At 34.5% G+C, this 101,064-nt stretch overlaps 14 protein-coding genes across 15 annotated transcripts; 6 read left to right on the top strand and 8 right to left on the bottom strand.

Annotated features, from left to right (window-relative positions):
- Positions 1 to 7,342: 7,342 nt before the first annotated feature.
- On the top strand, positions 7,343 to 16,875 carry LOC140862944 (uncharacterized). Of its 2 annotated transcripts, XM_073265974.1 has the most exons (12): positions 7,351 to 7,709; positions 8,421 to 8,525; positions 9,138 to 9,224; positions 9,877 to 9,923; positions 10,703 to 10,760; positions 10,852 to 10,965; positions 11,176 to 11,295; positions 11,551 to 11,659; positions 12,553 to 12,623; positions 14,090 to 14,295; positions 15,191 to 15,374; positions 16,466 to 16,875. In XM_073265974.1, the coding sequence occupies exons 2-12, from the start codon at positions 8,444 to 8,446 to the stop codon at positions 16,489 to 16,491; spliced, it is 1,104 nt and encodes a 367-aa protein (XP_073122075.1). In that variant the 5' UTR covers positions 7,351 to 7,709; positions 8,421 to 8,443; the 3' UTR covers positions 16,492 to 16,875. The 2 variants fall into 2 exon arrangements, with proteins under 2 accessions (XP_073122076.1, XP_073122075.1); XM_073265975.1 differs by lacking the exon at positions 16,466 to 16,875 and having other exon boundaries at positions 7,343 to 7,709; positions 14,090 to 14,197; positions 15,191 to 15,368.
- Positions 16,876 to 19,862: 2,987 nt separating this feature from the next.
- On the top strand, positions 19,863 to 24,150 carry LOC140894626 (tubby-like F-box protein 6). The gene is made up of 6 exons (XM_073303187.1): positions 19,863 to 20,551; positions 22,069 to 22,156; positions 22,273 to 22,402; positions 22,476 to 22,655; positions 23,242 to 23,727; positions 23,867 to 24,150. Exons 1-5 carry the CDS (start codon positions 20,219 to 20,221, stop codon positions 23,711 to 23,713), a joined length of 1,203 nt encoding a protein of 400 aa, XP_073159288.1. The 5' UTR covers positions 19,863 to 20,218; the 3' UTR covers positions 23,714 to 23,727; positions 23,867 to 24,150.
- Positions 24,151 to 24,181: 31 nt separating this feature from the next.
- LOC140894624 (inactive beta-amylase 9-like) lies at positions 24,182 to 26,638 on the bottom strand. The gene is made up of 3 exons (XM_073303186.1): positions 26,151 to 26,638; positions 25,312 to 25,794; positions 24,182 to 25,222 (listed from the first exon to the last, which is right to left on the bottom strand). The coding sequence occupies exons 1-3, from the start codon at positions 26,403 to 26,405 to the stop codon at positions 24,341 to 24,343; spliced, it is 1,620 nt and encodes a 539-aa protein (XP_073159287.1). The 5' UTR covers positions 26,406 to 26,638; the 3' UTR covers positions 24,182 to 24,340.
- Positions 26,639 to 37,234: 10,596 nt separating this feature from the next.
- On the top strand, positions 37,235 to 40,477 carry LOC140865471 (uncharacterized). The gene is made up of 9 exons (XM_073270132.1): positions 37,235 to 37,533; positions 37,958 to 38,067; positions 38,341 to 38,513; positions 38,995 to 39,088; positions 39,340 to 39,451; positions 39,545 to 39,633; positions 39,734 to 39,819; positions 39,927 to 39,991; positions 40,129 to 40,477. The coding sequence occupies exons 1-9, from the start codon at positions 37,353 to 37,355 to the stop codon at positions 40,233 to 40,235; spliced, it is 1,017 nt and encodes a 338-aa protein (XP_073126233.1). The 5' UTR covers positions 37,235 to 37,352; the 3' UTR covers positions 40,236 to 40,477.
- A 127-nt stretch (positions 40,478 to 40,604) lies between these two features.
- LOC140867114 (uncharacterized) lies at positions 40,605 to 42,155 on the bottom strand. The gene is made up of 3 exons (XM_073272191.1): positions 41,919 to 42,155; positions 41,636 to 41,806; positions 40,605 to 41,321 (listed from the first exon to the last, which is right to left on the bottom strand). Exons 1-3 carry the CDS (start codon positions 41,988 to 41,990, stop codon positions 40,803 to 40,805), a joined length of 762 nt encoding a protein of 253 aa, XP_073128292.1. The 5' UTR covers positions 41,991 to 42,155; the 3' UTR covers positions 40,605 to 40,802.
- A 5,715-nt stretch (positions 42,156 to 47,870) lies between these two features.
- On the top strand, positions 47,871 to 49,250 carry LOC140860427 (mogroside IIIx synthase-like). Its single transcript, XM_073263443.1, has one exon. The coding sequence runs from the start codon at positions 47,871 to 47,873 to the stop codon at positions 49,248 to 49,250; it is 1,380 nt and encodes a 459-aa protein (XP_073119544.1).
- Positions 49,251 to 58,668: 9,418 nt separating this feature from the next.
- LOC140860426 (uncharacterized) lies at positions 58,669 to 60,161 on the bottom strand. The gene is made up of 2 exons (XM_073263442.1): positions 60,143 to 60,161; positions 58,669 to 59,984 (listed from the first exon to the last, which is right to left on the bottom strand). Exons 1-2 carry the CDS (start codon positions 60,159 to 60,161, stop codon positions 58,669 to 58,671), a joined length of 1,335 nt encoding a protein of 444 aa, XP_073119543.1.
- Positions 60,162 to 62,638: 2,477 nt separating this feature from the next.
- On the bottom strand, positions 62,639 to 64,393 carry LOC140867822 (transcription factor TT8-like). The gene is made up of 2 exons (XM_073272877.1): positions 63,995 to 64,393; positions 62,639 to 63,153 (listed from the first exon to the last, which is right to left on the bottom strand). The coding sequence occupies exons 1-2, from the start codon at positions 64,280 to 64,282 to the stop codon at positions 62,764 to 62,766; spliced, it is 678 nt and encodes a 225-aa protein (XP_073128978.1). The 5' UTR covers positions 64,283 to 64,393; the 3' UTR covers positions 62,639 to 62,763.
- A 1,833-nt stretch (positions 64,394 to 66,226) lies between these two features.
- LOC140865919 (divinyl chlorophyllide a 8-vinyl-reductase, chloroplastic) lies at positions 66,227 to 67,841 on the bottom strand. The gene has a single exon (XM_073270760.1). The coding sequence runs from the start codon at positions 67,677 to 67,679 to the stop codon at positions 66,408 to 66,410; it is 1,272 nt and encodes a 423-aa protein (XP_073126861.1). The 5' UTR covers positions 67,680 to 67,841; the 3' UTR covers positions 66,227 to 66,407.
- Positions 67,842 to 68,352: 511 nt separating this feature from the next.
- LOC140866017 (UDP-glucosyltransferase 29-like) lies at positions 68,353 to 69,983 on the bottom strand. The gene has a single exon (XM_073270873.1). The coding sequence runs from the start codon at positions 69,879 to 69,881 to the stop codon at positions 68,523 to 68,525; it is 1,359 nt and encodes a 452-aa protein (XP_073126974.1). The 5' UTR covers positions 69,882 to 69,983; the 3' UTR covers positions 68,353 to 68,522.
- A 2,440-nt stretch (positions 69,984 to 72,423) lies between these two features.
- LOC140860425 (mogroside IIIx synthase-like) lies at positions 72,424 to 73,779 on the bottom strand. Its single transcript, XM_073263441.1, has one exon. The coding sequence runs from the start codon at positions 73,777 to 73,779 to the stop codon at positions 72,424 to 72,426; it is 1,356 nt and encodes a 451-aa protein (XP_073119542.1).
- A 1,778-nt stretch (positions 73,780 to 75,557) lies between these two features.
- Positions 75,558 to 76,838, top strand: LOC140863817 (uncharacterized). The gene is made up of 3 exons (XM_073267527.1): positions 75,558 to 76,150; positions 76,288 to 76,353; positions 76,543 to 76,838. The coding sequence occupies exons 1-3, from the start codon at positions 75,649 to 75,651 to the stop codon at positions 76,548 to 76,550; spliced, it is 576 nt and encodes a 191-aa protein (XP_073123628.1). The 5' UTR covers positions 75,558 to 75,648; the 3' UTR covers positions 76,551 to 76,838.
- On the bottom strand, positions 76,824 to 81,489 carry LOC140863816 (lipase-like). The gene is made up of 11 exons (XM_073267526.1): positions 81,346 to 81,489; positions 81,186 to 81,255; positions 80,469 to 80,566; positions 79,989 to 80,054; positions 79,833 to 79,880; positions 79,656 to 79,723; positions 79,306 to 79,378; positions 79,027 to 79,188; positions 78,368 to 78,562; positions 77,655 to 77,743; positions 76,824 to 77,221 (listed from the first exon to the last, which is right to left on the bottom strand). Exons 2-11 carry the CDS (start codon positions 81,250 to 81,252, stop codon positions 77,005 to 77,007), a joined length of 1,083 nt encoding a protein of 360 aa, XP_073123627.1. The 5' UTR covers positions 81,253 to 81,255; positions 81,346 to 81,489; the 3' UTR covers positions 76,824 to 77,004.
- A 12,846-nt stretch (positions 81,490 to 94,335) lies between these two features.
- LOC140864416 (monothiol glutaredoxin-S5-like) lies at positions 94,336 to 95,101 on the top strand. The gene has a single exon (XM_073268590.1). The coding sequence runs from the start codon at positions 94,494 to 94,496 to the stop codon at positions 94,800 to 94,802; it is 309 nt and encodes a 102-aa protein (XP_073124691.1). The 5' UTR covers positions 94,336 to 94,493; the 3' UTR covers positions 94,803 to 95,101.
- The last annotated feature ends 5,963 nt before the right edge of the window (positions 95,102 to 101,064 follow it).

Below are 101,064 nucleotides of genomic sequence, written 5' to 3'. Positions count from 1 at the left end.
TTTTATTTATTCTTAAAAGGACAAAATGATAATTTATATTTTTAATACAAAATTCAATCAATCAAATCAAATAAACTATAATCTACCAATCAAATCAAATACTAAATTAACTATCATTTTCTATTTATTTTATATTATATTATATTACTTATCTAAAAATTATTTATCATATTCTCAAACCAAATGATACCAGGAGTACAAGTTGGTTCGCCCGACATTACGTACATATCATGTGAAGGTTGTGGTTGTCAATAATAGGATTTATAGATATATAGTAAACTTCTCATGGCCTAGAATTATCCATCTTCATATTGTTTTTTAATAATTTTATTTACTCAAAAACTCTTTTAAGACAATTTCATGAGTTAATTTTGTGAGACAAATATTCTACTAAATTTAATGCATGAAAAAAGATTATTTTTATGCCAATAGTATATTTTTTCTTTTATATACGGATTAGATCAATATATGTCACTGGAGACTTATAACCTTTTTTTACTTCTACGAAGAGTTCAAGTTATGAATAATTTCTCAAATTTAATTATTAAGCGAGGAAAAAGATTGCTAGGACCCACCTTGTTTAGACATGGAGCCATAGAGGTTCACGGAATTAAATCCGAATTTATAATAAGATTTAATCTAATATTTATTTGAATATTCTTGTTTTGGTTGAAATTTTATTTATACCAGTCGTTATAATCGAATTGGAAATTCTGTGATAAAGTGTTTATCTCATTAAATTTGAATAACTTGACCAGTGACCACTCGTGTCTATTCAAAAGTGCACCAGTTTAATCACTACTTTTCAATATTTGTATCTATTTGATAAACATATTTATAGCTTCCTAACTACAAGCCCCATCGTACCAACAATCATGACAACTTACCATTTTTCATAATCAAAATTATCATATCAATCTTCTTGTAACATCGATGTTACTCTCCTGATTCGTGGTACAATTTAAAAGATTTGAGTTGTTTATATCTATACACTATAGTTTTTGATAAATTGAAAAAACGTTTGATCCTATAATTGATATCGAAATAGATGTCATGCATTAAATTTTCGTCAGTTGTTTTTGCTAGATAGCGGTCAATACATACTGATACTTGAGTTTTTATGCGATTTAAAATATTTAAATTGCATTGCTATCATCAGTTATAGATTTTGATAAAAATGACAGACATTCGATTTTACAGTAAGATTGAGCATTTGATATTATGCCGAATATTATAGGAATATAATTAAACATATTATTGACATTATATGAGTGTAAGTATTATATTGTGATGGGTGTGCTATATGTGTGGGAGAAAATGAGTTTTGATGCTTGTTAAAATTCGAAAGTTAATTGATGATGGTTTTTTTGATAAAATCAATTATTGACTTGAAAAACGTAGAATCTATATTTTGATTAGATATTTTTGAGATATTAATTTGCTCAAAATCGATTTCGAGTGAATGAAAAATTAATTAATTAAGATTGATATATAAAACTCAGTTTAATATATAAGTAAGAAAATGTGAATTGTATCATATGTAAAGTTTAAAGTATTTCTATTCCTATATAATATTGTGTATGTTAATTCACTTATTAAGTTCAAGTTAACCAAGGGTGAGGGAGGTGCAACGCTGAGCCTGCATGGCACATTGACGCAAAGGGTGCATTGATGAAGTATGTACGAAAAGTTTATAGGAGCAATGAGAAGCTTTTATTCATGTGACTCGAAAATAGGCTCGATGACATGTCATTGATTGGATGATGTGACATTCGAGAGTACGCAATTATGATGTGTGACGGAGATGGAACGACCATTAGATTGAAGAGACAAGATAAAGTGTTGTAATTTGGAGTACTCATATTACAAAATAAAAGTCGTTGTATTTTGCAAAACGATTGTCGTATTCACCGTGTGTAGGATAAATTCATCATAAAGAGATATATTCTAACTTTAACCCCCGATTTTACATTCTGATTGTGTCTTGTTCCAGCACAATTATTCAGACATCTATCGCAACATCAACCAAATATTTTCAGATTTGCATAGAATCATGGACGAATCCATGTTAGGGCTGTGCTAGGCTATAGCACAGCCCATTTTTTTTTTGGTTTTATATATATATATATATATATATATAATTTCAAAAATAATTAATAGTATAGTAAATTTTAAATTTTGTATATGTTTGTTGTTTAATTTTTTTTTATAAAATTCAACTTATGACTTCGACTTCTCAAGTCTTAAATACAAATACAAATGAATGTTTTTTTTTGTTTCAGATTAATTTTTAAAATTATAATAGTTGTATGATATTAATGTATTAAAAAAATGATATTTTTTGTAATTTGAGAGAAAAATTTATTACTTGAATAATTAAATTATTTTTTGTTGTATTAAAATAAATTGTAGTGGTTGAAAAAAATGAAAATTTTGGGTCTTATTTATTGTTATATTACTCTAAATTTATGAAATTTTCAAATTGGTTTAAAAATATATTATAAATAAAATATATTATGTTTTCTTATAATACTATATAATTTATAAAATTAAATTCAAGTCCACCCTAATTATAATTCCTGGATCCGTCCCTGCATAGAATATAAACCCAACTATATGTACAATAACAAAAAATGATAAAGTAGTAGACAAATACACGAGATAATTTTAGGAAAAACGATTTTTAAAATAAACGTGGTTTCAAAATGATTCAATACTAGTGCTTGTGTTACCAAGTGGCAATTCAATTACAACATGATATTCAAAGTGTGTATATGGCGATCGAGTCATGGTTGAGAGGTGTGAGACTTTAAATTTATGATAATAAACTTTTTTTCTTGAATAACGACGGACCATAACTGATAACTCCAAAGATTTGTCAAGTATATATAAACTCTATATAAAAGTACCCCAATGACAAAAGTAAATTAAAACACTCATTTAGCTGGCCACTAGCAAAATTTGTGCATGGTACGGGTCTTATAATATGTAGCATAGCAACTCAACATATTTAGTGGCTTTTGGACACATGTGTCCTTTTGCATTTTGTAAATAAAAGTAGCATTACTCAGCCAGTTTGTGGCAAGCAAGGCATGGTTTCCATGCTTACTTAAGGCAGACAAGTGTACTAATCCATATAATTTGTGGTCTAATTACTTATTAAGCTTCCAATTGTCTATTAATTATGCAACGGCATGTTAGGGTACGTGCGTGGACACTAGGCCATATTCTTATCAACGATATTGGCCCCATAAACAAGAGCAAAGACCAATAGGATTATCCGTACACAAGCATTCATAAAAAAAAATAGAATTATAGGTATTTTTAAATCAATTTCGAGTAAATTGAAGAAATTTCAGACTTTTTTAAAAAGTTTATAAAATGAGACTGGGCCACTTGGTCGAGTCATTTATATTATTTAAATTTTTTTTCCAAGTCATTCCTTACGAATTGCGATGGTTTTATACCATTTTTCAGCATTTTCTACCAAGTAATATGTTATCTTCAATCTTCATACACGAAGATAATCAATTTGGTTGGTGTTATCGGACCTTGTTATGGATTTTTTTACCACATTATTCAAACGGGTAACTTAGTAAATGACTTATGTATATATTATCTTCAAAATACATTTAATGATGATAATTTATCAATATATGTGAATCTACTATTTTCTCAAGGGTAATGTTACATGTACATTGAGAGTTACACGTTGGATTACACATTGCACTTGAAATTACATGATTATCCTACATGCATTTTTGAAAGATTTTTTTCAAATAAAGTGCAGGGATAATCATGTAATTTCAAGTGCAATATCTAACCCAACATGTAAATCTCAATGTACATGTAGCATTACCCATTTTTTCAATGGATCCTACGAGCAAGTATTGATAAATCTTCACTCTTATATACATTATTGATATCGTACCCGTAAAAGTAACATGAAATTTGCCATCCCGACGGCTCTCTTATTTCCTTCCCCGACCAACCTCGACCTTGAGCATTTACTGTGAAAAAAGTATTCCGTTAGCCCAAATTTTATTTTATATTTTTAACGTTGGCCCAAAGGAAAATAGAAAAGGAAATCCAAAAAAAGCCACAAAAGAAAATTAAATCGGTTCATCACAGCAAAAGGAATTTGAGCGTTAAAATCAGTAGCAATTGAAGAGGTTTGATCAAGTCTTGAGTTAATAACTTGGAGCACCGATCAATATTGTACCGTGTACGACATTGAAAAAAAAAAAACAGAAACATCTCTTGGAAAAACAGGTACGAGACTCATTAACATTAGAAAAATTAGTTAAATACAAACGTACTTGAAATCGAAATCTATAAAATGGTGGTTTGATAATGTGGTGAGTGGTGATGTGATACTTGGTACAGTCAGGATATACTTGGTAAGAATTGGGTGATGTGGCGAGCGATTAGGCGCCACTAGGAATACTGTGTTGACAGCGGTTGAAAATCGTTGGATCGTGATTTAGAAGGTCACGATAAATGATTGTACGTGACGATTCAAAAGTGAGTGCGATCATGACAGTTTTATGAGATAAACAAAAATATGTTAGATTGATTCAAACCAAAAAGATGGAATATGGACAATTAAACCTAGATTGGTGGTTGAGATCTGAAAGATTTAGGGATGTATTCAGTATTTGTTGCAGATATTTATTGATTTTTTTAAATGACAGACTTTTATGGAGTTGATAGATTTCTAAAAACTTTTTAGAATCTCACATGCTTTTAAAGATTTTCACGAAATCTTGCATATTTGTTTTTCATTACTTTTATTGACATTTGTAATCTTTTTCTAGAACCCTTTGAATTTTGTAATTCATGGTTTTGATTATTATTTATTTATTATAATTATTAATTGAGTATCAATAACTTTTATTTATATGTCTTTAAAACAATTCTATTTCTTTAAAATATTTTTATCTATCAACGTAAATGATTTTTTACTTATCGATTTGGTTTACAAAAATCAATAAGTAGTATTAAATTATTGCAATTAAAAAATTAATATAACTCTATAAAATTTGAATATATTTAATTTTATATGAATGATAAAATGTTTATTTTATTTTAGCAATAGAAAAATATGTTTGTATATATATTATTTTTAATATAACTAGTATGTACGAGACTAGTGTTACTGTGTTAGTATAGAAACTATTTTAATATAAATGAAAAAAGTGTGTGAGTTTGAATTACTTAAGGTCCTTTCTACGGATGTGAGTGAGTCTGTGACCATCTGAATAAATGTGATCTTGATCGCTCAATTCAAAATAGAGGCACTAGATTGAATATGATCAAATGAGGTAATCCAATGGCTGTGTTTTACCAGATGAGGTGAGATATACATAATTATATCAAAATCTGACTAATTAGATTGAATATCAAGCTTATGGACAAACTAATCGCGAAAAAGGTCCTTCAAACTCTTAGAATATTATATATTATATATTAGATATATATATATATATTTGAAGGCAAACATCAATCTCAGAATATTATAAATAGATCACTACCTCATAAAGAAAGTTTTTTAGATTTAGACCATCAGAAACTAAAAAATACACGTATTTTTGTTTAGTTCATATTGTTGCATATAAATTGCGTTCTTCGTAAAAAAAATGTTCGAAAAGCATATAGAAGCGCGTTCGGTTTTGTAGTTTGGAGTATAAATGTTATGAAACGAATGTGTTGTATCTTGAAAGATGATTGACATATTACATAAATATCGTATATTGAAAATTCGTCTTAAAAAGTGATAGAGTTTAACTCTAATCTCGACTTATTCGATTGTCTCCTATCGTTTCAATGTTTTTCAACTGTTTCAGATTTGAATCTCTTACATATCCAACAACAACTATCGAGAAAGATCAAACAAAAGCAAAATTATAAATTAAAAAAAATGACAACTTAAATAGTGTTCAAAAGTGCTTCCTAGAAGAAATCCCAAACACCACCTAAATCATCTTACAAATTCTGTCCGAATTTTTAACTAGAGTTCAGTAGATAGATTGCTTTTCATTTTCTTTCCCTTGTTGCTAACAATCCTTTTTGTTAAATTTCCGTAGTTATAGTCCTCGTGTTATATTTCAATCTTTTGTTGTATAAATTATTAAAATAATAATTGATATTATGTTCATATTATTTGAAAATTTTATTATTTGAATTTTCTAGTCAATTCTCAGTGTTTTCTAATTTATTTTCCCTAGTCAGCCTCGATCGTTATTTGGAGGCGTACATTTTTCTTTGGGCCCAAATCATACATTTGGGCTCTCAAACTGCCTATTTTAGCAATCTAACAAGAGGTGGATTGACTGCAAGCCCACACATCCCAGTTGAATTTGGGTCACGGGTTGAGATGGGTTGGTCTGTTTATTTTCAAAATTAAAAATTTTATTATACATTCGATTATCCTTCCAAGTTTTATTTTTTTTAAGAAAAGTATAAATAAATAAAATTAAAAAATATAAATAATATAGTGTTTTCATAAATAAATAGTCATTAATATCCAACAAATACATTAAATTTAAATGTGTGTGACATTTTCAAAAACATCAAAAGTTAGTTATTATTCATGAAGAAAATGAAAGATGTCAACGTTTTTAAATTTAAATGACATTATATAATTAACTAATCTTTCTGCGGTGTGCTCCGTTTACTATTCTTTCGTACTTTCTTCTTTTTACCACGCAAATTGAAAGTTTGATTATAGAACATTGTCAAACTCGAGTTTTGATGATTATATTGTAATAAAATATTTTTGCGTTTTGAAATTTTATTAGAATAAATAAAAATAAAACTCGAATACAAAATTAAAATTTGGAATGAATTACTCCAACATAAATATATACATGACACACAAATTTATTGCATGTTTAAATAATAATAATAAACAATCATAAGTAAACAAATAAAATTTTGATCAAACAATATTTGTTATTAAAAAATTTGATATTTACTTTCTTTTTTCATTCTTTTGCCTAATCCATATTTTCAAAATTCATACCATTATCCTTTCCAAATTTTTTTATACCATTATTTTTCATATTTATATAAATTCAGAACAAAATTAAAAGTTTTATGTGTTTAAAACAAAAATTTTTATTTTATTTTGTTAATTAAAAAGTTAAATACAATAGCATCTGTACTAGACACCAGTAATAAAATAGTGCTTGAGAGAACTTGAAACACTTCTCAAACAGCTAAAAATTCTTCCAAACAGTACCTAAATCAAATCAAAAGCTTAAAAAACGCCGTGGACTTGTTGCCCCGTGGATACAGACTGCACATAACCGCAGGGGAAAATACCGCACCTGTTTCTCTCCCTTCTTTTTTCCTTTTTTGTTTTCTTCTTTTTGTTTTCTTCTTTTTCTTTTTTTTCCACTCTACACTATCTTGTCTCTCCCTCTATAAATACCAGAGACATTATAACGAAGTATTTTTCTTTTTCTTTTTCTTTTTTTTTCCCAAGAGAGAGGAGAGAAAATTAACGATTCTCATTTTCTCTCAAATTCTAGGTTCCGAGTAGTCTACATTGCAGATTTTACTTCATTCGATAAATTTCTCGTTCACGATGAGTTCAGCTCGAGTTTTAGAGTAATTCAACCAATTTCCAACATTTTTTTCCGTCAAAAATCACCCTCTTTGTTATTTTTCTGATTTTCTCGGAGATCAAATAGTTTGAATTCCAGGTAACGCGGCTTGATTTTATTTTGACCTAATGATGCACTCGAATTTCAAATTTTTTGATTGTATTTTAATTATTTAATTTTATGTTTCTGTATTTCAAGTTCGGGAATATAACTGTTTTTCCATGTCTTCCCTCTTTTGGCTTGAATTTTTAAAATTATTATGATAATGCTGGAAGTATCTCGTCATCTAACTATGTGTAGCAGCTAATGCATTGAGTTGCAGAAGCTATGAAGTTGTTGAGCTGGGTGTCGTTAATTTTTTATTTTTTCCCAAAAAATACCGTTCAATAAAATTTCGGTACATTGAATTGAAAGTCATTCTTGTATGAGATATTTATTGTTTGAAAACCTACATCAGAATATATATATTTTGTACACGTTGTATTGCTTCTCTATAGAGCAAGGTCGATACCCACATTCTGCTATTTAAATCGATGCTTTTCAAGATCTCTTGTACTGTTCCGAAATTTTGTTGATTAAATTTAATTTAGAGAGAGAATATATCCATGCATGAAGCAAAAACTGCTTATTTGAATGTTTATCTTCCAGAAAATATATAGTCCATGTTCTAGGTGATCTATCCTTAGCGTGATGTCCAGGAATCTGTTGATGTTCCGCTGTTCCACAGTAACTAATACTCAAGGTCTAAGGTTTGCTTCTATTAATGTAAAATTTGACGGCGACTCTTCGTTGGATTCAAAAAACTTGCAGGGTTATTGATTGCTTAAAATTTGATGGTATGCCCTCTCGGAAGTGGGAGAATGGCAGCCTTGGCGAGGCTTCATGCTGCTGGAAGTGTCTCGCAAAATGTAAAAGGTAAGGAAGCAAGCAAATTCATCTTTAAATCTGCTTGTGTATGAGAGCTGATTATAGTTATTTTGTGGCTGATGCATGGAGTATAAGATCATAGATTTACTTTGTTGATTCTTTATTAAAAGAAATGTGCTTGTCAAAGTATAATTTTACTGAACATTTTGTGATTTTAATATAGGAGTTCCCTAAAAGGTCTCTATCGGGATTATTAAGTAGATCGTGTTCAACCAAATTTGGCTGGAACAATATGATAGTAAGGAAAGTTAATGAGTTTTGGTTATTATTCTTGAAGCTTAGGAATGATGACAAAACCAGTTCACGAAGTTTATTTGGAGATTAAGTAAACCGCTGAAGAATGAGCGATCAAATGCACGGGCTGCTGAATTTATTCTGACTTCACAAAAGTCATATCTCGCAGAAATCATAAAAATGGACTAAATTTAATTTGTCTGCTGCATACTTTTTTATAATGATTCTAACCTTCTTTGATCACTTGCTAAGAAAGTTCATTTAGTCTTTTCAAACTGACCTTCCAGCCTTTGTTGACTTGTAGTATTTTGTCCTCTACTTTTGCTTCTTTTTTTTTGTCCTCTCTCTCTCTCGCATTATCGGCAGAGGAAGTAGGCCACCGGAAATTAGCTGCGCAATACATACAGAGAGAACTACGTGAGGCAGTTGAAGCAAACTTACTTGATGAAGAAGGTATGAACTCGTGTTAAACTCTAACATATCATTGTAAACCTAAGAGTTATCGATCTAACAGCAGCTCTTGAATCTTATGTCTAATTCGTGGAGATCAGTATTGTGAGGTAGCGATAGTCGCTGGCCATGGTTGCTCATAAGATTTCAGCTCATGCATATTTATCCTCTTCCTTTATTTATTAATAGTGCTTGGTGGCAGTAAAGGGATAAAAAAAAAGGGAGTGGATGTTATCTTTGATGGGAATCCATACTTATTGTTTGGACCATCATCTCCTTGCTCTCCTCTGATGGTTGACTTAGTGAAGTTGAATTGAATTTTTTACATGATTATAGAAATCAATGTCCATGTGATTGACAGAATATCATATTTTATTTAGTGGTATGCACCATTCCGTATGGTGCAACTATATGTTTGCTTGACAGTATTTTTTGTTTTAAAAAACTACTGTCAGCACTTATATTTGATTTGCATTGCTGAAAGATATTTATTTGACTGAGATAAATCTTTTTGGCTCCTTCAATGCTCAGTTGTGCTGGAGGATTTTCTAACTTTTACACCCCACAACGAATTTTGTCTCAGTTTTACCTTTCACTTTCATTCAATTTTCAGCTTCTGATTTCTCAACTTATTTCTGCTGATATATTCCTGTAGATATGATCATATTTGGTTTGAGGCCAATGACAGATCCTTTAGATTTGGTAAGATTTGGAAACTTGCTCATCTAGCCCTTTTCATCTAATGTTTTAGTGCTCTGAGGTGTTATGAAGGTATCATTACGTGTTTTTATGCCATATTGCTTTCAGTTTCGGGGCAAAAAGCAAAAGCATATCTTCAATTTGGACTTACATAGATTGTAATTGTAACCATTCTTTCGGTGTGTAAATTCCCTTTAACAAGGTTGAACAAAATGATCAAGTTACAGAGCGAATAACGGTGTTTAATGAAACTTAGAAAAGCAAAACGTAGAGAGCTAAGAGTGCAACAGGTTGCAAACTTGAAAATTATGAAGAAACCAGACATATGTATGAACTTTAGATCATGGTTGTATAAAATGTTTTTTTATGCCAAGTGCTTGGTTCCATGTGTTGGTCAAAATGATCGGATAGGATTGTTAAACACTCTTAGTCATACAATATATGGAATACATAATTCCCTCGTTAATATTTCATTGTTAAAGAGTCTGGTGTTGAAAATTGGATTAGAAGATGATTTTCCTTGAAACTCAAGTGCAAGGGAAATACATATTATGAAAATGTTATGGCCTGTTAGGTTTAAGAAACTATTATAGCATCTTCTACTAGTGAGCAACAGAATGAAATCACATGAGGTGTATTAATTTTGACTGATATACCACATTTTATGAATATGTTTGCAATAATTTAACTTTTATTTAAGTTGTGTGTCAAACTACATATAGCACTCTTCCTCTCTAATTAGAGTTTAGTGAGTAGTAATCAAGTGTTTGATGTGTTTTGAGGTATGCTGCAATGCTTGTAAGAAGCCGATCAAGGCCAGTCAGTACACTATACATGCAGGTTTTCCTTTGATATTTGGTTTTCTACTTAAGTGCTTCCTCTCCTAATTCTTTTATAGAATTTCTAAACATACACTCTTCACTTTTTCCAGAGCTTTGTCAGTTTTTGATTTCTAGAGCAGAAATAGTTCCAGAACTCGACAGTTCTGCAGTAAACAAGAAGCCTCCACGGAAGGAGAGAAAAAAGTCGGTGATTGCTCATAACCGTATCCTTTTTTCCTCCTTTCCTTGTTTGGGAAGTTTTATTGTCTTGTTATACATCCTTTCTTTGATTGTCCTACATATTCAATGACAACCTGTTATGACAGAGTTTATGAGATGATTTGCATCTTATTTAGGACTTGGAAAAAACTTGAATATACCATTACTTAACTTTATAAATATTCTACATGGTTCAATTTCTTAAATTGTTATAGACCAAGCCACATCACAGAGAGAACGAAAAAAATTCGTTTCTTTAAACTCTGATAATATTGCTGGGACTGTATCATATTTGGATGAGCAGATTCAAATCACTCAGCTTTCTGAAGCTAAAGGTGTTGTTCTACTATATCTCATTTTTCTGCATCTATGTAGTGCAAATGATCACACACCCATTTGAACATTCTTGCAGCAAAAAAGATGAACTTGTCCTTAGTTTCTATATCATTTTAGATATCCTGATTGTTGTTACAATGTTATTGTTCCAAATGTAATACTGTGCGAATGGATTAATGACTCTGTCTCAATTTCCATTTCTGTGATTCTTCTGTCTGTAATTTTGTTTTTTCACTTGTAAAATTATATTGCAGGAAACATGCAAGTAGGTGGCTTCCACTGTATAAATGGTTCAAGTGTTGGCCCTTACAATATAAATTGCCCAGAAAATGTTGTTTTGGATTCTTCAAAGCCTTTGACAGGGTATTTTAAGCTCAAGATCTCACCTCCTCACAGTTGTTTAGTTTTGATATGTTTTCTTCTAATGTTCATCGATCATTATACCGTTACAGTTACTCAGCCAATTATTTCTGGACTTGACTGTGTGATGTACTGTACCTTTTTCCCACCCGAACATTTACTTATCTAGCATTACCAGAGCCACAATTGAGTTTTGCAGTCATATGTTTTTCATATGGCTTTAAATGGTAAATAAATGTGTTAATTTAGGTTACGAAAAGATATGTATAATTAAGTATTAAAATGTGATTTTAGTTGTTAGTGCTGTAACCTGAATCAATTGTCCGAAGGTCATTCAGTAAACCTAAATTCCATGTATTTTAGTTGCTCAAAATTATGAATCCTTATGGGTTGTCAAACATTAGCTTTTTTATTGGGTGCATGAGAAAACATAAAAAAAATAAGCTGTGAAGGTAGAAGATGAAAGATGAATTAAGAACCCAGCTTATACACATTTTCACTGTTATGATTTATGAACTTCTGTCAAGTTTTACTCAAGCTAGTTTCGGGTGTTAAGTTACTTGAGATGAATGAAAACTCAGTGGAAGTGGGACTGTTAAGAAATCAAACATGTTGGAGAATGAGTTCGAAGCTCACTAAATCTTCAGAAAACATTGACTCTCAGCTGCATAGTATTTTTTTGTTATGATTGCCTATGTAAACAACTTTATCATTAATCTGGCCTATTTATGTCTTATTGTCAGTGATTGATGAGTAACACCACACCTCTTGATGATTGTTGACTCAACGTTGATTTTGTTCCCGAGTTGGATTTCTTAGAGTAAAAAACCATATATCAAGTCAAGTAATTCCACTGACTTGAAGAATTTGGGATGTAACCCATTCTTCTCCTGTAGGGAAGCAGCTGAGGCTCCATCAGATCCCCGCTCTAAGAAATTTTGTATGACAACTGCCGGGGAACTTCCATGTGAGTCGCCTACTCTTTGTTGATATTGTTACCTTTTTTTGTAACTTTTAATTTTGCAGGCTGGTTGTACCTCATTAAATTGTCTATATGTTTGCTCAAGTGTTTGTTCATTTGTAAATCTTTCCGACCGTGTGCAGCATACATATTTGAGGTAGACTCTGAGAATAAATTTTCTGCTATAGAGAGTCAGTGACATCAAATCTATATACCAGTCAGATCGTATGTATAAACCCACCTGATTTTGTTAATCCAAAAATAACTCAGTACCCGTTAATGCTATGCATTGTAAATTATTTCTCGAATGCCAACACCATGCTGTTATAAATATTGCAATAATGATTTAAAATTCCGAACATTTGTTTCTTTGCGTTCCTTTTTTTAAAAATACTTTATTGTGCTCAAATCAAAGTGGTTCTGATCCCTTTACCACCCCTTCATGTGTTTCCTGCCCAATTAGACGCCTGTTTTATTTATCTCCATCCCTACATGGCTCTCATAGTCAGCAGTTGAACAGATTCAACAGAATCCAGTAAGAACTTTATAATCTTTGTGATGCACGTGTAAAACCATTATTATGCTTGTAAATTCGATTTTTTTTACGCGTCACATTATTTTGATCTTTGAATAAATGGAGAAAAGTTAATGGTGGATAGCTCGGATACAAAGGTTTTTAGGCAATCATGGTGAAGATTTCCCTTGTAGCACTGATTCAGATGCGCAGTCACTTCAGCAATGACCCTTCTGAAACATAAAGATTTTTTGTTAGATTTGTTGCAAATGCGAAAATGACATTGGCCATACCGACTAGCTTAATGGTGTAGTTCTGGTTTCCACTGGGATCAGGCCACATTGAGACTCACCAAAAATGTCCATACATAATACTAAAAAGAATAACGGAAAAACAAAGACAAAGACAAAAAAGATAGCGGAGGACAGAATTCAGAAAATGCCTCTACATCTTATAAATGCCTGCATGGTGAATGGTTTCATCAGTAGAAACTTGAAATTATTTTGTTAGATTTTCAACGTCAATATGAGTTCGGAGTCCTTGTACTTCTATGAATATACTATATGGTGCAGGTAACATTCTCCTCCTGTATGGTTCAAAGCCATATAAGTATTAAAAGAAGTAACCTCTCTTTTCTGACAGAGCCCCTCAACAAAATCTCTTTTAGACTGACAGCTCGTGTGGTTCCACGAAACTTTGTTGTTGATTCATGACTAACTTTTTCTAAAACTTGTGCTTAGGTCATGAGATCTAAATCAGTCGGTAGGAAGAGAGCAAACACAAATAAATGTGCCCCAGGGAGCAAGTTATAACTATATTTTAGTGACCAAAGTGAAAATGGTCTATCTGATTTTGGACATGGTTATCCTTCATTGCTTTGCAGTCCAACTTGCTTAACAGGCTGTCTATAGTTGTGAGATATTACCCTGATGATAATGACTGTATCTGACATTCTCAGATGTTCCTGCTCCCCTAGCTACCAAAGTATTCTATTCCCAGAGAAGCCACCATCTTCGAAGAGCCATTCGTTTCATGTACTATGAAGGATCAAACAAGGAGTGTAGCGGTGAGTATCCGAGTATTGAAGTATTGCCAGTAAATGCAGTTCAAACACAAACTTCATCCCCCAGCAACAGTTACCATGAACCAGCTGTGAACCAGCAGGTTACGGTCTGCCACTGATGTATATCTGGTTACATTACAATAATTTTTACTTGAGAACATGAGTTCTTTGAGATGTTCATAGCTGTCATTTATAATTTGCCAGTTGATGGATGAGCTACAAGTAAACCCTGGAAGTTGTTTTGAGAATATTATTTGACCAAAAAAGAATCTTATATGAATTGGATGGCCACTTTAAGATGAATAAGGACCTCATAGGAACCTATTATAATAATAACAGTAAATTATTGTTCATCATAAAACTACAATTTTCATAATTTCAAACCTTTTTACTGAGATGCCTGACAGTATAAACCTGATACTTACATTTATTACAATCATCACATAAAGATGTAAATAAGTTTAGATGGTAATTTGGTTTCACAAGTAATTGAGGTGCTATGTTGGATTGAAGTCGAAGTGAAGTTTAAATCCTTGATGGTCATGGAAAAAATAAATTAATCTTTACTATAAGTTAAGAAATTATAAGGCGATTTCATAAAATATTTCCGTTGGAGTGGTCACTAACAAGTGTTTTTCTTCTTGGTAGAACATCCTAATGACTTTTTCATAGATCCGTGATTCAAGATGTGTCTTATCTAACTGTTACAGTTTCTGAAATCGGATTGTTCTCCTTGTGAACCATAGGTTTATGACCATATATCAGTGCCCGTGATTTACGTTTCTCTTTATCATTATAATGTCTTGGACTTTATCTTAACAAAAATAGACTGAAAAAAATACTTTGGGGCTGAAATTTGTTCTCAGCATCACCTGCCACACTATTGCCACACTATTAGTGCCTCGGATCACTAGCATGTGATTCAATACTTGCGTATGTACATATTAATCCTTAACAACATGTCACAATAACTAAACCTGTTTCTTATTGGAACAGAGAGAGAACCAAATTTTGCATCGGGCTCCAGAACCTGATAAAATTGCTTCAACAAGTCCAGAAATGCACTCAGGCAAATCAGAAGGATTTGTTCCATTGATGAACATATCATCTCAACTTCCTGTGAATAATACCCTAGGACCTCATTACATGCCAAAGTCTTATTCTTTTGCAGGCAAATCCGGTAAGTCTGTTAGTTTTAGGTGTTATGCTCTTTCTTTAAAAAGGTCAGTTGTGGAACCCCTCATGTCTAGATTGGCATGGCATGTAGGGATAGGTTGAAAATGAAATAGCTGTATTGGCTTGTTTTAAAGCACATGATTGGTATGTTTTACACACGGGATTCCCTATTTCCATGTTCCTATACTCCTGGGTTTAGCTAATCTCGTTCTTTCAATTTTTTTAATTGACAAATTTTCCCTTAATTATATTTGTTTTTAATAATATAATTGGTAATAGTAACAAAAAACAAAAGTAAAAATAAATTATAATAGTAGTAATAATAATATGAATGATATTAAAAATAAAATAATCACAATAATATTAATAGTAGTAATAATGATGGTGATGATGGTGATAGTAATTCGGTAATAATTATAATAAACTTCATATGTATTGTTGCTATTTATATTTTTTTAACTAAGAGTGATTTGGATATTAAAAAGAACTCCATTCAATCCATACAATTTAGTCATGTGACTGAAATTAAGCGAGGTATAAGTAGCATAGGAAATGTAATGTTTCTGCTATTTATTTCCTGTGTCCATTCAATTCCAAAACTCATTCCATTTTCACCCAATTGTGCTCTTCTATACCAATCTAGGTCTTAGATAATTGGGATGGTATTTAGTTCTGATTCCAGGGTAATCTGGTATTTCAATTTTTTTGTATTGTGGTCTGATTTATAGAGACAAATAATGAAGTCATACCATTCCTCGTTACCCCCATTGTAGTTTAATAATCAACCTTTCACGGATACTGCACTCTGCAGTATACCCTTATCACAACCTTGTTCTTTTTTATTTACTCAATTTATTATTTTTTTTCTTGTTCCTGTGGTTCTTATATTTTTGGGATTAGTGATTATTTTCCATTAAAATTTTGAGCTTTATTTACACAGAATTACATTATCAAGGATGCAATACTAGTGTGGAACTAAAATTTGTTACACGTTCCACATGATTGTCGTTTCTTAAACTATTGTATTGAAAATTTCAATTTGTGTGACCTGCCTGTTGAACTTATGTTTGCACATTTAATTCATTGGGTTTGCAGGAAACCCTCTAGGTACTGTTCAGTAATGTGAAGAACTCATCGAAGTTGTACAGGAGTTCTGAAGGAGATTTTTTGCTTGGTAAAGTTGGTACTCATTTTTGCTCTAATTTATGAGTTAGTCTATTACTCGGCTTTGAAAAGAAAAACAAATGGCTTATGACGGTAACTTCTTTGTACATCAGATATTTGACTGGGATAACACCCAACCTTAAGTTAGTTTTAAATTTGTGCAGTGTCGAGAATTGTTACGCATTTTTACTGCGCATTAAATAGTATACTGTTAATGAAAACAGGAAATTGGTGCAACTGAAATTTAGAGAAATAGAAACGTGACTGGGTGTTGGCTGGATGTTGATAATTGTGGGTCAAATAGTTTTCTGTACTTGCATCGTAGCATCCCGCACATTTTACATGCAACAAATCATTTTCACAGAAAGAAACATCTACTTTTTGTCTCAAATTATGCATCTGGCATCATTTACTTTTAATCGGAATCAGTGGTGGGCACACATTTTACATGTGTGATACATGGTAGTGGATAAGGAAATTTAGATTTGTAAAAGTGAGGATTTAATAATTCACTCAATTTGGTTCGTGGGACGAAACGATGAATGATGTATACATAGAGAGATAATACATCGATACGTGTGGATAACAGAATGATATATTACTCTAATATTTGTAGAACTTGAGTCAAATGTTGGGCGAAATTAACACCGGATGGTGCCTTAGATTATTTCTGGAAACACAAATTACACATGTAGAGCCGTAGAGGTGATAATAGATATGCATACTTGATTTAATGGCTAGGCATGACCAACTTGTGTCCAGCAACTAGGACCATTTCATTATCTCATCATGTGGAAGTTGTAGGTTTGGTGGGAGCTTCACTTGCTTTTATCCAAAGAAAATTCAAGTTGTTTCAATAGTCATGTATGAACCGTGGTAGTAGCGACTGAGTAAATAAATCCTGATATTGAAATAGTTGAGGCTTTTTCGAGCTTGTCCGCTGTATTGTTTATAAGAGATGTGAATTTTTATACGATTTGAGACATCTAAATTTTAAGGGGGACTCGGGTAGATTTGAAGCTAAGGATTTGAAATTTATTATAACAAATCTATGTGTTTGTTTTGGTAAATCTACATGACAACGATCAACTTGAGTCGTCGTTAGAGTACTTTGTTATTTTCCTTTCTTAGGCAGGCATTTTGACGTTTAACAAGTCACAAGTGAATGCAGGATTTTCTAGATGATAAGAATTCATACAGCTTTTAGATTTGTTTTACGCTTTAAAAGTTCATTGTTCGCTTTGGCCTGTGTAATAAATCTATTTCATCTATAATGTTTTAGCTGTGTAAGTGGGGAAGCCCTTTGAATTATATGAGTGGCGACTGCTACCTAACATATGCAATACAATTAAAGAAAGAAACAAGATAAGAAGGAATCATCGATCCCGCAAGTTGGGACTTGCATATCATACGTACTGTTTCCTTTCGTGATTATGAAGTTGATTGTTTAAAAATGGTCATTTTGCTTAATTTAATCCGATGCACGAATTTTGTCATACGATTTTATGAATTTATATTCGTGAGACGGATTCCATGTTTTCAATTAAAAGCAATATATTTTGCATAAAAATTAAATTTTTTTAATGGGTTTGGTCGGAGATCATCTCATAAACATTAACAATCAGGATGAACCATTCCGATGATAAAGTTGAAGTGATAGGTAATGTTTTGTAGAGCTTATAGGAAATATTTTTCAGTTTTTTCTTCATAAAAATTTAAAACTATTGGGAAAAAAAAGTTGGAAAATGTTACGTAAAAATTCTTCCAAACATTATATATATCCCAGTCTACATGCACATAAAAGTGAAGATATGGGCCTTACATACACGGGTCCATAGGCCTGGGTTTTTCAAACTTCAGCGAGGCAATATTTATAAATTAATGAAGAATATGAACGCCACCGACCCCTATAAATTTATAATAGCAGTATAGTTAATATAATAGCTACCCCATTATAATTCTAAAAAAAGGCTACCCCATTATAATACATTATAGGTGTGTGCATGTCCAGTTGAAATTTATTTTATAAATGTTTTTTTAAAAAAAATTTGAACTTTTTTATTTTTAATAATTTATTTTAGATTTTTTATAATTTTTTTTAATTATATATATATATATATATGTAAAAGTAGGTTTCTTTTGGATTCATGTTTTCACCATTTCTCTATTGCACAATTTCACATACATGATTTTAATTTATTTTTTTTTTTTGAAAGAACATGATTTTAAAATTTTGATTTATTTGGATAGACGAAATTTATTTAAATTTTAAATCCACTATGTATTTAGTCTGTTTAATAGTATATCCACATAATTTGATATACTTAACTCACTTCATTCTTCAAATCAAATATAATTTTAGATTGTATTTGGATTGAAAGATTTAATTGAATTTCATTTCAAATCCATATATTAAATCAGTTGTATCCATTTGACTCTGAAAATTAGAAATTAGAATGGAGATTCTGAAAATTTCCTCCTATAATTCAAATTCTTCCTTTCAAAGGTTGTAGTTGAATTGATTGATTTGCTTTAAGATTATGTTTGGAGGGAAACAATGTGTGTGTGTTACATAATGATTTTGTTTTTCGAAAGTTCAAAGTGGAGTTGGTGAAAATTATTACTTAAAAGACAAAAAATGTCACCATATTTGCTAGATATAAACACGAGAGATCGCCCAACTTATTTGTTAAGATAGTAAAATAATCTCAATTTTTGTGACTAGTTTTTCGTTTTAAGATTTTTTATTTTATTTTTAAAATAATAATAAAAAAAGAAATACAAAATGTAGATGTTATCAGCATGTTATCTCATGAATATAACGAACACTTTAATTTTGGGATAAGGTTGCATGTGGTGGTCTTAAATTTATTTTCATAATGCATTATGATAAGTTGACAACTCTCCATAATAAATACTGTACCCACCAATAATCATATCTAATATTGAAACTATTGAAAATTGACCTATTAACAATTGACAAAAAAACCATTTTCTTTCCTTGTCATTTACACTTTTTTTCCCCATTATTATTGAAAGTTTGTTAACATCCATAAATTTATGAATCGAGGTTAAATTCAAATAATCTATAATTAGTTTATATATATATACACCGCATATAAAAATTGAGACCATCACCATAGAAAAGTAGTATTTTTATTTAATATATATTTTTAATTATCATATCTTATCTTCTTTCAAAAATTCAAAAAATTACATATTATCTTACGTATTTAATATAGTTTGATCGTTATTATCGAAATGATAATTAAATGTTATTATTATGCCAAAATAACCAAGTTTAAAAATTGGACGAGTGAATCAAAGTTGAAACACATTTTGCGCTCCATTACCATATTCTTTCTTATATATTCGCTGTATATCTGTGTAGAGTTTCTTCCCAATCCCCTGTAATGGGCATTCACTCCTCGGGGCAAAATCAAACGCACTAGGAGTTTCCCAATAACCCCTTTTCACCATTGCGGTTTGAATCATGTTCGTAAATATTTTTTTTTGTGGAAAGTTTTGATCTTTAGTGATAAATAGATGGTGTGATAAAGATTCAAGTTCGCCTGTGAGATTCTTGATTCAAGAGGGATGAATGGTTGTTTGTGAAGAATCTAGAAATTTCGTTAGTGGGCCGAAGAGTGGAAAGTGTGATTTGGGAGAAAAATAGAGTGCCCAATGATGAAGCTGGGATTGAAGTCACGGTCACGGAGAGTGGTTCAGGACAGCTCAATGACGGTAGAAAAATCGAAACTTTATGTTGGAAGAGACGACAATAGTTCAAGCAAAGATTTTTCGGAGAGTTATGATTGTTGTTATTGGGATAGCTTGCCTTCGGAGTTACTCAGGGAGGTGTTGATGAAAGTGGAGGAGAGTGAATCCGAATGGCCGGGGAGAAAACATGTGGTGGCCTGTGCTGGTGTGTGCAAGAGCTGGAGGGAGGTGATGAAGGAGCTGGTGAAAAATCCTGAGGATTCGGGGAAGATCACGTTTCCAATATCTGTTAAGCAGGTATGATTCGTGAACGTGTGCTTTTTTTGTTCTTGAGGTTGTTTTTGTATTCGACATAATTTGTCTGGTTATTGTTGGTGGTTGGTTTTCTGGGCTTATGTGGTTTGTCTTCTTGTTTACGTGGATATGGATTGTATTTGGGACGGGGTAATTACAGTAAAATGCTTTGTCATATGTTCGAGATTATTAAAACTTGGTTAATGATCATCTTGGTAACTCCACAGAGCAGGAATTGATTTGTGCCGGTTGGATCTTGTTTTGTTGCATATTTTCCTTGTTTATTTGTATGTTTGTTTGCAGATTATTTTGGATGTGTTAGTTTTACAGGCATTCCAGATGAGTTCAATCTGTGATGTCTTCGATGTGATTAGTATTTGATTAAGTTTTTTAATCATATGCTTCTTTTATTTCCAATTTAATGATTCTTTCGGGATTTTTTTTTTTCTTTTCACTTCTTACTATTACATTTGATAGATATTGAACTACGTGTCCTTGCATATGATTCATTGCACCACAGTCATTTGCATTTCAATTCTACTTTTAGTTTCTAGTGCGGAGTATAGCTTTCGGTAATCAAAATAACTGTAGTTTGTGCAGATGACTTTGTATACAAAACTACAAAAGATTAAGCAACTGAAATGGTTGGAATTGCAGTCAGTGTGACAGTTTATTGTCTTGAAATGTGGATTTTTGCTGCATGAACTGAGAAACTGCAATTGGAATATGGTGTCGGGTGTTGCATCGACTGGGAGTATGGAATGAGTATCTGATTCTGTTTTCAAATATGTGACTCATTCAGCTGTTTTTGGGGCACACAGTTGGCACTAGACATGTTACTGGATGGGATCGGACTGGTTCCGGACCAGATAAAACCAGTTTTGAATTTCCGAATGATGAAACCAAACCAGTCCTGTATGATACCGGATTGGATCGGTACCAAATATATCAGATTGGGAGTACAACCCAATCTAAAACCAAAAAATCCATATAAGCTGGATATTGGACCTGATTGAGACCAAATTGGAATCAATTTTTTTTAAAACCATTATGCATCTAGAAAATTTAGATATATGTGGTGTATATGCTATCAAACATAGCTTAATGAAACCGATCCCGAACTAGTTCTGGTACCGTATTCAAACGGACAGGTCCGACAGGATTAAAATGGTTCCGTATCCATTTTGAAGCAACCAATCTGGTTCACTATTGATGTTGGATTCGATTGGTTCCCGATTGATTCAATCTGTTATCCATGCCTAGTTGGCAGTGGTTTCACTGGAGTTTTTTTGGCTGTGAACTGCCCGTTTTCATGGCACATTCTTCCCATATGTATCTATGATTGTGTGGTCGTCAGTTTTCAATGTTCTGTGATGGATATAAGTCTGTGCAAAGGACAACACGTCAAAATATTATTAGTACTCTTACCTTTATAATGAAGACTTTACATTTGCCAAGCAAAGATTTGTAATTTATGAGCTTTTTTATATTGATATAGATGCTCTTTTCTGTAATTTCAGCCTGGCCCAAGGGAGTCTCTACTCCATTGTTTTATAAAACGGAATCGTGCAACCCAAACATATTATCTTTACGTGAGTTTAAGTCAAGGTTCGTTTTCTTCAGAATTTTGTGGAGATATCTTTGTGTCTTCTTGATTATGATAGTGTGACATGATATTCAGGATTAGCCTTGTTTCGTTTTGATGTGTTTTTTCTTTTTACCAGCACTGGCAGATGATGGAAAGTTTCTTCTAGCTGCTCGTAAGTGTAAGCGAGCCACTTGTACAGACTACATGATATCTCTGCATGCTGATGATAAGTCAAAGGGGGGCGACACTTACATCGGAAAATTAAGGTTTATTAGTTTTTTGCCATTAATTTTAAACGAATTGTTTCATAAAGGGCTCAAAGTCGATCTTTTTTTCCAGATCTAATTTTCTTGGTACAAAATTTGTGGTCTACGATGCCCATCCTCCTCATTGTGGAGCGAACATGGCTAAAAGTTGGTCCACTCGCCTGGTTGGCTCAAAACAGATATCTCCAAGGATTGCTGCTGGAAACTATCCAGTGGCTCACATTTCGTACGAGTTGAATGTGTTGGGAGCTAGGTAAGAATAAGATTGATGTCATTCTTGTACTGTTATTCAATTGTATGATACGTGAATGAATTAAGGAAGTGTATCTTGAACTAGTTTTGGAAACTATACGGTGGTGTACATATATTTGCATTCAAAAATTGTTTGCAGTTTTATTGCATACAAACATCTAATCATTGACATATTGTGATTAAAAATTGGAGATTCGAAATTTTTGCAGGTAATTATCGACCACACACATGTTTGGCATATGAAGATACTTGATTTGTATGTGTTCTTATATAAAGATTTAGGTGAAGAGCATTTTCGGCAACACGCACGCTTGACACACTGAAGTGTGTAATGACTGATAGGTTTTATTACCATGTGTATGTGAGATGATACAGAGGTATAAATGAAGCGTATTTTTGACATATCAAAATTACCAGACTCATGGTATTTGTTTAGTACATAGTGCATGGTATATAGATAGATAGATGATGAGTGCTTTTTTGACTGGTTATTTGCATTTGGGAAATCAAAATAGTTATTGTGAGATTCTCCCGGCAAATATATACAGTGTAAGCAAATAAACAAAGTTGTCACTCTTTATATGCAGAGGTCCAAGACGAATGCGCTGCTTAATGGATGTGATTCCAGCTTCTTCCATAAGACCTGGAGGAGTTGCTCCAACACAAACTCACTTCCCTATCACCAGTGTCGATTCTTCTCATTCAATCCCTTTTCTTCGTTCAAGATCTAGTCGTTTAGACAGAACTGTATCCGAACCATCGAGTGGCCAAACAGATGGTTCACTTGTGTTGAGAAACAAAGCCCCAAGATGGCACGAACAGCTCCAGTGCTGGTGCTTGAACTTCCATGGACGTGTAATCGTCGCATCAGTGAAAAATTTTCAGTTGGTTGCTTCTCCAGATAATGGTCTTGTTGGGCCCGAACATGATAAGATCATTCTTCAGTTCGGGAAAGTGGGGAAAGACGTGTTTACTATGGACTATCAGTATCCGATATCAGCTTTCCAGGCTTTCACAATCTGTCTTAGCAGCTTCGACACGAAAATCGCCTGCGAATGATATGGTTCAAGCAGGTTATTGATCCAACACAATCTCGTTCTTAATGACTTACTGGATTTCTTTAACTTTGTTTCATTATTCCGTTTTCTTTTTTTAAAAAAAATATAATCAACCTACTAGATTGATTCATTTTTCCCCTTGTTTAATATTTAGGTAAATTTCCATTCCCAGCGAAGTCTGTTTTTGGTGTTGGTTCTGTCACGGGGTAAATTATTCGGCAGCATGTGTAAAACTTCTTGCTGTAAATAAATGGGAAGCAAAGTGGCCTCCACTTCTTCACAGTTTCCTGCTTTTAGAGCCATGCTTGAACTTCATTTGCTAAGTTGTGATACGGAGGATCTTGGGAACTGTATAAACTTATCAAGATTCTCACCGTACATTCTATGTGCATAAAAGAAACTCTTCATCTTAAATAAGATTTTCATTTCTTTGTTCGATGTATGTGTCTCTTATATTATGTCCCAAATCTATAGTCAAAGATGTATTTATATCAAATTTGAAATTGTCACAACGGAAACCTCACCTTTCCACATACTTTCTATATATTGCAAAAATGAAGATGACTTTGATGTTACAATAATGTCTCAATTGAGACAGAGCCCACGTACATGGAGAAGAATTTTTTCTCTAAACGGCTTGCATTTGGCGATTTGATTCCTGGATCGACTCGTTTGTTTCCTCCACTTCCACTGGGAGATCATCTGAACTTTGAACTGGTTGATTTAGGCCTTGGACGAATCGAGTGAATGCAGGAAAATGTTCAGGAGAAAAGAAATAAGCTCCCATTCTTTGATATGTGAACAAGTCCATTGTTACATGCTCGTTCAACAAGTGTTTCTTGATCAATTCGAAACGCCTGGAATCACCCGAAACCAGTAAGTTTTGGCCAGATACCTCCACACAATGGTTTATGCAGGAAGCTATTATTTGCTCGAGCAATGATTCTGGGCTCGAGCGAGATTCAACTGGCTGGTGCTCATCTGATAGGTCCATTCCAGGGAGTATAATCTTGCACGAGTTCTTCGCAAAAATTTCAGCTATAGATTCGTATCCATCTCTGTTGACGGTGTTATAGAACCCTGCTGTTAACTCGGAAGGGTGGGAACGTGATTTAAACCACGAGTGTATCAGGGGAACTTTACCAGATATAGTAACTGGTACGTCTTTGAAAGTCGCTGCCGCAAGTGACAAGATTCGTTCTCCGTGGGATACCAGAAGGCTTGAATACCAAGAAAGGAAAAAATCGCCATATGGGCTCTCCCAAGATCCACCATTTTCATTGAAAAAGCCAGTGGAGATTGGAGTATCATTGTAGCCAGGAGCATCATGAGGACCACCAAGTCCCCATAGAGGATTTCCCAGTTCTTCGGCATGCTGCCTAAGATTTCTAAGCATATATTCGTCGTAACATTGGAATTCTCCGGCCCCACGACGACTATTGCTATTAAGTGGTTTGTGGTGTGATGGATATCCAAGCTCGCCGTCTGGTCCAAGACCAATGGATATACCCTGTTCCATACAAAAGAATCCAACCAAAATCAGCCATCTCTTTTGCAATTCTTAACTATTGTACGCTACCAATCAAAATGACCTCTTACCGTGATTGTGGAACCTAAAAAATGTGAGAATTCTGATTTGAAGGTACCACAAAAATCTCGGTACACTTCGAGTGGCGTCTTTCCATAAAAAACCGGAAGATCGTTCACTGCCAATGACAGACAGTTTTTGTATCGCTGTCCTGACCGGTCGGTGAAGTATATGTTCGGGTCGGATTCACCCGTTCGAGAAACCCATTCTGGAAGTGGGATTTTGTGTTCTTCAGATGAATGGAAACAGAGAGACACATGAAGCTTAAGATCTAATTTTCGAACCATTTCTACAATAGCATGATATCCAGTCCAGTTGTACTTGCCCATGGTTTCTCTTTCGACTATCCCCCACCACACCGGAAGCTCGACACCATCTACTCCCAATAATTTCAAAGCCTTTAACCCTGTCGCTATTGCCCGTGCATGGTTTATTGTATTGCATTTAGATACAGTATCAAGCGGCAAACCGACATACAATTTCACACCATCAATCTGCAAGAGATCCACAGCAGATTATGTCATTCAACTTTACAAGAATTTGTTACTATCACAACCATCTACAACATAATCATGCCTACTTTCATCAACATGAAAACAAATGGACATGAATCCATCATCAAACTACAAATAGATCAAAAAGAAGACAAATCAGAATCAGAATCAACAGGTTTTCATGTAGTAGGACATTCACATGGATGGCCGGAACAAATATGGACACTAACAACAAAAATAACCATATATAGTTGTATTCAAGCACCCACAAAACCAGCCAAAAAAAACTCAAACTTTAGAAACAAACCAACCAACATATCAACCAATATTTTCGTTTCATCTCCAAGAAAGCTTACAGGCTTGGCTCTTGCAATTTTTGAAGGTTTCTCAGAGAAGACAACAGCTCCATTCTGCGAAGAGGCGGAGGCTCTGAGGCTGAAACCAATGCCAGATTTAGAAGGCCAACGGAGGCTCTGGCTTTGACAAAGATTCCATCCCTTTAAATTCTTATTATTACTCTTCGAATTCCAAATCTTGCTACAGCTACAGAACCCAAGATTATTATATCTTCCAATATTCACCTGTGAGCCTCCAATCACCGAAATCTCCATGATTATTCAATGGGTCTGGTTCAGCGAATAAAAAGATTGAATCTTTAATATTATCTGTGTCAGAAAAAAATGGATGGAATTGGATACGAAAGAATTTTGAACTAATTTAAGAGAATCTAGGGGATGATCTGTGTAAATTTATAGAGATATTGGCGATTAAATCATGAATGTTTGAATTGATTCAAAGGAAGAAAAGTAGGAATTTTAATAGGAAAGGAAGAAAAACATGTGTGGGACACGTTCCGTATGGAGAGAAACAGCTGTCCACTTGGACCGAATTATATTCCTCTTTTACACCATCCTACGTTTGGATTGACCCAAATTTCTCACTCTTAATATGAATCAATGAGAATTTCGTTTTAGAATTGAGTTTCGAATTCGAAAACGTTATTTTAAATCGAGATTTTGATGTGAGATGAGTCATACATCATTGCGAATAAAAAATTTATTTACGTTTTATAAAAATTTTATAAGATGGTTTTATAGATCAATTTTGTGAAACTGAACTTCTTTTCAATTTTATTTTAAAAAAATATTATTTTATGTAATAAATATTAAATGAATATGAGTCTAAGCGACGTATATATCTATGCTATCTATATTTTTTCATACAAGTGTGAGGGACCTATAATAACAATTTTCGGTGTCGTGGTAATTTTTCAAAAATGACAAAGAATAACCCCACATTTTGTCTATTTTAATTTTATTCAAAAAATATATATAATAAATCCATTTTTGTAATTTTTTTATAAAAATTTTGTAATTTGAAGCTCTCTTATAATTATATAATCCACCTTCAAAATTTTAAAAACTAAGAGATTAGATTTTTAAAGATTAAATCACTCCTAACAAAAAAAATTTATTATACATAAGTATAATTTTTTTAAAAAAAATTAACATAATAGATATATGTGTGAGTTTATGTATTATGCACTACGCAACGTACATCAAAGGCGCTGGTATATATTAAAAAAAACATTTATTATTATTATTATTTTAAAACAAAGGATACGGTACACCTGTTTCTGTTTGTGGATGATAGTATGTCAAAAGATCTGACGTGTAAAGTTAAGAAAAAAATTATGATATTTGACGATTATACGTAATACGCCAACTAATTTAACGGTAAGGACCATTATTATTTTTTTTAATTTTTATTTCCTAAACTAATAATTGGAAAATTTTATTTATTTGGACGCTGACTCATTTTCATCCATGTTGTATAGCATTTACATGTTCCAACTTGGACCCCTCATTTTGGTAAACCAAATTATATTATATTATATTGTATTAGATAAATATGTCTATCTCTTTTTATATTCCCTTTGCTTTTTCAAAAATAAAAAATAAAAGAAACAAATGATTGGGGCGAGAGAGGTCAGACACGTCACACATCGCGAATTAGGAAGGCGTGCCAAATAATATAATATTTGGTCATAATTGGATTCTATTTAAATTTCACTAAACCAAATGTTAAGGTGTGGACGTGACATGTGGCCTTCACAAGCACCAAATTATATTATATTATATTATATTATATTATATTATATATTTAATAAATCATCGACCATAAAATTCAAGCACCACGAAATCCATACAACTTTCAAAAAACTTGTAATGCCAACAAAGTAGAAAGTATCTAAGCCTCTGCCTCACCATGAATTCATAGTTGGCATCACCTTCATTTAGGGATGTAAATGAGACGAACAGTTCGCGAACTGTTCGGGTCTCGGCTCGTTAAAAGCTTGTTCGAGCTCGTTTAATGAGGCTCGTTGAGGCAAACGAACCAAGCTCGAGCTTTACAATATTCGGCTCGTTAGCTCGTGAACATGCTCGTTAACAGACTCGTTAACAAGCTCGTAAGTCATCTCTTAGACGAAAAAATAATAGTATTGATATTTAATTTATAAATTTACACTTTACTTAAGAAAAATATTGAAAAATCTATAAAAATTAATTTATTAGAATAAAATTACAAATTTTAATAATAGTATTATATTTTTTTCAAATATATAATTTAGTTTTTAATTAATTTAATGAATATTTAAATTTATAGTTTAAATATATTAAGCTCGTTTAGGCTCGATAAAAGTTCGAATAAGCTCGTGAGCCATAAATATATTCGTTAAATAAGCTCGGGCTCGGCTCGTTTATAAATGAACCGAGCTTGAACATTCAAAAGCTCGGCTCGGCTCGTTTACATCCCTACCTTCATTGTGTAGATTTATAGATTTGGGAAAACTTGTAATTTATTATATGTCTTCATGAGATAATGAATGTTGTGTCTATTTAAAATAATAATAATAATAATAATAATACAGCGTTCGTATTAGCATATTATGTAACATCTATTAGAAAAAAAATGAGAAAACAGTTAAAATAAATGAATAGGTCTCCCGTAAAGGTGTAAAAAGCGATCACGATCCACTAACCCGACCAAAAAAACCTTTATGTTAGAGCTGATAATTCTTGGGTTTAGGTCAGAGTATTTTGGATCCGAAAATATTTTTTGTGCCGACCTAATTATTACATGAAATCCGACTCGTAAAACTAATTTTTCTCCATAAATTATGATGCTATAGACCAAATAATATCATCATATATTATTAATAATTATAATTTGTTATTAATATATAGGTTGAAAAAGTAATTTAGTTACGGTAAAAAAAAGGTAATTTAGTTGAAATTTGTCAACTAAATTTATAAAAAGATTTCAGTTTTATTTATTTTTAATGCGTTGTTACTTGTTTTAAGTTTAGATCTAGTGCAAAAAAATTGTAAAAAGATCGATGAATAGAGCTTTAAATTATTGTGAAAAAGTAAAAATTTATGGTAAAAAGTAAAAACTTCAAAACTCAAAATATATCAAACTCTACACTTTATAATATTTTTCTCTCAACTCAATTGTATTTTTCATCACAAATGAAGACCTATTTATAGATCCACATTTGAGATTAGTCCAAAAATTAAAACATCATCATCTACATCATCACACACTAATTTTCCACATTTTACAACTCAATATTCAACATTCAATATTCAACAATAATAAAATAATATATTTTCAACACTCCTCCTTGTGATGATGATCGTCATATGATGATTGTCTTTATTATATGTTTTTATGATGTCTCGTTAAAAACCTTACTAGGAAAAACCCAGTGGGATAAAAACCATAGCAAGGAAAAAAAAGCGCAGCCACATAAAATCCCCCTCATGTTAACATGAGTGATTCTTCACATATTCCGCAGATTGCGAATCCCAATGTTGTATATATGTTTTCTGAATATCGTCGTGGGAAGTGCCTTTGTGAAGAGATTTGATGAGTTCTCACTTGATTGAATATAACAGATATCAATATCTTTATTCTTCTCAAGTTCTTGAGTGTAGGCAAAGAACTTTGGGGGTATATGTTTTGTTCTGTCACTTTTGATGTATCCTTCTTTCATTTAAGCAATACATACAGCATTGTCTTCATACAAAGTCACAGGCTTCTTGTTTACTCAATCCACACGATATTTGAATATGTTTGGTCATTGACTTTAACCATACACATTCACGACTTGCTTCATGTAATGCAATAATCTCGGCGTGATTTGATGAAGTTGTTACGAGTGTTTGTTTCTGTGAACGCCAAGAAATTTCGGTGCCTCCACGAGTAAATACATATCCGGTTTGAGAACGTGCCTTATGTGGATCAGATAAATACACAGCATCAGCATAACCAATGATACTTTGATTGGTGTCTTTTGAGTACAAAAGTCTCAAATCTGTCGTTTCTCGTAGATAACGAAATATATGTTTAATTTCGTTCCAGTGCCTCTTTGTTGGATATGAACTGAATCTTGCCAATAAATTTACAGCAAAAGATATATCAGGTCTAGTACAATTTGCAAGATACATAAGGACACCAATGACACTTAGATATGGTACTTCTGAACCAAGAATAACTTCATCATCCTCACATAGACGGAATGGATCATTTTCTATGTTTAATGATATTACAACCATTGGAGTACTTAATGGATTTGATTTATCCATATTAAAACGTTTAAGGATCTTTTCTGTATAATTTGCCTGATGAACAAAAATTCCACATTCTTTTTGTTCGATTTGCAAACCCAGACAGTACTTGGTTTTTCCAAGATCCTTCATTTCAAATTCTTCCTTCAAGTACATCATAACTTCTTGAATTTTTTTATTCGTTCCAATGATGTTTAAATCATCAACATATACAACAATTATTACACATTCGGATGTTGTTTTCTTGATGAAAACACAAGGGCATATTGGATCATTTACATATCTCTTTTTCATCAAGTGCTCACTTAGCCGATTATACCACATTCGGTCGGATTGCTTCAACCCATATAATGATCTTTTCAATTTTACAGAATAAAATTCTCTGGGTTTTGAACTTTGTGCTTCATGCATCTTAAATCCTTCAGGAATTTTCATATATATATCACTATCAAGTGATCCATATAAGTAAGCCGTAACAACATCCATCATACACATTTTCAAATTTTCAGAGACTGCCAAACTAATCAAATATCGAAACGTAATTGCATCCATAACAGGAGAATACGTTTCTTCATAATCAATTCCAGGCCTTTGAGAAAAACCTTGTGCAACAAGTCTAGCTTTATATCTGACTATTTCATTTTTCTCATTTCGCTTTCGAATAAAAACTCATTTGTATCCAACAGGTTTTACACCTTCAGGTGTGAGGACTATAGGTCCAAAAATATTGCGTTTATTTAGCGAATCCAATTCAACCTGGATGGCATCTTTTCATTTTGCCCAATAATGATGAGTTTTACATTCACCAAAGGATTTTGGTTCATGATCCTCGTTTTCATTTATGATGTCACATGCCATATTATAAGAAAATATCTCATCAATATCTTTTATATCTTTTCGGTTCCATATTTTTCCAGTATTAATATAATTGATAGAGATTTCACGATTCTCGTCAGTTTGTGGTTCTGACAGAACATTTTTATCATCTGGTGTTTCTTTTGGAACACCATTTTCTAATTTATGATCATCGTGTTTCTCTATGCCTTTTCTTTTCCGAGGATTTTTATCCTTGGAACCGACTGGCCTTCCACGCTTCAAGCGTTTTATGACATCATGAGTGTCTTCAATTTGTTTCTTTGGAATTTCAATTCGAGCAGGGGCATTTACAGCGTGTATATATGATTTTTTACCCCTTTTGTGTCTCCAAATGCATCTGGCATTTGATTTGCAATTCTTTGCAAGTGTACAATTTGTTGTACATCTTTCTCACATTGTTTGGTCCTTGGATCCAAATGTAACAATGATGGTACATACCATGTGATTTCTTTTTCGATGTGTTTCTTTTCTCCCCCTAACATTGGAAAGATTTCTTCATTAAAATGACAATCAGCAAAACGTGCTGTAAACACATCGCCTGTTTGAGGCTCAAGATATCGAATGATTGATGGGCTATCATAACCGATATAAATACCGATTTTTCTTTGAGAACCCATTTTTTATCGTTGAGGTGGTGCAATAGGCACATACACCGTACATCCAAAAATTCTCAAATGAGAAATATTTGGTTCTTTACCAAATGCAAGCTGCAATGGGGAGAATTTATGATATGCACTTGGTCTGATGCGAATTAATGCTGCAGCATGTAAAATTGCATGTCCCCATATAGAAATAGAAAGTTTTGTTCTCATAATCATTGGTCTAGCAATCAGTTGTAGACGTTTAATCAATGATTCAGCTAATCCATTCTGTGTATAAACATGAGCAACAGGATGTTCAACAGTAATTCCCATTGACATACAATAGTCATTGAAAGTTTGGGAAGTAAATTCTCCAGCATTATCAAGTCTTATTTTCTTGATTGTATAATCGGGAAATTGATTTCGTAATTTTATTATTTGAGCCATTAGTCTTGCAAATGCCACATTTCGAGTTGACAATAAGCATACATGTGACCATCTGCTGGAGGCATCGATCAATACCATAAAATATTGAAATGGTCCACATGGTGGATGAATTGGCCCACAAATATCACCCTGAATACGTTCAAGAAATATGGGTGATTCTGTTTGGATTTTAGCTGGCGATGGTCTTATAATAAGTTTTTCAAGAGAACATGCTTTACATTGAAACTTATTATTCTGAAAGATCTTCTGGTCTTTCAATGGATGACCATGCGTATTTTCAATAATTCTTCGCATCATTATTGAACCAGGATGTCCCAATCGATCATGCCAATTGGTTAATATTGAAGAACTATTAACCACCATATTTGATTCGATTGGCCTTATATGTGTATAATGCAATCCAGTAGGGAGCATTGATAATTTTTCAACCACATATTTCTTTCCTGATTTATATGTGGTAAGACACATATATTTTTGATTTCCATCAGTTATCGTCTCAATATCATATCCATGAAAATATATGTCATTAAAACTCAACAAAATTCTTTTTGATTGTGGTGAATATAAATCATCATTTATCAGAAATTTTGTACCATTTGGTAACAAAAATTGTGCTTTACCACAACCTTCAATCAAGTCTACAGGACCTGATATGGTATTCATCATTGCTTTTGTTGGTTTTATTTCCAAGAAATATCTTTTATCTCGCAGAATAGTGTGCGTTGTATCACTATCTGGTATGCAAAATTCCATGATATTATTTTCATGTTTGCTCATAGCATTTTCATATCAAACTTCACAAAAATCTAATAAAGAAAAATCAAGGATAATATATATATGAAAAATATATCATGTTTCATAAGAATGCATGAAAAATATAGCATGTTACATTCTAGTCCCACCAATATATTAATCAATATTCTCGAAATCATTTGAAAAAATCGGCAGCATTGAAATAAGTTGAACCACTTAAATGGTTACTGATTTCAACAAAATTGGTCTCTTTTTCTTTTTCATTTATCGATACTTTAAAGAGCTTACATAAGTGCTCAGGGATACATGACCAATTTCTTGGAGTGCCACATTTATAATAAGCACTCTCATATCTTTTTGAATGATTTTTATTTTCACTCATATTTTCATGCTGCCCTTTTGGGTGGTTCGTGACGTTCTTTTGAGATTAGTTATTGAAGTAACTATCTCGATTATTTTTATATCCACGACCGCGATCATTTTTACATCCACGTTCATGACCACATCCACTTCCTCGACCACGACCAAAATCTTGTTTATGCCTTTGATTTTAGTTTTTATTTTTCATTACGACATTTGCTTCAGGAAATGTCGTTGATCCAGTGGGTCGGGATTGATGATTTCTTATTAAAAATTCGTTGTTCTTTTCTAGTGATATCGAGAGCAACGAATTTAAGTTTTGCCAAATTTGACATGATGGTACTAGAAAAACAACAATGCATTTTATTAGTTAATTTTCATTAATATGACAATACAAAATAATGGATAAAAGACGCGTACAAGTATGTTTAAAAATAGATAAAATGTGTGCGGTGGAAAATCGCTGGTGAGTATAAGACTCGTGAGCATGATGATCATAGCCGTTATGAAAAATAGCCTTATAAATGCCATCATCTTCATCTTCGAAAAATCGAAAAAATATTTTGAGAGAAAGAATGAATTTTGGTGTGATTGAAAATGAGTTTGAGTGAACATATTTATAGGCAAAAAACTAGCCGTTTTGTGACCGTTGGGGGTAAGGAAAAAATTGAGTATGTGTTGAATAAAATTTGTGATAATGGTGCAATGCATATAATGATAATCATAATTAAATAATTATGTATATCATATCACATTATTATAAGATTGGTGTCGTAGACAACCTTTTATATAATATTGTGAAATTATACCAATATAGTTAGTATAAAGTCAGGTATAGTATATCATATCACATTATTATAATATCGGTGTCGTAGACAACCTTTTATATAATAACACGAGATTATACGAATATGGTTAGTATATAAATACACAATAATTTATATCATATCACGTTATTATAAGGTCAGTGTCATAGACAACCTTTTATATAATAACATGAAATTATATATTGATACAGTTAATATATATACATAATAAATATATATCACGTTATTTTCTAAAAACCTTAAAGGCTTTTATACTTGTCGTATCCCTTACCGGGAGTGTGGGATGTCGTCTTAACATCCTCACAGGATTTATAACAAGTTTTGAAAAAAACTATTTTTTTCATAACATGATATTATATATTAATATATACACAATAAAAATATATAAACAGTAAAATAAAAATTCTTACTTGTTGAATATTTTTGACTTCTTCTTGTATTTTGGAGCGTCGAAAAATATAGAGAACCTTCGAGCGATCGTGCTGATAACGTGTTGTGAAAAAATAAAAATTTATGGTAAAAAGTAAAAACTCCAAAACTCAAAATATATCAAACTCTACACTTTATAATATTTTTCTCTCAACTCAATTGTATTTTTCATCACAAATGAAGACCTATTTATAGATCCACATTTGAGATTAGTCCAAAAATTAAAACATCATCATCTACATCATCACACACTAATTTTCCACATTTTACAACTCAATATTCAACATTCAATATTCAACAATAATAAAATAATATATTTTCAACATAAATAATTAAGGCGATTTTTTTGTTCGCGTTTGAAGATCTTTGTTGTATATTAGTATCATAGAATTTTAAATTTTAAATATATTTATTTATTTTTAAAAATATTTGCATTTTCTAAATGATTAATATTTCTAGATCAATTGAATGATTGAAATACTAAAATTCAAATATAAAATATTTAAACATGTATCATATATACTATATATAAAAAAAGATGTTTATTAAACAAAAGAGGAGATCATCTTTTTTTGCCAAAACTACATTACATGATAGATATCACACTTTAATTTTTTGTTTTTTTTAATAAAAAAAATATTGACATTAAAAATTATAGTTTAGTCATTAGATAATTTGATAATTTTTACAACTATGATACTGCTACTACTTAAATATAAATCACATTAATTTTAAAAAAAATATTGAATGCGACGATACACTATTATTAGATAATAATTTTATTATCATTCGTTTAAATTTAAAATATTTTTTATTATGATTATGTGTATCGAATTTTTATAATTTTGTTAAATAATAAAATAATAATAAATAAAAATCAAATCGAGTTGGCATGTTAATCGAGTAATTGGATTGTTCTTGGTTCGGGTTTAAAGTTTTGGAGTTGTTTCAAGTTCGGAAGTATAGATTTATATAATATTTAATTTTGTTGCTCAATATTTCCATTACATAGATATATTTTTAATATTCACAAAATATATATTTTCACTCCCATAACCTCATAAGCTTTTTATTTGATTTTTCTGCAACAAGAACGTATGATATTCCTTTATTTATTTAGTACACAGAACTTATGTCAAGATCGTGAAATTACTAATTAAATTGAAATTTTTTTTGTTAGACATTGAATAGTCTAGAATTCAATTAGCCATATTTCCAGGCCATTTAATTTCATATATTTTAAGAATTATTATGAAATATAAAATTTGAGGAAAAAAATAATTTGTAGACAATGAAAATGCATTATTTATTTATTTTACATATACATATGCTTAATTTGTCACCAAGCCATAAGATAAGACCAACAAGTTGACGAGGCACAGCATAACAAAACATTCAAAAGCGAGGTGGTTCACCAGGGAACCCAATAGGGCCGGGTTGAGGTACTAAGCCTGATGGGCCGAAGTGACTACCCATAATTCTTACTGGTCCAGGCCCAATTTGTGGCGGCGGCGGCGGAAACCGTTGGTCTGGTAAACCAAATGGAGGCCTAGGTGGACCATACCTCCGGCCCGTGAAGCAGTCTTCTATGAGCCAGCAGCAACAGAAGACATAGAAGCTGCAGCACTCAAAATTAATTAATTATTCCATTCAATATTATCTCAACAAAGTGAATTTCTGCGGGGAGTAATTACGATAATTGTTCTCAAAGAAAAGAATAATTAATATCACACGATTGAGCAGTAATTACGATAGATTTCAAACATATTTACTTAATAATCACTTTCGAAATAAAATATATCAAATCAAATTCATCGATCCAAAGCAACGGAGCAACGTTTCTTTAGAAAACAAAAGAAAAAATGGATCGTTTATAAAGATAAAAGAGATTTGGAGTTCTTACCAAGAAGAGATAACTGAGCATAGATTATAGAGTAGACCCGAACCCGGATGGTGACCATACGAATCAGGGCCAGGCCCATATCCACCAGGCCCACTTGGTGCTCTCATGGTTGAAAGACAAAGGAGAAAGAAGTGGTAATAATGGAAGAGGAAGACGACCGAGACGGTGGAATTTGGAAACATTTCATGCAAAAATTGTACACGCGTCCACTTCTTAAGTACTCAGTACTCCTTCGCGCGCACAAATGCTCCCAAATTTTATTTATTTATTTTTTTTGTTGTTGTTGTTGTTGGGGGTATTATACGATTATTACTTGTTCGGGTTTTCACAAAAAAATAAATTATTGGATTGTGAAAAATCAAAATTTAACAAACAAAATATTATATTTATTATTTATTAATTTATAAAAACATAGTTGTTTGTTTTCCATTATTTTAGTAAAGATATATTAACAAGAACAAGAAAAAAATGATGACCGGATATAAAAATTGGACTATATATTCGACACAATCAAATATTTCTTCATAACTAAAATTGCTATAAGACGGTTTCAAAGACAAATTAATCATTTTTAATGTCAGATTATTACATTAATACCTCAAAGCTGAAGCATCATTTGGTGCGAAACTTGAACTAATAAAAGTTTTTATAATAAGGTATTTTGAATTAATTATATTTTCATGTTTATAATAATTTCGATTGATTATCCTTTTCTGTCAATTGTGACGAACATTATCTGAATCTGAGCATGAATTCATGCGTCGGTGCAATTACCAACGGAATCATTGCTCCGCAAATGCCGAATTCGGTGTATTGCAGCGCTTTCATATCCGTAGCTGCGGCTTCTCGTTCATTCCCCGGAAGCTTCAATTTCACTTCCTTTAGGAACTCCAAGATTTCAGTCAAAGTCATCGCTTCCTCTGCCATCGGTGAGCAGCGTATACTTATATGCTTTGGTTTTGTGTGTGGAAATTGAGGTTTTGAATCAGTTTGAAGTTTCGTGACATCATGTGATTGTAGTATATTTTTGTTCATACAAATGTGCTGCGGGCATTGATGCAGGGTTGGTTATACCGAATGATTTTGTGATATTGTGGTCGTTTTCTTGTATCTTGCTGCAAATTTGAAAGTTAACTTTGTGGGCACTCGACTCACTTGAAGGTCATTTAAGATCGTTTTGTCGAGCACTAGTATAAGGTGAACCGCAGTTTCGGCTTATCTGAAGTCTGAACCAAGCTTGGACGATGAAAAAAATTATTTTGGTGAATTCTTGGGTTTTGGCAAACAGATACAAGCTAAATGGAGGGAAATTAATGTATGCAGAATTTGATTTCTTTACCTGATGTGTTAAAGGTGTCTGCAACGAATCGGAAGCTCTGTCTACAGAGGCAGTGGGAGCTAATGACTTGTTGATAGTTGGGCCAGGCGTACTAGGACGTTTAGTGGCAGAGCAATGGGGAAAGGTACTTTGGTGCTCAAAATTCAACTTGTGTTGGTGTATTTTTCTGATAACTTCATGTATTTCATGAATGCACGGCTGTCTAATACTTGCATTGTAGAACTTGTACGATTTTCAGTTGTTTTAGTCAAACCATCGACTTGTAAATAAGTTGTGTTTATATCTTTTGGGGATCGTTGAGCATGTGATTGTTGTTTTGGTTTTTGCTCTTGTAAGCTTGTATCTTAATGCATACTCCGAATTGGGACTAAACTAAGTAAATGTTTTAATGTGGCAGGAGCATCCCCAGGGCCAAATTTGTGGGCAGACAAGGACAAACAATCATCACGAGGAGTTAATTAAATTGGGGATCAGCCCATCACTGAAGGGAATGGAAGTGAAACATAAGTTTCCTTATGTGATTTTTTGTGCACCTACATCACAAAGTACGGATTACCCTGGTGAAGTCCGGTATGCTCAAGAACAAACCTGCACAACCCCTTGAAAGGCAATATGTTGTCTTATCATTTTTTTTTCTGTACAAGTTCAGTATTTGCTGAGATTGGTTTTTCGATGTTTCCATGCACCTCATTGGACATTGCTTACATGTTATGGGTTTTTTCTTTTAATAAGAGCAAGTTTCCTTGTGAGAACCGATTAACAATAACTAGACTCATCTCAGTTCTTTTAGCTGTAACATGAGGAAGTAGTAAAAGTAATATGGCCTATATGAGTTAATGAGTTGCTCTTTACTTTACTTGTCTATTATGTTCCATTGCCAACTTTCTGTGTCTTAATCAGCAACTTCTTTACTTTACTTATTAAAGAACCATGACTAATTTGTGCTGTAAACTAATTCTCTCTCCTTAACTCTGTTGGTGGTATTAGTATATTTAAAGTCAAATGCCAGTTTCATTTAGGGAAGCAACTTTGTGTCGTGTCTTACAATCAGGGAAGCAACTTTGAGTTGGAATGGGGAAGGATCTTTTATCTTCACTTCAAGTTCTGCTCCCTATGATTGCAGTGACAATGGATCATGTGATGAGGTATCTCATCTGGCATAAAACAGCCTTCTGCACAACACCTTTTCAGTTTTGTTGTTTTACTTTTTGAAAAATTTATTGAAAAGTTTCTTGAAATAAGTATTTCCTATTAAAAGATTAGCCAATATATGCAAGTAAGAAATAATGTTGTTATAACCAACATTATGGTATTTACAGTCTTCCGTGCTACGATACGAATTGCTGATTTGTTTTTTCTTTTACGAAATACTGATATGTTTGTCCTTACTCTACAGGATTCTCCAATAGTTCCAATTGGGAGGAGCCCCAAAACAGATAGACTACTGGAGGCTGAGAATGTGGTGTTGGAGGCCGGTGGTTGTGTTGTTAGATTGGCTGGACTTTACATATCCATATGGACTCTTAAGTAGTGAACATTATATCAAAATAGACACTTCTTGGAATTGAGTTATATAAACAGTGACCTTAACTCTCAGTACAAAGCAGATAGAGGAGCCCATTCATTCTGGTTGAGGAAACGAACTCTTGATATTCGTCCAGATCATATACTCAATCTAATACATTACGAGGTAAATGCTTGGACACGATGTTTATTACTTTACCATAACATGTGTGTAATGTCTGCTTTATAATATGACAATTAATGTTGTGGTTTGTACACTGCTACAGGATGCAGCTTCACTTACAGTTGCTACCTTACGAAAGAAACTTCGTGGCCGAATCTTTCTTGGCTGTGACAATCACCCTCTATCCAGGTATTTCTCGTTCAAATAGGTCGTAGTATAAAATACTGTAGAAATGTAGATGATGCATAAAAGCATTTTAGATGCTTTTAGTAGTTTTCATTCATGTATTCTTTCAGGCAACAAGTGATGGAATTGGTAAATGAGAGTGGAAAGTTCAGTGAGAAGTTTGAAGGTTTCACAGGTACACCGACTTCACATAGGATTGACTGTGTAGAATCATCCATTTTTTCTTGTACACTTGACGCCACATCTTTGCTATAGTAAATGGTCTTTACATCCTTCATCATCTGATGTGGTCACATGTTACTACTTTTGAAGGACAAACTGGCCCTCTAGGTAAGAAATTAAACAACTCGAAGACTCGAGCTGAGCTAGGATGGGAGCCGAAGTATCCAAGCTTTGCTCAATTCATTGCGAGTTTCTAAAAACTTGTGTCCAATTTGGCTTTCTGAGAGATGTAGTCGGAGGGAGCAGTGTATATAGAGTTATCTCCAATCAAGTCCTTAACATAGTTTTTCATTTTTTGTTCATGCTTTGATATTTTTTTCGAAACCATCTGTATTCGATGCAGTAAATTAGTTGTGACTTATGAGTGATGAGTACAAATTTTCAAGGGAAATATATTTCAAATATAATTTGTATGAAACAGGGAGAGACCTCAGTTGGATCCCATGCGACTGTTAAAAAACTTTTACCTCGTGTAATAATTTTTTAAAAAAAGAATAATATTATGCATAAAGTAGTCAATCCAAGAAAATCATCAAGAATTGTGATAAACAATGAGGTCATGGAATCAGCCCCTCATCTGAAAATAACAAAGATTCCAACATACAATTTATTACAATGCCAAGGCAAACGCTACCTTATTCTGTTACAGCATTCTTATTTACATGCCAATGGTACATATTAACTGTTCTTTTTTACTTACAAAGTAACAATATTAACAACATTCCAACCACAAATATCTCTACATGCCTGAAGCTTTCACTTGTTCAAACTTGAGCGACTTGTTGTGACCAGGACGAATGCATCAGCTTAGCGATAGAAATTTGTACACGAATAACTTCGTGAATGGCGCCACGATGAAGCACGCCAAGGACTTCTTCATTGTAAGCCGCTAAATCACCCAACGTTACGCTACGAGAATGTAATTCATCGCGTAAACGGAAACCATGGAACCATCTACCAAGCTTCCACCATTGCACACACACTTGCCTCTCTGAAATTTGACTTCTGTTTAGCGCCTCCAGTACATACTCGACCGGCACGCCAAGCCAGATGATGCAGTAATGCAGGCCAACCAAGTTAAGTAGCACATTGAGCTTCGGTTTGAGTAAGAACATTTCAACATCTTTGAATCCAAAATGCTGAGAATTGAGTAATTCGATGGCTTTCAGATAATTCCCAACCTCAATCGACTCGAAAGCTAAAGCTCGTTCCACAAAATCGAGTATCACGGCTGCTTTTCCAGCCATCTCATTATGCTTGAATACATACAACTCCCTCCACCCCTATCATCATCAAGAAAATATCCCTCTGGTTAAATATCCAGAATGTTCAAGTAATGAGATGAAACTACGAAATAACATTCTAATTTCTAAGCATTATACTTATACCACCAGATGATCTCACTTGTTTAGTTTGCAGACAAATTAGCAGTTTTTGTGATTTGTTAATTGTATTTGCTAAAGGATCAAATATCCAAGATTCGTCACAAATGAAAACTCTTCAAATTCTGACATGAAATTAAGATAAAAATCTCCCTAAAAAAAGAAGATAAAATCAAAGCAGGTCAAACTCAGAAATTTGTAAACTAAGCAAGAACCTTGGAATTGGAGTCCCTTATTCGATCAATTTCCTGGGATTGACTCCAGGATTTGTGATCCGAGGCAATCGCGGGCCACCGGGCTTTGCATAAAACCTCCCAAACGCAATCAGACCCGCATAGCTCCTTCCAGAACCTGGAGCAACAGCCTAATGAACACACATCCATAACCTGAAAATGAAAGACTAAATCTTTTTCAAAACCCACTTCAAAAAAGGACTGAAAAATCAAGAAAAAAGATACAAACAAGTTGAATATATATATATATATGTAAAGAAATGACCTCAAGGGATGAAGCTATTTTGAGAGCAATATCATCTGGAATTGAATTCTGTATACTGTCTGGTGAATTCATGTTCCTTGAATTCTGTGATTTTAGCAAGGAAGCAGATTTTATCTACCAAAGGAAAATACACAGTTAAGTAATTTTACAGGGGCTCATTCAATCTAGTTCTAGGAGGAAAGGGGTGAGTTCTGGATGAAATATTGTTTTGAATGATGCTGTAATCTGTAGGCTGTAGCTGTCCACGTACTATAAAGTTTTCTTCCCTTTTCACTCTTTTTATTGGAATCCTGTCACGGGACGTGTTTGGAGAACATCTATGGTTAGAGTGGGGCTCGTATTGACCTTGATATAACCATCTTAAATTTGCAATTATAATCATTATTATTTTTTTATTTACAATTATTTATTTCCTAAAAAAATAACTTTATCATTTTTTTATATATTACACACAAACTGACAAATTGTGTGACCCGTTCTACTAGTATAAAAATAAGTGGATACCGTGCTCTCAGTGTTTTTGGAACCGATCGCCGGACCGGTCTGATCCGACCCCAAAAACCGGAAAATCGGTCCAATCGGTCAGAACCGGTCAAGAACCGATTGGACCGGCCAAAAACCGGAAAACCGATTCAACCGGTTGAACCGATTTTTCGAATTTTTTTTATTATTTTTTGAAAATTTAATTTTTTTATTTTTAAACCTTAGATTTAATATTTTTATATATAAATACATTATTATTTGAAATTTCTACTTCATTTAAAAAAATATTTTAATAATTATTGGTTTTTTAAAAAATAAATAATTTATTATTTTAATAATTTATAACTATAATTGATATTTTAAATATATTTACATATTTATTTAGCTTTCAAACTATGTTAAATATATATTTTATGTCTATTTATATAATTTTTTAGTTTTTAAAATTCCAAAATATATTATTTATTATATTAATATATATAAACGGTTTTCCAGTTCGACCGTTCGATTAAAACGGTCCGACCGGTTGGATCATTTTTTTAAGTAAACCGGTTCGATCACCGGTCCGGTTATGAAAACACTGCGTACTCTCATGGGGTGTCCAAGTTGGTGGAGTAGGTGAACTGTTGGCCATATGTCAGGAGTTCGATTCCCCCTGCCAATATTTTTTTGAACTAGTCTGTCACACAGGGATTGCCTAGTATGATTTACCTGACTGGCGTAGTTTGCAGGTTATTGCGCTAGCCTGTCACACAGGGCTTGCCTAGTGTGATTTACCTGACTGACGTAATTTGCAGGTTATTGCGTAAGTTCGGAGGTTTACCCAGAGCACACCGAAAGATAACGGTTGCGGATTCCGTCACCAAACAAAAAATAATAAGTGGATACCATTCTCAAAAAAAAAAAAAAAAAAAAAAAGATGGATTGACCGGGCAGTATACTAATGCATCCCACCAAATCTAGAGCAAAATTAGCTAAATTCACTGAGCTAATCTTCTTCACCACATAAAAATTAAAATAGATGAACTGGGTTGAGTAGATGCTACCCGCAGGATAGTGCCCTGCGGATGATGTGGCGGCTCATGATTGGTCAAAATTAGTGGGACCCACTAATTTTGATAAATCATAAGATTACACATCACCCGCAGGATAGTGCCCTGCGGGCGGCATGTACTAAACCGATGAACTGTTAGTTATTTCTCGACCCGTAAAATGACGGGTATCAGCTTACCAGCAGCCACTTGCTGACCCTTTTTGACATTTATAAATATGAATGAATGTGGTTTAGAATTTGGTCCAGGAGTTTTTAGATTAAAACTAAATTTATTATTATTTTATAAATTTTTAGAATAAAACTCAATTTATAATGGCTGATTCGGTTACGGTTTACAGACGTCAAACCTGTCGATCCGTCAGGTGGATCAACCTATTTAAAAAAAAACGCATATATATATATAATATAATGAAATCCGGGTGAGTGTGATTGAATATAATGACATGTAATATATTTTTTTATATAAGATGATGAAAATTGAAATATTATATTTTTTATTGAATAAATGCAATAGATTTTTTTGTTGAGATAATGAAATATTTGATAGAGGTTTTATAAGTTCAATTATGCAAAACTTTTTTTTAAAATTCTTTAAATATGTATTTAAAAATAATTTTTTAAAAAAAATAAAAGGGTCGGCCCGGACCCGAAACCGCCGGTTAACCGGACCCGGATCGGAATCGGCCACGGGCGGGCCGGTTAAGGGTTGGTATTTTGCTGACCCGAAACCGCCGGTTAACCGGACCCGGATCGGAATCGGCCACGGGAGGGCCGGTTAAGTGTTGGTATTTTGCTGACCCGAACCCGGCCCGTGCACAGGTCTAGATATATTACATATATCTAAACTACAACTCACATCACTTATTCAAGACCCATGACAAATACACAACTAGAAAACTCATACTTTAGATTTTATTGCAATGATACAACCCGTGACAAATACACAACTAGACAACTCATACTTTGTGTATTTTATTGCAAATACACAACTAAACAACCCATACTTTGGTTTTTGTTGCAAACACACAACTCGTGACATTTATTCATCCTACTGAAAATGAATATTTATCACTCATGACTTGGTCATCATTTACTCATCCTACTGAAAATGAATTCTCATATGGAAGGTCCTTCAAATTTCTTTCAACGCATCCTCGTCGTCATCTGACGGCAAAGAGCGGCCTGGTGCCATGATAAAAAAAAATGAGTTTCATCTCATTGACCAACAACAAATGTGACGCCCCTTAAAAAATTAGAGTCTGGTCCGATCCGAACTCATTAGCCCATACCCGAGAGAGTTGGTCCAAAATCATTAAATTCGGTTATATTAAAAGTCCAAGTCAGATAAATTCCCAAAAAAGAATCTAACTCGAAAAGATAGATTTATGACCCAACCCGCGTGACGGGCCAGGCCCAAAGGGCCGAGCCTGTCTCGGAAGGGAAAAAGGCCGACCCGGGGCCAGTAAGGGAAACTTTGTTTAAGACGCAAGAATATTGGAAACACAGGGAGATCTCTAAAATATAAATGAAAATCCCGATAAAACCGAGATTGAAACGAAACTATTAAGTCGGTTCAGAGTCATAACCGCCATAGGCAACTGAGTCCTACCGAGAGTAGTATTCTACCTTAGGTAGGAGTCCTACCTGAAAAAAAATTCTACTTCCACGAGATAATCTACCCCTACCCCCCCGCCCCCCCCCCCCCCCCCCCCCCCCCCCCCCCCCCCCCGCGTTCTCTATAAATTAAGACTGACAAATCCGACCCTTCCTGATTTCCAATCCGTTTTCGTTTTGAATTTTTCTCGTCCCAAACTTTTTTCGACCCGAGTGGTCGGGATTTTTTTCAACCCGATCAATTTCGGGATCGGGATAGGCAACTCTACCCGACGGGATTTCCGACTCGACCCGAATATATAAATAATGTTTTTTAATAATATTTTTTAATTAAAAAATTTTTTATAATTTTTTGTTTTAATATTAATGTTTTATAATTATCTACCATATAATTATTTTTTTATATTTATATTTATATTTTTAATATTAACATTGAGTTATAAATTTTTATTTTTTTTATTATTATGAATAATTATATGTTTTTATTATATTAATCAAGTAGTTGTTTTAATTTATTTGTAATGTACTAAGAAGATGTTTTAGTTTTTTAATGGTTATATACAAAGAAATTTTAATTTATTTGTAATGTACTAAGAAATTGTTTGAGTTTCTTCATATTTTTTTTTAAAAAATATTTTCATAGAATTGTTTTTTAAAATATTGTTCTGGATTACCCTCTCCCGACCCGACGGAATCCCGAACATTCGGGTCCCGACACTTTTCGGGTGCGGGATCGAAAGAAAAAAATTCCAATTCCTATTGAGACGGGGTAAGGGGTTACGGGACGGGTCCCGACCCGATCCCACCCCTACTATAAATATGAGATATCTCTTATGATTTTACACATTCAAAAGATTACTAGAGATTTACCGAAGTAACTTCTGGTCGATTATTGCTGGATTTATCGTGTTTCCGTGAGTGTTGGAAACACTTGAAGATTACACAAGTGAAGTTCTGTTCGAGAGTGGTCCCTTGATTACTTCAAGTTTTCGACACGTGAGATTACACTCTATTGAGTTTATTGCATATTGTAATTTGTTTTTAGAGTGCTATTTATTTTCTCACTTTGTTGAGAAAAGTAATTTTTCGTAGACAATCACTAGTATTGCTTTTTGTAAACTGAATATTTTTCTAGTTATTATTTTGGCCTGAAGCACCGCACAAGTACTGGTTACTTGTGTATGAATATTTATGAGTATTTGTTTACTGCTTAGTCTTTATTCACGTTTTTATTTCGCTGCATGTTGTCTTAGATGTTGACAACACCTATTCAAATTTTATATTACCAATTATTCATGTCAAAAAGTCAAATCCTTTCAATGACAACATGCATGATAATACATAAATATGATTATTGAAGATGAAAAGAACGAGCGCGTGCCAGTCACAGATTATCGCGAAACATCCAGACCCCATATGTCGAAATGACACTTGATGAGCATGCATGTCCGATTTCAAGAGGTTTTTGCACGACATCGTCAAATAAAAGATAAGTCGAATCACTATGCACTTCAGGATGCTCTTATTGATCATTTATGAGAGGAGTATAGTAATTTGGAATATTAGTATTTTTAATGATCAATTTGTGTGTTGTTCTTTAAATCTTACTTGTCGTTTTTGTTTATCTTGTATTATATTTTATGTTTGTATGATTAATATTGTGTATTGTTTGCAATTTAATAACCAAATAAAGGCATTACTTTAAAAACTGGAGTTGAATAAATTTTAATTGTTGTATGGTTAATAATATAATATATAATTATTAATATATTATACTATTTATTTCAAGCTTATCGAATTAATTCAGTTGAACGATATATTATGTAATTATTTAATTGTATATATTTGTGTTTGTAAAAATAAAAATAAAAATTGGAGTATTTGGTAATATATACAATATAATAATACATGAATATTTTATAATAACTAACTTGATCAAATTAATGAATGAACAAAGATGCTCTTACTATATAACTATCATATTTTAAATTTATTTTTTTTTTCAATTTAAAAATATAAAAAATGTTTATTATTTTAGATGCAACATAAATTATTCATACACGCGAAAAAAATTTCATATACATTAATAGATCCGTCAATTTGGGTTGGGTCGGCCCGCCCCGCCACACAATTTAAGTGTGTTGGGTTGAAAATTTTTCAACCCAACAAAAGGTGGGCCTATATGGGCCAACCCGCCTAGGCCCGTGACCCGCGCGGGTTGACCCGCGGGCCTGGAGAATTAATATTTTATTTTAAATTTTATTGTGATAAATATATTTTTTAATAAAAATTGTGAATTTTTTTATATTAATTACTTTATTTAAAATTTACATATATGAAATCAATAATTAAAATTTTTTATTAATATGTTTTTATTAATATTTATTTATGAAATGATATTTATAATTAATTATAATAATTTTTATTTATTTTTACTTGTAATGAACTAATCTGCGGGCCAGCCTGCCTAATTCGCAATCTACTTTGGGTTAGGTTGGGTTGAGGATTTCCAGTCCACCGGAATGGTGGGTCGGCCCGCCCTCAACCCTCCAAAAGATGGGCTTTTGGTGGGCCAGTTCGCCCTTGACCCGTCTTAATATTTAGAAAATATAGGTTGGATAAACTTTTTAAAAAATTAAAGATTACGTGTTCAAAAGAAGAAGAACCATGCTCATGTTCAAAAGGTGATCACGTGTCATGCTCCTGGATTATACTAGCGTAACGTGTCAAAAGATCAAAACCAGAAAAGCTAGCTAGCATTCTTTCACAGTTAGTTTCAGGCGAAAGAAGAAGAAGAAATAATGGAGACTCAAAACCCAACAAAATTCACCATCCTCATGTATCCATGGCTGGCTCACGCCCATATCTCCTCTTTTCTTCAACTAGCCAAGAAACTTTCCGCCAACAACTTCCACATCTACTTTTGTTCCACTCCAATCAACATCCTCTCAATCCGCAAACAACTCCAAGGTACTCCCAATTATTCCAGCTCCATCAAAATCCTGGAAATCCACTTGCCATCGTCTCCGGATTTCCCTCCCCACTTCCACACCACCAAAAACGCGCCGCTGAATCTCCGATCCAAGCTTTACCGTGGTTTTCAGATGTCCATGGATGGATTCTCGGGCATTTTAAGCAGCGTGAAGCCTGATCTGTTGCTGTACGATGTGCTCCAGCATTGGGCTGTGAAGCTCGCTTCTTCCATGGGAATTCCCGCCGTGCATTTCAGCACAACGGGGGCCGCTTCAAATTCCTTCTTCTTTCACTTCTCCATCAAGAAATTAGAATATCACTCGCGCCTTTTCCCTTATCCGGGGATGTATCTTCGGGGGCACGAATGGAAGTCTTTGTCAGTGGATGCATCCCACGTTGCCAACGATACATCTCGTGAGGATTATGGCGGGGATTTCGCTGAGTCTAAAGACATCTGTTTGATCAAAAGTTGCAGGGCGATTGAAGGGAAATACATCGATTATTTATCTGTTTTGTTCCAGAAAAAAGTGTTGCCAGTCGGCCAACTCGTTACGCGGAGTGGTGATGAAGAAAACGATGCGGAAATCATGGAATGGTTGAGCGATAAAGTCCAATTTTCGACTCTTTTCATTTCATTTGGCAGCGAAAACTCTCTGTCCAAACATCAAATGGAAGAGACAGCAAAAGGGTTGGAGCTTTGCGATGTGAACTTCCTGTGGGTGGTGAGATCTCCTGTCGGGGAGACGATGAAGATGGAAGAGGAAATGCCGGAGGGTTTTCTGCGCAGAACGAGAGAACGAGGTATGATCGTGCAGAGATGGGTTCCGCAGGACAAAATCTTGGCGCACAAGAGTGTGGGAGCTTTCATGTCTCATTGCGGGATGAGTTCCACGCTGGAAACTGCGTGCTTCGGTGTTCCGGTGATAGCTTTGCCTCTGAAACTGGATCAGTACTTGAATGCTCGGCTTCTGGTGGAGGCCGGTGTCGCGGCGGAGGCTGAAAAAGACGAGAATGGGAATTGGAGGAGGGAAGCGATCGCGGACGCAATAAAGAGGGTGTTTTCGGAGAAGAAAGGAGAGAAGTCGATGAGGTTTGCGGCGGCGGAATTGAGTGAGAAAATGGAGAGAGAAGATGAAGATGCGATAATGGCGGAAGCGGCGGAGCAACTGCGGCGGATTTGTTTGAAGCATAAGCAGAATGGAACGTAAATTTGGACGTGTACGTGCATGCGAGTCTTGATTTGATTGGTATTGTGTTTTCGTTGAATCTTAGGCAGCTCTTTCGGTTTCCTAGGTTGCACCATAATAAAATATCATCGTAATACTTCATTTTTGGGATAACGATTTTAGTTTTGCATGTTTCGATTTTTGGCAATTTCAGTCATTTTTATTTAAAAATGCTTACGTGACACTATACACGTCATCTCCACATTAGCACTGACTTAGACTTAGTGCCGCATCAGCGTCACATCAAAAAAATAACTAAAATTGCCAAAAAAAAATAAAGATAGCGGATTAAAACTGAAATTTGAAAAGATGACCAAAATCGCAAAGTGATAAACATACAAGACTTAAAAAACAATTTTTCCCTCCATCTTTTTTTCTTTTAATTTTTTTCTCTTTCTTTGGTAAACGAGATTCTATCCAACACAGATTTAAAGATTGAGATTTACCGATAAATATGAGGTTTATAATTTTTTCAGTTAGACTTCATATATATCGATAAATTTCAACTTTTATACATCATTGGATAGTGCATGTAAATTTAGGATAAATTTATCCGTCATTTTTCAAAACATCAAATTCGATCCAAAAATTTGTATTTTTGTATGACAAAAACTTCTATTAAACTTGTTCATGGATTAATAATTTTCCAAAACCATAAAATTATGTCCGAAAATTTATATTTTTGTGTGCACAAAAACTCCTATTAAACGTGTTTATGGATTAATTTTTTTATCACAAATATGTACGAGGTGGATTCGTTTCGCGCATATAAATCCTTGATTCTTTATGGAAATTTTATTATTATTATTTTGTTTGCTAAGTACAAATTGAATATTCTCCCTCTCTATATATATTAATATATCTCAATAAAGTGATCTTCTTGGATGAGCTAATTAGCCGCGCTAAAAAAACTCCTCCAATAAATGATGACCTGTTGCTGACCTGAAACCACGAACAAAAGTGTTAAAGGGGGGGGCCGAAAGGTGTTCCGGCGTATCCCCTCCGACGCTCAAGTCAGATGCTAGGATAGCAAAATATAGAGAGTGGTGTGTGTACACGAGTGAAAATTAGGATTCAAATAATGAAAGTGAACCTGATATTTATAGGAGAGGACTCCGAATCTTACGCTTACCTTCCTTATCAGGAACCCGAGAATCCCGGGATTGCAATCCCGAATATATAGGCGGATATCTCGTCTGAATCTAGCTTGACCTGTGAAAATATCGACATGTACATTTTATCCGAGCTGACCTGTCATCACTAAGACTCTATATTGCTGCTCCCCCGGGGGTCATATGAAAAGTGGTGAGTGAGTTATTACTGAACTCCTGAACTCGCCCTAAACATTGATCCTAACATCTTAACTAGCTCACCAAGGTTGTCAAACCCATTTACTAAGCTAACTTCCTACTAATATTGGGGCTGAGCTGAGCCCCCAGCTCCCGACCCTAGCTGGAAATTATGGTAGGGGAGCTTGGCCGAGCTCCGAGCTCCCGAGCTGATCTCCCGACCCGAGATGTGAATTATGGTGGGGGAGCTTGGCCGAGCTCCGAGCTCCCGAGCTGATCTCCCGACCCGAGCTGGGAATTATGGTGGGGGAGTTTGGCCGAGCTCCGAGCTCCCGAGCTGAGCTCCCGACCCGAGCTGGGAATTATGGTGGGGGAGCTTGGCCGAGCTCCGAGCTCCCGAGCTGAGCTCCCGACCCGGTTCTGGTTTATTACGGATGTTCCTTTTATATTAGGGTCATCGATGAGCTGAGGTGGTTTTCTCCTCCGGGTATCACAAGTCCCTCCCATAAAAGTCGAATTGAGGTCAAAGACTCGAAATTCGTTTTTATTCTGAGATGACCCTAAATGAATGCCGAGCTGAGGTGCCCCACCAAGCCCAGCTATCATTCTAACAAGTACTATGTAATGGTAACTTCTCCAATTCCACTCAATCTGAGCCGTCCACCTGTCCTAAAATCAACGGCCTGAATTGATCCGAGCTTTCTATAAATAGGCCTCGCTGTAAAATTTCATTTTACCCTTCTCTGATTCCTATTCTCTGATTTTCTCTCCTTCATTCCCTTTTTTGAGCTGTCCTGCTGCTTAAAATTTCTTCCCGATTTTCGAGCTTCCCAAGTAAGTTTAAACCCCCTTAATGGCTTCTTCATCCCGCCCTCATCATGAGAGCTCAGATGAGGTATTTTCTGAGGTGGATCGATATGATTCACTCGCAATTACCCCAACAGGAGAGTCCCCGGGCAAGGATCCTGCTCCCGCCTCAACTTTCGCTCTGGATGATGATTTGGGGAGTAACCCGAAGGCCCCCTCAGTGCCCTGGTTTGACTTGTACTCATCTGAGCTAGATGCTTCGGATGAGGAAAAAATTAGGGCTCTATCTCATGCTCTCGAGGGTTATGAATTTATCATTCCTGACCTCAATGACCGAGCTGACAATCCCCCTATGGGATATTATACTTTTTATGTAGATCAGCTAGAAGCTGGCCTTAGGTTTCCTCTCCCCCCTCTCTTTCAACAGCTCAGTCGTTACTACGAGCTCCACTTGTGCAGCTTTGTGGTCCTTTTTAGAACCTTAGGTTTTGAAGTAACTTGTTTTACTATATGCAATTTTTTGCTCCCCAAACGTTCTGAGGAGGGCCCCTTTTACTTCTCTTGCCGCCCTAACTGCAAATGTTTTAAGGGCTCTCCCAGTTCCAACAAAAATTGGAAAAACTCCTTCTTCTTTGTTCACCCTACTGATACCTGGGACATATGCTCAGTCTGGATGGAAACCCTCCCTCTCCTGCCTGTTCCTGCCCCGGGCTTACGTCAGGGGGAGCTGTTTACTGGAGCCCTAAGGGCCATAGGGGAAAGGTGCTTTGATATCTCTGCCCTTCTGGCAGAGGACTTGCTCTGCCATCATGGGCTCAGCTCGGCAGATGTTTCTGTCCGAGGAAACTTAGGTATGGTCCTTCCCCCGCCCGTGCTCTTCTTTACTAGTGCTCTTACCATTTACTGTCCTGACCTCCCTTTGTCTTGTGCAGAAAAAAGAGTTATGAACGCCGCCATGAAGAGAATGCTGGAGAAGAAGAAAACGGCTGCCCCGTCGGGTGGTAAGACTGAAGGGAGTTCGGCCAAATCTAAAGCCCCTTCACCCCGAGCTAATGGCAAACCTGAGCCCTCTACAACCCAATCCAAAGGTTCGAAAAGGCGAGCAACATCAAGCCCGCACCCCGATGTGGTGGAGCTGGACTCCGGGAGATCTTCTATTCCAGAAGTGGTACCCCTCCGTTAGTTCAGGGCGGAGAAACCTCAGACTCCTGTGGTCCGGTGCAGGACCAATTTCTTTGAGATGTACCATGATGCCCTGCGTATCGTGGGGGTCGGGCCTACTCCAACTGCCGGGTCAGTCCTTCGGGATATGATTTCTCAGGTTGATGCTGATTATGTAAAGAACCTTGGATGGACTGAGCTGATGCAACGTTCTAATACTGCCTCAGCTGAGATAACCTTCCCCTTGCCATTATTTTATGTTCCTCTCTTATATTTATATTTACTTACTCTTTTCCTTTCTTAGGCCGCCGTCCTGAACGCCGAGCTATCCCTCCGAGCTTCCATGACTCGAAAGCAATTTTCCAAGGACACCCGAAATTATGAAGCTCATTTTGCTGAGCTTAATCAGTTAGCGGAGGACGCAAAGCTTGGTTATGTAAAGGAGGTGGCCAATCTCCGAGCCCAAATGGAGGAAATGCGGATGGGCTCTCAAGCTGAGGGGTTGAAGTTGCAAAATGACCTCCGAGTTCATGAGGTGCAGAAGGAGGCTTTGCAGGGGGAGCTCAAAGGTTCTAAGGATCAGCTTGCTCAAGCCCTCCAAGAGTTAGAGTTGTCCCGAACCGAGCTGGCTAAGGGGGCTGAAGGCTTCAAAGAAGGCTTCCTAAAGTCGGACGAGTTCATGGATGAGGTTGTTGTCCAAGCCTATGGCTACCTATCCAAAGGGTTTGAGGGTTGTACCCAACAGTTCAGGGCAGCAGGCTACCCCCCTGAAGGGCTCCCCGTGGATTTTTTGGATTTGGATGGGTTTGCTCTCTCTCTTACCTCAATAGAGGCAGCCAAGGAGGGTGAGGGCGAGGCTGAGCGGGGCGAGGGCGAGGGCGAGGATGAGGATGAGAGTTAATTCTAGTTTGTGGATGTAAACACTGAACTCTTTACTTTCTTATGTAAGTTCCTTTGCTTTATTATTTACTTATCGCTATTGTATGTTAGACTGATCTCCTTTATATTCAAACGCGAGCTGAGCTGAACTGAGCTCCCTAAGGGGAGGTACGATAAACACCGAAAATAATGCTAACACTCGAAGGCGGGCTGAGCCCAGCTCCCATAGGAAGGCAAGATACATACTTAAAAATAAACTACCCGAGGGTGTTGAGCTGAGCTGAGCTCCATGAGGGGAGATAAGTCTATCACTTAAAAATAAATCAACGCCCAAAGGTGTCGAGTTGAGCTAACACCCAGAGGCATTGAACTAATCTTAGCTCCCTAAGGGGAGCAAAGTACTTATTTAAAAATAAACCAACACCCGGAAGTGTTGAACTGAGCTGAGCTCCATGAGGGAAGATAAGTCTATCACTTAAAAATAAACCAACGCCCAAAGGTGTCGAGTTGAGCTAACACCCGGAGGCATTGAACTGAGCTTAGCTCCCTAAGGGGAGCAAAGTACTTATTTAAAAATAAACCAACACCCGGAAGTGTTGAACTGAGCTGAGCTCCCTAAGGGGAGCAAATTTCTTAGTTAAAAATAAACCAACACCCGGAAGTGTTGAACTGAGCTGAGCTCCCTAAGGGGAGCAAAGCACTTATTTAAAAATAAACCAACACCCGGAGGCGTTGGACTGAGCTGAGCTTCCGTAGCCGAGCTGAGCTCCCAGAGCCGAGCTGAGCTGCCGTAGCCAAACTTTCGACCTGACCTGACATATGTTCTTAGATCGCCTAAATGGGCTCCCGAGCTCCCGAGCTCCCAAACCAAATTGCCCTGATTCCCAGCTCATCTAAATGAGAGCAATGTGAAGGGACTCCTCATAATTACCAAGTGTGTGTTTAATTAACCTGCTAACACCATTTGTACCTGAGTATCTAAAATGGGCTAAGGGCTGAAATCAAAGTGCTGTAACTGAGTTGAGCCCAAAAATCAGGGTCGAGGTGACGTGACTAAGGTAGTAAGCTGAGCCAAAGTCAGGGGCCTAAGAGGCGTGACTAAGGCGATGAACTGAACCAAAGTCAGGGGCCTAAGAGGCGTGACTAGGGGTACAAACGAACTGAACATGTTCGTGAGCTTTACGAGTCCGCTCGATAAATATTTAATTCGTATTCAAGCTTATCGAACTCGAGCCGAATTCGAACATGTTCGAACTTTTTTTCGAGCCGAGCTCGAGCCGAAATTATACTGTTCGCGAATAGTTTGCGAACCTTAATATTTAATTAATATAATATAAATATATAATAAATATATATACATTTCGAACTTTTTTCGAATATTTCGAGCTTTTCGAACCATAATATCCGAATAGTTCACGAATAGGTTCGAATATTTCGAACCGAACTCGAACTCGAACTTCATTTCGAGCCGAGCTCGAGCCAAAATATTTGAAATTATCAAACTTCGAATCGAGCTCGAACTCGAATATACTCTTATCGAGCCAAATTCGAGCCTTAAAATTTTACCATTATTCGGCTCGATTCGGTTCGTTTGCACCCCTAGGCGTGACTAAGGTGATGAACTGAACCAAAGTCAGGGGCCTAAGAGGCGTGACTAAGGTGATGAGCTGAGCCAAAGTCAGGGGTCTAAGAGGCGTGACTAAGGCGATGAGCTGAACCAAAGTCAGGGGCCTAAGAGGCGTGACTAAGGTGATGAGCTGAGCCAAAGTTAGGGGCCTAAGAGGCGTGACTAAGGCGATGAGCTGAACCAAAGTCAGGGGCCTAAGAGGCGTGACTAAGGCGATGAGCTGAACCAAAGTCAGGGGCCTAAGAGACGTGACTAAGGTGATAAGCTAAACCCAAGTCAGGGGCCTAAGAGGCGTGACTAAGGTGATGAGCTGAGGCAAATTTACATCAATATTTCCGAAAAAGTAACTGCTCATAGATAAAAATAGAATGTAACTTGCATGAATTACAACTTAAAGGAAAATTGTACTTGCAACATTAAGAATAATATTTTCGTAAATTGTAAGCGCTCCAAGGCCTCTTCATCATCTTTCCCTTTAAATCTTCCAGGTAGTAAGCATCCGAACTGAGCCTCATCACCACCTTGTACGGTCCTTCTCACTTAGGGTCGAGTTTCCCTACAGCCACCTCCTGAACTCTCCTGAGCACCAAATCTTCTACCTGAAAACCCTTTATACGCACCCGACGATTATAGGACCGAGCTATCCTGTTCTTGTATGCCTCCATTCTGATATCAACAACTTCTCTCATTTCATCCAAAAAGTCTAGGTCTTCCATTCTCCTTTCTCCATTTTCCTCATCATAGAAAATGATCCGAGCCGACTCTTCTCCAATTTCCGCTGGCAGGACGGCCTCATTTCCGTACACCATACTAAATGGAGTCTCTCCAGTCCCAATTCTCGGTGTGGTACGATATGACCATAACACACTAGGGAGCTCTTCCACCCAATTTCTCTGGGCTTTTCCCAAGCGCGTCTTCAAGCTTTGCACCAAAGACCTATTAGTCACCTCCACCTGACCATTACTCTGAGGATAATGGACAGAGGTGAAGTGTTACTAAATTTTCATTTTTTTACACCAAGCTTGCACTCGAGCCCCTTGAAATTGTCTCCCATTATCAGAAATAAGCTTCCTGGGTACTCCAAATCTGCATACTATATTCTTCCATAGAAATTTCAGCACTTCCCCTTCAGTAATTCGAGCCAAGGCCTCCGCCTCCACCCACTTAGAGAAGTAATCAATAGCGACCAACAAGAATTTCTTCTGAGCTGGAGCTGGAGGGAAAGGACCCACAATATCTATTCCCCACTGATCGAAAGGACACGCTACCACAATTCCTTTCATTAACATTGCTGGATGATGCTGAAGTCTGCTATGTCGCTGACAACTATCACAAGAAGTCACCAAAGCTATGGCACCTTTTAAAATAGTAGGCCAAAAATATCCTGCTAAGAGAACCTTACGGGCTAGAGAATAAAACCCCAAGTGATTGCCACAACACCCCTCGTGTATCTCCTTCAGGACATAATGAGCTTCCTTAGGGCCTAAACACTTGAGAAGAGGTCCAGAAAATGACCTCTTATAAATAACTCCCTCCACCACCACAAAGCGGAGACTCCTCTGCTTCAACCGATATGCTTTCTTTGGATCTTTTGGTAACTCGCCCTTCTCCATGTATTCCAAGAGCTCTCTTCTCCAGTCACTCTCTTCCTGAGCTAATGGTGTGAGCTTAGTAGAAGGTGTTAATTTCACTTGCACGACTACATCTCTGTTCTTCCAGTTATGAAGTGAGCTAGCCATCTTGGTAAGATAATCTGCTTTTTCATTGCTCTCTCTCGGAATTTGTTCAAACATTACCTCATCAAAGAGGCCCCGAGCTTCCTCTATTGCCCTCATGTATTCCTTCAACTTCTCATTTTTCACTTCATACGTTCCATTAACCTGCTGAGCTACTAACTGTGAATCAGAGTAGAGATGCACCCGAGCTGCCCCAGCTTGCTTAGCTGCTCGGAGGTCGATTAACACAACCTCATACTCTGCCTCGTTATTAGAAGCTCGAAAATCCAACCTAACTGTCAATCTGATCTCATCTCCACGAGGAGATATCAAAAACACCCCCACTACACATCCTTCATTATTAGAAGAGCCATCAACATATACTTTCCACAAATCCTCTGCTTCCAAATGTCTCGTTTCGGCCAGAAAATCTGCCAACGCCTGAACCTTAATGGCTGACCTTGGTTCATACTGGATGTCATACTCACTGAGCTCCGTAGTCCATTTCACCAATCTTCCCGAAATATCAACTCGAGTCAATATCCTCCCAATAGGGCTGTTGGTTAGTACCATAATAGGATGTGATAGGAAGTAAGGTCTGAGCTTCCTTGCTGTCATAACCAAGGCCAACGCTAGCTTTTCCACCTCCGAATACCGGAGTTCTGCACCCTTAAGGGCATGTGAAAAGAAATAGATAGGGTGTTGAGCTGCTCCCTCTTGCCTAATAAGTACTGAGCTGACTGCCCCTTCCAAAGCTGATAAATAGATGTACAATGGTTCACCAGGAACTGCCTTAGCCAACACAGGGAGTTCAGCTAAATAGCTTTTTAGGTCATCAAATGCCTTCTCGCATTCATCATCCCATTCAAATTTCTTGGCTTTACGAAGCACTTTGAAGAAAGGTAGACTTCTATGAGCTGATCTTGATATAAATCGAGACAAGGCTGCTATCCTTCCTGCCAACCTCTGAACTTTTTGCAGATTACGAGGAGCAGACATGGATCGGATAGCCTACACCTTCTCAGGATTGGGCTCTATCCCCCTCTCCGTAACCATGTACCCCAAAAACTTACCTCCCCTAACTCCAAATACACACTTCTTCGGATTAAGTTTCACCTGATAAGCTCTTAAAGTCGAGAAAGTCTCCTGAAGGTCGGCCAACAATCCCACATCATCCCGAGACTTCACCAGAATATCATCCACATAAACTTCCATATTTCTGCCAATTTGGGAGGCGAACACTCTGTCCATGAGCCTTTGATAAGTGGCCCCTACATTCTTCAAACCAAAAGACATCACTCTGTAACAAAAAGTTTCATGAGAGGTAGTGAAACTTACTTTGTCCTGATCTTCCTCCGCCAAAGGAATTTGATGATACCCCTGATATGCATCCATGAAGCATAAGTACTGATGACCTGCCGTAGAGTCAACCAACTGATCGATTCAAGGCAGTGGATAAGAAGCTTTGGGGATGCCTTATTCAAGTCTCTGAAATCGACACACATCCTCCACTTGCCTGAGCTCTTAGGGACCAAGACCACATTTGATAACCAAGTAGGGAACTGCACTTCTCTAATGTATCATGCCTCAAGGAGCTCATCCACTTCTTTTTTAATAACCTTATGCTTTTCTGGTCCAAAGTGTCTCTTCTTCTGTTTTATCGGCCTCACTACCGCAAGAGTGTTGAGTCGATGAACCATAATTTCCGCACTAACCCCTTTGAGCTCTGACACAGACCAAGCAAAAACATCATTGTTCTTCTTCAAGCAGTCAACCAATCTTTGCTTCACTGATGGGACGAGATCAGCAGCTAATTTAACAATCTGAGCCCCCCAGCTTAATTCCACCTTCTCATTACCTTCTTCAGACATCAGAAGCACCTTCTGACCAAACACCCTCGATGTCCGACCTACTGAAACCATTCATACTTCCCTTCTCTTCTTCTTTGCATCAATCTTCACTTCATTCACATAACACAACCGAGCCGCCTTCTGATCACCCCGAACAACTCCCACTTCTCTTCCACTTGGGAACTTCAACTTCTGATGATAGGTGGATGCCACGGTTCGGAAATCACTCAGGGCAGGGCGCCCCAATATTCCATTGAAAGAGGACGGTGCATCCACCACGGTGAAGCAAGCCATTTTAGTTACTCTCTGCTCTCCATTTCCAAGAGATAATGGGAGCACTATTTGTCCCAACGGTTGCAAAGCATGACCCGTGAACCCATACAACTCCGTGGTGATTGGGTCCAACTCAAATCCTTCCAACTTCATTTGATCAAGGGTTTCTTTGAAGATAATGTTTACTGAGCTACCAGTATCAACAAAGATGCGAGCCACATCATAATTGGCTATGGTCAAGGTGACCAATAACGGATCATTATGAGGTACCACCACATCCTTTAAATCTTCCCTTCCAAAACTAATGTTCGGATCAGTAGGACAGCTAAGCTGAGAATTTACCTCAAAATTTTCCAATCTGCGCCCGTGAGCTTTGCGAGCCCTTCCTGAATCACCATTTGTAGTGCCTCCTGAAATCATATTGATCATGCCCCTATAAGGGTGATTTGCAATTTGCTCAACCCTATCTTCCTGACCATTTCGTGGAGCTCTTCTTTGATGATCAGGTTGGTTTCCCCTTACTTCATTTCCCTGATCCCTCCATTGAGGAGCTCGGCCTTGGCGAGGAGGATTTGTCCTCCGAGTCAGCTCAGCCCTGAGTCGAGCATCCTCAGAAATAATTCCCTGCACCTCCTCGCCTAGCCTTTGACACTCATTAGTGATATGCCCATACTCCTGATGAAAGTCGCAAAACTTGTCGGATGGCGGTAACCGCGGGACTTTCTCAGCATTTCGAGGCCTCACAAGCGCTCGCCTATCCTCACAGACTTGCATTGCCTTCTCCAGGCTTACCGAGAGTGGTACATAAGGGTAGGGTCCCTTAGCCCTGTTCATCTCTTCCGCAACCCTTTTTCTTCCAACATCTGCCTTCCCTTCTACCTTTGCTCCTATCTTGGTACTTGGCTTACTCCCAGACGTTCCTTCATGTCTCCTTTGCCTCTGTGCATCCTCCAAATTCACATACTTCTCAGCTCGACTAAGGAGCTCATCATAAGTCAAAGGAGGCTTCTTACCAAAGATTTGAAAAACTCTCCTCCCCTCAACCCTTGAGTGAAAGAGTTTACCAAGGTATCTGCAGTGGCCGCAGGTACTTCCAAAGCTGCTGTATTGAAGCGCTGAACATACTCCCTCAAAGGTTCCAAAGCTGCGAGTCTTGATTTGATTGGTGTTGTGTTTTCGTTGAATCTTAGGCAGCTCTTTTGGTTTCCTAGGTTTTAGTTTTGCATGTTTCGATTTTTGGCAATTTCAGTCCTTTTTATTCGAAAATGCTTACGTGACACTATACACGTCATCTCCACATTGGCACTGAATTAGTGCCGCATCAGCGTCACATCAGAAAAATAACTAAAATTGCCAAAAAAAAAATAAAGATAGCGGACTAAAACTGAAATTTGAAAATATAGATGGCCAAAATCGCAAAGTGATAAGCATACAAGACTAAAAAAACAATTTTCCCCTCCATATTTTTTTCTTTTAATTTTTTTCCCTATCTTTGGTAAACGAGATCCTATCTAACACAGATTTAAATATTGAGATTTATCGATAAATATGAGGTTTATAATTTTTTCAGTTAGACTTCATATATATCGATAAATTTCAACTTTTATACATCATTGGATAGTGCATGTAAATTTAGGATAAATTTATCCGTCATTTTTCAAAACATCAAATTCGATCCAAAAATTTGTATTTTTGTATGACAAAAACTTCTATTAAACTTGTTCATGGATTAATAATTTTCCAAAACGATAAAATTATGTCCGAAAATTTATATTTTTGTGTGCACAAAAACTCCTATTAAACGTGTTTATGGATTTATTTTGTTATCACAAATATGTACGAGGTGGATTCGTTTCGCGCATATAAATCCTTGATTCTTTATGGAAATTTTATTATTATTATTTTGTTTGCTAAGTACAAATTGATTATTCTCTCTCTCTCTCTCTATATATATTGATATACCTCAATAAAGTGATCTTCTTGGATGAGCTAATTAGCCGCGCTAAAAAAACTCATCCAATAAATGATGACCTGTTGCTGACCTGAAACCACAAACAAGAGTGTTAAAGGGGGGCCGGAAGGTGTTCCGACGTATCCTCTCCGACGCTCAAGTCAGATGCTAGGATAACGAAATATAGAGAGTGGTGTGTGTACACGAGTGAAAATTAGGATCCAAATAATGAAAGTGAACCTGATATTTATAGGAGAGGACTCCGAATCTTACGCTTACTTTCCTTATCAGGAACCCGAGAATCCCGGGATTGCAATCCCGAATATATAGGCGGATATCTCGTCTGAATCTAGCTTGACCTGTGAAAATATCGACATGTACATTTTATCCGAGCTGACCTGTCATCACTAAGACTCTATATTGCTGCTCCCCCGGGGGTCATATGAAAAGGGGTGAGTGAGTTATTACTGAACTCCTGAACTCGCCCTAAACATTGATCCTAACATCTTAACTAGCTCACCAAGGTTGTCGAACCCATTTACTAAGCTAACTCCCTACTAATATTGGGGCTGAGCTGAGCCCTCAGCTCCCGAGCTGAGCTCCCGACCCTAGCAGGAAATTATGGTGGGGGAGCTTGGCCGAGCTCCGAGCTCCCGAGCTGATCTCCCGACCCGAGCTGGGAATTATGGTGGGGGAGTTTGGCCGAGCTCCGAGCTCCCGAGCTGAGCTCCCGACCCGAGCTGGGAATTATGGTGGGGGAGCTTGGCCAAGCTCCGAGCTCCCGAGCTGAGCTTCTGGCCCTGTTCTGGTTGATTAGGGATGTTCCTTTTATATTAGGGTCATCGATGAGTTGAAGTGGTTTCCTCCTCTGGGTATCATATATATATGTTCAATTTTTTTAAAAAAAATAATTTCTAAGAATAATTTGTTTCATGTGATACTATTCATGTGATACTATTATTAAATCGTATGTGATTAATATTTGTGTAGATGTTGATGATTCGATGATATTAGAATAAAAGGAGAAATATTTCTGATTTAGCATATATTAACATTCGACGATGTTGATTAGGGTAAAAATATAAATGTACATGCATTTGGTTTCAATATTTGTGTTGATAGTAATGAATATTTCTATCAGAAAAATTCGTAATTGAAAAATGAAAAATATGTGTAAAAAAAGAATATATTCATTAACACCAAATAATTAAATAATTAGCTATCGCATTTTATACAATATCATACTATAAAATATTGATAAGACCTCTTTCAAGATCCAGTTCCGTGCATGTTATTGGTCGGTCGCTTTCATTCTCATTTCTCTTGCATCCCGTTGCATTCTCTGTATGAAAATTAATTGTTTGAACGAGAGAATAATGATTATCCCTGATAATATGGAATATGGGTGGGTGGTGGAGTTCATACTATCAAAAGAGTATTATCTTAGTATCAAATTTTATGAACTAAAATTAATTCAGATACGTGAGATTCATAAAAATATATGAATGACATATCATCAACCAGAATATGTTCAACGTAAAAAAGATTGTATCACAAAACCGAAGTGAACGAAATCATTAATTTTTCAATCCTTAAAAACATATTCTTTTCTTTGATTTTCTAATTTCTTCTTCTTTAACTTTTAACAGTATCATAGGAGCTACATAGATTATATTTTTTATTTTCATTTATTGTAAGTCATTACCTGAGAAGTTGACATCTCATTTAACTGTCGTATAATGAGAACAAAGGGAGCCTCAAAAGATTGTACTTGATGCAAACATTGTGTATACAAGTGACTTCATACTCACCTAAATCTCAGCCTCATACACACTTATAATATAACCTTTATTATACACAAAATTCAGTCAAGAAACCAAGAATCATCATCCATTAGTTAAAAATAGGAAACACCATCAAGATCCATATTGTCCACGGTAAACCTACAACCGCAGAAGCTCTTCCTTCATCCTCCCAATGGCAACGTCGCTTCCATACTGATTTGGTACCATTAATGTGGCTGAGAATGTCAACAAGTTTTGACTGTTAACCGAAACTCTTGCCTCCAAAATCTCAGTTTGATGCTTATCCAACACAGTTACAATATCAGTCATCAAACCAGGTCTAAACGGGACTTCAATGGAGAGGAATGTGGCATTATTGAATACTGTGACATTGACAGGGTTCTGGTTTGTGCATTTTGACAAAACTCTCTTTTTTGCGTCCTTTGATTCATGCCTTGGCTGTTTCCTCAGACTCTCTAGCCTGTGTATCTCTTCTTCAAGGGAATTAATGAACTTCACTGTTTCATCTATAATCTTTTCCCTTGAGGGCTGCAAATCCATTACAAAAGAAACATTAAGAAGACAAATTTATGTATGCCAATCAACTTATTCAATGGATTTTAAAGGCAATGTCCTATCCAAGGTTCGAGAATTACTATCCTCAATTCTTATAGAAGATTCAAAATTGCAAATTTTTTAAAGAAAAAAGATAAGCAAGAAGGAACCCAAGAAAATCTTTGTATCAAGTGTACATCAGGACAGAGATATCTTGTATAGTGAGCTTGATTAGAGACAGGGATTGCATTGTTGCCTCCTCCACGCGGGGATAATACCGATCTTTCGGGTAGCTTTCCTTACATGATAGTGTATCTTCTAATGCACGTCGAATATTCGTCATAATTCACATCATATCATCGATGTATGCAAGTATCATATACAGGATCGACGAGGAACAGAAAATGTGCATGATATCAAGTGCAGAAACAGGCCAAATTTATACCAATGCGGCAGTCTGAGTTCTTATAGGATGCTATGACTACTTTCGAGAATTGAAATCAAGAATTCACAAAAATTGATCGACCAATAATTACTGATCAATACCTATTCAACTGATTAAAATTTAAATACGGATCGAGTATATACCAAGATAGATACATACAAAACAGAGTATGTGAACATGCATATGGCTCTGGAAAATTGATCGATGATAAATTAGCACGGGTTACAAATATAATCATCCAGCCAAATGAAAAATTCTCCACACTATGGGTCACTCGCATCTAATCTAGCTGAATTGACCAAACCCCGCGATTGAAAAGATGATGAATACGCAAAAAAAAGGAATCTAGCTCATAGTATCAAACCAAATATATGAAGCAACTGAATCTACCTTACAGATCTCGAAAAGCCTGGGCACCGTAGAATGAAGAATAGAGAATTTATCGTTCATTTGCTTTCTCCTTTTGCGTTCCTTGAACTTGACTACATCCTCTTCCCATATGGACTCTTCGACTCCATCTCCTTTTCTTGAACCGGACCCATTTTCACTGATTGAAATTGGTGAAAAATAAGAAAATGGTGGGATCACAGAGTCCTTGTACCCTTCCATCATGCCCAGAAACAGATTTCTGATTTCCTCTTCTTCCAATTGCAGCAGCGTTTCACCATTGCTGCCCATTTCACGCACTGAAATGAACTTTGATCTGCCCTTTAATGGGGAATTTATACGTGCATGCACTCAGAGACACGCATTGGTGCGTGAGAGAGGGAAGAAGAGCACTTTGTTGGGTGGCCCATTGTTTCAGCAAGAAAGCTGTTAGAATATTTGCTGCAGAGAAACAGTTAGTGTCTGGATTTTTCATCAAGTCATTATAAATACAAATTAGTTTCAATTAATTGTACAAGTCATAGTTTGATTCATTCAATACTAAAACTTTCATGAGTTAACAAAGTGGAATTAGAAACAAAGAATAAATAGATTACTTATTTGGCCAAGTTAACCGTTATGTCGTCACTCAACTCGGTGTAGCATAGAAATTGTCGAATCTTTTTACGTGTCGTACAATTTTGAGTGATGTATAGAATTTGTCGAATGTATTTACGTGTCGTAATCAGAAGTTGAACCGGTTATTATATTTAATTGTTTTTTTAGTGAAGAATTTTATATTTTTGAAAAAAAAAATATTACACTTGAAATTTTATAAATAGAAAAAATAATTGAGGTCATTGCATGTGCTTTTTAACTAATGAATGATGGCAATTTGATTCTTTGATCTTGTTAGTTTTGATTTTGTACTTTCCTTTCGATTTGATTAGTTAAACCAACTCTGCACCGTTGATTTTTATTTTGATCTTTAGTTATGGATTTGGAAATCACAGTTGCGATGAATAATTAGGTTGCCCATTTAGACGTTTATATGAATTTCAAATACGACGATATATATATTTTTAATAAAATAGATTGGCGAAAATTTCGAACTATTGTTCATACAAATAAAATTTGAACTCGAGACCATATAGTTTGTGAGATCTCACTCTTATCACCCAACCAAAAGATATTTGGCGTTAAGATTATAAATATTTAGAACAATGCCATAAGAATTAATTCAATAACTTAGTAACATATGGATGAATGCCCGAATCATTATGCGTTGCACATTAATCATTCATTATTTTCATACGTTGCTTTTTCATCGTTATTTAATACTTATGATTTAATAATATTTACAAATCATCAATGGCGGAGCCAGAATTTTAACTTCGTCCGGACTAAAATTTTGTAGCGAGAAATCAAAAAATCATGTAAGCTAAGAATACCGATTTTGAAGAAAAAAGAGTAAATTTTTTTAAAATAAGAAAAATCGCCTCAAAATTAATTGCAAAAATATTAAATATTTCTCAACGTATATACAAATTTCATCGTTTTTTGGTCGATATATACTTTATAAAATTGTGAGCATTATAATGTCAGAGAATTTTAGAAGATTGTGAGTAAAGAATATGACACTAAAACAATTATAGACATGAAGAAAAACTCATTTTTTTGTTTTATTTTATTTTTTTGGACTAATTTTGAGAACTAAAAGGTGAGCTATTTTATTTTTTTAATTGGGCTACCCGGGCTAGCATAATATTAACCCAAAAAATAACACTTAAAATTCATTTTTAAAAATTTGGGCCATATAAAAAAAATTTAAAAAAATTTGGGCCACCCGGGCTGCCTCCGCCCTTGCATATCATATTGTGATTTCTGATGTACATTTCGTGCTGGAAAAAAATATCGAAATGTCGTCATATCGTCTATATCGTAATGGAAAAAAAAAATCGTATATACCAAAAATTTCGGTACAGTATCAATTTTCGGTATCGGTATAAGATTTGAGAAATTTTGGTATTTTGGTATACCGAAAAAATATAAAAAAATCGGTATATCGTACCGAACCACCCATATGTACATTACATTATGCTAATTATTAAATTAAAATAATTAAGTTGAGTGCTAATCTCGAAAATTATTAAGTTTGAGGCTTTGAAATTATTTTTTTCCCTTTTTAATTGCAATTCGGGTGGCAATGGATAAATGTCGAAGAAGATCCTAATGAATAAATGTCAAATACTCAACTTAATACATTAATATTTCTCTTCGTTTTAATGAAAGTCTACACAAATGGGCCAAAAATCACATTTCCAAACAATGAACCACTCAAGTTATATTACACAAAGCCATGTTTTTTCCAGAATTCATAAACCAGATAGGCAAACTCAGTTCTTGGGAATTTTTTAGGCCAACCACCAAAGAATTTCTAGAAAATGGTTTGCTCCCCCAACTCTTGGCCAGCCATTCCATCTCGCAGCACCCTCTCAAAGAATTTTTCCAAAGTGTCTTTGCCATAACTTGGTGTCTTCCCTGCATCATATGTTCCTGTTTCAGGATCCCAGGTCAGCATACTCTCAGCTGCATAATACCTTCCGATCTTCCCGAACTCGGCTGCATCTTCGAGCGAAGGAAACACCTTCACAAGAAAATCAAGAACCCCTATAGCAAAATCCATTATCTGAATTGGTACTTTAAGAAACTTAGGCTCCTTTCCTAACAACTTAAACAGCATCTCCCCTTGTTCCAATGGTGTCAATGCGTCCCCCGGTCCCCCAATGGGGAGAATCCGGTTACTCAGTTCTTCATTCAACACGCAATCCGTGATAAACGAAGCTAAATCTTGCTCGCTGATCGGCTTGCAGGCACATAACTTTCCGTCGCCAAACATGACATAAGGCTTCCCATCTTTAACCAAGTCTACCTGGCCAGCCAAGCTCTTGAAAAATGCAGTAGGCCTGACTATACTATATGTGAAACCCTCATCCGATTTGGTTTCTTCCATCAACTCGGCCTCGAATTTCAGCTTTGCACGTTGAAATTCGAGAAGGGGCTTTTGCACACAGATAGCAGAGAGCAAAACAAAATGTGAAGCACCAAACTTCCTACCAGCAACAAGACTGTTCTTTGTTGCCTCATAATCAATCAACCACGAGTCCTTTACTCCACCATTTCTACTAGCAAGGCAAGAGACAACAACATCAACAGAAATCCCAAGATTCTCAATGCTTTTCTCTAAAGATTCTAACTTGGTAACATCCGAAAAGCACACATTCGCGCCATTTAGCAACCCCAAAGTTTCCTCTTTACTATTCTTCCCTTTTGTACCACTTCTTTCTCTAGCAATGGCTATGACATTGAAACCTCTTTTAATTAACTCTTTAACCACAAATTTCCCAATGTAACCCGTTGAACCCACCACCAAAACATTAATATCTTTCGGTTTTTTGCTCCTGAATGAAACCTTGGGCGATGTTTCAACATCTGGGGTAGACGTAGATACAGCAGTCACAAGTTTACATCTTTTTCTCCCAAATTTAAAGGGATGCGAGAAATAAACAGGAGGAAAAGGGAAAGCATACGGGACAGTGTTTACCTGAAATTGATTATCAAAGCGAGAGATTAAACACCCTCTATAGCTCAGATTTTTTGAGTAGACAAGTGTGAGTCCATTGCTGTTGAAGGGGGTGTAAATTGACATTTTCTAGGTTCCGGAAACCGAAATTTCAGAACAAATTTGGTACAAGAAAGAGCATTGTGCTAAAGAAAGTTCATGAAATGAAGAAAACCATTAGAATTGTCGATTGTGAAACTGCTGAGAGCTGAATGCCTCTATCGCGGTAGCATCCAAATGATTGGTTCATATTTGGTGGGAAGATCACAGGAGTTATGGGATTGGGAACCGTATAAATGGATTTGGGCCTCATGCGAATTTGTGGGCCAGAGCCCACAAAAGAAGGAAAATGGGTTGTATACTTTCCAAATGATTACTATATCCAATCTCATTGTTCCCCCTAAACATTAAAATAGTTGGGCACAAATAAAATATAGGAGAAAAAATTAGGCAACTGGCCCATTTCGTTGCACTTGTACACAAATATATTTCCCAAGAACATGTTAATTGGAGACCAAAGTGATAATCTTACTATTTAATAAAACTTCAACCTCATATAAAAACTGATTTGATAATTTATATGTGCATACTAAAATATCCTTCAATTTTATTGGTAGATAAAAAAAATTGATTAATTGAATGACAATATCGTCTAAATTTAACTTCTCGTCCCAAGACCTATGTTCTCCCATTACCCCTTATTTTTTGTTCATTATATTTCACACATGACGCGTGTTCGTCGATAGCTAGTTTCTTTATAAAGAAATAGGTTCACATATCACATGAAATCTACAACTGAAGTTTGGGTGTGTATACAAATTAACCTTCACATTTCATTGAATCAAGTCCCAACAATTACAAAGCCAAAACAACCATAGATCAAACTGAATTTTCCAACATTCTTCAGCTGTCACTCGTTGAAAGTTGATGCTACTTGTTCTTCAAACAAAGCCTCAAAATCTTCTTGGCCACTTCATCCACTTCTTGTTCTTCTTCCTCTTTAATCTTCTCACTCAATTTCCTTGCTTTGATCCTCATTTCTTCACCACTCCTCTCCGCGAAAACTATACCGATGGCTTTCGACATCTCTTCCCCTGTAAAAAGACCGTCCTGCCCCTTCACAACCTCCACTCCAACACCAGCCTCCACGACCAATCTGGCATTTATAGGCTGATCATATCTATGAGGCATGGCTATAACAGGAACACTATAATACAAGCTTTCTGTTACAGAGCTCCAACCGCAATGGCTAGCAAAAGCGCCCGTGTTAGGATTAGACAAAATCTTGGCTTGTGGAACCCATCCCTCCACAACTATCCCTCTCCCATTCACCCTTTCAAGAAATCCTCGAGGCAGTGCCTCTTCTAAGGTGACACGCTTATCCTCAACCGAAACCGAAAATTTTACAACCCATATGAAATTCACGTTGCATAGTTCCAACCCTTTTGAGATTTCATGTATTTGATCCTTAGACAAGAAGTGTTCACTACCAAAGCAAATGAACAGAGTTGAGAATCTCTCTTTTCTGCTTAGCCATTGCAGAATATCCGAGTTTTCTTCAATATTTTCCTTGGAATCATGCACTAATAGTCCGGTGGGTACAATTTCTTTTTGGCACAAAACAGAGAGATGATCCATATACTTCCCGTCAAACCCTTTACACCCCTTGATCAAAACAATTTCACTAGACAACTTAAATACCCCAAATCCAAAGTCTTGATCAGCATCTTTGATTTCCAGCTTAACCGGAGCCTTTAGATCGACTTTTTCATGATCCAGGAGATATATTTCTTGAAAAGGGAAAGTAGAAATACTCCCATGTGTATACAAATGATGGAAATATGAAAAAGGCGCTGCTCCTGATGTTGCAAAGTAAACCGAAGGAATACCTTGGGATGCAGCAAGCTTTGGAACCCATGGTTGGAAGAAATCGTAAATCACTAAATCAGGCTTCAGATTGTTGAAGATAACAGAGAAGCTAGAGCTTGACATTTGGAAAGCTTGAACAAGGGTCAGTGTCATGTCGGGAGGCAAGTTCTTGGTTGAGTGCAGATCCGGGGGAAGTTGAGGAGAGGGTGGCACGTGAAGTTCCACAAGTTCGATTGAGGAATCTTCGGGTGATTCTTGCAGGGTTTTCTTGATGGATTCAAGATTGATCGCAGAAGAACAAAAATATATGTGGAAGTTTCTGTTTGAGAGCTTTTTGGACAGTTCGAAATAGGGATATACATGGGAATAAGCCAAGTATGGAAACACCAAGATTCGAAATTTGGCCTGTTCTTTCTCCATCAAAGGAACCTAGCTAGAATCTCACTCAAATTCTTTTTAGTTATATATCGCTCTCAATGAACTTTGATATTCTTAATTCCCAGAGATCTCCAGTGGTTGTGAATCCAGTCCTATGGGGTAGGAGCAAGCAGGCGATTTGCTGATAAAATACAATTTATTGACTATTGTAAATAATTTAATAGGATATTTTTGGTAGAAAGTTCCATGCATTAAAGCAGTTTTGTTTTTTTAAAAAAAAAAAAAATTAATGGTAAAACAGAATACATAAACCAAAATGTCCGAATACCATCTCCAACCAAAAAAATCATTTTTGGGCAAGTTTTTCAATAAAATAGCGCAATTTTTGCACCAAATACAACATTCATTCTCAATTCATTTACATCAAATCTTGCACCAAAAAAAATATTCTCAGAATGTTCCTTTTATTTTGCATATATTAATTATTATTATTTAAATATATTTTAAATAAATAAATATTAAATTAATATTGATTAAATTAAATGAATTATTATAATAATTTTTTATTAATATTTAATTATTAAAACAATAATTTAAATATTAAATTCTTATTTATATAAAAAAAATTAATTATTATTTAAAATACAAATAAATATAATAATTAATAATTAAAAAAATTAAAAAAATAGAAAGGATGGGGTTGGAGCTTCATTTTGCACCAAAATGATGCATTTTTCACCATTTTGGTGCTCCATTGGAGATGCTCGAATAGATCACTTCTTGCGGCTAATAAAGATATCCCGAAACACCATTCCACGATAAATCGTGGATGAAAAAAGATGCAAATTTAGCCAATAAGTGAGCAGCACAATTAGTTTGACTCATTTAAACTACATTTTTTTTTTCATTTGTCTAAGTCTAAGTATATAGATCAGTTTTTATATTTAATGTTATATTTATTTTTTAAAAAACCAATTTATCGCTAATAATTAACTATTTGTACAATTATTTTATTTTATTAAAATCTTGGTAAAATGAAAATTTTGTTTCTAAAATTTGTATATCATCCTATTGCTTTTTAACTATAAAACTATATTTTATAAAATTAAAAATCAATATATTTTTATTTACATTCCTTCATTTCTAAAAATATATAATAAAAAACAACCACACACACATGTTCATTAGTTCTTTGAAAACTATATTTGGATAACAATATTTCAAAAATAATTTTCAAAATAATTTTAGAAATTTTGTCTAAACACATATTTTTATTTTTTTTCATTTGTAAAACAATAAAAAATAATTTTAAAGTATTTGTCCAAACGAAGTGTAATGACTTCAAACTAATGCATTTAAATAAGGGTTTTTTGGGAACTTTGTATGTTCTGTGTTGATGAAGTGTGTATTATATTTTTCTATGTTTATTTTCAACTTTCAATTTGATATACAAAAGTTATGATTACTCATTGGTTGATGACTAAAGAGTTAATTTTGAATTCAATACATACCTAAGTCCCCTTTTACAACTTTTTTTCATATCAAATTATTTGTCTCGATGAGGACCTTACACTCTTATCTTGAGATGATGCCTTGCTAGTCAATATTGAGATGCTAGTGCATCAATATATTATATGTGTGGGGTTCTCCATGTGAAAATTAAATGCATGCACACAACCAAAACTAATCTAGATCTTCTACATGTACAACATAGTTTTGTGCACAGCACCAAATCAAGCTCCATCATCTGCATTGTACGCAAAAGCAACGCATTTGTTGATCGAAACATTGCTATTTATTACTTGGGGCCACTCAAATATATGAAACATATACGTCATTATACATTATTAGGACAATTACATGTAAAGAAAAGGCCGTACCATTCTTGGTCAATAGTGAAACATGTGATTCTATCTCATGCCAGGTGAAACACTCTCAATCTTTTCTTTACATTTTGGCATGAACATCATGCTAAATAACAAAAAAATAAATTATTGGCGGATCCACTTGATTTTTTTTTCCAGCGTGATGTTCGTGATGTTCGAACGAATATTTCAACAAAAACATAAAATGATGTATTACACCCGGTCTAGCGTAAAATAACCCTATTGAAACTCCTAACTACAATAAAATAAGTGACACCTCCATATTTTTGTGGCCTTTATAACGTTGGATTAATACTCAAAGTACCGGTCTGTGATTTACGAGACGTGGAATGGTCAAAATCACGTTTTTAATTATGCAACAAAGTCGATATTGTCACGGGTTCGAGATTTGACCACATTTCGAGTTAACCAAACAGGTTCATTACACAACTATAGACCTAAACTTGGGATACAGAAACAAACCTTCATATTTAGTTGAATCATTTAGAAAGCCAATCCAGAGATCAGCTAAAGTTCTTAACAGCCTTAACTTTGAATTGATTCAAGTTCTCGTTGCTTATTCTTCAAACAAAAGATAGCATTCTTGGCCGATAGTGAAACTCCCAGGTGAACTAAAATAAATGATACCTCCACATTTTTATGGCATTTATTATAACATTAGCTTAAAACTCAAAACACCAAGTTTGTGAAATACGAGATTAATGTTTCTTGTTCTTCAAACAAAGCTTCACAATCTGCTCTGCCACTTCATCTAATTCATGTTCTTCTTCCTCTCTAATCTTCTCGCTCAATGTTTTTGCTTTAGACCTCACGTCTTCACCACTCCTCTCCGCAAAGACTTTACGAATCGATTTCGATACTTCTTCCCCTGTAAAAACACCATCTTGGCCCTTGACAACCTCCACTCCGACACCAGCCTCCACAACCAATCTAGCATTTATAGGCTGCTCGAATCTTATCGGCATTCCGATAATCGGAACCCCGTAATACAAGCTTTCTGTCACAGAACTCCAACCACAGTGGCTAGCAAAAGCACCTGTACTAGGATTTGACAAAATCTTGGCCTGCGGTGCCCATCCATCCACAACCATCCCTCTCCCTTTCACCCTCTCGAGAAACCCTCGAGGCAATGCCTCTTCTAAGGCCACACAATCAACCTTAGCTGAAAATTTCACAGCCCATATGAAATTCACGTCGCATAGCTCCAACCCTTTTGAGATTTCTTGTATCTGATCCTTGGACAAGAAGTATTCGGACCCAAAGCAAATGAACAAAGTGGAGGATCTCTCTTTTCCACTCAGCCACTGCAGAATATCTGAATCTTGTTCATTTCCTCCTTCGGAATCATGCACTAGTAGTCCCACGGGCACCACTCTTTTTCCACACAGAACAGAGAAATAGTCAATATACTTTGCATCAAACACTTTGGACCCTTTGATCAGAACAATCTCACTAGACAAACGGAGAGTTCCATCCCCAAATTCTTGATCAGCATCTTGGGTTTCCACTTTCACCGCAGCTTTTACGCGTTCTTTTTCATGATCCAGGAGATATATTTCTTGAAAAGGAAAAGTAGAAACACTCCCATGTGTGTGTATATGATGGAAATACGAATTTGTTGCTGCTCCCACAGTTGGAAAGAAAACACAAGGAATACCTTGAGGTGAAGCAATCTTCGGAACCCATGGCTCGAAATAGTCATATATCACCAAATCAGGCTTTAAATTATTAAAGATTTCGGAGAAGCTAGATCTTGACATCTGAAAAGCTTGGAAACGGGCGGATTCCATGTTGGGAGGCAAATTCTTGAATGTGTGCAGATCTGGAGGAAGTTGAGGCAAGTATGGCGAATTAAGTTCCACGAGTTCGATGGAAGCTGGTAATTGTTTTTGCGTGGTTTTCTTGATGGATTCAAGATTGAATGCAAAAGAACAGAAATATATGTGGAAGTTTCTGTGGGAGAGTCTTTTGGCAAGTTCGAAATAAGGACACACATGAGAATAAGATGGGTAAGGAAACATTAAGATTCTGAGTTTCGCCTGTTCTTCCTCCATTAACGAAGCCTCAAGCTCCAATCTTTTACAGCGATGTGTATATAATCAATCAATGACGGGAGTTTTTGTGATGAACAATTGATGAATATAGAATGAAAATAAAGATCTTAATTTCTCATGTGATATAATTTTTGATGGGATTTTTTTGTGTGACGTGAAAACTCGTGGGCGCTATTTTTTTAAAGCGTAGTTTCGTCCGATAATTTTGGTAACAACTGACAGTCTGACAGTCCTTTTCAGGTCATTGGTAGACGAACATTGTTGAAAATCACAAAATAAGTGAATTTTGTCTTTTTGTTCGTAGATCAGCGAATTATGCGGTTCATAGTTTTGCTAGGGCAGCTGATTCTATGACTGGTCAGGAAGGTCGAGTTATTACCTTCGTTAATTTCTGTTGTAAACGTTTATGGTGTTTAATTTTGAATATTTTGCTTCAAAAAAAAGTGAATTTTGTCCTCTTCTCATTTTGGTTTTTCATTTATCAAATTTCAATTTAAATGGAGTGTTAATAACAAATAATGGAGTGTAATAACCACTCTCTCACAGTTGTAGTCCTGTAGTTTTGTTTATTTTTTTATGATTTTAGTCATTGTTAATTAGGAGTGTTGATTCTAACGTATATTAGCAATGCATTGGTTTTATGTGAGCGTCAAGTCGAAAAAATAATTAAAATTACCCCCCAGAAAAAGACAAAAACAATGGACAAAAATTGAAATTTAATAACATAGACTTATCTATTTTTTCGAATATAAAAAACTTTTGATATCCAATATAATCGGATTAAGATATTATTTGAGATAGCTTTTGGGAGCACTTTTCAGTTTTTATTTCACAAAATTTCAAAATTTTGTGAAATTTTGTGAAACTCTAGCTAAATATGGGATATCACATTGTAACATGAGTTGATATTCAACCTACGTTCGACGATAAAAACAAATATACGTGAAGAACAAAAAAAGATGAAATCACAAGAAAAACGGTATCGTTTGGAACGGAGATTAAATATCATGTTGCTCTAACTAAGGTCCCGTTTGGATTTGGTAGATATTTTTTAAAAAAAGCACTTTTTTAAGCTATAATTTTTGACTTTTGAAAAAGCTCTAATTTTGACTTTAAAAAGTGCTTATTTAAGCACTTTTCTGGTCAACCAAACACTTTATTAAATGAAAAGAACTTTAAAAAGTGTTTTTTTGGTCTGACTTTTGAAACCAAACGGGGCCTATCAGTTTAAGAGTTACTATTATCATTTATCAATATATAAGTTATTAATGTGGATGAATATTCAATATGTAAATGGAATAAAGAAAGTCGGGAATTCAGATTTGAATTTAAGAATGGATTTGAAGGAAATATTTGAAATGACTATTTGAAATTCATCATAATGATGAAAAAATAATTATTCGATATTTTAAATTCTTTATGATGTGGATTACCAAAATAAACCGATGGATTTGTTGATATGATTATGACAATCCGAGTGTTTGCGTTTTCTCCATTTTGAACTAAAGTCGCGTTTGTTTGTGGGAATAAATTGTTAGAAGGAGGTAACGACTTTTGAGTTCTGGTGGTTTATGTGAGAGGCTAGAATCCCATGTTCATTTTATTTTATTTTTTTCATATGGATGCTAAATCGTGACAAATTAAATTAAAATCTTTAACATTATTTCGACAAAAAGAAATAAATTCCATATTTTTTAAGTAAAAAAATACCTTTTTTGGAGCCTATATATATGAATATTGTATACAAATTAAGGTGAAAGATGCATCAAAAAGGAAATTAAAGAAAAGCTATCATTTCTTTTCTTTCTTTCGTTCTTTTTTTTCCTCTCAATTCAAGAATCCTTTCCTCCTTCCATTTCAACAACAAAAATGGGTTGTGGGAAATCAAAGCAGGCTGTTGCAACAGACAATACTGTTATCAAAACCAAAAGTTCAAATTCCATCAAGATCGATAACCCTGTTGTTGAGAAGGCCACAGAGGAGGAAAATGTTCAAGAATTTGGAAATGTGAAGCAAAATGATAGCCCTGATGCATTGATCAAGAAGGTTGAATGTACTGAGAATTGTATCGAGGAGACAAAGGAAAATACAAAGGAAAAGGATGGAGCAGATGGAAACGGAGAATCGCGGGCCGAGGATAAGGCGAAAAACGTCCAAGAGGAGGAAGGTTTGGTTGAAAATGATCATCATTCTCCAAAGAACTTCCTTTCGCCGATAAGGGATCATGAAGAAACCATCGAATCCATTATTTCCGACGGGATATCCGGGAAATCCGAATACTATTCGCCCCATGCCAAGGGGCATGTGCATGGAGAGAAAACAGAAGGGAATGATGCTGTGGAAGGAGAGGCAAAAGCAGAGATCAAAAATGGTTTGTATATCTTAAAAGTTCTCATCTTCCATACAAATGCTGCGTAAAAATGCTTGTTTATATATGTTATTTTGCAACTCCATTGTATGTAATTATGTATCGTATTGTTATGTAATCTTGAGGCGATGAATTTGCAGAAGAGGGAAATAAGGTTGATGAGGAGAAAGGGTCTGCCACCACTGGAGAAGAGAAGACTCTTGATGGTACTCATAATTTTTAAGGCAACAAACTTCAAATTTTCATGCCAAATATGTAGTAATCATGCGCGAAACTACATGCTTTCATGCAAAATGATTTCATTGGGACAGGGTAGTTTAAATTTTTGTGATTCAAACTATGAAACATTATATTTATTCGAAAACTAATTAAGCACATTGGTGATGATTATGCAGGAAAGTGACACCAAATTATTTGAAGGCAAACAGAGGGAAATGGTGGTTGCCACACATTTCCTAATCGTTTTAGTACCTGCACTATCGTGTTTCGATGAAATTGTTGGCAAGATTTGTAGCTCGCACCTCTGTAAGAATTACTGACTGAAAAATTATACAAGAAAAGTAACTCAGTACAAGCTTAATTACGAAATAATTTTTTATTCTTTTAAATTTCAGTTGAATGTTGCATTAATCCGTCGTTCAAATTTGAGTAGACCTGACACCAGCAATAAAGTATATGCACAAAGTAGATATTTGGATTAAAATGATATATGCACATATTAACAATATTTATATACAAGATACTCTTTCCCAACCAAGGCCGCCATCCAGAGACAGCTGACGGCTCCAACCAATAAAATAACCATTCGGCTCGAGTCATGTACACACATCAACGGCACAGTTGACGAGATAACAAATCTACATCGAAAGGCCGTGATCCGTTACCCCCTCTGTACTCTGTTTCAAAACTGGTGTCAATGGATACCGGGATAAAATGAAATTCCCATAAACATCCGTTTTTTCATAAGCAGCAACATTAGGATCCATCACAATTCTGCATCCACTTGGTGAATCACATCCCATTTCAACTCCATAATATGACAAATGATCGGTTATACTGTTCCCGGTCACCGACCTACAGAGGAATCAGAGAGTGGTTGTCACAAAAGGCTGCCGCCTTGCTAGCAATCACAAATGATATAAGCAGGAGAATACCAAAGAATTCAGACGCAGCGCAAGATGGGGGAAGATGGATACTTTCCACATTTTGGGGAAGAAGTGGATGAAGTTTGAAATTTTGATAAAATGATGATACAAGAGGAAGCAATTTGAGAACTACAATTACTCTTGTGAAGGATACGCAACAGTTTAGAAATATCTTGGCTAAGTCTATTGTTAGTTAGTGTCCTAAGAGTCGTTCATCACCATCCAGTACCTCTGGTGGTCAAGACTATCTAAAAGTAGAAATAGACCGTCGCCGATATATCTTACATACAACAGCAACAACGAAAAATAACAGATAAAATTCACTGGTAGAAATATGACAAAGCTCAGACGCAAATACTTGCCTGCTACAAGTAGGATCTTCCCCAGAATTATCACAGACCTTCTCCACTGTATAAATCAAACTTCCAAACCCAATATTGTAAAGCCAGACCTACAACATGAAGATTTTATATCTCAATAAAGGAGAAAGCTGGGAAAAATAATGAAGCAATGAAGGCCAAAATAACTCAAATACATGATTCAAAAATGGTTGTGGTCCTTAATTTTGGGGTTCTATCATTCTATGCAGTCAAAGAACTAAGATACTGGTATAAAAAGTACGAAACTAAAGCAATCATTAACACAAAGTAGACAAGTTCTGCAGTTTACAACAAAGATCCAACAACATAAATGAGAGCAATCAATAAAAAAGGATGAAAAGGATAATACTGAAAACTTTCTTCAAGAATAATAAAAGTATATTTCAGGTTCCATCATGCTGAAAATACTCCATAAAAGCAAAATTGATAGGGTCTATTAAGATCAAATACTATGCCTAGATCAAAGAAAGATTGAGCAACTAAAGATTAATATAATATATATATATATATATAGAGAGAGAAATTTTCAGTTGACCAACCAATGATGCCCAACTCGTCCCCGACCACTAAAACCCGGTACCGTGTTTTAGTTGGGGACGTGTTTTAGTTGGGGACGAGATGGGAAAATATTGTTGGGCAGCTGAAAAGTCCTCAATATATATATATGTCATGAAGTTAACACCAAAAGCTAGTACCTCTCTTTGAAAGTGATGGTACGTCTTTTGAGGAAAATGGCGGTAATAAGGAGGCAAATGAGGCACAATATCATGTCCATTTGTGATGCGAAAGGTATTTGGCACCACCTTGCTGTAATATTCTGCAAAAGCAGCATTACCAATCCTGGGTTGCCCAAAGGTCATAACTTGAATATCTTGTTCTCCAAAACTGAGCTGATAACAGGATAAGTACTTTAGAAAAACTCCAAAAAAGAAAATATCAAACGAATTATCTCAGCATATATTAATCAAGAATTATTATTTTAAAATTCAATTTGAATCCTCTACATGAAGACATTACAGTACAATATTTTTATAAAAATTTAAGAAACGATTGTGTAAATTTTTTGGACTGGACAAATCAAACACAGTCGTACAGTTAAGATTATAGAAGCTCCAAGCACTTTACGCAAAACATCATTCGGAACTAAGGAGGTCAATCTTCTTGATCGATAACTTGCCCAAAGACTAGGCTAATTCTGGAATCATGTTCGTATTTTTCTACCACAGAAAAATCCACAGGAGCTCTCCACTATACCCCTTTTGAGAAAAGATAACTAAATAAATATAAGGCATACGGCACCAAAGTAAAAGCCAATAATCGGTTGATAATGAAAGTAATCAAGTGTTGGAATTACTTGAAGATCAAGTCCACAAAAAGCAGCCATGGCCCCTCCCATTGAATGTCCAGTGACCATTATCTTAGTGTCTCCATAAAACTGCTTTGCCTTTTTTACAGCATTTAGAACTCCAGAACGCAAGGATGTGTTGTAGTAAGCAGAATAAAAACCATGATGCACCTGGACCAAACAATAAGCCCACATAAAATGAATATGATGCAAACCCAGCAAACTCGTCAAAATACTCATGTGGAGGAGACAGAGAAAAAAGAAATGCATGTATTTAGTTGCACACACCATTGCATCATCAACTCCAGGGTAATCAATATCAAGCTGCTTCCAGTACAAATCTTCCACCCAGTTCTGTAAACTGCAAACAGAATTACCCATAAATAAGTTAAAAACTGACCAAAACCATTTTTTAGTTTATAAAAATTAATTTTACGTAAATGGCAACTCTAAAAGCTCACAGACACAAGCATCGGTAAAAATATCAGTGAAAACAAAATAATGAGCATGGAAGATTGTCCATCAGTTGTGTTATATTTTTCATTCATTCAACTCAAAATTCAAATAAAATGGCTTTGGGATGAAACAACCATCTGTGGAGAAGATAATATAGATCAACAAGCATGAATAAGCCAAACCTGCGCTCCTGAGTTCCTCTGAATGCAATGACAGTGGCATTAAGATCAGTCGCAACCCCAACAAATCCCTTCATAGAATCAACCAAATATTAGAATCTCATAAACAAAGTCAACAAAACATAAAAATAATGCTTTATCCGACAAAAATGATGAAAATGAAGACTTAATTCCCCAAACCTGCAGGCAGGATTTCACGTCCACGATTAGGTCAATTATTTCAAAGCCCTGTACCCAAGAAGAATAGTTTCAATTCAAATATTACGTAATAACTAGCTACTCAATTTAAAGTCAAAAAATATGACGTATTATGTAACTATTAGTCTATTACTTTACCTCAGTTAGACCATCGCATCTCGAGCAAGTCCAAGTAAACAATTCAGTCAAGTCTGACAAATATACCTGCAAGTGCAAAAATATTTTAGTTATACCATACATCAAAAGTTTCGCTTATGCACGTTGCCTCAACAAAATACTATCCAAAAAAAAATCTTGAGAGAATCGTTATTTAAAATAAGAGGCATTATAAAAAATTATACACTCGATGATGAAATGGGAAAACTTGCTGCTTTGATTTAAAAAAAAAAAAAAAAAAAGAGGGGGGGTGGTGGTGGGGTGGTTAGGAAAATGAAACAACCAACTCCTCTAACTCACAATGCTGAATGCACACAACTGAACATATCTTTCAGGACAAGAAACTAAAATGACACTAAAGATATATATAATACTCAATCAGAAAGCTTAATCATATAAAATACTCAATCCGAAAGCTTAATCATACACATGGGTCCAAAATATAGTTCAGAATGAACTCACAGCTGAGGCATATTGCACCAATATTTTTGCAAGTGTGTGATTGTATGTCACCAACTGATAATTGGTTTTATGCTTGTGCTTCACTATCACCTTCAATTCTGTGCACATAAAGCATGGAAAAATTCATATGCAAAGGCGAACCAGAGATGCAGGAATCTCCAAACAGAATTAAGCAATAAGAATGATAAACCTTCTCATTCAAAATAAAGTAAACAATTCAAATTTTTTAATTAGAACATCTAAAGTTAACTTATAACGAGATTTCTCTGCAAAAACTTAATTGGCACTGCATAAAAAAATATCAAGTATCATACATGTCATGAAGTTCAGAACGTTGATGAATTCTTATGTAAATAACACAAGGCAAAGAGCAACTTTAATCAAAGATTGAACCAGGACAAGATTATCCTGCATTTTGTAAAATGAGAATTGTATATAAGTTATGGATCATAAAAGTTTGCCAATTTAACGATCAACTCCTCCTCAGAAACTTTATTTGTAATTACACTCTACACAGTATTAATTATTTAAAAAAAAAAATTGGCAAAAATCTCGATAAGGGTTAGAGTGTATCTGCGGTACAAACTCATACTACAAATATTCCAATTTTATGCTGAATTTTTCGATAAATAGAATTTTAGGAGTCACCACTCATCCAAATATCCCTTCATGTCCGCAATCAGAACTAAAAAGTAAAAACCCAAAATACTTAATTACCTCTGCACGATGAAAATCCGAAAAAATATATAAAAATTGCAATGACCAACAACCGTCTTATTTCCATCTCCTGCCAAAAAAAGAGAATCAAATAAACAATCATACAAAACTAAATAGAAACAAAACCAACCAGCACTTCAAAAATAGCACTGGCACTAACCCAATTAAAACTCCAGAACCGAATTGAAATCCCCAATTCCGAAATAGGGTCGGCTCTCCGGCGACCTCGAAAGTCTTTATCCGGAGAAGTCAGACCAGGCAAAACGACGCCGAATTACAGGGGCCGTAATTTGTTGGATAGATCCTGGAGAAGGGGACACTTTCGTATGGGCAAAGGCCTACATATACTGGCTTTGATTAAGAATATGTAATTACATAATCACCCTTTTGTGTTGGGTATTTTGAAGTTATTGAGGGAGTAAACTGTATTTTCATTTGTTGCTTGTGAATAAATAAAAATAGGTGTGATTTTGTAACCTCTTGTTGGGGATGTTTTCTGCGTTGGAGTGAATTGACCTTTCGCTTTTTTTACAATTGTTATGTGTAATATGTAATTGTAATATGTAATATATAGTGCGCAACGTATGATGTTGTTTTAAAATTAGAAACAAAAAATAATAATATAATAAATTATACTCGATATTAAATTGATAACCATATTATTGCGTACAAGAATCACTTGTATTATTTATATATATATATATATATATAATATATAATTTTCGATAGATATACTTAAAAAGAAAAGGTGATCTTCATCGTTTATTCTTATCTAAAACTGATTTTAAGAAATATAAATACGAAAAATAATTGGGATTAAAGATTTTATAGGCGTTTGTATAATCCCTATACTTTTCACGTGTTACTATTATATTACATACACTAGAGTTTTGTTTTATTTTATTTTATTTTTTTACATGTGATGTGTGTATGTGTAATATGTTGGGAAAATAGATTATATATTCATTTTAAATCAATAATATATTTGTGATAAAATTATTTATCTTATTAATTAGTGTGAACGAGAAATTAATTAAATATTTATAAATATTTATTTGAATTTTATATAGAATAAAAAGATTGAATAGGGGAAAAAATTGTATATTATACTATGTATATAAATATATATGATATATTATATTAAATTAATGAAAAAGGGAAAAAAAAAAAAAAAAAAAAAAAAGAAAGAAAGAAAGAAAGAAAAACAGACGAATGAGACAAGTGGCAACTCTTTATATAGTCCAACACAGGTTAAATAAGTTGATACTTTATTGTGTGTATTTAATTGATTACCGTAGAGTTTAGAATTCTTATCCTTGATATCACTTATTTTCATTAATCACTTAATGATAGCGTTTATATATGTCAATATACAATAGTGATGTCATGGGATATATTCCGAGATATCGTCTAATATCTCGGGATATATTTATTTTTTCACATGAAGTTAGACCGGAATTTGTGATAACAAGCAAGTTATCGGTGGTAAGTGATGTTTTGTAATTATTATTGAATATGAGCCTCACAAATATTCACTATCTACACTCGGACTTGGACTTGTCAATATTATCGGATCATGGGCTACATCCCATCAGATCATGTGTCTCGCCCTTTTAATTATGGATGGACATCAGTGGGCTGACATGAATACACGTTCTCAACTATCTGAAGGAAAGAGAAGTTTTTATTATATATATTGTTTTCTTCTTGATTACAGACAACGTGGGAAGGGAGTTTCTACACTTTATTCCCCATGATGTTTCCCATGTTTTCCTCTATCTTTTCTCCCATGTTTCTCTGCCTGACTTAGGCATCGGAAGGGTCACGCCGGGAGAAATCCTGGCGCCCCTGACCGGTCTATTCATGATTTTCAGGCAAGGACAGTCGGAGGATTCACAAAGACGACGAATGAATTTTCGGGATGTCATCATTGGCGCCGTCTATGAAAAATTGAGTCTGAGGCGTTGATTCAATTTCTCTCTTTCTCTTAAAAAAAAAAAAAAAAAAACATCCGGGCAGAAAGAATTCCTCTCTTTCTCCCGCTGGAAAAAAAAATGTAATTTCGAGATGTAGAGGCTTCGACTTTCGTTTCTGGCTGCCTTTTTCCAAACATCTTGGACAGATTTCGTTGCTTTCTAAAAAGTTTTTTACTTCTTAAATCTCGATTTCAACGGCCACTTCACCTTAAAAACATCCTGCTGCTCGATCGGGTTTGCTTGGTGAGTTGCAGAAAATCTTCTTGAAAGACCGTTAATGGGCTCTTCTGGCTTGGATCTTGTTTGCTCGGGCTCACCTGTCTTGCGTAGATGTTACTGCTCCAGGAAGATTCAGGAATTTTATGAAGGGGGGGCGGCCGGACATAATAAAAAATTATATATATATACACACAATCACTACATAACAAAATTTAAATATAGTACTTTCATTTAAATAATATACGAATTTTTATTTTTTGAAAATAATTAATAATAACTTCATCGATAAACTAATATATACATATATATATATATACATATTTAAATTAATTAATTAATATTCGTAATAATCTTCTCAACAAAAAATTTTTTCTTCAATGCAGTTGTTGCGAATGATAAAATAAAATTCAAACTCACAAGCTTGTAAGTTAACAATTCTTGCTTCAACAATTTGTGTTTAGATTTAAAAAACTTAAAATTCATTTGTATTTAAGTTTAAAAACTTAGTGATTGGACTATAATTTATTAAATATTATGGGCCATAAATTTTCGGATCACTTTGCACACATTAAACAATGAAAATTAACTTAAATTTTTTGACTTTTTTTTATTTCCGTTTTTTATTCCTAATTTATACTCATAAATTATAATTTTTAAAATATAAAAATATTTTAGTAATTTAAAATAAAATTCAAGGGGGGGCAGCTGCCCCCCTTGCCCCTTACTGGAACCGCCTCTGGGTTACTAGGCGGAGGCGACGGTGGAAATCTCACAACTCGCCACACCATTTAGAACTACAGTCTAACACACGCAGCGGCTTGCAAAGATAATGGCAGGGGCGTACTCCAATTGTATCTTGTTTTATTGGTGATTTTGAGCTATTCTTAACATGGGTTAGCATTATTTGAGTTGCTAAATTTTCAGCTCGATGGTTTCTATCGCTGCAAAAGTTTTGGAGTGCGCAGGTGTTTTGGGCTCTGGTTTTGCTACGGGACTACTACCAAACGTGAGTTAACTTGCTGCTCAACTTGTGTTCGTTGTTTTGCTTCTATCAATTCCAACGTCCACGCTTGCTTCAAAAGGCATATTGGGATCGACTTTGGAGTGCTTGTGGCCTTGTTTGAAAGTGCGCGGTGATGGGAGTGTATTGCTTAGCTTCGAAATTTGTATTGAGTGGCTGTTGGAAAACACTTCGTGCATTATTTTGGAGCTATTTTGACTAACTTCGGAGTTCCTACATCGCCGTTGGTCGGATTGATCACTTCTTGCCCGCCAAGTTGCGTTGGTGATCGTCTCACAGATGAATATGTTCTTATCATGGGAAATCCGGCCAAATATGCGCTGCCATAGCGCGCATCCATCGAAAGCTGTGTGTTTCATCATAAGGTGATATAATTTTAAACTCTTGCTTAACATCTTCTTTAAAGGGCAAGGGCAGCCTCTCATTGGCAAGGACTTCAGTCCATTAATACAAGTTGAGTGCGGGTTAATGACTTTATTTTGGCCCTCTTTGGAATGCCTATGCAAACCTTGGACAAATCTAATAGCGCAATTTACTATGCTTGACGTTTTTTTCACGAGCTCGGGTTATATAATCTTTGATCGCTGGGATATCTCGATATTAGCTCAGCATCTTGGTTGGCCTTCGTTCTCAATTCATTAGTACCTGTCGTGGCACGGCTTCGCTAAGATAAGTTTTATCATTTTATCATATTAATAGGGTCAAATATCTTGACATTGTGCCCTACCATATTCTGCCAGAGCAGCTTTTGAGAAAATTGGGTATGAGTTAATTGTGTTGACTTACCAGACAATTACTTGAAGTTCTATGGTGCGTGCATGGTATCTTATGTATCAAGATTCATATTTTATTTTATCTAATTACCCCATTATCTTGGAATTCGAATAAGTGTAAATGGCATACACTCGTGGCATGCAAAATTTCCTATATTGACTTTGATTATTCATATTTAAAGCAAGGTATTATTAAATGCATGCAAATTGAATTCAAATGTACATAGTACACATATCATTGGAGTTCCATCAACTCTTCTTTAGCATATTTTCAAGCATGCATTAAATATAAATCATGAATGGTAGTTGATGCTTATAATGCTTATTATGGTTTGTTTGCCTTTCGTCAAGGCTTACTTCTCAAATTTATGCTATTTTATTATCTCTACATGGGATCGAATTTCTCAAAACTCCAGATATTCGACTGCAAATAACCACATATTGTGACATGCTTCACATGCTTGGGAGTTTATCGGATGTTCGGGCATGCGATCTAGCAGTAAGCCCCGTCAGGATTTATTGTTTGGGCATGCAATCTAGCAGTAAGCCCCGCCAGGATTTATTACTCGGGCATGCAATCTAGCAGTAAGCACCGCCAGGATTTATTACTCGGGCATGCAACCTAACAGTAAGCCCAGCCAGGATTTATTACTCGGACATGCAATCTAGCAGTAAGCCCCGCCAGGATTTATTACTCAGGCATGCGACCTAGCAGTAAGCCCCGCCAGAATTTATTACTCTGCGATCTAGTAGTAAGCCCCACCAGATTTATTTCTCGGGCATGCGATCTAGTAGTAAGCCCCACCAAATTTATTTCTCGGGCATACAATCTAGCAGTAAGGCCCAGACATCTTTATTTAAAGTCCCGGAGTCTCAAGGTCCGGGCACTCATTTAAAAGCCCATGACAATATCTTCGTCATGGCAGTCCAGAAAAGCCCATGGCACTATCTACGTCATGACACCCAAAGCCTGGGAGGTTCCAGGCCCCGGCATCTATCTAAAGCCCAAGGTATTCTAATCCTTGGCACCTTACAAAGCCCGGGAGGTTCCAGGCCCCGACACTTACAAAGCCCAAGGGATTCTAACCCTTGGCACTCTATAAGCCTGAGAGTTTCCATGCCCCGGCACCCATTTAAGCCCAAGGCATATATAAGCTCTTGGCATTATATAAGCCCGGGAGGTTCCATGCCCCGGCACCCATTTAAGCCCAAGACATATATAAGCCCTTGACATTATATAAGCCCGAGAGGTTCCATGCCCCGGCACCCATTTAAGCCCAAGGCATATATAAGCCATTGACATTATATAAGCCCGGGAGGTTCCATGCCCCGACACCCATTTAAGCCCAAGGCATATATAAGCCCTTGGCATTATATAAGCCCGGGAGGTTCCATGCCCGGGCACCCATTTAAACCCAAGGCATTCTAAGCCCTTGGCACCTACAAAGCCCGGGAGGTTCCATGTCCCGGCACCTACCAAAGCCCGATGCATTCGGCACTACAAGTCTATTGACTTGGCATGGGAGATTATTTGATCATTTACTCACCAACGACTATATCGATCCAACCTCGAGGATTTTATGTTCTTCAACAGTTGTTATATTAATTCGACCCCTCCTCAAACACAAGTCCATGGTCATTCTCTCGGCCTTGCATGCATGGAATCTTCTCACTTGACTGATCGATTCGACTTCAGGAGGGTGATTGGTGCATTTCTGTCTAAGTTCATGGATGAAGTGAACAAATCGGGACAGCGAGTAGTGACTCTAGCCCGACTTCTTAAGGGGGGTGTAGTGATGTCAAGGGATATATCCCGAGATATCGTCTGATATCTCGGGATATATTTATTTTTTTCACATGAACTTAGACCGGGATTTGTGATAACAAGCAGGTTATTGGTGGTAAGTGATGTTTTGTAATTATTATTGGATATGAGCCTCGCGAATATTCACTATCTACACTCGGGCTTGGACTTGTCAATATTATCGGATCATGGGCTACATCCCATCAGATCATGGGCCTCGCCCTTTTAATTATGGATGAACATCAGTGGGCTGACATGAACACACGTTCTCAACTATCTGAAGGACAGGGAAGTTTTTATTATATATATTGTTTTCTTCTTGATTACAGACAACGTGGAAAGTGAGTTTCTACACTTTCTTCCCCATGATGTTTCCCATGTTTTCCTCTATATTTTCTCCCATGTTTCTCTGCCAGACTTAGGCATCGGAGGGGTCATGTCGGGAGAAATCCTGGCGCCCCCTGACCGGTTTATTCATTATTTTCAGGCAAGGACAGTCGGAGAATTCACAAAGACGACGAATGAATTTTTGGGATGTCATCATACAATATGATGTTTTGTCTGCTCTCACCACTCATAAAAATAAATTTGGTCTTATTCTTTGATCTTTGCATGGTAAATACTTCAATTGCATATTTAAGTGTTCATATATCAATAAATAATTAATATCAATATTGATCGTGTTAAAGTTGCAAACATGAATCATTAGATGAACAATTAAGATAATCTTTTTAAGATAACTTGAACTCAAACTATTTATTGTCTTCTCTCTAGCGATATGTGGGAACTATTTTTTAGAGAGTAATTTTCGATTTAGTGTATAATATACGTGAAGTGTTCTTTCTCCTATTCCAATATTATTAGATCGTGTGAGTTTCTCACATTTTATGGAAGGGTTTTGTTCATGCCGCCCGCAGGGTACTACCCTGCGGGCGACGTGTAACCCCGTGAAACCCACTGATTTTAACCAATCAAAATTATACCACTTCACCCACAGGGCACTACCCTTTGGGTGACATCGACTTAACCGTAGCATAGGCCGTAGAACCTCAATTAAGGGATGATTATAGCTTTCATATATTTCCATCAATTGTCATTAGTGGTCTTTTTCATATAGATCTCGAGCCTTTTAGAGCCCAAAATCTCTATTTGGAGATGAAAGCCTACTGATAAGATTTTGGGCCTATATATGTTTGGGGCCCATCTTATAACATTGAAGACAAAATATTTTATTTATTTTTTCATCAATCAAAAGAACGGTTTCAAATTTTCAGCCGAATGAATGAATGTATAAAATGATGGGGCAAAATCCCGGTTCAGTCCTAAATGTTTGGACACATTCTCGATTCAGTCCTAAATGTTTGGACGTTCCCGGTTCGATCCTAAATGTTTTCTAAAAGTTCTCGGTTCAGTCCTAAATGTTTATACGTTCCCGGTTTGGTCCTAAATGTTTCCTAAAAGTTCCCGTTCAGTCCTAAATATTTTTACATTGCATATTTTGTGCCAAATATTTCTCAAAATTTCCCGGTTTGATCCTTCCATCTACTCGTGTGTTAAAAATAACAACGCGTAGTGTTATATCATTTATGATTGATTTTTATATTATTTATTATATATTTAACATTAAACAAGTTGTAAATAAAACACAAATTTATTAGAGTTTTTATCCAAATTTAAATCAATTTTACACAATGTTCAAAATGAAAATATTAAATTCATGATGCTACAAAATAAAAACTTAAATAAAATAAACGAAACTTGAGGAATTAAAATTTAATGATGTTATTTCACATTTCTATTAATTTTGTTATATTCTCATTCATGATACTTGCACATTTAAGAAAAAATTTGGAGGTTGGAAAAATATATATATCTTTTTAAAACTCTTTTTATAATTTAAATAATTAGTATTTGAGAAAAAATTACTATTAAATAAAACTTAATTTCATATCACTACTTTAACGGTGGTCAAATAATTCATTATATTTTCTCAATTGTTAACCATATGTATTCTTCTCTTGAAAAATTTATTGAAAATTTCAAATATTTTGTGAAATAAGTAATACTAGTTATTTGCTAAAAAAATTGTTTATTTGTTTGTGATTGATAATGTTTTTAACTATAAGATTGCACGGTTCAATTATTTTTTTATTCTATAATTTTATTTTGCCTAATTTATATTATATTTTCATTTGGAAGAAATTATTGTTCATTTATTATTATTATTATTATTATTATTATTATTATTATTATTATTATTATTATTATTATTATTATTACCTTCTATTTTATTTAACTTTTTCTTTTGTTTTTAAGTTTTTTTTATCACGCTTTGTTTGTAGATGGAAGGACCAAACCGAAAAATTTTAAAAAATATTTAGGACGAAATATGGAACGTAAAACATTTAGGACTGAACTGGAAACTTTTTAAAACATTTGGGACCAAACCGGAAACATAAAAACATTTAGGACTGAACCGAGAATTTTTGGAAAACATTTGGGACCAAACCAGGAACGTTCAAACATTTAGGACTGAACCGGGAATGTGTTCAAACATTTAGAACTGAACCGAAATTTTCCCCAAAATGTTGCAATATTCGGTTTTTATATCTATATAATATAATAATGCATGAACCACTTAAAATAATTATTTTGGTCAAATTAATGAATGGACAAAATGACCTTTGCTACTTATATATAACTAACATTTTTTAATTTTACTTTTCAATTTAAAAATATAAAAAATATTCATTATTTTAGATGAATATAAACTATTAATGCATGCGAATTTTCACGTATGTGGATTACTAGTTATTAATTAATGTTCCTCGAATACAATACATTTTCATAACGAAACATGCGTCAATAAAAGAAATGCATGTATGGTCAAGTTTTATATATCTAGTTCTCGGGTGCATGCATGTTTATACAATATCTTTTAATTAATTTGATTAATATTAAATAGATATAATATCATAAATATTAAAATTAATGGGAGGTCCTATTGTAATAAAGTGATGTTTCCATAAATAAATAATCTTCAAAAGGAAAAACATATATATCAATTTTATAGTTATTTCTTCGAGGATAAAATAGAAAAAAGTGGTCATAACACGAACCAACAAAAACTAATAGCTTTAATATAGTACTAGTTTCTTTGAACACATAATATGTGTGCATGTGAATACTAGGTTATAATCTTAAAAAAATATCATTCTAACATATTTTTTTAAAAAAACCAATGTATCTTTGTATATATAATATATACTATTCAATTTTATTAATTTCGGAAAAATCATTTCCGAATATGAAATTGAGTGGAAAAAAAAGTTGAAATAAATTTTAAAAGAAGAAATAAACCAACCGAGCAGTTTTTAAAAACCAAAAAGTCATGGAAGTTATTTTTCAAATCTTAAAATTTACCAAGGTGGATTTGTACGTGTGGATTTAGCGGATATGTAGATTCTACCCCATCCAAAAAGTGCCCGAATTGAAATCCAATGACTCTTTTTTTTTTGCACTCGAGAAGAATCATTGCTCTAGCATATGACAGCATCGACATAACATAATTTATCATATTTTTAAAATGAAAACTGGTTATTCTTTCGTATTTAAATATGGTTAAATTTATTTTTAATCCCTAAAGCCTAAATTAAAATTTGTTTTCAGTCCGTATCAGAAAAAAAAAATGTTTACATTCCCTGATCTATACAAGATTTTTTCTACAGTACTCCCTGGGCCCACATATTTGTTATCGGATGAAAGTCGGTACAAAAGATTGAAAATATGGTACTCATATATGATATTTGAGTATCAACCGTTTTAAATTTAGTATTAATTTATGATTTTTTTAGTACTAAAACACGTAAGCAAGTATTTATATTAATGACACATTTTTCTTCTTTGAATGGAAATCGGTACAAAATATTATAAATATGGTACTAATATATGATATTTGAGTACCAAATGTGTTAATTAGATCTAGTACAAATATATTATTTTTTAATACTCAGACATATGTTACATACAAATGTTGATGTTAATAAAGATGTTCATATTTTATACTCAAAATTTTATCATTTATACTGAATCTAAACCAATTAGTGTTCGAATATCATATATAATTAGTATCATATTTTCAATGTTTTGTACTGAATTTCACTCGTTAAAAGACGTGTGAGCCCAGAGAGTGCTTAAATAATTTTTTTCTGTCAAAAACCTAACACAAACTTTAATTTAAACTTAGGCATTTAAAGTAAATTTACCCTTTAAATTTTCAACGTTTTCAAAAGAAAGTAAAATAGTTAGACGTAATCACAGTTTTTTTAAATCAATGTAATCATAACACAAACCAAAATATTATAATTACTATCCCCACTTCAATCACATAGAAAAAGATATATTTTCAATAAGGTAGAACATACACACACACACATATATATATATATATATATATATATATATACTTAAATAACTTATAACTCAAATACTCAAAATATCGATCTCAACAATATTTTTAACAACATAACAAACTTAAACAAGTGTCGGCCAAACACAAGCACAACATACACAAACTTAAAATATAATATAGCCGGCAAAACTTGATAAATAATAATAACATTCTTAAAATACTTTAAACACAACATACAACTACACGGGACATTTTACGATAAATGTATGTGTATAATATATATACACAAACAAGAGAGCAATTTGTCCACTATGCCAACCTTTGTTGCATGGGGAGATGGGATGCCGAGAACCACCATCGCCCATTTTCTTCGTACTAAAAGTTGAAAATACAATCCATTCACATTACTTTTATATATAATTCACGCATTCTTCTTGATCTTATCATCTTCGGGTATGGCACAAGATTTCTATGTGTATTCCCAGCCATACATATATAATCTAATGAGGTGTATCGATATCGTCTTTATTCTCTTTGCTTCCATTTCCACTCTACAGATTTTGTATATATCTTTTTGTTGTTTAAGAAAATCATCCAATTTTGAGGTGTTTAAAACAAATAGGAAAAAGCTCAAATAAATTGCCATGTCTTATGGTGTAGTATTGACTATTTGAAATAACACAAAAAAATTCTTGTGATACGGTCTCACAAGTAAATTTTATGAGACGGTTCTCTTAATTGGGTTGTTCATGATATTGTATATTAATTTTTTATGCCAAAAGTATAACTCTTTACCGTAAATATGAGTAAGTTTGTCACATCTCACATATAAAGATCTGTGATACAATCTCACAAGATACCAACTTTTGAAGACAAAAACTCCTATGAGACGGTCTCTCATTTTTTTTGAGACAGATATCTTATATGGGTTATCCATTACAAAATATTACATTTTATGCCAAAAATATTACTTATTATTATAAATATGGGTAGGGTTGACCCGTCTTACAAATGAAACCGTCTCACAGAAATGTTACCCACTTTTGAAATAATTGGTTTCGAATTCCTAAGTTCTAATCCATTTTATTTTGGTGTGTTGGATCATATATCTATTCATGAGTGGATTGATTTTAAAATTCATCTTCCATTAATTATGTTTTAACTAGTGCTTCAATTGTTTGGATTGATTTAAAATTCTTCTTCCTTTTATTATGTTTTAACGAGTATTTTATTAAAATTAAATCTCGAATAGAAACTTATGCTTCATACTTTGATATCAAATGAACTGACTTTTGAAACCTTTTAGAGCCATTTATGGACTTGTGGCCTGTGGGCACTTCGCCGACCTATCGATATGTCTTTAGCTCATTTCTCCTTTATTTTTTGACTAAAGACGCGTGAGATCTAAGTTGCGAGATCTCCTGTGTCAAACGAATTTTGATGACGTAAATAGCTTATTGGTAAGATGGATTAATTTTGTTTATATTTATAATAAAAAATAATATTTTTGATATAACAAATATTTTTTTTGGATGATTAAATAGAAGATCTGTCTCACAAAATTGACTCGTAAGATCGCCTCAGTTGGTTTTTTGGTCTTTATTTAATTGTTATTGTTACTTGATTAAATATTTAATTTTTTAGCTTTAATAATCACCTTAATAACACTACCTAAAAATCGTAGAGACTCGAATGAAATACGACCCATACATAATGGATACTACGCTAACAAATTTATTTTCTCCGACAAGGAACTAAATTTAAACATATATCCATATTTCATGGGTGTCATCGATATATATCCCTTAACAATAAGGTTATTCTATCCTCGTTGCTTGTTCCTTTCCTACAAGCGAATCTTTGTAAAGAAGAAAGGGGGAAAAAAATGAAAATATTAAGAAAATTTAAAGAGGTCCCAAATGGATAGATCCAACTTCCTTCTCCAACTTGCCAGATGCTTCTTTGAAAGATACAACAAAAAGACAGATTGAAGTAAGTTTCTTGTCGGACAGTCTCATAGATCGATGAGTCTAATTAAATAATTCTGAAAAAAAATTATATTCTTTTATAGTGCAAGTCGTTTGCATTTTTAATTTGAACTAAATTTTGGGAGTGGACTAACAAAAATCGCATTCGGAATAAAGATAAACATATATATATAGACATACACGAGTATAAATCACATTCAGAATAAAGATAATAATATGGACGGATACATACAAATATAAATCACATTCAGAATATATAAAACATGCGTGAAGTGGTGGCGCTTGGTTTGGAATTGACTAAACATCATTATATTATATGTTCTTATAAGATTAAAATTCTATTTATGAAATCTTTGCTTTAAATTAAAATCCTATATGGAGAATAATAAACAGTACTGCGTGGTTAAACACGACACATTTTTAACATGTTATTATATTATTTGATCACAAGTGATGGGTTACGACCCAATTTTACTATCTGTTATAATTAAACTTCTACTCTCGATCATCTTTACTAAACAAGACATGCTCGCGAGTGGATGTTAATTACTTGTATCTCGGGGATGTTAATTAAACCCACAAAGTTCTTTAAGTTAAGATTATAATAATTCTTTATACATACATGAAATATTATAGAAAAATTAAAATTAGTATTAATCTTTGTTAGATTCAAAATTAGTCCAGTTTTATGTTTAGATTATATTTATGAGTACCGTACCGAAGGACATGTCTCTATTACCGTATGCAGAGATTCGTTATCGTGCAGTGTACCTTTTTATATGCTCAATCACTCTCAAGCTATTGATAAATACGAAATATATATGATGCATTAAAATAAATAAATAATAATTTTTATTATTTTTTTTAAAAAAACCCCACCGATCCAACAACAGTACCCTTCCTCCAATCCTATATAAACGTTCCCATGCACACACAATTTTCCTCACACCAAAATCAAATCAATCCAACTAGCAACATACATCAATATCAAAACACACACTTTTACATATCCTCTCTATCAACAAAATCACACTTTCTTTCGATTTTTCGTCGTCCCGACGAGCTTTCCAGAGTCGAAATCACCTTAAAACAAACCGCGATAGCCAATTAAATATAATGGAGAGAGTTAGCAAAATGGTGTCCGAGAAACCGGTGGTGATCTTCAGCAAGAGCTCGTGTTGCATGAGCCACTCCATTAGATCATTGTTCAGTGATTTCGGAGTCCATCCGACGGTGCACGAGCTCGACGAGATCTCCAGGGGCCGTGAGATCGAGCAAGCCCTATCAAGACTCGGTTGCAACCCTACCGTCCCCGCGGTGTTCATCGGTGGCGAGTTCGTCGGAGGAGCCAACGAGGTGATGAGCCACCACATCAAGAGGTCGCTAAAGCCCATGCTCAAAAGGGCTGGTGCCCTGTGGGTCTAATTTGCATCACTAGCCAGCATATATAAGCACGAATTAGAAATGAATGAATAATTAATGATGCAATTTAATTTGTTGCATCTTATATATAATTACGTCTGATTATGTCATAAGTTTAGAATATATAATTAGAGCAATTAATGAGTAATTAGAAGTAGAGAGTTGTAGTTAGAAAAAGTGAGCCACTAGGCTCCAATTTTCCTAACAAAATGTAAGTCGAGGCTCTGTACGTTCTCCTTAAAATCATCCTTTGTGAAACTTCACCTTTTGTTTTGAGTACTGATTAATAAACTTTAAACTTGGGGACAAATGTTGCTTCTACAAAATACATTTTGTGTTTTCTGATCAAGAATCCATCGCCGTCGAATATGCGAGTCGGTTTAATTTTGAACAAATGTATGCATTATATATAGTTTCTCTTGTTATACGTACAAATGTTTCGTAAAGATAGTTAATTAATATGATTTTATTTCAAAAATAACTGTGCGTGTAACCATGATGGCATTCTACATATACAATTTAAAAAGAATTAAACACAAAATAGAGTTCTAGAAGGGAACAAAATGACCTCATCGGTTCAGAAAGGAGATGGGTGAAGTTGTGGGAAAGCTAATTAAACACCGGAAATAGCAATAAGCAATAGAGATGTCGCTATTCTGCGACTTTTTAAAAGGAAATGTTGTGATCATATATCCAAATATAACCCAAGTTGCCTACTTTGAAAAGGAATATTAATTTAATTAGAAAATATGCATACAAATGGGATATAACTTATAAGAATAATGAATTAATGCTCTTTTTTTTTTTTTCCATAAATCGAATACAAGCTAAGCTATCAAAACTTGACTCACCCAGGTATCAATGCAACATATAATGAAATAATAATTAATATCATATTGTTAGGAATATTGGGATATGATGAATATCAGATTAAGATATTGTCTAAGATGTTGACAACATCCAACACAACATACATCGAAAATATTAAAACGTGAATAAACATAACAAATTAGTATTGAAAATACTCAAGAATAAATATGCACAAGTACAAAGTACTCGTGCGGTGCCTCAGGGTAAAATGCTTCACTAGAAAATCGTAAACTGTTTTACAAAACCCTAATACTACTGAACATCATTAAAAACTAATTTTATCAAAACAAGTGAAAAAATAAATAATAAAAACAACCCCTTAAAATCTACTTAAAGCATAATAATAAAAACAAAGAAGAAGTTGACCCTAGATGTCAAAATACGAGAGCAACATAATCTTCGATCTTCGATCTTCAAATGCTCTCAGAACTTCAAGACAATTACGAATAATAATTTCAGCAAATTGACAAGAACTCTTCAGCGTCTTCAACACTTCAGAAAGTCGAGTTCTCTGTCTTTTACGTTCAAGCTCTATTATATTCTCTTTTTATTAAACGTGAAAGCTCTTATCTCTAACTCCGGTTAATGCATGAGATCCTACCATATAGCTAATACATCTAGCTCCCTTCATTTTGTTTTCTCAATTCAAAAATTGAATCTGCAAAGATAATGAAATATTGATAAGTTAAGAGATAAAAATATATTATGATAAATACATAATATCTCATATCAAACAATTAAGTAAATAAATCAAGTGAGTACTAGATAATTCCTATTTAAAACATCTCAATTAATTTAAAAACTTCAAGTCAATAAAAACAAAAGAATTAAATATATCTTTTAAAACTTGAAAAGATTTAAGGAAATAAATATTCCCTTCACATATGTTATATTTAGTAAGTAGTTATTAAATCCAAATAATTCAGGACAAATATGAACGGGTATAATTAATTAATTTGGACCTCAATATTTACTACTCTAAATAGTATCATTACATAATCACCAGCAAAGTACAAACCAAAAGAACTCTATCAATACAGGCCCACAGGGATAGGCGATTTGATAAGGTTTGAGGTGACGTGAGAAGAAATTCCCCAGCGTTATGAGTTCGATTCTCGTATGGAGCATATTCCCTGCTGAAATATTGTGGGGGTATGCTCTGGGGATTGGGTCATGTGCTCCCTTCTTCAGGTCTCTGCCGCTCGTGCACATTCCTCGATTTACCCTCCGCATGAGCCAATAGGCCTCTGACTCATGTGCAATGGGATCCCCTTCGGGGTCAACCCTTTTAAAAAAAAAAACAAAACAAAAGGAACTCTATCAATACAGAGATTTATGGTCTTGTAGCTAATCAAGTTTGGCGACGTATTATAATTTTGGTGTATAAACATTTAAGCTAAATCTTATCATAAAGTATGAGAGACTTGAGAAGATTTTGCAAGCGGAATTTTTGCATGAGTACTACAAAGTTTAAATTTTACATATAATTTAGAGAGTTTGGTCCTCTTATCAATTAAATTTAAGTATATATATATCATGTATTTTGTATTTTTTTTGACAATTTTAATTATTTTGCGTGATGACGTACATATCAACACTAGGCCGAAAAAATAGATTTTTTTTTTAAAAAAATATTGAAATATACTAATATTTCGCTGCACGCGTTGCGTGCTTTTACATTTTGTTTTTTAACAAAAAAAATAAATAATAAATTGTAAAATTAAAAAATAAAAAATATAACGTTTTTTAAACAATTCACAAAAAATATATATATCTTATAAAGTGAGTGTCATTTTTGTAAATAAAATAATATCAAAAGGGCACAAATTGAGCTTTTAATGGCTAGAAAAGAGAAAACCGTATAAAATGACTATTTTGCCCAATAATTTTGGTTTTATTAAAAATTAAGTTAGGAGATAATGATAATTTCGAATCAAGCTTCACCAATTAATTAAAAATTTATTAATTAGAAAGTCTCTACTTTAATAATATAGTTTGTTATATATATATAGATGCAAAATCGAGGGGTAAATATTGATCGATATATGCAATTGCAATTGCATGCACGCGAAGCAACTTTAGAAAGCGGCCTTTGAGATATTGTAGGGGTAATTTTTTATGTGAGTGTGTCTGTATGTGTGAGTTTTATTTTTCTTTTTTAAGAGTTAAAGTTATTTATAAGAATATTATGCACAAATTTCTGATTCTAAATAATATATTGAAGTATATCATGAAATAGACAGAATTAATTAAGTTCTAATAACAAAAATCTTCATGGGCCAGGGGGAAATTATTGTTGTTATTGTTGTAAATAAATTTTAAAATGATGGATGCATGATCTAAAATAATTTAAACTAGATCGACCAATTGAGAGAATGAACCATATATGGTAATTAAAAATTCTAATTAAAACAGCTTATCACCAAAAAAAAAAAAAAACCAAAGAGGATGTAAAATAACCCACATCCTCTAATATTTATATGATCACCAAAAAATGTTAAACATTAATTAATTAATTAAGTGAATTAATGAATGAATTAAAGACTCGAATATATATATATATCGAAATTATAATCATATAGCAAAGTGATGAACGAGTGAATCTTGAATTGTTTGATCATCTACATTTTTGAATAAGTCAAAGATTTCGACCCTTGGAAATCAATCTTTTTAGAAAAGTTTAAGTGGGAATTCGATATATTGAAGGCGAAAGCGCCAAAAACACATAAAGTGGATGAAACAAAAATGTGTAGATCAAAGAATATAATCGATATCGATGATCGACATGTCTCTTTGACAGATAATTTTGAGATTATTCACATAAAATCTACACACATTAGTCGGAAAAAAAGATGATGATATGTCGTCATCCGTCGTCGATGTATTGTGCTCCAGAGAATCAACAAGGCATGAGATAACGTAGGCTTTGGGACCTCAACATTGCATACGCATTCTTGTGCGGCGAATTAGATGCGAACCTTTGTTTTTCAGAAGGGAAAAAAATTTAGGTCCCAAATGGATAAATTCAACTTCCTTCTCAACCTCATTTGATGCCTTTTGGAAAGATACACTAGAAAGTTAAAATGGACCACACCTCATATCTAACACAATCAAGAAACCAGCTTCAACCTCCTGATGATCAGATCATGATTTTAAATTAATATAACCTGAATTTCTGTGTTTTTTTTAATGATTCTCATGAGCCACAACCCTTCAGTGTGAACTGGTTTTTATAGTAGCCGCTAATTTTCAGTGTATACTTGATAAATTTCAAAGCTAACGTAGTAGCATACAAACCACATTAGTTCACTAAATACTGAGCAAACCATATACGTACGACAGACTTGCTCGAAAAAATAGTGGCCGATGGAATGATCTCTCCTAAGTACGTACGTACTGACCAAACACTAACTTAATCACCAACTCGGACACCAAATGAGCTACCCCAAGTCCACAGCCAATAGAAATTATTTACTTAGATCAGCCCTTCTATCTTAAACTAGTTTTTTGTTTAATTATTATTCTTTTAAAAAAAGATAAAAATATATAATACAAATTATAAACCAATTTATTGCAAGTTTCATATATCTATATATCTTATTCCTAAATTTTTTTTTCCGCGGCACGTTTTTTAGTTTAATATTTCAACTTTTTAAGGTGCTTAATTATTTTTAAATTTTTTTGTGTATGTGATTTCTATAAAACTAGTAATTGTGACACACGCGATGCATGTGCACAAAATATAAAAAATGGACGATTTTTAATTTTTTTCTAATGAAAAAAGATGATCATATAAAGTTGAATGATTTATAATTGTGGCACAATGAAATAAATTCAAACATTCTTTCACTGAAGAAAAAAAATAAAGTTTAAAGAAAATTTAGAAATTAAATCAAAGTTGAATAAAAAACAAAAGCCACAACAAACTAATGGTACATTTGGAATATTAAAACAAGTCTCATCAAAAGTAGTTACTATTAACCTCTCTCCCTTTATTAATAACTACGCGTTGCGTACTTGTACAGTCCGTTTTTTTAACAAAAACAAAAAAAATTTGAAATTTAAAATTTAAAGAATACAAAAAATATAACGTTTTTCTAAACAAATATTCACAAAAACTCAACAGATATATCAATTTTATAAATTGTGTGGTATTTTGTAAATAAAAGAACTTCAAATGACACAAAATGAGTGTTATTTTGGTAAATAACAAAACATATAATGACTAAAAAAGAAGAAGTCATACAAAATGAATAATTTTTCTAATAGTTTTGGTTTTATTGAAAATTATGTTACGATATAATGATAAGTTTAAATCAAACGTCACCAATTAATTAAAAGTTAGCTAATTAGATGGTCTCTATTATATAGAAGATATATATGTGATATGTTTTGTATAAAGTATCGAAAAGTTAGGTATTGTATACCTTAGTTCTCCTATTTTTAGGTAACTTATCTTAACATTCACAATTTTTACTTTTTAAAATTTTTATTGCGATAAAGTTGTTTTCATAATACGTTTTCTTGGTAGTATATATTTGAAAATACAATTGTGGTTATTTTACACGTATATCAAGCACTTATTTAAATTTAATTTTTTTATATTTTATTGTTTTTTTTAAAAAAAATTTTTGCCCTTTATTTCAATTTCTTGTTCCATCTTCAACGGGGAACGTGAATGAACCAATTTCACATGAAATGAGAGTCTTAATAAGATTTATACTATTCATATTCATATAAAGAAGATGCGGCTTTATTTTGGAAGTTCACAACTCAAAAAATTTAAATTAAACCGTATCCGACTTGAGACAATTGTGGCATGGGTGATCAACTGGAAAGCTTATGAAGTTAGGTGTCGATGAGGATATTAACACGCTGGAAGACCATTGTTGGTATACTGGGAATTAACGATCGTCAAATATGGAATGTTACACTAATTATTATTCATGAATAAATTTATAAATTTTAATAAATACCTCATTTTTAAATATGAAAATCTAGATTTTTTTGAATAATTTGATACAATATATCGTCACATATATTCTTAGAGGGTGTTTGGGTAAGCTTATAAGCTCTTAAAAACAGCTTATAAGTTGTTTAAGAGCTTATAAGCTCTTTAAATCTGTTTGGTAATTTTTTTGTCAAACAGCTTATAAGCTGTCAAAATAAGCTGTTTGACAGCTTATAAGCTGTTTTTAAAAAATTAAGGTGACCCCTAGTTTTTTAGAAAAGATCTTATTTTGATATTTTACTTTTCAATATTATCCTTATATATTTTATTAAATTTTCACCCAGCCCTTTGCCCATTTTTTATACATAATTTATCAAAAAAAATTTAAAATTAAAATTAAAAAAATTTAATGTTTTTAATATATGTTTAACATTTATAATAAAT

The sequence above is a fragment of the Henckelia pumila genome, chromosome 4 (assembly GCF_033568475.1).
Source record: "Henckelia pumila isolate YLH828 chromosome 4, ASM3356847v2, whole genome shotgun sequence".
NCBI lineage: Eukaryota > Viridiplantae > Streptophyta > Magnoliopsida > Lamiales > Gesneriaceae > Henckelia > Henckelia pumila.
This window is presented reverse-complemented; position numbering and strand designations above follow the sequence as displayed.

Excerpts from the sequence above, each read along its gene's own strand:
- LOC140862944 (XM_073265974.1), top strand. The coding sequence starts at position 8,444 with ATGGTATGCCCTCTCGGAAGTGGGAGAATGGCAGCCTTGGCGAGGCTT. Across the intron at positions 11,296-11,550 it reads TCAGCTTTCTGAAGCTAAAG|GAAACATGCAAGTAGGTGGC; the intron begins GTGTTGTTCTAC and ends ATTATATTGCAG. Across the intron at positions 12,624-14,089 it reads AACTGCCGGGGAACTTCCAT|ATGTTCCTGCTCCCCTAGCT; the intron begins GTGAGTCGCCTA and ends TGACATTCTCAG.
- LOC140894626 (XM_073303187.1), top strand. The coding sequence starts at position 20,219 with ATGATGAAGCTGGGATTGAAGTCACGGTCACGGAGAGTGGTTCAGGAC. Across the intron at positions 20,552-22,068 it reads TTCCAATATCTGTTAAGCAG|CCTGGCCCAAGGGAGTCTCT; the intron begins GTATGATTCGTG and ends CTGTAATTTCAG. Across the intron at positions 22,157-22,272 it reads TTACGTGAGTTTAAGTCAAG|CACTGGCAGATGATGGAAAG; the intron begins GTTCGTTTTCTT and ends TCTTTTTACCAG.
- LOC140894624 (XM_073303186.1), bottom strand. The coding sequence starts at position 26,405 with ATGGAGATTTCGGTGATTGGAGGCTCACAGGTGAATATTGGAAGATAT. Across the intron at positions 25,795-26,150 it reads AAATTGCAAGAGCCAAGCCT|ATTGATGGTGTGAAATTGTA; the intron begins GTAAGCTTTCTT and ends GATCTCTTGCAG. Across the intron at positions 25,223-25,311 it reads TTTTAGGTTCCACAATCACG|GGTATATCCATTGGTCTTGG; the intron begins GTAAGAGGTCAT and ends TGTATGGAACAG.
- LOC140865471 (XM_073270132.1), top strand. The coding sequence starts at position 37,353 with ATGAATTCATGCGTCGGTGCAATTACCAACGGAATCATTGCTCCGCAA. Across the intron at positions 38,514-38,994 it reads GATTACCCTGGTGAAGTCCG|GGAAGCAACTTTGAGTTGGA; the intron begins GTATGCTCAAGA and ends TCTTACAATCAG. Across the intron at positions 39,634-39,733 it reads TCAATCTAATACATTACGAG|GATGCAGCTTCACTTACAGT; the intron begins GTAAATGCTTGG and ends ACACTGCTACAG.
- LOC140867114 (XM_073272191.1), bottom strand. The coding sequence starts at position 41,990 with ATGAATTCACCAGACAGTATACAGAATTCAATTCCAGATGATATTGCT. Across the intron at positions 41,807-41,918 it reads AAATAGCTTCATCCCTTGAG|GTTATGGATGTGTGTTCATT; the intron begins GTCATTTCTTTA and ends TTTCATTTTCAG. Across the intron at positions 41,322-41,635 it reads TAAGGGACTCCAATTCCAAG|GGGTGGAGGGAGTTGTATGT; the intron begins GTTCTTGCTTAG and ends TGATGATGATAG.
- LOC140860427 (XM_073263443.1), top strand. The coding sequence starts at position 47,871 with ATGGAGACTCAAAACCCAACAAAATTCACCATCCTCATGTATCCATGG.
- LOC140867822 (XM_073272877.1), bottom strand. The coding sequence starts at position 64,282 with ATGGGCAGCAATGGTGAAACGCTGCTGCAATTGGAAGAAGAGGAAATC. Across the intron at positions 63,154-63,994 it reads GGCTTTTCGAGATCTGTAAG|CCCTCAAGGGAAAAGATTAT; the intron begins GTAGATTCAGTT and ends ATGGATTTGCAG.
- LOC140865919 (XM_073270760.1), bottom strand. The coding sequence starts at position 67,679 with ATGTCAATTTACACCCCCTTCAACAGCAATGGACTCACACTTGTCTAC.
- LOC140866017 (XM_073270873.1), bottom strand. The coding sequence starts at position 69,881 with ATGGAGAAAGAACAGGCCAAATTTCGAATCTTGGTGTTTCCATACTTG.
- LOC140860425 (XM_073263441.1), bottom strand. The coding sequence starts at position 73,779 with ATGGAGGAAGAACAGGCGAAACTCAGAATCTTAATGTTTCCTTACCCA.
- LOC140863817 (XM_073267527.1), top strand. The coding sequence starts at position 75,649 with ATGGGTTGTGGGAAATCAAAGCAGGCTGTTGCAACAGACAATACTGTT. Across the intron at positions 76,151-76,287 it reads AAAAGCAGAGATCAAAAATG|AAGAGGGAAATAAGGTTGAT; the intron begins GTTTGTATATCT and ends ATGAATTTGCAG.
- LOC140863816 (XM_073267526.1), bottom strand. The coding sequence starts at position 81,252 with ATGGAAATAAGACGGTTGTTGGTCATTGCAATTTTTATATATTTTTTC. Across the intron at positions 79,881-79,988 it reads GATGCGATGGTCTAACTGAG|GGCTTTGAAATAATTGACCT; the intron begins GTAAAGTAATAG and ends TCTTGGGTACAG. Across the intron at positions 77,222-77,654 it reads GAAGATCCTACTTGTAGCAG|GTCGGTGACCGGGAACAGTA; the intron begins GCAAGTATTTGC and ends ATTCCTCTGTAG.
- LOC140864416 (XM_073268590.1), top strand. The coding sequence starts at position 94,494 with ATGGAGAGAGTTAGCAAAATGGTGTCCGAGAAACCGGTGGTGATCTTC.